Genomic DNA, 144179 nt, shown 5'->3' on the forward strand with positions numbered 1-144179 from the left:
ACTCGCATGTAGGTGGGATGGCTCTGTGTAGGCACCAGCTCAGCTTCTCCATGTTCAATCAGTGTGTAGGTATTGTCTCCACCAACGGGGCTTTGTCGTCAGTTTGTGGAGAGCAGCCCACAGTCTTGGCAACAGCTTGGGTTGTTCAGGGGTTCTCAGGGGACCCCTTTGGCCCCCAACTCAATTATATGTAACTGGCATTGGAAGCTTCATTTGGTGACAAGACGATGTCCAGTTGAGACTGTCTTCCCCCTTATTTGATTTCAGTTAGAGCACCTTCATATATGTATATATTGTAGGAAGCTTCTGCAGTATTGGATTTCCATACTACCTCTCAAATGGCCCTTAATTTTAGCTGCCTCTCCCTGTATTCTCTCCCTCAGCCCCCTCTCCACTCCCCCTCCTCTTTTCCCTTGCCACTTGATCCTCCCATTACACACACACACACACACACACACACACACACACACACACACACACACAAAAAAAAAAAAAAAAAAAAAACCATTCATAACTATCTAGTCTATTTCTCTTTCCTAGGGATATCTGTCTCCCTTAGTCCTTGCTCTGTACATAACCTCTGTGGCTTTAGGAATTGTAGCTTGGTTATCATTGACTTAACAGCTAATATCCACATGTAAGTGAATACATACCGTATTTGTCTTTCTATGTCTGGGTTATCTCACTCAGGATGATTTTTTTTTCTTTAGTTCCATCCATTTACCTGTGGATTTCACAATTTCATTTTTTTTTAATGACTGAGTAATACTCCAATGTGTAAATGTTCTACATCTTCTTTATCCATTCTTCTGTTGAGGGACATCTAGGTTGCTTCCGATTTCTGGCTATTATGAATAGAGCAGCAATGAACATGGTTGAGCAAGTGTCTGTGCTAGGATGAAGCACCCTTTGGGTGTATGCCCAAGAGTGGTATAGCTGGATCTTGAGGTAGATTGATTCCCATCTTCCTGAGGAACTGCCAAACTGGTTTCCATGGAGGCTGTACAAGTTTGCACTCCCACCATCAATGGATAAGGGTCCACTTTGTTCTATATTCTCACCAGCATGGGCTGTCACTTGTTTTGCTGATCTTAGCCACTCTGACAGGTGTCAGATGAAATGTCAAAGTAGTTTGGATTTGCATTTTCCTGATGGCTGAGATGGTTTAACATTTCTTTGAGTGTTTCTCAGTCATTTGAGTTTCCTCTTTTACGAATTCTCTGTTTATACTTGTACCTCATTTATAATTGGGTTGTATCCTTATATTTAGTCATTTTGTGTTCTTTATATATTTCAGATATTAGCTCTCTGTCAGTTGGTGAAAACCTTTTCCCAATTTATAGGCAGCTGTTTTGTCCTGTTGATGTCTTTTGCCTTACAGAAGCTTCTCAGTTTCGTGAGGTCCCATTTATTAATTGTTGATCTTAGTGCCTGTGTTATTGGTGTTCTGTTCAGAATATCTTTTCCTGTGCCAGTGAGTTCAAGGCTATTCCCCACTTTCTCTTCTGTCAGGTTCAGTGTATCTGGTTTTATGTTGAGATCTTTCATTCATTTGGAGTTGAGTTTTGTGCAGGGTGATAAGTATGGATCTATTTGCATTCTTCTACGTGCAGACATCCAGTTTGGCCAGCACTGTTTGTTGAAGATACTTTCCCCATCCCCCAGTGTGTATTTCTAGCTTTTTTTTTATTTTTATTTTTTGTCAAAAGTTGGGTGTCCATAGGTCTGTGGACTTATGTCTGAGCCTTTGATTTGATTCCATTGTTTGGTGTCTCTGTTTTTTGTGTTTCCATATGAAGCTGAAAGTTGTCTTTTGTTTGTCTGTGAAGAATTGTGTTGGGATTTTGATGGGGATTGCACTGAATCTGTAGATTGCTTTTGGTAGTATGGCCATTTTCACTCTATTAATCCTACCGATCCATGAGCACAGGAGATCTTTCTATCTTCTGATCACTTCCTGAATTTCTCTCTTCAATGTCTTCAAGTTTTTATCATACAAGTCTTTCACCTGCTTTGTTAGAGTTACACCAGGATGTTTTATATTATTAGAGGTTATTGTGAAAGGTGTTTCCCTGTTTTTGTTTGTTTGTTTGTTTTGGTTTTGTTTTTTGCAGTCCGTGTCATCTATATAGAGGAAGGCTACTGGTTTCTGTGAGTTACTTTCATATCCAGCCACTTTGCTCAAACTGTTTATCAGCTGTAGGAATTTCCTGGTGGAATTTTAGGGTCAGTTATGTATACCATCATATCATCTGCTAGTAAAGATACTTTGACTTCTTCCTTTCCAATTTGTATCCCCTTGATCTCCTTCAGTGTCTTATTGCTCTAAGACTTCAAGCACTATTTGAATAGGTATGGAGAGAGTGGACAACATTGTTTTGTTCCTGATTTTGGTGGAACTGTTTTGAGTTTATCTCTGTTTAAATTGATACTGAGTATGGGCTTGCTGTAAACTGCCTTATGTTGTGGTATGTCCCTTCTATCCTTAATCCATCCAAGACCTTAATTACAAAAGAGTGTTAGATTTTGTCAAAGGCTTTTTCTGCATCTAATGAGGTGATCATGTAGTTTTTGTCTTTCAGTTTGTTTATATGGTGGACTACATTTATCAATTTATGTATGTCGAATCATCCCTGTATCATTGGGATGAAGCCCACTTGATCATAGAGGATAATCTTTTTGAGGTGTTCTTGGATTCAGTTCAAAAGTATTTTGTTGAGTTTTTGCATCTATGTTCATAAGGGAAACTGATCTGTAATTCTTTCTTTATTGGGTCTTTATGTGATTTAGGGATCAGGGTAACTGGCCTCATAACATGAGTTGGGCAATGTTCCTTCTGTTTCTGTTTTGTGAAATAATTTGAGGAGTATTGTCATTATCTCTTTGAGACTCTGCTAGAATTCTGTGCTAAAATCATCTGACCCTGGACTTTGTTGTTGTGGGTAGACTTTTAATTATTACTTCTATTTCAGTAGGGATTATAGGTCTATTTAAATTGTATCTGAACTTGATTTAACTTTGGTAAGTTGTATTATCAAGAATATTACCCATTTCTTTTAGATTTACCAATTTTGTGGAGTACAGGTATTTAAAGCATGTCCTTATGATTTTCTGGATTTCCTTGGTGTCTGCTGTTATACCCCCCCTTTCATTCCTAATTTTGTTAATTTGTATATTTTCTCTCTGTCTTCTAAGAGTTTGGATAAGGGTTTGTCAATCTCACTTATTTTCTCAAAGAACCAACTCTGTTTCATTGATTCTTTGTGTTGTTTTTGTTTGTGTGTTTCTGTTTTGTTGATTTCAGTCCCGAGTTTGATTATTTCTTGCATTGTACTCCTGTGGGGTATTATTTTTTCTTTTTGTTCTAGAGCTTTCAGATGTGCTGTTAAGTTACTAGTATGCAGTCTCTCCAGTGTTATTATGTAGGCACTTCGTGCTGTGAATGTTCCTCTGAGCACCACCCTCCTTGTGTCTCATCAGTTTGGGTATGCTGTGGATTACTTTTCATGGAATTCTAGAAAGTCTTGAAGTTCCATGAGGTGCTGAGAAGAAAGTATATTCTTTTGTGTTTGGGTGAAATGTTCTGTAAATATCTATCAGGTCCATTTGGTTTATAACACTGGTTAGCTCCAGCATTTCTATGTTTAGTTTTTGCCTGGATGATTTGTCTGTTGACTAGAGTGGGGTGTTGAAGTCTCCCACTATCAGTGTGTGAGGGTCAGTATGTGATTTAAGCTGTAGTAGTGTTTCTTTTATGAACTTGGATGCCCTTGTTGGTGCATAGATGTTAAGAATTGGAATGTTATTTTGGTTTTTCCTTTGATGAGTATGTAGTGTCCTTCCCTATCTCTTCTGCTTAGTTTTGGTTTGAAGTCTATTTTGTCAGATATTAAAATGGCTACACCAGCTTGCTTCTTAGGTCCATTTGCTTGGAATATCATTTTCCATCCTTTTACCCTGAGGTAACGTCACCTTAGTATTAAGGTGTATTTCTTTGATGCAGCAGAAGAAAGGATCCTGTTTTCACATCCATTTTGTTAGTCTGACTTTTTACTGGGGAATTGAGACAATTTATGGTGAGAGATATCAATGAGCCTGAATTGATTCCTGTTGCTTTGTTGTGGTGTGTGTGTGTGTGTGTGTGTGTGTGTGTGTGTGTGTGTGTGTACACGCATGCGTGTGCGTGTTTCCTTCTTTTGATTTGCTGGTCTGAGATTACTTATCTACATGTTTTCTTAGGTGTGGTTGACTTCTTTGGGTTGGAGTTTTTCTTCTAGCACCTTCTGTGGAGTTGGATCTGTAGATAGATGTTGCTTAAATTTGACTTTATCACAGAACATTTTATTTTCTCTACTTAGTGTGATTTAAAATTTTACTGGGAATAGCAGTCTGGGCTGGCATCTGTGGTTTCTTAGAGTCTGTAGAATATCTGTCCAGGCCCTTCTGGCTTTTAGAGTTTTCACTGGGAAGTCAGGTGTTATTCTAATAAGTCTGCCTTTATATATTACTGGTCTTTTCCCCTTGCAGATTTTAATATTCTTCCTTTGTTCTGCATGATTAGTGTTTGCGTTATTCTGTGGCAAGAGGACTTCCTTTTCTAGTCTAGTCAGTCTATTTGGTGTTCTGTGTGTTTCTTGTACCTTAATAGGCATCTGTAGTTGGTTGGTGTTTTTTTTTTTAACTCTTTACTCTTTGTTCTTTGGGGGCCTGCCACCCAGCTCCCAAATAAATACATGGAGGCTTATTCTTACTTATGAATGCCCAGTCTTAGCTTGGTTTGTTTCTAGCCAGCTTTTCTTAACTTAAAGTATTCCCATCTACCTTTTGCCTCTGAGATTTTACCTTTTTCTGTTTCTGTATATCTTTTCTTTCCTTCTTACTCCATGGCTGGTTGTGTGGCTGGGTGGCTGGCCCCTGTCATTCTCCTCTCCTCCTTTTCTCGTTCCTCCTCTTCTTTCTTTCTTTCTCTTTCTACTTATTCTCTCTGCCTGGCAGCCCCGCCTATCCCTCTCCTGCCTAGCTATTGGCTGTTCAGATCTTTATTAGACCAATCAGGTGTTTTAGACAGGCAAAGTAACACAGCTTCACAGAGTTAAACAAATGCAACATAAAAGAATGCACATCTTTGCATCATTAAACAAATGTGCCACAGCATAAAAGAATGTGACACATCTTCAACTAATATTCCACAACAAGCATCTTACTTTAGGTTAGGGAAATTTTCTTATATGAGTTAGTTGAAAATATTTTCTGTGCTTTTGACCTATTATTCTTAGATTTCATGTTTTCATGGTATCCCATATTTCCTAAATGTTTTCTTCTATTGTTCTTCAATGCCTGATAACCTCCCTTCCATCTCTTGTATTCTGTTAGTAAGTCTTGCCCTTGAACGTTCTGTTCAAGTTCCTAAATTTTTCATTTTCAATTTTTCCTCAGTTTGGGTTTTCTTTATTGATTCTATTTCCACTTTCAAGTCTTGAACTGCTTTATTAATTTCTTTCCACTGTGTTTTCATAAATTTCTTTAATGAATTTATTCATTTCCTTTTTAAGGACCTCTATCATATTCATACATGCAATTGTTATTTTCATACAAGTTATTTTCCTTGGGATTCAGCTGTGTTGGGACACTCAGGGCCTACTGTAGTAGGGGTTCTATGCTCTGGTGGAGATATATTATCTTGGCTATTACTGATTGTGTTTTTATGGTGGCATCTAGGCTTCTGGGTTTGGGATGAGTGTAATTCCAGGTGATGATGTCTGGTCTTGTCTTTGTTGGGTGAGTGTTTTGTTCCATGTCTTCTGTTGCCCTCTGGTTCTTAGGAGAGTGTAGTGGCTGTGTATTGCCCAGCAGTAAATTCTGCTGGGCATTGATAGGGGTGGCCACGAGGGGTTCCAGGTAGAATGTGTTTCTAGGTATTTGGAGCTGACACTTGGGAATGGGGATGGGCTAGGAGAACCACAGGTGGAAGGGAAAGCTGGGTGTTCCATCAGGATCTGCTGAGTCCCCTGGGAATGGGGACAGAGAGTGAGGAGAGGCCCCCATTAGATAGTCGGCTATTGGGAGTGAGACTGGGGATTGGACACGGAGGAGAGGAAGGAGAGTGACCCTGCCTGCTTCGGTGGCCTTTTGCTTCTCTGGCAGGTTTGGTTGGCTGGCTGGTTCCCAGAGAATGCCGGCTGGGATAAGAGGGTTAGTAGGGAGGAAGGCTGGAGTAGAAGATGGGCTGATCACCTGGAGACAGGGGCAAACAGGACGGGGAGGCCGAAGCAGGTGGTGTGCTTCTGAGGTGGATGAGAATCAGGGGTTGGGTTTGGAGGAGAGGAAGGAGAGGTGAGGGTCTGCAGTTAGCCTACCTGTTTCCCTGGCAGTCTTTGTGGGCTGCGTGTTCCCAGGAAATGCCCGCTGGTGTTGGAAGCTGGGATAATGGGATGAGTGTGAGGAAGGAAGATTGGAGGAGAGGGTCAGAGAGGTGATGGGGGTCGGAGAGGAAGGGTGTTCTGTTACAGAGCTGGGGATTAGACTGGGGGGGGGTGGATGTGGAGGAGAGGAAAGTGACGATCTGACTCCCCAAGGATCCTAAAGGGCTTTATACCATCAATTAGTCAGTGAGCGGTTGGTAGCCGAGCTTATCCCAAGGAAGTGTAAGTCAGACTGGAGATAAGTCTGCAGTGACAACCCACTAACCAACCTACCCACCAAGCAACCACCTATCAACCAGATCGTTAGCTAACCAACCAACTTACTAACTAACCAACTCAAATAACTAACCACCCCACTGATACAATGGATGTCTGCAAGGGGGGAGGGTCTCCAGTCATCAACCTCAGTGAGGTATTGGCAGAGCAAGGCCAAGGAAAACAGGCCAAGGCAAATAAACTGCTCGCCAGAGGAGATCCTCTCAGCCGCCTGCAGGAATCAGCAAGCGCTCGGGATGTTGGAGGGCGGAAGTCAGGAACAGAACAAAGTGGTAGGCATTGGATTTTTTTTTCAATTTTTTCTCTAGAATAAGACACGAAAACCAAACAGTAGTTTCCTCCAAAACAAAAATTGGGGGAGGCTGAATTACAAAGCTAGAATCTTTTCTTACTCGACTCTTTCCAATATTGACCTTCTTGCATCCAAAATAAAATCTTGTTGACAGTCAGGGTCCCGGTAGCTTGGTGTGGTAGTGAAAACACCTGTTTTCAAGGTGTGGCACTCACGTATCCAGCCCCGAATTAGGATAAGAAATGTCAATGTTTTTCTCCCTCCTACCTACTATTGCCCCAGAAAGCTGAAGCCCTCCACCCACAACCCACTTTCTGGGGCTTCTCACTTGACCGCCCCTACAGCGCTCAGGTTTGTCCGAGATGCAGAAAGTTCACGAACATTTTAGCTGACACCAGAGCTCAAATCTGAAAGGCAAGTCTATGAATGGTAGGAAGTGGTGGAGAAAATTCCCTGTTCTCAGGCTATGCGGGCTTACCTTCCTTCCTTCGGGCTCAAGCCAAGCTGGAGGTGGGAGGTGGGAGGTGGGAGGTGGGAGGTGGGAGGTGGGAGGTGGGAGGTGGGAGGTGGGAGGTGGGAGGTGGGAGGTGGGAGGTGGGAGGTGGGAGGTGGGAGGTGGGAGGCTGAGCCTCCCAATGTGTCCAACCCTTGGGATATTCCAGCTCTTTAAGTTTAGGGGAAAAGCCTCGAGGGGGCGGGGGTGGTTGGTGGAATATCCTGGCCCGGGATGAAGCGTCCAGCTGGTCCCTCGAGTTCACCTCAGACAGTTATGCATGGATCGCGCTATTCTTTCTGGAAGATTCCACCACAACCAGGTTTCCTTCCCTTGCATGGGAAGCCACCAAACACTCTGCTGCTGGCACCAAACAGAACCTCCGGTCAGAGCGGAGGAGGGGAACCTCGGCAGGGACCCTCTGGGTCTCCCAGCTAGTCTCAGGGTCCTGCCTTTGGTCGCCTGCCTGGGTTCCACGGAGCTTGGCACACTCAGAAGCTAGGCTGCCAGCGAGCGGAGGAAGCCAGCGGATCCCGAGGCCAGGCCGGGGTGCAAGCCCTGTGGCCCACGGGTGGAACCCTATCTCAAGGCTTGGCTAGCTTCTTCCGTCGGGTGGGTACGAACTCGAACTGTCCTAAACGCACCCTCCCGCCCCCACTTATAGTCTGTTAAATTGACTAATAAACTCAACACAGCGTTCTCTGTGCGGCTTCAAAAACCTCCGTAATTTCGTTAGAAAACGTTGAAATCCAATCCCAAAGTATTCAGCCCAAATGTTTAGTTAAAGTAACCCCGTGGGTTAATAAACTAAACAAAGTCAACCCATGCAAAACTGTAGCAATGAAAACCAGGCTAGATAAACGAAGGGAAGTTTATAAGAACCCTTTTGGAGGAGAAGAAGGAAGAAAAAAAAAAAAAAAAAAGCACGAAGGCACCGGGCACGGAGCTTTAATGTGAAGCATGTGAGCCGGGCTCAGCTTACAGGTACCCGGCCCACGGCGAAGGGCGCTGTCAGGCGGCATCGCCCAGCGAGGCCCGGGAAACTTTACCCGGCGGCGGCCGGCGGCCGCGGTGCAGCACCGAGCTCCCCGCCCCGCCGTGGGCTCCGCCCGCACTGCCCGCGGGGACCCGTGGTGGCGCTCTCTGCTGCAGACCGGGCGGCACAGGCCGGCTCGCCAGGAGATGGATGCTCTGTGCAATCCCAGAGGCTGAGCCCAGCGGTCCAGCGCCAGGGGAGCAGGTCCGTGCCCGCCCTCCGCCCCTCTCGGGCGCTGGCAGTGGAGTAACAAAGGCGAGCCGCGCCCTTGACCTCCCTCCTTCCAAGGAAGCTCTTGGTGAAGAGAGGGGCTGGCTGCGGAGCGCCGAATTACTGTTAGTGGTTTTTGCTAGACCGGCCTGGAGCCGCAGCCCCGGAGGTGGAAGCGAGAGGGATCTGGGAAGGGCAGGTCAGAAACCTGGAGGCGTCGTGTCGCTTTGGGGACTTCAGTTGTAAAACAGCTCGTTCTCGGGTCCACCTCGACCTCCTTGCGGGGCGAGCCATCAAAAGGAGTGGGGGACGGGTGAAGGACCAAGGCGGAGGTTTATCTCCCCCCCCCCCCCCCACATCACTCTAACTTCCCTCGCCCCCTAGCCCCAGGAATTCCTAGGAGGGGCCGCCCCAGCCAGCCGGGCCCATTCTGGGAGCTCGGCGAGGAGATCAGAGGCAGCACAGGTTCTCGGTTAAATGAACCTTCAGGAGGGGACAATGGCGGGGACCTCACACGGGGGCACCTCGCCTTCCCCCACCCCGCTCAGCTGCCGCGTTCCTTTATTCCACGTGGTGAATCCTGCAGCCGCCTACCCAATGGGCCGACCCCGGAGAGCGCGGGACGCCCCGAAGATGGTTTGAAAGGAGGTGTGGGTTTTTAATTTTTAAAGCGTATAATTGGAGGAGGGTTTTTTTTTCCCCCCTCTTGGCCAAGGAGGGGTGGAAAAAAAAAAAAGAAGGAAGAAGAAAGGCAGGGGGGAAAGTCAGGAGAAACACAACGCATTTATCTATCAACCGCTAGACAAGACAAAGAGGTTTTAACAACAGTTTGAAAAGAGCGGCCTGTGAATGGTTACTATTCAATTTGTATTTTATTCCCCGCTGGTCATGGAATTGAGATCAGAAGAAAAAGTGAAAACACATGGCCGAGGTCAGGGGATCAGAGAACCACCACACACAGCAAAGGGAAAGGAAGGCACTGGGAACTCGTGTGAAGAAATGGATTATATAAACAGAGCTTACCATCGCCTGCGCCCCATTATCCTGTAATTTACCCTGCATGGGAGCATAGAAATATATTAAACTAGTGATGGGTTTTACCATTTCTTTACAAGCCAGCCTCGTGCCAATCAAGCCTACTATATACTTTGAGACATGTTTAGAATTCTTGAACTAATGTGTTTATTTTAAATATCACAGAGAAATTATTACATCACTAGAAAATAATGCCAGAGCGGGGGTCTGCCGCCCTTTTGAAGTCCTGTTTCAACGAAACATGATTTTAATTACATAATCACTTTGAAACTATAATTATACAATAAACGATGAGGATTAAGCGGGAAGTATAGAGTACATTAAAAATTGCTTAGGTCTTGAGAAAACAAACCGAACATGAGGGGGGGAAAGAAAGAGATGAAACCCGAGGTCCTGGGGAGGGGGGTTGATAAAACCCTACAATGGCTTTCTTCTGAGCTGCGGAGGGATGGGCGCCTGGGGCTTTCAGCCGGGGCCACAAACCGGCGTGTTGCAGAGTAAACGCTAGCAAATCCCAGACAGAATCAAAGAGAGGCCCGGAAAGATGGCTCCGTGTTTGCTTGCTAGTCTTTCTACACAAAAGCAAATAAAGTTGTTGTTTGACATTCACGAAATGCGTGTACGTGGGGCACCCGCAGTGCACTGGAATGCCTAGGGGGAGATTGTTTTGTTGGCGCTTGGCGTTCAGGAGGAAAAGCATCCAAGAGCAATGGTGTCCTGGGTGCCACGATGCCCGCAAGGAGTTTACAAACAACTGTCGGTGGCCCCAGCGCGACTGTGAACGCCCTGGGGTTCACACGCAAACTGTGCTCTCCGCCTGGCACCAACTTCCTGGCCCTGGGCCCTTCTCCCGGGCTATCCCGGCTGCTTGCACTTGCTTCAGGGTTTGCGTTGAGTTTTACTGGAGGCCAAAGGCAGGAATCAGATTTTTTTTCACCTAAAGGCAGAAATTTGGCCGCACCCTCCCTAAGAAGGTCAGCGGAGCCAGAGCGCTGGCCTTACTGGCCTTCAGATCCTGAGGTGACATGGGTCTAGGCTAAGACCCTGACTCAGCCAAGAGCTGGGAAGCACAGGAGGAGGAGAAATGAGGAGAGGAGAGTACATGCCACAGATTGAGGCCGAGAGTGTCCTTTTCAGAAGAATTCATTTTATCGGTATGCTTTGCCAGGCTAGTGCTATTGGGCGCGTGCAACTTGCCGAATCTAACCACAATGGCGGACTTTTATGACACATTTATTACTCACATTGCCTGGGGTCACCTTTAATACTTTACAGTATACGCCCTGCTGTGGGCAGTTTGGAAGGCAGATGCCTGCCCTGGCTGCGATTGAGATATAAGGGGTTAAACATTACCACTTCGATCTCAGGCAAGAGGGACGCTCCCCGCTTTTTGTTTAAGCAGAACATTAATGACTGAAGAGGCTGGGATGTTTAAATTCAAGTGCAATCCCGAAGATGTTCCCCTGCAGAATTCAGAGGTGGGGTTTGGGGAGCCAGCTGGAGAAAGTGACAATAAACATCTCGCTTGGGCCCCCGCGGTTCCTCAGCTCTGACCCATTAATATTAAGGCACATCAGTATCACATCGGTCTGCAATGGACCATCAACAACCAAGAAAAAAAAATACGAAAGAGAAATAAAACAGTCCATCCGAAGAGTCCTTCTGTGAACGTGTTTATTCTTCGCTTCCCTAAGCCCAGGATGTAAGTTTCTCACAGCCCTCTTGCAGACGAAAGTGCTGTACTAGGCTAACAGCGCTAAGACCCTTCCAAATCCCAGAGAAATTACCAGTGGGCACTAAGTCAGGGGTTGGTTTTTCACTTTTTGTTTTTTAATGGCGTCTGAAAGGAAAATAGGCAGTTCTTTCTGAGGATGAGCATGTTCAGAGTGGGAAGGTTTAAAGAACAAGAGAAGAAAGAGAGAAGAAGGAAAAGAAAGAACATGAGGAGGAGGAGGGAGAGGAGGAGGAGGTGGTAGGGGAGATGGATCCTTGGGAGTAATAGTGACTGTAATAGGTATTACTTACCCACCTCTTAGTAATACAAGAACTCTTCCTATATTATCTCAGCTGATGCTATTGCAACATCTATTTGACTAATAATACCAAACACGATCTGTTTACTATATGCTTTCTGCTGTAGTGTCTTACATCCCTTCCTTCCTCATATTACTTATAAGGAATGTCCTGATCCCATTTAACAGATCAGCAACCCGAGCACTCAGAGATTATTTAATCTGTCCTAAAATGGCCAGAGTGCACAGGAATCCAGAGTTGAGTTCTTGGTCAGGACAGTATACCAACTGAAACTGGGAGAAACTGAGGCTTATCTGAGGTTCCAGCTAGGGCAGTCTACAGCCAGGACTGGAACCCAAAGTGTAGTGATTGTGACATGTGTTTTTCACCCAGTGAAACCCTTGTCCATGCTCAAGGCCCATCCTCACTGGATCAAGAACCATCAGCATGGACTTCCTGTTCTTCTGGAGAGCCAGGGCAGACAATGGAGTGGACAGCCAGGCACTTGAGCTATTTCTTCTGGGGTTAGATCCTCTCCTAGGCAAGGAAGTTTGGGTCTCCCTGAGATCCTGGTGCAACCCTCCTCAAAGTGTGCACAGGGGCTCAGGAATCCCTCTTGCCAGATGCAGGGTGCAGGTAGCAGGGTGTTTAGTGCACCCAGGTGCCTTTGTGCTTGTCATGGGCTTGACTGCCCCTTCCTTCCAGACTCTGACTGATCTAGACCACAAAGTTGGTAATGACTTTGGCAGGGCACTGTGCATCTCTGAGGGGTGTCACATCTCACACTGGTCATCAGCATAGATACCACTCTACAGAGTTGCTCACCCAGTGCAGGTGAGCTCCAGGGCAGAACTGAGTGGCAGATGGAAAAAGCTCCTAGGAAAGCTCCCAGGAACTGATCAAGAGGGGGAGGTCTGGCAGTCTGAGACCACCGCTCCCAGTTATTGGCACCACCTGTGAATGGCGTCAGGCTGGCTTTGTCCCATTTCTTCCTGGAAGCTAGTAACTAACAAGCCGGAGGAAACAGTTTAGTGCTGCATCTTTCATGTCTAAGGGAGGAATAATGGCAGTCCCTTCCCATTTTACAGGCAGTGAGAAAAAGAGAAACCCTTCTGGAAGACCATATGTCTGAGCCAACTGCCTGGCTCTGCCGGCTGATGCTTGAGAGCGGATGCCCAGCACTTCCTCTCTAACTCCCCAGTTCACTGTTTCTGGAGAGCTCAGAGTGGAAGCTCTGGGCAGACTGGGATGGAGGAAGAGGGCAGAAGGTCCTTCTTCTGAATCCAGAAGGCCAGAGTCCTCCCTGGAGAGAGCTATGAAGCTCTGGGGGTCAGGGAGCTTTACCACCACAACCCCAGCAGAGAAGTAAGTGATGCTTTGAGATGCTCTGTACTGAGACCTTCCCAGGCATCTACTTCATCTTGGCTGCATGTGTGAAGCGTGTGGAGGAATTTTGAAATTTTGATGCTGAGATGACTGGAATGAATTCTAGAATGACACCAAAGCATCAGGTTTTTAAAGCTCTTAAGCAATTGCACCATGCAGCTATGTCTGAGGACCACTCTTTAAGGTGATGGTCTCCATCCTCACAAACACCTCACCGGCCTGATACTGGAAATGAAACCCATCTCCTAGATAAAAAAAAAAGTTGAGGCTTAGAGAGGATCTGTGTCTGGTCCAAGGTTAGCCCAGAGACACAGCACAGGTTAGTCTGGTACCAGAAAGCAGCATTCACCTAGGCTGAATCATTTTCAGTTGGTTGTGCTAAAAGTTTAGCCCCTGAGATAGCCTAGAGTAGTGGCTCTCAGCCTTCCTAACGCTGCCACCCTTTAATACTGTTCCTCCAGTTGTGGTGGCCCCCAACCATAACATTATTTCATTGCTACTCCAAAACCGTAGTTTTGCTACGGTTATGAATCATAATGTAAATATCCAATATGCACGATATCTGTCTGATATGCGGCCCCCCAAAGGGGTTGCAACCCACAGGTTGAGAACCGCTGCCCTAGAGCATAGCAGGAAGAGATCACCAGATCATCAAAGCTTGAGGGCAAAGAACCATCTGCAGCCAGGGTCTTGAACAGAGGAGGAGGCAGGATGAGGAGAACGGGAAAACGGCAGCTTTGGTTTCTTCCAGATGACCCTGCACCCCAGACAGTTGCCAGGGCTTATGGTTTGTAAAGATGGCAGGAGACAAGTTAAGCCCAGTCACACACATGGTGAGGCAAGTCAAGCCCAGTCACACACATAATGAGACAAGTCAAGCCCAGTCACACACAGGAGCGTCACCTCTTAGGGCAGCTTGGAGTTGTGCAGTGAGTGTTAGGCTAAGAGTCAGGAAACTGAAAGTCCACTTGAGCCATCTCCTCTCTTGTGAAGCAGTGAGTAGACAGGAGACTCTGTATGGCTACCTCTGACTCACAGGTAGCTGTAGCCATTTGGGGCCACGGTAGAAATAAGTTTGAGTCTGCTGGGACAACATGTGACAGTGTGTCACTGTGCTACCTTAATGGGTTTCCACAACTTTCCTAAAGACAGGAAACTATGACTCTAGGAGTTTCTAAGCGCTTTCTTCAGCCCCTTTGTTCATCCGGGACAGGTCCTTCTACTGTAGGATGTGAAGAAGCAGTGGGAGAATTTATGAAAGCGGTTGAGCTTTTCAGAACACCCGGAACTCATCACTCTGGCATGTACTGCGTTTGGAAGGGAGCAGAGGAGTAGAGAATTGGTCTTCTGAACCAGGCACTTCTTATGGCCTCAGTTATTTGTTCCATCAGTCCCGATCCTTGTGGGTCATAGAGTCACTGTGTACACCTAAGACCTTCGGGAGAGTAAGGGCCAGCATGGCGATTTACTGTCCTGGAGGAGAAATCTGCACTGGGAGTCAAGGGATTCCTAGACAAAGTCCTTTCCACATCTGTATATGTGTACTTCATGCCTCGGGGCTCTGATTTCTGCCTACTCACTAGACTACCTGGCCTTGCTCCTCAACTTAATGATGTCCAGATACCCCCATCATGCACTGAGGTAGTGTAAGTGAAGTAATGCACTTTATATGCTTAGCCTATCATATATCCTGGCTTAGTAATGTGGTAAACCAGGGTATCAATCGGCTGTTCTCCCCTCAAGTCTTCATGGCTGACTGGGACCGGCAGTATGCTGCCACTGCCCAGTAGCTCAAGAGTGCTCTACTTAGGAGAAAACATAACAATTTGAAATACATTTCTATTTTCAAACTATTGTAAAGGTGAAGAAAAATCCTAAGATGAGCCCATGGTTAAGTCGGGGACTGTAATCAAGGCTGAGGGCTATCCAGATGGATTACGTCACCAGCTCAGGTGGTAACATCCACACAGGGATTCCTTTTTTTTTTTTTTTTTTAATTTACTGTGACTCTAATGGGCAGCTGGGCTGGGAGTGGTGGCTCCAGATGCTTAAGGGGAGGTCATGGAGAGGCCAGTAGTCAGCGGGAGATTGACAGGGAGACCATTACCTGGAGACACCCACCTGAGACCGGAGCTGTGTAGATGTGGTGGCTGCCGATGGGACTAAGGGTGGAGAGAAAAAGGCAGCTGGGTATAGAAGCCCAGGAGAGCCCAAAGCCAGTACCTCAAGTGGAAGGAGAGACTGCCGAGGGGACAGAGCTGGAGGAACTGGAGACGCAGGACAAAGACCTGGAGGGATGCTCCTCTGGTGGCCAACGGAGAAGAAACGTGGTGGCCGGATGGGTCAACAGTGCCACCTCCACCAAGGGGCTGATTTAAGATTGCAGTTGAAGGAAATTTCTCACTGGACTTGACACTTAAGCAATCCTGAGCTGCTTTAGCAGGGAAGAGCAAAGGGTGGAATATTAAATGGGGGCGAGCTAAGGGAGACACAGAACCTCCTTTCAGCAAGACGAAGAAGGTGCAGTTACCATTGGGAAGCCCGACCTTCCTCGAGGCCACCAGCTCCTCCTTGTCACACCACAGGAGACACAGAAGGAATCCCACTGCCACCCCATTTTATTTTTAAAATACAGACCGCCTCACGAATCTGCGGGTCGTCCTTGCACGGGGGCCGTGTTTATCTTCCGTGTATTGCTTCGGTTTCGGGGCGTCTGCCAAAGTGAGCAACGGCTGTTAATTTGATGCTCAACTTGAAATGGGGTTCTCAGGCACGCACACGAGTGCGCAAGACCCTATGCGCCGGAGGAAAGCCGAACCCAAGCTCACAGCCAGAATATGAAACCTATTTAAAACACGCTTGATTCTTCTCCGGAACAGTGCTTGCTACTCTCGTGGTAAAATCATCCCCTCCAGCCAGCGGCAAGCTAAGCAAACCCAGCCGCAACTCCAGGCCACAAAAATCAGCACTGTGGCCGCCAAGCCTTGCAAGGCCCCAGTTTGTTGCCTAACAGGAAAACCCCCAGTGCAAAACAGCCTATACTCCTCCCTGATGCTTGACCACTCTAAGGAAATTCAGAGAGCCTCCAATGAGGGAAAAAGAAGAAACCACAAAAACACCCCAAAAAGGAACATAAGAAGTCCTCTGCGAACAGCCCAACACCGTACAACATGACCAGGACCCTAGAGGAGTTGCATCTTACTACACCCTCAGCCAGACTCTCCAGGGCAGAGGCTAGCTCTGCAAGATGGGAGTCCCGAGGGCCATCTCAAGGTGGTCTCCTCCTAGTCTGTCATCAAGGGGGTCTCCTAATCTGACCCTGTCAAGAGCCACAGGTGCCAGAGGGGCTGCTGGGCAGGGTCAGCAGGCTACCAGGTTCTGTCTCCGAAGCTGAGCTGTGGGGGGAAAAAAAATCAAGGACTCCAGTAACTGGTCTTCTCCTGGCTTGCCATTTGGCCTAAGCGTGAACACAAGGGCGTAGCAAGGCAGAATGGCAGTTCCCCCTGGATGGGGTGACTGGAAGTGAACACAAGAGGGCGCTCTCTGTCTTGACCTGGATGTAGGTTACAGGGTACAGGGCGTGCAGGAATTGAACCCTTAGGGTTCCTGAACTTTTCTGTTGGCGTATTGTGCTTCCTTTTAAAAAGCTGTTACATCCCCACACCCCCAACCAATGACAACTATGCTCGGTGACTCTCTGTTGCCAAATTCCAAAATACCACCCTGCCATTTCTCTCTCTCTTCAGGCGATGGTCTGCAATTTTCCTCTTGCCCTGCAGTCACCGCTATGCAATTTGCACCTCACTAATTTCCTGGCTGAGTCTTAATGCTGTCTGGCCACTGCTTGCTCCACCCACCCGGACAGCAGCAGCAGCGGCAGCAGCAACAGCAGCAGCAGCAGCAGCAGCAGCCTGTGGCTCTGCATCTGATTGGCGGCTTGTGACCCGGACACAACTCAACAGACATCCAGCTTTGAAGAATCACATAGAGGGGCAGATGCTGGAGGGACACGGAACCCCCTGGATGGAGGGTTCCTCCACACGATTGCTATGAATGGAGCTGTTTTGAGCAAGCAAAAACATCACACTTCGCTTGGTTGGAGGGGGTGTGGCTGGGCAGGATCGCGTGATTGACGCTCTTGTGGTCCAATTTGCTGCTCACTGAAGCATTAAAGCGGCAACGCTGAAGTCACTGGAAAGCCAGCAGCCCGAGAGAGCCAGCGAGCGAGCGAGCGGAGAGTGCTCAGTTCCAACCTACAAATAAAAAGCGTTCTCACTCCGCCTGGGCTCTCAAAGCGTCTTTCACATGGGCCTGACAAATATGTCAGGCAGCCGACCGCCAAGTACTTCTGCAGGTGGCAATCAAAACAGCTGCGGTCTTCTCCTCCATAATGATGGCTTAGGAAGACTATATATAAGGGCTGAGGCTCTTTATTTATGCTTCCGCATTCTTCAAGGCAGGGTGGTTTAGGGGGCGAAATTCACTGGAGTTCGATGCCAGGTTCTGGTACCGATTAGTTTGTGACCTCAGATGGCTTATTTAGACTCTAATCTGTGAAATGAGAGGGTTAGACTAGTTTCTAGTTCAAGGGTCATTTTTGGCTAATGTTCTAGGAACCCGTTATATATCGTTGCAGCTGCATGTACACGATCTGTCCTTATTCACTATGTTTTGATCTTTTTAAAAAAATACCCTGTCTGTTTGGAGGTAGGTATTCAGTGATTAAGCACATTCTTAACAGATTATACACAGACACCTCTGTGAAAGACACAATGATGAATGAAAATAAATTCTTATTTTTTAATTCTGTGTGTGTGTGTGTGTGTGTGTGTGTGTGTGTGTGTGTGTGTGTGTGTGTTCGTGTATGTAAGTATAGATGCTGGTGGAAGCCAACACATATTGGAACTGGAGTTACAGTTGTGACAGAGGGACCAGGAACCAAACCCAGTTCTTCCGAGAGAGAGGGCATGCACACCGCCATCTCTCCAGCCCTACAATGAAACTCTTACTCTCAGATAACTGTGAATCCCCCAAAACAAATTGGATGTGGTGTTTACCTCCTTTGAATGATTATATGAGTATAAACTCCCTCTCTGTCAAGTTTTCAAAATGCAAATATCTTGCCCGATTCTTCAAATGAATTGATTAACAAAATTGTTCAGTCTGAAACACACGCAAATTGATATTAGTAAGTTGCTCAAGGTATCTCTGGCCATTTTAAACTTTTCTCCGTGCATGGGTGTGAGCATGCACACACAGACACACACAGACACACACACACACAGACACACACACACACACACACACACACACAAAGCCATCAGGTGACTCACGTTAGACACTCAGATATATGAGCTGCTAAAACCAGTTGTCTTAGGATTTCTATTGCTGTGAAGAGACACCATGACCGCAGCAGCTCTTATAAGGAAACATTTAACTGGGGGTGGGTTACAGTTCAGAGGTTTTGTCTATTATCATCATGGTGGGAAGCATGGAGACATACAGGCAGACATGGTGCTGGACCTAGGGCGGAAATGGCAAAGTCCTCCAGGCCTGTCTTCATTGTGACCCAGTCCCTCTCCTTAGGCCCTGGTCACCATGGCGGCCTCCTTCCTCCTCAGCATTCAGCACTCCCAGCACCCCAGTCTGTACCCTTCTACCTGCCTCCATTTGGGGGGTTGATAAGGGGCTGTGAAGGGCTTCAGTCTCAGGTGACAGGGAGCCTTAAGGAGTTGTGGAAAGGTGAAGTAAAAATGGATGAAAGAATAAAAGGACTAGCAGGCAAACGTCTCTCCTTTCGATCTTGAAGGACCATGCCCAGAGACTCTCAGGGCACCAGGTAGGGAACAGACGCTGAAGGTCCAACCCCTTCTCTCTGGGTGATGCCAGAGACAAAGCCATCAGGTGACGTGGTTACCGACTCAAGTTCATGCTCTTGACATCCACACCAGCCTCTTTCCACTCTGCTCAATTCAGTCAACTATCTGCTCCCCCGCTCCCCCCACCCCACCCCGACTCCCTTTGCCCTCCTCTCTCCCTCTCTCTGTCAGGGGTTTGGGTTTTTTTTGTGTGTGAGACAGGGTTTCAATATACAACCCAGACTGGCCTAAAACTCCCTAGGTAGCTCAGGCTGGCCTCGGTCCGATTCCTTCAATCCTGAGTGCTTGGATCAACAGTTGGGTGCTTCTCATTTGGCGTCATACCTGTCTTCATACGTGCTCTTTAAAACAGTTATCTTAGGGCGTGTGCCACCAACACCCAGCCTAAAATAACTTTAATCTCAGCACTTGGGAGGCAGTGCCAGCTGGATCTCTGTGAGTTCAAGGCCAGCCTGGTCAACAGAGCGAGATCCAGGACAGGCACCATAACTACACGGAGAAACTCTGTCTTGGAAAAAAAAACAAAAACAAAAACCAAAAAAAACAAAACTTAAAATGAAAATAAATTAATAAGTGCCTTTATTTCAGGGCTTCACATTCCTGGAAGGGCTCTCTATTAAGCAAATGGATGTTCAGGCAGCCTCTGCTCCTAGCCATAAGCCGTTGGATGGATTTGGTTGTGGGGATCTTTCTCAGTTGACTACCAGGATCTCAGGGGCAAGTGTGTATGGGAAACTAAAATCTGGAACCTGGGCTGGTTCCTGGAGGCAGATTCCCACGTCCCAGCTTTAGCTGAACTTGGATACCTCTCCTTCCTTATTCCCCTATTCCTAACCCATCCTTGACTCCGCCCATGAGTCCACCACTTCCAGATCCGTCATTCCTTTATGTCCTGGTGAACATGGTGCCAGGCTCCTTAGTGCCAAATGATTTTCCACATCGTGACCTCCCATCTCCAGTGTGAGTACCCCCCACTGGCTGCAGAGTTTGGGGTGAAGGCTACCTGACACCCTGGCACTGGAATGTGTTCTCCAGGGCAGATGCGTCTACGTGCCGCAAAGCCACAGGGCAAGCGCGCTAGCGTGGTTGGGAGCCTGGGAGCCGCAATCCCCTCCCTGTCAGGACAATGAGACTTTTATTTCTACCCTGCCTCAGCTGGCAGTCTCTCTTCCACTCTCTTTCTTGGTTGGGCTTTGGTTTAAAGTTACCCTTTTGGGATTTGCTCGGTGTTTTCTTTCACATGCCACCGGGGAAGTTTCTCTTTCCACAGTGGACAGTACACAGACGGGTCAGTTAGTCCCAGGCCCTGCAGGACCACAAGCATTGGTGTTCAAAGGCTTCCCTAAAACCAGCCTGTCAAACAGAGCCCAGTGGAACTTGCTTCTGGCCATTTGGAGAAGCATGATACACAGCAAGCTAATCTTAAAATGACTGTTTTCTGTTGGGTTTATGTAATTTTAAGTGAGTACCCTTTCTCCCTACTGACGCCCAAGGTTTTCACAGAAACATCTGGAAGGAGAGCTGTTTGTGTGTGGGGTGTCTATTGGGATTATATCACTAGCAATCCACGGAGTCTGTTTAATGATCAAAGGAATTTATTTGGGGGTTAACTCATAAGACAGAATAAAGGAATTTGTTGCAGGATCCTGGAAGGGTGAGGCATGGTCCAATGCTGTTCTCTGGAGAGCTCTGCCCTGGTCCATCCCAGGATCCAAAACCATGAGGTAGCGAAGTGAGAGCCACATACATGCATCCCAGGTCTTAAGGTCCTCCAGCGGTCATGCCCCAGGGGCATGTAGCTCAAGGTCATAGGCAGGTGTAACAGTTACCTGCTACCTCACTAGGGGCGGTGCTTCAGGGCATGGCTCAAACAGCTCCCATCACATCTCCCCCTTTTGTCTAAATAAGAAAGTTCTAACACAAAACTAGATACAATAGGAATGACTATTAAGTATTGTCCAGGAGAAATAACGGGCAATGATCTAAGCAAAGTGGAACTACAACCAACAAGAACAGCATCAAACAAGAGACACATACTAAAATCCAGAGATGTCCAGAACATACGTAAATGGCATGTTACAGAGATTATTCTAAAAGCTGTCCTATCCTAAAGAATCTGAATCTAGTACTTAATATGTTCTAGCTAAGATACGAGAAGATTGTAACTGTAATTATTAGTCTTCAACTCCATCAAAGACCTGAGAAGGAATATAATAGTACCTGAGAAAACAGGAAAATGCACACAAGCAATTTTCGAAAATCTTTTGAGAATAGACAGAGACAGCTGGCAGCCTGGACAGTCACCTAAAGTTTCTCAGCACTGTTGGGGCATCCAATTTGGCTACTGGCCTAGAATATCTGACAGACCATTTTCAGAAGCAGGAATTTTGAATGACCATCTTACCTTGTCTTGGCAGAGTTCAGTAGCTACTTTTCCTTGTGTCCCGCTTGTCCAGAAAGGACAGCGTTCATACTGTCAGCAGTCAAGGTATGGGCAGTTCTTTGCCCAGCAGGCCATTATGCACCAGGAAGAAGACAAACTTCCAAATGGAAATGTCTCAGAAGCCCAACGTTCTCTCGGGATCAGATCAGTGCTGCCAGGAGCAATCGTGTCTCATGTCAACAGATTTCTAAGTTATTTAAATGCCATATTCTCTAGGTCTATGAAGTGTCTGAAGATTACCTGTCCATCTGACCTACGTATCTGTAAATCTGGACAACCTAGTTGACATAACTGCAGATATGAAAAGCATGGGTGACTATAAATCTGTAAGTCTTATCTACCTAAATAACCTAAGTGCTAAGGCTTCATATAAACGAGGTAAACAGTCTGTAAACAAATGTAGGGTAAAAGGACAATGACCTCAAATTGTGACAATACACAAAATACCTTAAACAGAGGCAGAAATGTACAGTGCAATATGCAATATGACAACAATCCTAAACATGTATCAATATACAAAATATCCTAAGCAGAGATAGAACATACATACAGTATGACAAATATAATTTTACATTTGTATCAATATACAAGATATTTCAAATAAGAGTAGAAATATATGTACAATACAACAAATATAGTTTTGTATTTTTCTCAATATGTAAATTATCTTAAATAGGAATATAAAAATAGTTTATTTTTGTATCAACATACAAGAGTCCATAACTGTGCAAATTATCTAAGACTGATATTTTACTAAATTAGTTTACTAGTATATACAATAATCTACCTTAATATTCTATACCTATTCATTCCCCTTTTTTCTTTTCTTAAGGAGAATAATGAGTCTAATTTTTGTTCCATCCCCAACCCTATAACCAGCATCCATAACCCTGAGAAACATGAAACCTTCGGAAGAGGGGGCGTTGTCTTCTTAGAATTGTTTCCTGCTGTTTAGGGGGTGACAGTTTCTCTTAGTGGGTGTGGCATGCTGTAACAAAGCTCAGTTAGGTCTCAATAGGGCTCTCCATAGATTCTGCAGCCAGTCTCAGAGTAATGGGTAAGGTTATCTGAGATTTTGGCTAGAAGTGTAGTATAATGGGCCATCTCATCTTGGAACTGTCCTGGAGAGTTTTCAGTCCAAAGTTGGTCATTGAGTAATATACATGGATATCATGGCATCATTTTGGACTGGGTAGAGTCATTGTTGTGGGGCCCCATTTTCTTTCTGGAGACTTCAGAGATTGTTGTTGGAAAGACTTACTTTAATTGTAGAAAATTTGAACATTTTAATATCAAAATGGAAAGTTTGGATTTATTCTGAATAGACAAAGGATTCTCCGAAAGCAAGGACAAGCATGGAAAGAAATAGAATCTCGATGACAACGGTCCCTAAATTATTGGTTTTCTTCTGTCTCATATCAGATGGCTCTTCTGATATGAGACATAATCTCTTAAGTTTTTCTTTTAGCAACATGTTTGGGTTTATAGAAGGAGAGAGCCATATTTCAATTCCGAAGCCAGTTTGATTTATAACTGAATTGGAACCATGAGTTTCTCTAGAGTTAAAAGAGACATAGATACTACGCAGTGAGATATTATCCTGTGTAGATTTGTACCAATAGGTTCTTCTTCTGCTGTAGACATCTAGATATTCAAGGCCTTATGATTTCTGAAAGATGGGCATTTCTATTATCCTGTAAAGACAGAAAACAGAACCCTGCCCTAACCCTTGTTTGTTAACTTTTTTTAAATAACTTGTAGGGATGTCATATTGGTGGGCAAGCTATTATTTTTCCTCATCAAGGGGTTTTTCCTGTTCGAATCAAATTTTTATTAATTTTGTTACTATCAATAGCCTTTCTTCCTCTGCAGAAATAAAAGCAAAACCTCTTTTCCAACATAGGACATATCCTGGTTTCCATTCTGAGGTTAACATATCTTTATTTGCTCCTCTTCTCTATGCCTCAGTCACCATGAAGTCTAGCCACCACAGACAGCCCTGTCTCTGATTTACTCTGAATTTTAGTGACAATACAAATCAAAGAATCTAAAAGATTTGCTGCCTTTTAACCCAGGGGAGGAGGACCAGATTGTTTTGTTGTCGGTTGGTTGGTAATTAAATACTAAAAACTATAGGAAGAGGAGGTCTGATATCAGTGAAAGTCTTTAGGAACCCCCAGAAGGTTCTAATTCTGCCTTTAACACTCTGGGAAGTTATTCAAGGTTGGTGTCTTAGGGTTTCTATTGCTATTAAGAGACACCATGACCATGGCAACTCTTATAATGGAAAACATTTAATGGGCTGGTTTACAGTTCAGAGGTTTAGTCCATTACCACCATGGTGGGACATGGTAGCATGCAGGCAGACATGGTGCTGGAGGAAGTAGCTGAGAGTCCTACATCTTGCAAGCAACAGGAAATGGTCTGTCTCACTGGGCATGACTTGAGCATATATAAGACCCCAAAGCCCACTTCCACAGTGACACACTTCCTCCAATGAGACCACACCTACTCCAAGAAGGCCACACCTCCTAATAGTGCCATTCCCTATGGGGGCCATTTTCTTCCAAACCACAACAGCTGGTATAACCTGTCTTCAGCTCGCCCCATGGCTAGGTGCTTGAAACCCTATTATTTTCTGCTCAGGGAAGCTGGGGTCCCATAAATGTACCCAACCCAGATTCTGAGCCAGTACCTCAGCCCTGGGGAGTTTTATAAACTCATCCTGGTGAAGGTATGCAGTATAACATGCCTTTATACACACTCACCTCATACTATATGAGTGAGCACATCCACTTGGGGCCAGGGTGACTTCTCTCAGGTACAAGTGTCCTTCCCTAGACTTTATTATTTATTAACTTAGTGCGAAATTAATACTACTTATGAGAAGTACATAAAGAAAAGAAAGCAAAATACATTCTTTTCCTTCTTTGGTACATCTTCCGCTGTAGCTGGAAAGGGGACAAAGGCCAGGCTACATCGGTTCAGATCCCTCACTTCCGGTCATCCAGGAAGGGACTTGAGGGCTGTGCACTTGTCCCTGACACTTTTTAGCTGTTGTATTAAAATGGACTATATTCTTTGTTTTAGTCAGCGTCCTATTGCTGTGAAGAGACACCATGACTACGTCAACTCTCATAAAGGAAAGCATTTAACTGGGGCTGGCTTACAGTTCAGAGATTTAGTCCATTATTGTCATGACAGGAAGCACGGCAGCATGCAGGCAGACATGGTGCTGGAGAGGTGGCTGAGAGTTCCATATCCAGATCTGCAGGCAGCAAGGAGAAAGAGTGAGCATCTGAAACTTTAAGCCCACCCTAAGTGACACACTTGATAAGACCACACTTCCTAAAGTGCCACTCCCTGTGGGCCTTTGGGAGCCGTTTTCATTCAAACCGACACACTCATATAAGAATATGTACAATACAACCTATCTCGGGACACAATTGAATTTCTACAAACATTTGCATCCTCATGCCATCCCTTGCAATCATAACCTAGAGCATTCTATCACGCCCCCCCCCCCCCACACTTCCTGGTACCCTTTAGCTGGTTGATCTCCATTCCAGCTCCTGAGCTTCTCTTACTGTTATGGAGTAGTTTTTGCTGTTTCTAGGATTTCATCTAAATGAAATCATGTACTATGTTCTCTTTTTGTGAATTAAAAAAAAATCAGCATGCTGTTTTTGAGATTCCCCCATGATGAGGTGTCAATTATTTTCTATTGCTGACTAGAATTATCGATCAATAATTGATATCACTGATGAATATTAACATCCTTGTTCTGTGAATGGACTATAATTTCCTAACCCACTCTTCAGTTCCTAGATATTCTTGTTCTTTCCAGTGTAGACCGTTAAGAATTTCCTAAGCTGATACATAGTTGTTCACACTCATGAGATCAAAGGAGTAAATCTGAATAACTCAAGGTCTAGAACACAGAGCTTAATAGCTATGAGACTTATTTCTAAGGCAAACATTGTCGTGTGAGCGTGAAGAGGTACAGCCAGGCCGCCTACGCCTTGATTATAATAATGATACTTATTAACATGATATGTGGATGCTGACACTTCCCATCTGCAGGCTGTTTTCAGACTTGAACTCTGGCAGCGTGGTGCATCTGTAAGGTCTGGGCTTTCCCACCCTCCTTCATTGCTCCTGTACGGCTGGCTCACCAGGAGGGACAAGGTCGGTCCTGCTGGAACTTACAAGGCACAAGGAATTCTGCTAATAATTTTACCGGTGAAACATTGACCCATGAGCCCACTTACACAAATCATTTAAGTCCAGGTTTAGCTCAAGTTCTAGGGGATTTAACAGCCATTCCAAGGGGGTTGCTATGTATACATCCATTCATTAAAAAGGACCCATGAAAAGGATCTTGAAAAAAAATTATGAAGTTGATAGAACCTAAACACAATTTGACTCATTTTGCTGATGTCATGAGGTAATTTTGATGATGGAAGACGTGCCACCCAGAAGCAATTCACTGGGTATGGTGGCAGGATAAACCTGCAGAGTTAAACCATGATGTCCATGCTTCCAGCCACCAATGCAGTTTTCCCCTCTCTCCAATTATTCATTTCCTTTTTAATAGGTCACGTCTCATTTCCCTTGATTTAGCACTGGGTCCGATACAGTTATGGGTTTGGTGTGGGGGAGGGGAAGGGAGCCAACAAGAAAGAAGTTTATGGGGAATCAGATGGCCCTGTTCTTAATTTCCAAGTGCACACTGGAATTGCACACTCCTTTGACGGTAAAGGGCTTTGCTATGTTTATACTCTTGGAAGAATAAGAAGTGTGCTGGAAAACACCCATTGATGAATAGCGCGTTTGCGCATGTCAGTAGGAGGAAGTATCATAATGCGCATTTCACCACAAGGTCAAGGAGAATATTTTTAAAACTAAACTCCACTGTAATGTGAAAAAATAGACCAGTTCCTACATCTATCTTCAGGAAAAATAAATCACGAGAAAATATTTTAATGGCTTCAAACTGCAATAAAAAAAAAAAGAGAAAGTCTCTGGGGTAGCTAGCGTCCTCATTGGGAGCTTTGTTTACACTGGGTCTCTGCATTATTATGCACCCACATTTATAGTTATGATGAATTTGCAGGAAAACATCACATGACCACATCTTGTTAAATGACATAGGTAGGAAAAAACTACCAAGATGAAGAATTTAGAGTCCAGCCAACTCTGGTTAGGACATTCCTCAGCCTGAGAGGCCACTGTATAAAGCCCACTGTGACTTCTTTCTACAATTTCTTAATTGTATTGCTTAAAAGCCTGTAAGACAGTCACAGCCCTCAATTAGTGTTTGTTTAGTAAATAAACATTGAGTCTAAATGTAGCGCATACCACTTTCTTAACATTTTTAGTAGCATTTTTTTTTAAAGCCCTCATTGCTGGCATTGGTCGATAGAGGTCATTTGTTTTAGACGTTAGGAAATCACTGGGCCTGGAGAGAAGACTCAGTGGGTAAGTGGGGGTACCATTCTTACAGAGGATGGTTCTGTTCCCAGGACCTACATTAGGTGGCTCACAACTGCCCATAATCCAGAGGATCCAATGCTCTGCCCTCTGAGGGTACTCACACTCATGTGCATACACACACACACACACACACACACACACACACACACACACACACACACACACACACTTAAATTCTTTTAAATCTTAAGTTAGGAAACTGTCATGACTTTGAGTGACGATGAACTAAACAATCCCTTTCTGTAGAATCACATATCAGAGAGCTGATGTATTCCAAGTGAGGTCTAAAACATCTCCTTATCTGTTAACTGAAAAGTAATAGAGGCCTGCTTCCCTCTGTTGAATGATTCAAGAGTACACATTATGCAAAATGAGGTATTCTGCTTACCCCAAAGTCACTGGCTTGGGCGGTGACTCCTGGCTGTGCAAGGTACAACTTTTTGACAGCTTTTGTCTGTGACCTTCTAAATGTATAGACATTAAAATTAGAATAAGCCAGGTGGTGGTGGTGAGGATTAATCCCAGCACTAGGGAAGCAGAGGCAGGAAGATCTTTGTGAGTTAGAGGCCACCCTGGTCTACAGAGTGAGTTCTAGTATAGCCAGGGCTGTTACTGTTACTGTTACACAGAGAAACCCTGTTTCAAAAAACACTTAGAACAAGGGCCTGGAGAAATGACTTAGCAGTTAAGAGCACTGACTGTTCTTCCAGGGGACCTGAGTTGAATTCCCAGCACTTACAGGACAGCTCAGAGCTGACTGTAACTCCAGCCCTGGGGGTTCCAGTTGCCCTCTTCCAGCCTCTCTGGACACCTAAACATACACTCCACTCATACACATAATTTAAAATAAAACTAAAAAAAATTAAAGCAGAAATATACCATGGGATACATATTATTTTTCATTTACATTCCATATTATTATGCAATTTGCTTTTTGCTTGGTGGGTTCTTTTTGAAGGTCACATGATAGGATGGGTTTCAGACCTTCTTTGGAAAAGATCTCTTTCATTCAGGAATCGACTCAGCTAACATTTGCAGAATCTCCACCTCATTGTGTTCCCAGCATTGATCTGGATGCCAGGATGCAGATGGGCAAGTCTCTGCCTTCACTGTCTTCCCTGCTCAGTTTACCATCTACCCTTGAGCCTTGGGGACCACACATTCTGGTCCCCACGTTACTGACTGAATATCTTGATCACAAACCTTTCTCACACTGTGAGACAAACCTGAGCTTCCCCACTGGTTCATGTTCTCTCAGGTAAGACAAACATGTTCTCCAAGCAGAGCATGGCATGGAGTGGGGGAGGAGTCCAGGAGAATGAGAAAAGAGCCATCATTGGAGCATTCTGGATATGATAAAGTGTGCCCAGGGTGGGGTGCTCTGAAGGAGGTCCTGTGAGCTCAGGATGTGGCGTGTTTTATTTAGGACTGGAGGTGGGCGGAGAGGCTGCCATTACAAAGCGCTGATCACTGATTCTGAAGAGGGTTCAAATTCCTGACAGCTTCAAGTACTCAACCCTACAAAGCCGTAATTATCCCAATACTGCAAAGGTTTGAGGTCGAAAAAAAAATAAAATAAAAGCAACCAACAAAACTCTCCAATGTGTGTCTTCTGCCTGGGGCGCTCTCGTCACATAACGAGAAAAGGACCCACTCAGGAATGAGTTGAGGATGGCTCTGCTCAGTGTTAACTTTGAAGTCACTTAAACTCCATTTATCTGGTCCACGAATTGAGGGCAAGATGGAAGGCTGGAAGGACACAACAGTGCGCAGACCCCTAAGAAGAGTTTGGGAGCATCCACTTCCGGCACAGGCGCTTTTGGAAAGAGTATGCAGAGGCAAGGTGTCGCTTTGGTTGCACGAAGGTGTGAGTATAGGCATGCCATCCCCATCCCACACCTGTCTGGCCCCTGTTCTGCACAGCCGCACCGAGGCTTCCTGTTGCTTGACTGTGTTAAGTCTGCAGCTCTGTATAATGTGAGCTGAGCTGGCTTCACTCAGCCCCGGATACCAGGCAGGGGTCAGACCACCCTAGCCCAGGGAAGGTCAAGTGGGGCTCAGCTTTTCAACCTGCCACTCTGCTATTTATAGCTGTTGTTCTCTTCATTTTCTCCCAGGTAGTTAATTATGTCCTTTATCTCTCTGGTTTTCTGAAAAGAATAATTGACTCAAAAGCCCGGATTGTCAAATATTTATGGAGGGTGGTGTGTGTGGCAGCCCTGGAAATTAGAAGGAGCCATTGAAAACCAGAGAACCAGGAAAGCTGGTGACCGGACGCCTCTAAGGTGCCCTAGTCTGATGGCTGCAGATGTTTGTAGGGATAGAGCAGTTTCCAAAGGCAGGATCGGGCTGGTATAACACAATCCCAGGTGGCGGGCGTCAGGGTGGAGCATGCATACCCTTTCCAAAGCAGGCAAACGATTCTCTTAAAAATTATGAGTAGGCCCAAGAAAAACATGATTACAGGTTGGATGTGGCCCAGGGGTCAGCAATTCAATGTTCTTGGGTGGTCCCACCCCTTCCACAGACAGAAAATACGCAGATCCGGGGAGAGGACTTACCCTGTTAGTGACCAGATGGGCCTAGAACCCAGGCTTTCCAGCTAGTCGACTAGACCTTCTGCTCTGGAGTTGTGCTGGGAAATTGCCCCACCACAGCCCCTCTGCCCTTGCCCCCCTAGGGAGAATATGATGTCAGTTTGACTGAAAACAAATGGTACCTCTTCAAGCTTTGCTTATTCCAAGAAAAAGCCAGCCAGACATCTCTCTAACCCATGTGGAGCAGGCCCCTTTTGAATGGTCTACAAGCTATACTCTTTGCAGCTGACAAAGGACCTCCAAATAGCCTGGATCCCAGAATGTCTCCCCACTGTTTAAAATCCCACCCCAAGCCGGGCGGTGGTGGCGCGCGCCTTTAATCCCAGCACTTGGGAGGCAGAGGCAGGTGGATCTCTGTGAGTTCGAGACCAGCCTGGTCTCCAAAGCGAGTTCCAGGAAAGGCTACACAGAGAAACCCTGTCTTGAAAAACCAAAAAAAAAAAAAAAAAAAAAAAAAAAAAAAAAAAAAAAAAAAATCCCACCCCAAAAGAATGATTCACGGAGCCTAATCCCTCTTTTTACTCTGTAAAGTGGCTGACCTTTCTAAGCCCTGTCAATCAAAGGGTCCCTCACAGTTGATCTAGAACCTTGGGTTCCTGGACCTGTAACACTGCCCTGTGAGAGAAGACAGAAACCAGAGAGAATTTTCCTTGTGAGTTTCTGTTCGGGACAGATGAACTCTGTCCTGGTCATCTGCAAATGTCATTCTCCAGAAGCCACATGACTAGGGTGACAGGCGCCCTGGAGCAGCAGGAGAGACGCAGGGTCCCTTAGAGACATAGGACCACACCTTCCACCCCTCACATCCCTGCTCTGGGATGAGCACTCATTGTCTTCCTAGGCTTCACCCCCAGGCCACCGCATCACCTTGTCTCAACTCACTTGGGAGCTATGATTGCTCCAGCTGTCCTTTTCCAACTATGGGAATGAGATCACCACCAGTGGACATTTGTTGTTGGTTGTTTTTACTCTTTGGGGGGCCCACCACCCAACTCCCAAATAAATCACACATGGAGTCTTATTATTACTTATAAAAGGCTGGCCTTAGCTTGGCTTGTTTCTACCCAGCTTTTCTTAACTTTAAATTATCCCATCTACCTCTTGCCTCTAGGCTTTTTTCTTTTCTTACTTCTGTATATCTCACTTTCATTCTTACTCTGTGGCTGGCTGGGTGGCTGGGTGGCTGGGTGGCTGGGTGGCTGGGTGGCTGGGTGGCTGGCCCCTAGCATCCTCCTCTCCTTGTTCTCTTGCTCTTTCTTCTTTCCTGCCCAGATTTCTCCTTCTATTTATTCTCTCTGCCTGCCAGCCCCACCTCTCCTTTCTCCTGCCTCACTATTGGCTGTTCAGCTCTTTATTAGGCCATCAGGTGTTTTAGACAGGCATAGTAGTAACACAGCTTCACAGAGTTAAACAAATTCAACATAAAAGAATGCAACACATCTTTGCATCATTAAACAAATGTTCCACAGCCTAAACAAATGTAACACATCTTAAAATAATATTCTACAACAGATATTACTCCAGTATTTTCTATGTGGCTCAAGTCCCAGGAAAAGTCTAATGGGCAAGACTTGCTGTTCCTTCCCAGTGATGGAAGTAGGGTGCTGTGATTTCAACAGCCATTGCTTACTCAGTGTTGACTACCCCTCAAGTGCAGAGCTAAGTCCTCAGAAAATCACTCAAGGCAGGCATTCTTATCGTGTGTGTATGTGTGTGTGTGTGTGTGTGTGTGTGTGTGTGTGTGTGTGTGTGTGTGTTTGCCCATGTGCGTACACGTGTGCTGAGAAGAGGTTAAAAAGTCTTGTTTTATGAGTGTTGTTGTTTGTTGGTTGGTTGCTTTTGGTGTGTGTGGTGTTTTGGCTTTTTTGAGACACTGGGTCTCCACGCTGACCTTGAACTTAGGACTCTGAATCTTATCTCCCAGGTGCTGGAATTGTAGGCATACACTACCCTGTGTGACTTATTTCCTTGGCTTGTCTGTTTGGTGGTGGATTGGTTTTGTGTGGAGGGTGGTTCAAAGGATTCCTGGGAGGTAACCCATTCTTGGGCTTTTGGTTTCAAAGATGAAAGCCTGAGTGTGGGAAGATGGCTGAGGTCTAACAAGGAAGTAATGGGTACCATGAGCTTGAGTTTGACCAGAGGGTTCCCCAAGACTTTGAGACACTGTTTCCTAACACATAGATGTCTATACACACTTGGGTCCACCTGCCCAGGGACTTTGAGGTAATAGAATCGTACACATTGTTCCTCTGACTCATGTGACGCTGAACCCCTGACAGTCCTTGAGACCAAACCCAGTGCAGAGAGAGAGACTCTAGGGAGGTCATCTCCTCTAGATGGACAGTGGCCTGGTGCCAGAAAGCCCAAAGGTTCTTCCCTAAGGGAGGATGTAGAACCCCCAACAATTGATCCTGGGGTTCTCAACACAGAGGAGAAGAGATACACACACCAGGTTTATTTTATCAAGGAAAAGGAATATGATATTTCTTGCACTCTGAATATCACAGAGAAGTTCATATTATGTTTATTCTGTCTCCTTTCCAATCCTCAGTGTTTTTCATTCAAACTGAGAGGTCCCACGCTGAGCATGATAGACTAGTCAAGAGTACACAGAAGGGAGGGAAGGGCAGATCTTACTCCAGCCAACTCAACTGATTTCAGGTCCCATCCCATGATGTAGCTTAGACACTAATGCCCTCTACGTGTTTTTTGCTACCTTATCTGTGTGTGGTCCATTTCCCCAAGCCATGAATCAAACTCCTCCTACATAGGAGCCAGACCTTCTTTATTTTTTAACCTGTATCTTATAATGGTCAACACAGAGCTCAGCACCCAGAGCATGCACAGAGTATGAAGAAATGTCTGCTTCATTTTGAATCATATTTGTGCATAGAGCTATGGCGGGGTTGTCCCACAATGATAGGTCTGTGCTCCTCTACCTCTCCTGTGCTCACATACACACACACACACACACACACACACACACACACACACACACACACACACAATTTTTAAAAATCTGGGAAAAAAAACCAACCACAGTGTAACATCCACTGCCTCCCGTCACTGAGATGTCCCAGCTCTGCCTGGCTCTCCATTACCAGTTGTAAAGTCAGCCCAGCAACAAGTCAAAAGCTCCTGGGCACTGAAAGCCAAATAGCTGGAGTTCTGTGGCCATCCAGAGGGGGAGATGGGAGTCAGGGTTAGCTGAGGGACGGGGTTGGGAGGCCTGAGATGCTTAGGGTCCTGAGCTGAGGCGGCCACTTCTGGTGTTGCTGCGTTGTGGTTGGATACACATTCTGTATGACTTAAATCCTTCACGGCCTGTTGGTCAATAGTGTTGTCATTATCTCTTCTTTCTAGTTCCCTCTGCAGTGTGCTTTCCTTCAGTCTTTTTTTCCCCTAAGGGTCTGAGGCTGTTTAATCATTGCAACTGAGGACCTGAGGTATTTTGTTCGTTTTGTTTTTCTGGTGAAATATGTCTATTTTAAAATCAACTTTTTTCATACAATATTCTGATCACGGTTTCCCCTCCCTCATCTCCCAGATTCCCCCAATATCTTAACTCACAAAACTCCATGTCCCCCACCATCACTTTTGAAACAAGGTCTCTCTATTATGTTGTTCTGGCCATCCATGAATTCACTGTGTAGACCAAGCTGGCTTCAAATCTGCCTGTCTCTGCCTCCTAAGTGAGAAGATTAAAGGCATGCACCACCACGCCCAGCCTCTCTCTCTGTCTTTAGAAAATAAGCAGGAACACTGAGCGGCAGTGGCGCACACCTCTAATCCCAGCACTTGGGAGGCAGAGGCAGGCAGATATCTGTGAGTTTGAGACCAGGGAATTCCAGGACAGCCAGAGCTGCTATAACAGAGAAACTCTGTCTCAAAAAAAAATTGAAACAAAAAGAAAAAGAAAAGAAGCAGGCAAAAAAAAAATCACAGAAGAAAACATAAGAAACAAATAGAAAAATAACAAAGAAAAAACAGGAGAAACACATGTACATACAAACACACACACACAAATACATACACAAACACCCCCCCCCACACACACAAATACATACACAAACACCCCCCACACACACACATACACACACAAAACCCATAAAAACACAAAATTGGAAACCGTAATATATAAGCAAAGACTAGTAAAGGTTAAAAAAAAAAAGACCCCAAACAACACATTACAAGACAAAAAAATTTCTCCAAAAATAACATTGAATTCACTTTGTGTTGACCATCCACTGCTGAGCATAAGGCCTGCCCTTAGGTATGGTTTGTATACCCAGTGAGCCTCCTAATGTTTCCCTGCAAGCAGTTGACAGGGCTGTAGACATTTCCAACTATAATATAGATTTCAGTTCCTGTCAGTGTTGTCTATTCTGAATGACAGTCTATAGTTCTGCTGGTTGATGCACAGATATTTCAGGTTGTTTTTCTTCTTGGATTGACATTTTGGTTGGTGTGCAATGGCCCTTTGGTCATTTTCTTTGCTCTACAGTCTATTTAAAATGAACACAAATACTCCTGTTTGTGTTTGGTTGGTGTTTGTACAATGTCTCGTCCAGTCTTTATTTTCAGACTTCCCCTATAATCATATTTTAAAAATATTTTATTTAATTTTCCTTTGTTTTTAATTCATGTCTATGGGTGTTTTGTTTGCATGTATATTTGCACGCCATATGATGAATGCAGTGTCATCAAAGGCCTGAAGAAGGTATGAGACCCCCTGAGACTAAAGTTATAAATGTTTTTTCCCCTTTTGTTGAAAATAGCTTCTTTTCTCATACACTATATCCTGGTTACAGTTTCCCCTCCCTCCACTCTTCCCAACCTCTTCCCACTCCCATATAGATGGTTGTGAGTCACCATGCTGTTGTGGGGAATTGAACCCAGGACCTTTGGAAGAGCAGCCAGTGCTCTCAACTGCTGAGCCATCTCGACAGCCTCTGTAGCCGCAGTTAAGCTAACTTCTTCATTTTTTCTTTAAGATTTATTTATTTATTATGTACACAGAAGAGAGCACCAGATCTCATTACAGATGGTTGTGAGCCACCATGTGGGTGCTGGGAATTGAACTCAGGACCTCTGGAAGAGCAGTCGATGCTCTTAACCTCTGAGCCATCTCTCCAGTCCTAAAGTTTTTTTTAAATTTATTTTTATTTTATGTGCATTGATGTTTTTGCCATGGGTATCAGGTCCCCTGGAACTGGAATCACAGACATGCTTAGAGCTGCCAAGTGGGTGCTGGGCGTTGAACCCGGGTCCTCTGGAAGAGCAGTCAGTGGCTCCCAACCACTGAGCCGTCCCTCCAGCCCAAAGCTAACTTCTTACAGACAGACTATAGTAGGTCAAGGTTAGTTTTAAATCCACTTGGCTACTCTCTGTCCTTTAATTAGTTTAATTGGAGCATTTATAATTAATATAATTTTATTGACTGGTTCTTACGCCTCTCTTTTCATTATTGTTCTTTGTTTTGTATTTGCTTTTCGCCCTGTCTTTTCTGTTCCTTTTCTAGAGTTCCATTTGCATCACCTGTAGTAGCTGCACCGTTAGTGTGATTTCCACCAGAGGTTTCTGTGGAGAGGATGCCATGTGCTCACAGTAGGCTTCTGTCTACTTGTGACATCTTTTCACTAGTTCAAGTGATGGAGAGGAATGTGATGGTGTGGTTGTCATGCTGGTCCTCTCCAAAAGCTGGTTAGGATTTAATTGCCATTATAACAGTATTGAGAAGTGGAACCTTGTGAACCCCCCATGTGTGAACAAATGCGCTATTCACAGCAGCGGATTTGTTAGCATGGAGTGACCTCATCACTTATTCTCTCTCTCCTCTCTCTCTCTCTCTCTCTCTCTCTCTCTCTCTCTCTCTCTCTCTCTCACCTTTCTGCAGTGTTATGAAGCAGGAAGAAGGCCCTAGGTGGAGGCCCGTTTTTTGATTTGTATTTCCCAGCTTCTGGAGCAGCAAGGTAACACATTTCTATCCATTATAAGTAACTCAGGCTGTGGTACCCTATTATCACTTCACCTTCTTTTATGTCCCTTTTTGTTCCTCATTTATGGTGCAAATAACTCCAACGTTTTCTCCATATAATCTAAACCCGTGCCAGACAACGTGGTAATGTTCTCAATTATCGTTTAATAATAATTAAAATAAGTATAATTCAAAAATCCAAACTATGCAAAGTACATCTTGTTCACCCTTGTGTTTGCCTAGTGTGTGTGTTTTCCATCCCGGTACACCAAGATCCCTTCATTTACTTCCTTTTTGTCTGGGTAACTCTTTAGAGCCGTCCTTCTACAGCAGAGCTGGTGGTGACAGATCCTCCCGGGGTCCCTTCAGCCGGAAATGTCTCTCTTTCCCTTTGTTTCAGAAGGTCAGTTTTCACCAGGCTAAGATCTGGATAGGTAGTTCCTTCAGGAAGCCATTTTGCTCTCATTAGCTACCCCTGGCCTTCGGTCTTCCTTCTAAAAGTAAGCTGTCTTTTCCCCACTCTGGCTGCTTTCAAGACTTTTGTCTTTAGTTCTTCAGAAGTCTGATTATGAAGAACTCATTTGTGTATTCCTCTTCAAATTTGTGTGTGTGTTTTGAATTGGTAGAGTTATTTCACCTGAAAATTTCAGAACATTTTAGCTGTTATTTCTTCCGCTCCTTTTCATTCTTTTTTTTTTCCTTTTCTTTGCTAAGGACTTGAAAGTTAAGAGTCTTAGTCTCACAGGCCCTGAGGCTGTGTTTTGTTTTTTTGTTTGTTTGCATTTGTTTTTACCTGTTTCTCAGAGTGAACAACATCTATTATTCCTTTTTCTGGTTCACTAAGCTTCCTCTGTCCTCATTCTATTGATGAGGTCATGAAATCTTTTCAACATGCTTTCTTCATTACATTTTCTATTTCTTTGCTAAGGCTTTCTGTGTCTATTTCAAATGTGTTCATAACTGCTCACTGAGGCTATTTAAAAACTCATATCCACTTTAAAATATCATCACAGTGTCAGCGTCTATGACTGTTTCCTCGTGGACTGTGTTTCTTCACTGACTATGAGATTCGGGAGGTTTGTTTAACCTTCTTTTTTGTTAGTTTAAAAAGCCCCGCAGTAACTAAGAAGTGGGCATCAGCTTGTAATGAACAGGTGGAGGCAGGAGGCCAGCACCTCACTTGGCTGCCACTGATATCTGAATGGAGTGGTCCTCATGATTTCTGGGTGGAAGCGGAAATTCTGGGTCTCCATATGATGCTGCTGAGATTGGATTGTAGTAGCTTTGTTATCACTGGGCAGTTGTAAACATCCTGACTATCACTTAGCTTCCTTTTTAACTTGAGTGGAGAAGAAAGGGGTGCCTGGTTATTGCTGGTGAGGGCGGAAGTCCAGTATCCCCACGTCGTCCTCAATGACATCGTGGTGGAGAGGGGGGATTGTTTATCAATGGACGGAATGAAAGTCCTGGCTGCATATTTTACTTCCTCTGGCTCCGTTATAGTGAGAGCCTGGAGTACTTCACTAGAGTCCTGTGTGGCTGGAAGTCTACGTCTTTGTTGCCATGATGGGATAAAGCTGAAGTTTCTTCTATAGTGTTTGGTTGAAAAACAGTATTTACTTTTTTTCTGTTTCCTAGTCCTTTGACTTAAGAAAGCAGGCTTTTGTTGGGGCATTCCCTCACTACACCCATGGATATTTTTAACTGACTGGCTTTTTCAGCGCTAAGACTAGTGAGTGTGTGAGACCAAACAAAGTCCAGAGCGAGCCCTCACTTCCTGAGCTGCCTAGTCTCTTTTCCCCTCCATCTTCTGGAGTCTACTTATGACCAGTTTTACGTACAACCCCAAAGTCACGTGTCCTGAACTTTTAAGAACTAACATAACCAAGAAACTCATTCAGAGACTTGAAAACCCAACTACCAGGAATTATGGAGCGTTGGTTTGAATGACAGTGGCCCCATAGGCTCAGCTACTTGAATTCTTGGTCCCCAGTTGCTGGAGCTGGTTGGAAAGATTAGGAGGTGTAGCCCTGTTGGAGGAGGTGTGTCACTGGCTTTGAAGTTTCAAAAGACCTCGACATTCCCAGTGTCTTCTCTGTCTTCAGCTCCTATCTGAGATGTGAGCTCCTAGACGTTCCTGTTACCACACCTTCACTCCACCGTCCTGGACTCTGACTCTTGGGAACTATTAGCCTAATTAAATGCTTTCTTTTATACATTGCCTTGGTCATGGCATTTTATCACAGTAATAGAAAAGTAACTACTAGCACACACGGTTTTATAGGGATCCATAAAAAATGATGTTTGGGGGGCCAAAATTAACTTTTCTAATGAAGACTTTATGTAATTTTCATTCTGTTACTGTTACTGTGTTACTGTTCTGTCTGAGGGTCCTCTTTTGACCTGTGACAGAAACGGCAGGTGGTAAAAAGTTGTCACAGAGCTTAAAATGATCTGATGATGATGAATGGAGACTTCGTTGTATTTAGCAACAGTTTGAGGTCTTAAAGTAACTCTGTTGCCTGGTTGCTCTGAATGAGAAAGTGGATTATTTTAGGCCAGGTGTTAAATCAGAGTGCTCAACTCAGTATCCTAACCAATGACATCATTTACATTTGCACACATGTCAGGAATGCGCATTGCAAGTCAACCAAGGTGGGCTACAATAAAAACTCCGTGGGTAATCTCACAGGGAACTGTGTTAGATTTGATCCAGACTGGAAACAGGCAGGCTGACTAGATAACTTAATGAGGCTCCCTAATATAGCCCGAGTTCTAGGAAGAGAAAATGTTGATTGGGAGCATCAGGTTACATTTTGAGATCCAAAATAATTATTTCAGAAAGGATCATATTACTTTCTGAAAGTTTCAAAATAAAACCACTGTTTGGAAAACCTCGATCCTCTGAAAAAGAAAAAGAAAGGGAAGAGGGGGGGTGAAAAGGAATGAAGAATGGGAGGCAGGAGGGAAGAGATGGAGGGGAAAGGGAAGGAGGGGGAGGGAGGGAGGGAGGGAGGAAGGAAGGAAGGAAGGAAGGAAGGAAGGAAGACTGCAGGCCGGTCAGAGTCTGCTTTAGTAAGACTCACACTTGAGTGAAGAAGACAAAGAAATTGTACTAGAACACTCTAGAAAATATTTTGCTGGCATTAGTCAGACCCAGGCATACCGAGTACTTGAACAAGTGTATCTTGGACGGGAGAGGGGGAAAGACAATGAAGAAGTGACTTCAAATATCTTCCAGAGCCAAAAGCAACTCTCCTTGACACAAATCAATTTTCCTGCCCAAACAGCACTGTCATGGTTTTTTGGCACCAACTAGATGTTCCCAGAGACTGCCTGTAAATCTTTAGTGAGCATTGCCTTCTTATATCAATACATGTGTTATCAGCAAAGATCTCACTATTTGGAAAGAGCAAAATCAAATGTTGTTCAGTTTCGGTCTAGTCAACTCTGATTTCATTTCATCTGCTTCTGTTTTAAAGATCTTGCATCATCTTCCATCTCAGAAATGCATGACACACAAGCTCCCAGGGTCTACATTCCTACACAAGCATCTATATGATGAACTATGAAATCATTGTAAAGACACATGTGCTAAGAAGGTAGCTTTCCTAGAAAGATTTTTTTCCTTCTGGATCTAACAATTAGCTCCTGAGGAACCAAGGCATCAAGTGAGATCACGGGTATTCCAAGTCTTCAGGAGGCAACTCCTTTAAAAACTGTCTACTCCTGCTGCTGGATCTCTGGTAAGGGGACCATAACATATCCACAAGGGACAGTGACAAAATTTGACCTTCGTTTTTGTATTAGCTTCTTCTGAAAACAACGGAATGATTGAATGCCCAGTTTACACAGGAGCAGATGTGTATGCTGAGAGACTGGGCAATTGCATTAGGTCAATAGCTAATCAGAAATGGAAGTGAGATTCAAGTACAGTCTGCCGTCACTGAATATGGTCCAGCAGTGCTTAAAATAGCATGCTCTATTATTTAGGAGTCGGAGCCCCATGCAAATGATGATGTAAGGTAGGAGTCACCACCAGTGCTGGAGGAAGCCCAGTCAGTCTGGAAGCACCAGCAACGGCTGTTTTCAAGGCAAAGTGCTAGGAACTGTTCAGAGACAAAAAATGAATGGAAGGCTAGTCAGTGCACTATGAATTGGAGTTTCAAAACTATCACACCCATGGAGGCTGAATAGTTCCCCGTGGCCTGGATGATATACATGGTTTGCCAAGGGTACAATGGTGGGAAATGGACAGTGCTAGAGGCAGTAGACTGGGCTTCTACTCCAAGTCCATTTCTTACTATATAACAGAGCACTGGTTGCCTAATCCCTCAGAGCATCCATTGCTCATCTCCAAAAGGGGCATTCATCCATGGCCTCTGTTGTAGCAAACAGTTCATAGGCTCAAAGTGGTGATTAGATCCTAAGCCAGTGGTTCTCAACCTTCCTGATGCTGTGACAGTTCCGCATGTCATGGTGACCGCCCCCCCCCCCAAACATAACTTAACAAAAGAATGTTTGCAAAGCATCAAAATGAAAAATGGACCATGGAAAAATTTTGTTATTTCTTTTTTCTTCTTAAAGAATGAAAAAATTGTTCTCAAACAAATAGTTGTCCATTAAAAGGCAAATGGCACTTGATCTATTACCAACGTTAAGAAAGTTTCAATAGATGGACCAACTCACTCCCCTTAGGAGCTGATTCAAGACTTAGAAACTTGCACTAGGGCTTGAGATAGAGGGAGGCAGGGGTTTGAAATCCCCACCGTCTGCCCAGCCTGATTTCCCTCCCAAGGCTGGGTCTACTCTTGGCTAACGGTCATCAGTCATGCCAAGTGGTATAAGGGCTAGTGTAGATGGAGTTTTCCTGCCTGGCCCACAGTCAGGACAAATCTCTCTCACCTGCCAGTCCCACAGTCATTCAAACCCAACCAAGTAAACACAGAGACTTATATTGCTTACAAACTGTATGGCTGTGGCAGGCTTCTTGCTAACTGTTCTTATAACTTAAATTAATCCATTTATATAAATCTATACCTTGCCACGTGGCTTGTGGCTTACCGGCATCTTCACATGCTGTTTCTCATTGTGGCAGCTGGCAGTGTCTCTCTGACTCAGCCTTCCATTTCCCAGCTTTATTCTCCTCCTTGTCCCGCCTACACTTCCTGCCTAGCCAATGGCCAATCAGTGTTTTATTTATTGACTAATTAGCAACACATTTGCCATACAGAACATCCCACAGCACTTCCCCCTTTTTTTTTTCAAAAAGGAAGGTTTTAACCTTAACAAAGTAAAATCACATATAATTTGGGAATTTGGGCGTAGCTTCTCTAACTACTTCCTGCTGGAGGGGGGCGCTGTATTTTATGGGGACACAAAGAAAATTTAAGGATCATGGAGTAGTCCATGAGGCTGTATTGTCTGAGCCAGTTGCCTTCAAACCATCTGGATGTTGGATCATCTGGGCCACGGTGTCATCGGAGACCTTTCAAGGGGTCTTAGCTGGTCAAACCTGATGTATCTTAATCTGGAACAAATTCATAGCCTCTGGCTTTCTGTGGGAACAAAAGCAGAGACTCTTTTCCAAAGCAACATATCCTTATATCCAAATTTTGAAGTCAAGATATCTTTAAAATATGCATATTGGTTTAACTCAGCTTCCTTTACAATCAAATATCTCTCTGCAGTTAAGAATCCCAAAGACAACACAACCCAGATTCTCTGTGTAATATTCATCTTCACGTAGCTTATTTTTTATATTAATTTTACTGTCTCTTTTTTTTTTTTTTTTTGGTTTTTCAAGACAGGGTTTCTCTGTGTAGCTTTGCGCCTTTCCTGGAACTTGCTTTGGAGACCAGGCTGGCCTCGAACTCACAGAGATCCGCCTGCCTCTGCCTCCCGAGTGCTGGGATTAAAGGCGTGCGCCACCACCGCCCGGCCTTTACTGTCTCTTTAAAGACTTTATTTTTTAAAACTATGTATTTGTTTATATAACTGTATATATCACCTTTTTTTGTCTCTTTCAAGCCTACGTATATTTTACACACATTTTAAACTATTACATCTGAATCTGTCTTATTGTGAATCTATTGCTTTAAGCTGCAGCAGCTGTGGCTGCTGGCTCCGCCCACCTCAGCTTCCCAACATGGCCGTGGTACTTTACCACTGGCTCTGGGAGCTATCGTAGGTCTATGCTTTTATCCAAGCAGCGTGTAGCCCAGAAACCTCTTTTTATGTTTTGTACCTGCAAATTCTAAATCCACCACGCAGTTTAATGTGCCACTTGCAGAGGCCTCATTCCTGCCATATCGCAGGTCGAGCACGCATGCCAGGAACCCACTAGTAGCTCAAACCAGCAGCTGCCGCTCATTTGAGAGAGACAATTAAGAACTGTTTTTAGCTCTGTTTTAGAATCTTTTTTCTCAGTTTTTAGGTGGAAACTCTTGCCACCACGTTGGACGCCATTTGTCGATGGAGTTTTCCTGTCTGGCCCACAGTCAGGACAAATCTCTCTCACCTGCCAGTCCCACAGTCGCTCAAATCCAACCAAGTAGACTTATATTGCTTACAAACTGTATGGCTGTGGCAGGCTTCTTGCTAACTGTTCTTATAACTTAAATTAATCCATTTATATAAATCTATACCTTGCCACGTGGCTCGTGGCTTACCAGCATCTTCACATGCTGTTTCTCATTGTGGTAGCTGGCAGTGTCTCTCTGACTCAGCCTTCCACTTCCCAGCTTTATTCTCCTCCTTGTCCTGCCCATACTTCCTGCCTAGCCAATGGCCAATCAATGTTTTATTTATTGACTAATTAGCAACACATTTGCCATACAGAACATCCCACAGCAGGCTAGAGTCCAGAAAGCAAGGGTGTGCAAGGTCACTTCCCTGAGCCACTGATTGCCCGTATGATAGAACTAAGTCACACAAGCCAAAAATAAGACTAACCATCATTTACTGAACTCCTTAAAGGTTCCCCTGGACTAAGAACTCCTGGAGACAAGAACCAGTTTCTTTGGGTCTATCCTTCAGTGACTACCAAAATGCCAGCACTCAAAAACACTTCCTGCATGTGAAATGGGGGTCATTCCTCCATGCCCATGCTGCAGGGGTTTGATGACAATCAGATAATGTCACTTCCATGAAACCTCTTTGGGAGTGTAAAATAGCAAGCAGGTCTGAAGAGTTAATACCTACTTATTTCCGGTCTGGGAAGGAAGAAGGAAAATAAACAGTCGAAGAGATGAAAGGGGGTGGGGGCAGGGCAGGCCGTGGGTTTGGAGGCAATCTGAAGCCACTTTGAGATGACGAAAGGAGATTCTAACTGCTTTGGGGCCACCTTCCACATACCTCCCACACAGCCTGGCAGTCCTCAAGATCAACTTGGATGCTGCCACCAGCCTGGGGGCTGGAGAATACCCTGCACGGTAAGTTATATCACGAGATGGTATCAAGTAGTCACCCAAATGCTGTGCTTGATAGCATGATGCGCAAGAGGCCCACAACCCAATCGAGCAACTTTAAAAATAAACAACTTAGGATATTTTCATTTTGTAAAATAACAAGAGCAAAAGCACGGAGCAAAAAGAAACTAAAATAAGACAGGCCAATTAATCAACAGTAGAACATTATCAGGAGCCGGCCTGATTGTCTTGTTTATACTCGTGTACATTCATCAATACAACCTTCAGTGAATTCGTGTTGATTGAATGTTAGAAGCAGCTATCTGTGTGAACATAGTCTTTTCTCCCCTGTTGAGTCTAACAACAAAGTCAGATCTAAATAAGTTGTTTTGGGCATCGAGTCTCCAGGAACCGAATAAGATTGAGTCATGAAGAAGTAGGGGAGATGTTCCATCCAAGTCCCAGTTGCCAAAATGAAACCTGCCATTCAGCTGTAGGGCTAGATTGGCCCCTTTCTCCTTCTACTGTGAACACAGATGCCTGGTTCTCATCGGGCTCCGTCTACAGCTGTGAGTCCTGAGACACACCACCATCCTCCTCTTCTACGTGGTGGTGGTAAGGCTCTGATGGCCAGGGCACCTGAAGAGCTGGGTGCATTCACCTCCTCCTGATTCTTTTCTTCTGGGTTCTGTTTCATTTCACTCCCTTTACAGTTCTTCCAAGGAAAAGAGTGCAATGCACACAGCCCTTTGGAGTTCTTGTTGACACTTCTGATTGCATGTTGGAAGTGTCCAGGGAGCTTTGGTCCTAGCTGCCTCAGTAAAGTGTCTGCTGATTGGAGGGTCCTGAGGCCTAAGCTGGCTGGGTTCCCTCTCCCTTCTAATCAAGAGGCCTGGCTGCAGAAGTCCCAGCTGGCATCAGAATAGCAGCCAACTTTTGGTTGACATAAGACATCATTTTTAATCAGGGAAAAGCAGAAATGAACACAAAGGTCTCTTTTTCTCCTCACAGGGCTGAGTATCTGCCTGTGGGTTGTGTCCATCTGTGTTTGACAGGGCCGATCTTGGAGAAGGCCTGCCATTTGGGACCAAATTCGCAGCCTCCTGGCTTCTCCAAGGGCCAGCGGTGTAAATGTTGTGATCCAGGGGGCAGTAGCATGCCTCCCTCCAGGGCTCCCCAACAGACTGGGGGGGAACCCAATCTCAGCAGACTGTGGCCCACCAGGCTCCTGGGAGCCACAGGTCCCACATTTCCCCAGCCCCAGCCTCCTTTTCAAAGGCCCTTTATTAAGCCACCAACTATTTGCCATCGAGACATTTAGGATGAAATCATTGTGTTAAACAAATAAACGCAGCTTCATCCAGGGTTCTGGTCTGGGAGCAGAGTAAAAAAATAATTTCTGTCTGCTCGCCACAAAAGCGGCTGGAAAGGCCCAAAGAAAAATATTATTTTTATTCCATTGTGTGAAATATTGTCCTGGAGGATCTGACGGCCTGAGCTTTTGAAGAGTATGTGCTGGCAGGTTCTGCGGGGGCCCCCGGGGTCGGTCTCCTGGGATTGTTTTCTACATTAATAAACTTAGCATGATGTGTGTTAAAAGGAACGTTCTGTTTGCTTTGTAAATAAGGGATGTCAAACAAGAAGCCGAAGCTTTACAGACACTGGGTGATGTGTTCTCAGAACGCGAGAGGGAGAGGCACCCTGGAAAAGCGGGCATCTCCCTGGCTCCCTGAATGGAGCCAGGGGCCTTGTTGAGAAAACAAATCAGTGTGTTTGAGTCCAAACCAGCCCGTTTCCTCACTGATCCTGGTGGGAAACCTGCACACTTTGCCCCGAACCAGCAGGATACAGGCTTGGGAAGGAAAGTTCTCAAGTGTCTGTCAGCTGCGTGGTGGGGGAGAGCCTCTCACCCGCCTCCCCAGCCCCTTGCTTCCCAGAGAACTTTCTGGCTCATCAGGATCCCTCAGCCTGGGCAAGCAGGAGGGTGGAGGGCAAAGCTATGTCTTAGAGAATCATAATCTCTCTCTCTCTCTCTCTCTCTCTCTCTCTCTCTCTCTCTCTCTCTCTCTCTCTCTCTCTCTCTCTCTTCCTCCCTCCCTTCCTCCCTCCCCTCCCCTCCCCCTCCTCCTCACTCTTTCCTTTTTTTTTTTTTCATTCTCCTGCATCTTTTCTGCAGCCTGGAGCTGGTTGAACATGTCAAATTCCTGTGGGGCCCAGGGGACGCTGACACCGTGGGAGACACATCACCCTGGCCTAGTGATCCTCGCCTCCGTGGGGAGCCTCTGGGAGCAGGGCAGGATATGCAGAGTCTCTGGCTCAAGTATTTGCTATTTTCACAGGTGCCTGGCGTTGGCCCGGAGGCCCCTCCACCGTGCTGTGGCTATCCTGTTCGGTCCAGTGTTTTTGAAGGCTCCTAGACCTCCCAGGTGGCTCGCCTCCCGCCACTGCCTGTGCGCCTCACCCTGTTCCCTACCTGTCCTGGGTGGCCTCGGGGACCCTCCATTTCTACTCTGGAAATTCCTGGTTTTCTCAAAACTGCTCAAAACATCATGTGGTTCTCTGAGGCTTGGGGTGAGGGGTGGGGGTAAGGGGTGTCACAGAGTCTGGAAACTATCAGATCTGGACACAGAACTGGGGGCTGGTACCAACAGACTTACCTGGAGGGTTCCTTCCCTCACCCTCCAGGCAGTTTCTGCTTTGGGAGAGTGGTCACACTTTAAAACCAGGTGTCATTTACCTTATTGTTAAGACGGGGTCTCCCAATGAACATGGAGCTCATGGATTGGCTAGACTATCTGCCCAAGGATCCACCTGTCTCTGCTCCCCTTCCCTCAGGGGTGGGGGTTCCAGACCCCTTTGCCCTACAGCCCTTTCTGGTGGCTGCCAAGTATCCAAACCCCAGCCTTCATGCTCGCCCAGCAGATACTCACCACAGCCTTAGCCATCTCTCTAGTCACTTGCTGGGGGATGTCTTCTGTACACTGTGAGTATATGTTGTTCCCACTGGCTCATAAATAAGCTGCTTTGGCCTATGGCAAGGCAGCTTAGAGGCAGGCGGGAAATCCAAGGAGAGAGACAGGCAAGGGAAAGGTGGAGTCTGGAGAGAGCCAACCTGCTACCCAAGGAACAACATGCCAGCAGACTGATTAAGCAACAGCAACGTGGCAAAACATAGATGAATAGAAATGGGTTAATTTAAGATGAAAGAGCTAGCTAGCAAGAAGCCTGCCATAGGCCATATAGTTTGCAAATAATATAAGCCTCTGTGTGTTTACTTGGGTTTGAGCACTTTGGGACCATGGGTGAGAGATATTTGTCTGGACCACAGTGACGGGGGCAGGCAGCAGGTGGGACCAGAGAAACCTTCTGACTACAGCCACTCAACACTCTCATACATGTTGGTGACTATGGGGTGGTGGTGAGGGAAGTGTAGCATCGTCACCAGTGGGCTACAGACACCACCTTGACTTCACATGCTCATTTCAGAGGAGTCACAGAGGCGTCTAAGGAGTCTCTGAAGGCTGCCATCACGAACTGGGTGACCTCAACCACAATTGACTTCCTCCTAGGTCCAGAAGCACAATGTCCAACCCCAGGCCGTTGGCATCCCTTGGCTTGTAGCTGCTCCTCTGTGTTCAGTCTTCACAGCGCCTTCTCCTCTGTGCGTCTGCCCCCTCCTCCATCTGTGCTATCAATCTCTGTCTCTTTCTTTGGGCACCTGGGAAAGTATTTAGGTTTCCCCTCTGTATAAACCAGGACAAGTTCCTCCTCCTAAAATCACGCTTTTTGCTGTGTAATGTGGTATTCACTATTGCACCATATATGGTATAGTCACAGATTCCTTCCATTAAGACATGGACTTAGCCTTATGGGAGCCCACGACAGGCCTTCTGTCCCTGTCAGAGTCAGGATTACTCTATTTCCCATGGACAACGCTGGCAGGCCATGGACTTCTGGCCTCCACACACATGCACACAAATGTGCCTGTGCACCTGCACACACACACACACACACACACACACACACACACACACACACACACACAAGTATAAAAGCCCAACATAGAGAGGCCCCATCTCTGGGAGCAGTCTGGACCGCAGGCTTCCTTCTGAGGTGGTCTTGTGTTGAACTTAGGTGCACTGTTAGCAGTTAGCAGACTGGAGTTCAAGGCTCAGTGCTATTTTGTTTCACCGGTGTTTCCTTATCTATGCACTGGGGATTATCACATGACCTTGCTTACAAGAGTGAATAAAATAATGAACATGAAGCACCTAACTGGATCCAGTTCACAGTAAGGTAACAGTCTCCTGCAGATACCACAACAAAATGCCCCGGGCAGGGTGGCTTAACTAGGAGAAAATTATTCTCATCATTCTAGATTCTGAACACAGGCGAGTTTAACTTCTCCCATGATCCTCCCTGGCTGGCAGATGGTCAGTTTGTTGCTGTGACCTCACTTGGTCCCTTCTCTGTGTGCATATCTTGGTCTCCGTTCCTCTCTTTATATGAATGGCAATGTAGCTGAGTGAGGATGACACCTTCTCAGCTTCATTTGCCCTTAATTTCTTCTTCAAAGGTCCTACCTCCAAATACAGACTCCATGAGGATTAGGAGTCAACATGTAAAGTTCTAGGAAATGTAAGTCATTCTCTAGCAAAGTTCAGTGTCAGTTATCAGTGTTTTGTTATCACAAACTATTAACGGGGCTGGGAGGTGGCTCAGTGGGTAAAGGGTTTGCCGTGTAAACATGAGGACCCAAATTCTGTCCCCGGCACCCACGTATAAACCAGGCATGGCAGCCTGCCTCTGGTCTCAGCACTGAGGAGATGAAGCCAGAAGGATCCTTGGGGTTGATGGCCAGTCTACCAGAACCAGTGAGCATCAAGATTCTAGTGAGAAGCCCTGTCTCAGAAGAGAAAGTGGAGAGCCATGTAGGAAACATTAGCCGTCGGCTTCTGGCCTCCATACATGTGTGCACACGCATTCATGCATACATGTGTACACACATACTCTACTATAAAACTCCACACACCCATGCTCCTTATTAGTTACAAATAAGGGTTGCACTAATTCTTCCTGAGGAGATGAACAAACATCCGGTCACCCCAGCCAGGGCACCACCAGCAGACCAGAGGAAGGATTCCACACAAATCCCTTGTTAGTCAAGGTTGCAAGGGTTCCTTATAGAAGCATGGCTGAGGAACTGCTTCCTGGAGGACAGCTGAGTCAAAGGCAGATGCATCACCAGAAGGCACCTGCCCCCCCCCCCCCCAGCACTGGCAAGAACTAATGAGAGCTGCATGCCTTGAGCTCCCTGCTCAACCTGCAGGCAGCTCCACCAGAGAGCGTATCCTCTGCTCCTGCGATCACTTACAACTTACACAATTTGGAAAAGACCTTGTAACCTTCATGAGCTTCCTGGACCTTGTAACCTTAGTTAGCTCCCCAAGTCTAAGGAACCCTTCTTCTCCCTCTAAGGAGAATGTTTCAGTTCAGAGGAAGTAGCTACAGGACTGTAGCATGAATCTTAGATTGTCTTATTAATAAAATCAAACCCAAGGCCAGTTATTGGGGTGAATGCTGGAAGATCAGAGAAGCAGAACAAGCCACAGCCACCTCACCTTGCCAGTTCCTCAGCTGATCCTGTTTCCTCAGACTGGAAGCCTCTGAGTCCTCATCCAAATGGATCTCAGCTGAACTGCTGCTCAAAAGCCTGAATGCTTAACCAGCCAACAGCTTCTAGTTCCTGGTCCTCATGCCTTATATACCTTTCTGCTTTCTGCCATCACTCCCTGGGATTAAAGGCATGAGTCACCATGCTTGGCTGTATCCTTGAACACACAGAGATAAAGGTAGAGCTCTGCCTCTGGAATGCTAGGATTAAAGGCATGTGCTACCACTGCCTAACCTCTATGTTTAATATTGTGGCTGTTCTCTTCTCTGACCCCAGATAAGTTTATTAGCATGCACAATATTTTGGGGAACACAATACCACCACACAGGACAGTAAAAATGTGCAACAGATTCATTGTTAAGTCAACCCTTCCAGCCTAAAGGCTAGACTGCAGTCCAACAGCTGGATAAATGAACTGGACACTCCCTCATGGGACGTAGGGAACAAGTGGGTCACACTGGGAAATGGACCAAGACTGTAAGAGTAACAGAATAAGTCCAGAGAGAGGCATGGAGCCAAGAGGCTCCCTGGGAGCTCAAGGTACCGTCTACAACTCAGCAGCCCCAGCTTGCCATCTGCTGCTCCTCAGGGCTGCTCTGTTTTAATATAACTTACCTGGTTGAGTGGGATGAACCAAAGGAAACCAGGAAAAGTTATAAAGACCCTGAGAATCACCAGAAATGAGAGTCTGTGTCATGTAAGGGGATTCAAAGATGCTATGTTGTTTTTGTAAATACTCTGATTCACTCCATCCACTATCAAGAGGAAAATGCTCCACTCTTGAGCACATCCCCCAGCATGCTGGATTGCTCACTTTCCCCCATCCTGTTGCCATTTTTGGCAGGCAACAGTCATCTTAGAAGATCTATTTTTTTTTATTTTTAATTTTGTGTGTGTGGATGAGAAAGAGAAAGAGAGACAGAGAGAGAGAGAGAGAGAGAGAGACAGAGAGACAGAGAGACAGAGAGACAGAGAGACAGAGAGACAGAGGAAGGGAGGGAGAGAGAATGCAGAAATTCTCATGGATGGAGGCTGGGGGGCATCAAGCCCATCTTGAACTGGAGTTACAGGTAGTGTGAACCTCCTGACATGGATTCTGGGAACTAAATGTGGTCCTCTGGATGAACAGTACATGCTCTTGACAGCCGAGCCATCTACACAGCCCTGAAACACCTACTTTAAGCAGTGACTTCAATCTCCCCTTGGAGGCTTCAACTGAGCGGTCCCAACTCCCAAGTGCACATGCTGCCTATGAGTCTCCCACCAAAGCGCCAAGTGTGCTCCCGCAAATACCTGTAGCTGTGACTCCTGTGGATGCTTGCTCTACAGACTGCGGTCTCTCAGCCACCCAGAGGGGCCTTCAAGGACTCCACTGTGCTCCCTACATCCAAAATGCAGCTTCTCTGAGGCAGGGGGCACCCCACACCAGGAGGACACCCCATCCCTCTTTAGTGGTCTTCCTCTCTAACAGAACAAGCCAAGAAAGGAGGGGAAGGAAACAGCCTCAGACAGCTCAGCGATGCTGTGGGATGTCATTCTGTATGCTGTGAATATGTGTTGTTCTGATTGGTTGATAAATAAAACGCTGATTGGCCAGTAGCCAGGCAGGAAATATAGGTGTGGTAAGCAGATGAGGAGAATTCTGGGAAGAGGAAAGGCTGAGTCAGGAGTCAGACACAGAGGAAGCAAGATGACAAGGCAGAACTGAGAAAAGGTACCAAGCCACATGGCTAAACATAGATAAGAATTATGGGTTAATTTAAGTGTTAAGAGCTAGTTAGTAATAAGCCTGAGCTGATGGCCGAGCAGTTATAATTAATATAAGCATCTGAGTGATTATTTTATAAGCAGGCCATAAGACTGTGGGGGCTTGGCAGGACCAGAGAAACCTCCCGACTACACAGGGATGTACCCACAACTTCCCTACCCCATCAGCTTCTCTCAGGGATTGCTTTGCATCATCTTGATCCATTAACATGGAATGAGAAAGCCTCATCCTGCCTGAGAAGAAAGTTCAAGACTATAAGCTGATGAAGCTTGACAGTTAAGGTCACTGTGTGTCTCCACAGGGATGGCAGTCACCCTGCCCCCAGCACCTTTCCAGAGCTTCACACTAGAAAGTAGTGCAAATCCAAACCCACATCCAGTGAAGCATGCCCTCTGTAGACAGTGTGTAACCAGAGCAGGAGGTGTTCAACCTTCTCCTTCTTGAGTGTCTAATACCTGAACATCTTTCCTTGGCTGGTTAGCCTTCCTTATTTCCCTCTTGTACACGACCTCTATTTAGCTGATTGTCTTTCTACATAGACTTCAAAAGTGTGACCAAACAAGCAGGTATACTTCAAAAGAAAGGAACTTCATGGTTTCTATGCTATGTGTCACACAGTCCACTTATGGTGCCGGTGCCTGGTTTTCTTTATGCCATGGTCTCTACCTACAGGATAACCAAAGCTTGGCCTTCAGGGAGTAGGCAGCTACCAAGAGCATCTTCAGCTGGAGCTCCAGCAATGGATTGAATCTGGTCAGCTTAGATTCAGCGTTCCTCTGAAGGGGATGCATGGATTTACCTGGGAAAGGGAAATAGAAGAGATATCCTCGGTAGACTGGGGGCCGGTGGGGATGGGAGCAGGAGGGATTGGGTTGGGGGGATGGGTGGAGGGGGAGAGTAATGAAAGAGACGTCTTGATGGCATTTTGGGTTCAGGTAGAAGCCTGGTGCAAGGGAAAGTCCCAGGAATCTACAAGGATGACCCTAACTTAGACACCTAGCAATAGTGGATAGGTAGCCTGAACTGGCCCTCCCCTGTGATCAGATTTGTGACTACCCCAATTGTCATCAGAGAGCATTCATCCAATGACTGATGGAAACAGATGCAGAGATCTACAGCCAAGCACTGGGCCAAGCTAGGGAAATCCTGTTGAATAGAGGGAGGAAGGATTGTACCAACCAGGAGTCAAGGTCATTGATAAGCATTTTAAAAATATCCTGGGTAACTCCACTGATGCAATAAGCCCAATCAAACCAAACTAATAGTCCAATGTTAATGATCCCTGGGTGATCTCAGGGGAAGGAAAGAAATCACATAGCAAGTCTATGGGCCGGACTTTAAATACCCTGTAGGGGCGGTCTTGAGGAGCTCCCAGGAGGAGCCGCTGCTTGGCAGGTTTGCTTTGGGCAGGGTTTGGAATGGGAGGAGTGGAACCAAGTTCCCAGCTGAACATCTGGGCGGGGTTTGGAATGGGGCCCGAGCTGGAGATTGCCAACAGTCATCACAAAGGAACCCACAAAAACAACTAACCTGGGCTCATAGGAGCTCACAGACTCTAGACCGAGAGCTAGGGAGCCTGCATGGGACCCACCTAGGCCCTCTACAGATGTGTGACAGTTGTGTAACTTAACTCCTAGTGGTGGAAACAGGGCCTGTCCCTAACTAATGCCTTGGCTGGCTTCCAGGAACCTCTTCCTCATACTGGGTTGCCTTGCCCAGCCTAAACTCAACTTGATGTGCTATGTTTTGTTGACACCCATGGGAGCCCTGCCCCTTTCTGAACAGAAACAGAGGACTAGTGGATTAGGGGGAAATGGGGGGAGGGAATGGGAGGAATGAAGGGAGGGGAAACTGCTGTCGGGATGTAAAATAAATGAATAAATTTAATAATAATTAATAATAATAATGATAATAAAGGTTTTCTTTACTGAAAACAATAGAACAAAAGTAACCTCTCCTCTTCCCCCTGCCTCCTTCTTTTCCTATTTCTAACTTATTTTTAAATTAATGTATAACAGATAATAAATTCACTATTGCACATTTATACATATTTTCAATGTAGAAAACACACAGTCACCAAACCACCCCTACCATCAAAACATTCGACGGCTACATCATCCCCTCTACCAAAATAGTTCATACCTTTTCACAGTCAATTTTTTTTCTCATCTCCAGGCTCTGATGACCTCTGCCTTTTGTAGACCATCCTATAAATAAAACCATTCCATCTACAGTTCTTTGAGTCTGGTCTCCTTTGGTGTGAACCACTGAGCTTCACCCATGTTATTGGAATATCAGAAATTTGTTCTTTTTCATTTCCAGATGTAATTCCGCTGTGTGGTTGTACCTAGCTTTGTTTATCTTTTTGCCAGTGGAAGAACATTTTCTCCCTTGGTTTTGTGATATGCATGAAGCAGCTCTGAACATTCACATGTAGATGTTAGCACGGACATGTTTTCTTTCCCCATGGGTAAGTATCATACGGAGAGACTGTGGCGTCCAACAGTAAGTGTATGTTTGACTTTATCCAAAATTGGTGAACTGTTTTCCAGAGTGGCCGGGCTATTTTGCATTCCCACCAGCAGTGGACGAGAGCTTGAATTACTCCCTATCCTTGCCAGCACTTGGCCTTGTCAGTTACAGTTTCTTTGGAAATACTGACAGCCTTGTTATTTAGCAAGGAAGCCCCGCCAGCGAGGATGTGCGACTTATTTACTTTGTCTTTTGACTAAATACTTGGATCAGGATTTGACCTCAGAACCCTGGACAGTCCAGATCAGGTTTAGCCTCATGTTTTCACTGAATCCAATTCCACTCCCTCCGCCCACGTCCATGGCCATCGGAAAGGCCAACAGTCTAGGAAATATGGGAACTGAAACCAGAAATCCAACAGTCACTGGAGAAAGCAGACAGACTTGGAGCTCCCTTAAAAATCTTTCTTCCCCCAAAGATTGTCACTATTGGATGAGTTGGCAGCTTGCTGCAAAGCTCCAGTCCAAGATCTGTCATTATTTGGTCCAAATCAGAGCTGTGTGCGAACGTCTTCCCCCAAGACATCCACGGAAAACAATTGGCTACAATTATTTAATGTCACAGATGCCCAAGGCAGCATGTCCAGTCTCAGCTAAGAGGTACTCTAAGAATCTTTAAAAGCCACTTAGGAGATAGAGATAAGATAATCAGGTGTTTAACATCAGTTTGGGCTCCGTGAGATCTTGTCTCTTCCCACCAAACCAACCAAACAAACAAACTTAAAAAGAGAAAGAGAGCCATTTATAGAGAAATTGCAAAAATATTCAATGTATCTCTGAGAATCTAGTGGGTCACATGCAGTCAAGGGACCTTGTGAATATCTAGAATTTTGTTCATGCCAAGAGGGAAGGAAGGAAGGAAGGAAAGAAGAAAGGAAGGAAGGAAGGAAGGAAGGAAGGAAGGAAGGAAGGAAGGAAGAAAGAAAGAAAGAAAGAAAGAAAGAAAGAAAGAAAGAAAGAAAGAAAGAAAGAAAGGAAGGAAGGAAGAAAGGAAGGAGCACAAGAAAGCCAGAAGTTCTTGCTTCTCCTTAGCCTTCAGGCTCTGAGACAGCAGGACATGGATGCTAAGGTAGAGTTATCATATACATAAAAAACATGCTGCGACATGCCATAGGCCCCATCAGAAAAGATGGGAAATTTAGTTGTTGAGGCATCCAATGAAGTTTCTTCGCCACCACTGAAGTGGACACTTCAATGACCCCATATGACAAAAAAAAAAAATGCATTTTATATGAGTCAAGAAGTTGTTAATAAAGAAGTAACAGAAGCAGCGACAATCATAGCGTCACAGTTGCTAGGAGAGGAAAGAGTCTGATTCTAGGATTTGACAGTTTACGTTCATCATTGCCAGGAGAACTTAGGAGTCACACAAAGGGACTTGGAAACTCTGGCCTCGACGTCGGTGGTGGAACAGTCAGTGACAACTTTCTGTAAGGAAGCCCAGACATTGGACTTGGAAGACGGAGACGTTGTCCGCTATGATAGACACGTCCAGATATTAATAACTAAAGGAAAACATGGCTAAGGAATTAAAGTTGGAGAAAGACACCTCACTAAATAGATGACATCAGTAAGAAAACAGGAAGTACCAACAGTGCCAGATAGAGTCTTGGGACCAGAAAGGAATAATAATTGAAATAAAAAATAACAAGGGACTTATTTTAGTCAATGTTATCCAAAGTTCAGAATCAATCTATCTATCTGCCTGCCCGTCTGTCTGTCTTCCAGTCTGTCTACTTAAGTTTGCTTTCTGTTGTGACAAATACTATGACCATAAACAGCTCAGGGAAGAAGCATAAAAAGCTTCTTTAAGCTTTTTGTACAGGTTACAGTGCATCATTGAGGAAAGTCGGGGCAGGAACTTGAAGGAGGAACCCTAGAGGAATGCCGCTTGCTGGCTCACAGAGACTGCAGCTTAGCTAGTGTGTTGGCTAGCTGTATGTCAATTTGACACAAGCTAGAGTCATTTGGGAAAAGAGAATCTCAAGTAAGAAAATTCTCCCACCAGACTGGCCAGTGGGCAAGCCTTTGGGACACTTTTCTAAACTTGATGATTGATGTGGGAGGGCCTAGCCCACTGTGGGCGGTGCCATCTCTTGAGCTGGTTGGTGGTCCTGGGTTTTATGAGAAAGCAGGCTGAGTAAGCCAGGAAGAGCAAGCCAGTGAGCAACATGTCTTCATGGCCTCTACACTGTTCCGCCCCGAGGCTCCTGTCTTGAGTTTCTGCCCTGATTTTCCTAGGTGTTGGACTATAAGCCGTAAAATGAAATTAATCCTTTTCTCACCAAGTTGCTTTTGATCATGATGTTTTATCACAGGAATGGAAACCCTAACTAAGACAGCTAGATTTCTTATACAGACTGGTTCTACCTGCTTAGGATGGTACCATCCACAGTGGGCTGGCCCCTCCTATATCAATTATCAAGACAATCCCCCACAAACATATCCATAGGCCAATCTGATTTAGGCAATTCCTCAAGCAAGGCTTTCTTCTCAGATGACTCCAGGCTGTATAAAGTTGATAATTAATGCTGACTAGGACTCTGCCTGTTTACCATCTACCTCAGGTCTAGATCTGCATCTTGGTATAGAAATGTATGTACGTAAATTTTAAAAAAAGTAAAAAAAAATATGTAAATTTAACCTTTCTTTCACTTTCTTGCTCTTTTTGGGTCCTTAACTAACTTTGCTGTGCCTCTACCCACATTGGGTAAAAGCAGGTTCTCCTTACCCAGTTCATGGATTCAAATTCCGGTTGTTTCTAGATGCACTCTCACAGACATGGAAATAGTGCTTTCTCGGCTGTCTGAGGAATTCCTTAACCTAGTCAAGCTGACACTTCGAATTAACCACTACAGGGCCCACCATTAGACTTTAGGTAGCAAGACAGGGTCAGGAAACTCAAAGACTCACCAAAGGAGGCTGCCCAGTCCGGGGATCAGTACAAACACATGAGCATCAGAAATCTGTAGGCTACCACAAAGCATGCCCATGGGCACATAATTGGATCCTTAGAGAAACAGGAGAGACAGTAGAAGAAAGAATAATTGGACCAGTGATAGTTGAAATGCTTCCGACTGGATTAAAACATTAACCTGCACATCCAAGAAATTCAACAAACTCCTAGCAGGATAAACTCAGAGTTCCACACCTGGAAAGGATATTTTCAAACTGTTAAAACACAAATCACAGATTCTTGACAACAATAAAAGAAAGCAGTCCATGCATATGACAGATACTCCTAAGACTAATGGTTGACGTTTTGATTAATTAAGCTGGCATGCAAAATGGTGGCTTTTACTGTGATGTTTTCGTCTTTCATAGCATACATTGTACCTTGCTCATATTTGTTCCCCCCCCTCCACTTTTGCTGGTCCCCTTCCCCTAAATAGTCTGCCTTCTGTTTTTCTGTTTTTCTACCATGTGTCTCTGTGTATATATTTAAGCCCGTGTTCTGCATTTATGGCGGTTTAAATGAGCAATGTCTGCCGTAGGCTCAGGTCCGAGAACACTTGGTCCCCCCCCCCCCCCCCCCCCCCCCCCCCCCCCCCGTCAGCGGTGCTGTTTGAGGAGGCTATGGCATCTGGAGGAGATACAGCCTTGCTGGAGGAAGTGTGTCACAGGGGTAAGTCTTTGAGAGCCATGACTGTTCCACTTCCAGTTCACACCCCCTGCTTCCTGATTGCAGGTGAAGAAAAGAATCTTACCTCTCAACTTCTTGTTCCAGCCACCTACTGTCATGCCTCCCTGCCATTGTGGACTCTCCCTCTGGAATGGTAAACCAAATTAACTCTTTATGCCTTAAGTTTCTTTTTGTTCTTGGAGCTTTATCATGGCAAAAAAAAAAAAATTAATACAGTATGTGAAAGAAAATGAGTGATATTCTATGTTTTTCTCCTTATTGCCCTCTCTAATTCTCTTCTGTTCCCTCCTTTTTGGCCTCTTCCTCTTCTATCCCATAATCCTCTTTCTATTTTCAACACACACACATACACACACACACACACACACACACACACACACACACACACACACACACACACGGGCATTTTGCCTACTCTGACATCTGTGCCACATTTGTGCATTGCCCATGGAAGCCAGAAGAGGGCATTAGATCCCCTGGTACTGAAGTTACAGGCCATTGGTAGTACCATTTAGGTGCTGGGGATGAAACCTGGGTCCTCCAGAAGAGCAGCCAGTACTCTTAACCATTAAGCCATCTCTTCAGCTCCTCATTCGGACGAGATGGAATTTGAATACATTGACAATTTTGTATTTCCCTGGTGACTAAGACTGTTGAACTTTTAAACAATATTTGTGGTTTATCTGTATTTCACTGTTTGAGGGCTATCTGTTCAATTCACTTGCCCACTTATTGATTGAATTATTTGGGGAGAGGTGGTTAATTTTTTTAAATTCTTCCTGTAGTCAAGGCATTACTTCCTTATCAGATATACGGTTGGAAAGGGTTTTCCTTCCATTCTGTAGCTGGTCCCATCACTCGGATGGTCGTTTCCTTTGCTGTGCAGAAGCGTTTTTCATTCCCCCATCAATTCTTGGGATAATTTCCTAACGTTTTTTTGTCAGAAACCATAAATGACAGACAGCGGCAGGATGATGTATTCCAAGTGTTAAAAGACGATCAGTCCAAAATACTATATCTGTGAAAACAACATTGAAAATTTAGAGAACTTAAGATCTCCTTAAATCACCAGAAGTGAAAATAACTCCTAGCTATCAGACCTGCCCTTTGGGTGGAAACTATAGACACTAGGTAATAACTCAAATCACACAAAGAAATAAAAACCACCAGTAAAAAATAACTACACAGGGCAAATGTGAAAGGCAGTGTATAATTGTTTCCTTTATAACCTTTTCTCCCATATGGTTTAAAAGATAACTGCACAACACAACAGGTAGAAAATTGTTTGTGGGCTTAAAATGTACAAAGATGTAATATGATGATGATAATAATAGATCAAGAGAGAAGGATAAAACATCTATATTGGAGCAAAATCGCTCTCTATTGTTGAAATGAAGTTGGCATTAACTCAAACCGGGTTGTTCTAAATTAAGGTGTTATTTGTAATCTCCAGAGAAACTACTAAAAAAAAAAAAAAAAAAAAACCAGACAAAGCTGAAAACCACAAGTCAAGGTGATGAAGAGATTCCTCAGTTGGTAAAACGCTTGCTGCCTACACATGAGGACCTAAGTGCTGTTCCCAGAAGCCATGCCAAAAGCTGGGCATGGTGGCATGTGTTTATCCTCCCAGCCCTGGGAGGGTGAAGACAGAAGAACCCACGAGACAGGAGACTCACTAGCCAGCCAGTCTAGCTTAATCTGCAAGACTCAGGTCCCAGTGAGAGAACGTGTCTCAAAACAAAACAAGGTGGACAGCTCCCGAGGAACAACAACAAGGCAGACCTCTGGCGTTCACAGGCATGTGAAAAAACACACACACACACACACACACACACACACACACACACACACACACACCTGCCAAAGAAACAATCAAGGAATCAACATGATATAATAGAAAATATCTGCCCGATGCAAAAGAAGGCGCTGACTGAGAAATAAAGGAATAAAATAGGAAAACACTCATCAACGAAAAATAGCAAATCACGAGCATAAATCCCATATTATCAACAATGACATTAGAAGCAAAATTTTGAAACTCCAGTCAAAAGACAGAGATTGGCACAACAAATAAACAGACAAAACCCAGAAGCCATCTCTAATCTCCTATTATTAACAGAAGAGCATATTAGACTTTAAAAGACAGAGTAGCCGGGCGGTGGTGGCGCACGCCTTTAATCCCAGCACTCGGGAGGCAGAGGCAGGCGGATCTTTGTGAGTTCGAGGCCAGCCTGGTCTACAGAGCGAGATCCAGGAAAGGCGCAAAGCTACACAGAGAGACTCTGTCTCGAAAAACCAAAAAAAAAAAAAAAAAAAGACAGAGTAAAAGCAAATTTGTGGGGAAAGATATCATGTGAAGATCATCAAAAGATGAGTAGACTGGCTATAATAATAAAGTAAACATATCTAAGATAAATGTTATTTCTAAAAACAAAGAAGGATATTTATAAATGCTAAAGGGTAAAAGAGTACATGAAGTTGGAAGGGAGATGGGTTGTGGGATCCCCAGAGAAACTGGACAGAGGTAGTGGGGATGGGTATGATTAAAATATACTGCACAGACATACAAAATTTTCTAAGAATAAATAAAAATATTTTAAAACCTCTTCTACAAAATAGAAACAGTAACTCTCACATTGTAAGAACAATACTATACTGACACAAAAATTAAAGACACAAGAAAATTAAAGACTAATATTTCCCTGTGTATACTGATACAAAAATGGTTTTTTAAAAATATCACTGAATTGAATCTAGCAACATATAAAAAAAGGACTGTTAACATAACCAAGACTAATACTAGGAACTCAAGATTGTGTCAACATAAAGAATAAATCAGTGTAAGGTAAAAGACAATAAAAGACAGATACTACACATCCATCTCAATATCTGCAATATGTAACAAAATTCAGCAGTCTTTCATAACAAAAGAACAATGCCAATCAGGAACAGAAAAGAACTCCTTCAATGGGATTAAGACATCCGAGAAAGACCTACATGATGCCATCTAATGGTCAAAATGATTGCCTCCTTGAAGATGGAGACAAAGACAAGCATACCTGTTTCTAAGGCTTCTTTCAACAGAGTGCTGGAGGCAATAGCCATAGCAATTAGTCAAGAAAGAGAAATAAACTGCACATAAATTAGAAATAAAAAGTAAAAATATTTATACTGACAGACAACCTGGTTTAGTACATAAACTGTCCTAAGAAGGGAACTGGAAAGATGGCCCGTCAGTAAAGGGTTTGCTGCACAGAGTTTGGATCCCAAGCACTCACATATGTATAAACCTGGATGTAGCAGCGGTGTGCATCTGTAATCTCAGCACTAGGGAAGTAGAGACAGGAAGAAATCCTTGGAGTTCATTGGCCAGCTAGCCTAACTGAAATGATGAGCTCTAGGTTCAGTGAGTGACTCTGCCTCAAAGAATTAAGCCAGAGAATGGTAGAAGAAGATGCCTGATATCAGCTTCTGATGTCTGTGTGTGTGTGTGTGTGTGTGTGTGTGTGTGTGTGTGTGTGTGTGTGAGAGAGAGAGAGAGAGAGAGAGAGAGAGAGAGAAAGAGAGAGAGAGATGCACATACATGTCTTGTGTGTGTGTGTGTGTGTGTGTATGTGTGTATGTGTGTGTGTGTGTGTTGTGCACATGAGTTCAGGTACCTGTGAAGGCCAGAAAAGGGCATCAGATTCTCTAGATTTGGAGTGACCAGCAGTTATGAGCTGCACAATGTGGGTTCTGTGAACCAAACTCAGCTTCTCTGCAAGAGCAGCCAGTGCTCTTAAGTGCTGAGCCATCCCTCCAGTCCCTCCGTATTGTTTTCTATGAGTGTTCTAATTTACAGTCCCATCAACAGTGCATAAAGGTTTCTTTTCTCCGTATCTCACTGGCATTTGTTATCTTTTGGGTGGTTTTGTTTATCTTTTATCTTTTTTTTTTTTTTTTTGGATAAGAGTCATTCTGGCTGGATTGAGATTGAATCTCAATATGATTTTGATTTACATTTCCCTAATAATTAGTTATGTTCATCTCTTCCTTTAGGAATGGCAGTTCAGGTCTTTGGCCTGCTCTAAAATGGGGTTTTGTTATTAAATTGAATTCCTTATATATTGGATGTTAACTTTTTATGAGATAATAGTTTCAAATACATTCTCTCATTCTGAAGGTATCTCTTTTCTCCGTTGATTATTTTCTCTGCAGTAGAAGCTTTCCAACTTGATGGAATCCCATTTGCCCAGGTTGCTTTTATTTCTCATGCTTTTGAGGTTTCTTCTTTTTCATAAATCCATGTTTAGACCAATGTCAATGAGATGTCCCCCTCAGTTTTTCTTCAGTAGTGACGTAGTTTCAGATCTTATGTCTGGAATCTGTATTGTGTTATTTTTGGTACAATGGCAGGTTGACTTCGGGCAAGTGTGTCAGCATAGCTGAATATTTGCATCCTTCTCCTTCACTCCTTATACAAAATAACTCAAAATAGTCTCACGTATAAGAATGAAAACAATAAAGCTTTTTCAAAAAAAAATTGGAGCAACTGTTACGATCTTGAATTAAGCAGTAGATTAAGTAATGGTTTCTTAACTTTAAAAGGCACCAAGTATTTTTTGAGTATGTGTTGCATATTATCAACACTGAAGTGTTCATATTTCAGAAGATACCACTGAGAAAAATGAAAAGAACTCAAAGAATGGGATGAAATATTTGGAGGTTATTTTGTAAGAAAATGAATCTAGAATATACAGAGACTATATAAATAAGGCAGCTCAATAAGAAAAGCCAATCTGATTAAAAATGGAAACGGGGTGCTAGAGAAATGCCTCAGTGGTTAGGAGCACTGGCTGCTCTTCCAGAGGATGCAGGTTCAGTTCCAGGCACCCACCTGGTGGCCCACAACTGCCTGTTCCTCCAGTTCCAGAGGATCTGAACCCCTCTTCTGGCCTCTGAGGGTACTGCTTACCTGTGGTGTGTGGATATACATGCAAGCTAAACCATACATATAAAATAATAAATCTTTTAAAAAGAACATAGGACTTAAACATCTTTATATGTAAATATTTAATATCAAGATATTAAAATGATCATCAAGCATATGGAAATTGTTAGCCTGCAGGGAAACGCCAATCAAATCACAGTGAGATTCATTCCATAGTCCCCAAGACAGCTATAATCAGAAATAGAAAATAATAAATGTTGATGAAGATGTGGAAGACTTGTAATTATTGTGCATCAATGATGGGAACAGAAAATAGGAGCATCACGCTGGAAAACATTTTTTTTTTAGTTTCTCAAAATGTTTAAATACACAATTACTATAGAACCTTATAATTCCTATCCCTAGATATATGCCTGAGACCTAAGAACATAGCTTCATAAAAACCACTTGTATACAAATGCTTATAGCAGCATTATGCAAGATAGCCAATGAATGGGAGCGACACACCCACCGTTCAGTGAATGGCTGAACAAAATATGATATTTCTATACCAAGAAATAAAGTCCAGCAATTAAAAGGAAGGCCCTGACAAGCAGTACAGATGAACCTGGGAAACATGCCCTGTGAAATAAACCAACACAAAAGGCCACAGGATGTGATTCCACTTAGATCAAACATCTGAACAGATAGAGACAGGAAGAGGAGTGGGACACAGGGGACAGGGGGAGAGAAGTGGGGTGTGACCGCTAATGCTCATGGGAATCCTCCGGGAGGTGCTGGAATGGTTTGGGAATTATGCAGGGAGGATGGCTGCATGAATTTGTGGGTATACTAAAAACCACTGAAATGTGCCTTTCAAAGGGTGGGCTTTACGGTAGATAAATTATATTTTAAGAAAGTTATCATCAAAGAAAAATGTAAGTAGACACGGCCAATATCTTGACTTCAAGAAAAGTTACAGTGGCCCAAACCGAACTAAATCTGAAGAGCAAAGACCCGGTTTCACTCTAAATCTGCTCTCCGACCTCGGGGACAAAAGCAGCTGAACCCCTTTAGTTCTCAGTTTCTGCACTTGAGAAACGGGGAAAATGTGGTGGTATTGTGTTCCCCAAAATATTGTGCACCCTAATAAACTTGTCTGGGGTCAGAGAACAGAAAAGCCACTAGATACTTAGGATAAAGGCAGCGGTAGCACATGCCTTTAATCCTAACATTCCAGAGGCAGAAATCCAGTGTTCTTCAGATTCCTTAGCCTTCATTCTCCTAAAAGACAAAAACAAAAACCTTTCCCCAAGACTAATTTTGGGGAGGTTCCTTTCTGGCAAGTTATTATCTGATTAAATGAAAAGGCATGTGTTACTGGTATAAGTTAGTTTAAATTGGATGTTCATGCTGGTTGATGAACTATCACCTCCTCTAATTAAGAGGTCTCTCTTGTTCAAATCGAACCTTTATCAATTTTGATGGTATCCACAGCTTATCTTCTCCTGTAGAAACAAAAGCAAAACCTCGTCCCCAACGTAACGCATATCCTGGTTTCCATTCTGAGGTCAGCACATCCTTAAAGTATATAGGTTGATTTAATTCTGTAGTTTTTTTTATTATCCAATGTCTTTCTGCAGCTGTTGTTCCTTTCTCATTGGCATTGAGAAAATTCAAAGTTAATAGAGTATTATGCAGTCTGTTTCTGGGGTTTTTTGTTATCCCTATCTGTTTATTTAGAATATCCTTTAGAGTTCTGTTTGATCTTTCTATAATTGCTTGACCTGTAGGATTATGTGGTACACCTGTAATATGCTTTATATTGTAATAAGCAAAAAAACTGTTTCATTTTAACAGAGACATATGCTGGAGCATTGTCAGTTTTAATTTGTGCAGGTATACCCATGATGGCCATAACTTCTAGCAAATGAGAGTCAGTTACTATGTTGAGAGGTTCTGAAAAATCCATTAATACCAACAGGAAATCTCTCCTCTGTAAAAGGTTTTATGGAGGTCCAAGAACATGGCGTTTGAGGCTTGCTATTCAAGGGTTTGTTAACTCCCAGGCTGAGATCCTGAGCTGTCGTCTGAAGTGGGAGTTCTTCTCCTTAAGCTAAGGCTGTTTAAGACGACCTCATCACTTTTTTAGACTCTGGTCCTCATTCCCGACTCTGGGCGCTTTGGGTAGTCGGTTTCCTTCCTTCGCCATAACAAGCAACTGAACTAACCAGCTCATGAAGAGAAAATTACTTTGGCTCACAGCTTTGGAGGTTACAGCCCATGCTTGATTAGCCTCATTGCTTTTGGGTCCATGAGGAGGCAGCACATCACGGTCACACATGAGAAAACTACTCACCTCGTGGCTAAGACACCAAAGAGAGAAAAGTCCGGCCTGGTGGCACGGACCTGTGATCCCTGCTACATGGGAGTCCGAGGCAGGAGGCAAATTTGAGTAATGTAGTGAGACCTTGTCTCAAGGCTCAGGGAACTTGGCGGAAGAGCAGGGGAAGAAGAAACATTAAGAGCAAGAAGAAGAGAGAAGAGTTGTGAAGTGTCACCTCCACGGCAAGACACAACCAACGCCAACACTAAGTCACAGGCGCTGGGGGCTGCCCAAGAATGGGCCCATTAATAGTCAGGTGTAAATAGAGGAGGGGTTCAGGGGACCTTAGCTCTCACTGCTGGACTGTTTGCTACCGATAGATTCAGGGAGAGGGGGGGAACCGTGACCTCTGGTTGTGTACACACTGGTGACCACACCAGGATCCAATGGATAGTTCCAATCCAAAGGTGTCACAGATGGCTCTGGTTAAATTAAGTGGGTCATAAAACAAGAGCAGAAGCCATGAACCTGGGAAGGGACTGCTAGGGATGAGGGAGTGCTGAGATGGATAGAAGGAGACAAGAGGGAAGAGAACAATGAGAACATAATGTATACTATACATGATGTCTATTATACAGAATATAATGTACATGTATGAAACTGTCAAGTAACAGAAATAATAAAAGGCTTTAACATGATAGCAGAAGCGGGTGAACAGAGTCAATAGTTCAGTGGTAGAGACATAAGGAACTAGGTTGCCCTACTCTCTTCAATCACACCCATAATGACTTAACCTCCCGTAGGCTCTACTTCCTACAGATTCTACCACCTCGTAAAGCACCAATGGGCCTTTATGGTACATTCCAGAGCAAACTGCCACAGTACTTACCGTGGTATCTCGAAAAGCAGATAGCTGCAAAATTAGGAAAAGAGCCCCAGTGCAGATCTAGGGCTACACATATAAACGAGATTCGATTGCACCCTCCAAGAGGTCAGCTGGGGAAGGTGTGGTAGGAAGTCAAACACCTATGCTTATAAGTAAGTTAGTGAGGGTATGTACCTATGGTGAGACCAGTGAGTGATCGCGAATACACATCTGCCCTCCCCAGCCTGTGTTCCCTGGAAGCACAAGGTGAGGGTCTGTTGGGTGCGGAACTTGTGCATGCTTCTAAAAGAGAGAAGATTGGAAAGGCAGGGGTGTAGCTCAATGGTAGAGTGCTTCCTTGGCATATAGTAGGCCCTACGTTCAATCGCTAGTATGGAAAAAAAAGTTGAACACGGTTCAAAAATAATTTTTTAAGGATTCATGATATTGGATGTTTTAGTAGATAAACACACCACTGACAGATGACTGCTAACAGAAAGGGAACTTTAAGACCAACATATTTCAACAGCAAGGGGCCATTCAGCTCACTCCCTTTCCTGGTAACCTCTTTATTTTGTCTTTAAAACCCTAGTAAAAACACCACGTAATTTGCTCCAACACTGTGTTCAAAGCAAGGCTCAAGAGGTTTATTTAGACCAGCTCATGTACTGCCTACATTATTTATGGGGCTAATGCCCCACAAGGGCAGCATTAGAGGGCTCACTTCTCTTAGGTCATATGTTGCTCAGAATGGTTCCTGGAAACTCAGTTGTCTTTTCCTAAGACCCCAGGATGTCATGAGCGAAAATATACATTGTGAAATACCTCCACCTCCCCAGCCCCGTTCAAAAGGAGTTTTCGTGTAGCTCTCCATTCTTAATGTTGAAATATTTCCATTGATGATTCTTTTGACCTGGCAAATTGTAAAACCTTGGTACTTGGAATTGTTTGCTCATGTTTACTTAAATTATATCCTCCTGTGGGTCCATAAAACTTGAAGTTATTACAAATAAATAAATGGTTTTCTCTTCGTGATGTAAACCATCTTTCACTGAGGTCACCGGGGGAAGTTTGGTTTGGATGGAAGCAGAGCCTGCCAGGGGTGGGCAGCTCTCTACCCAAGGGGCCAGTCAAGCAGGCAAAGCAAGCCCTGCTGTTCTGTTGTCTTGTTTTACCTTCTAGCGAGAAGCCCAAGAGATTCAAATATTCCCTCTTCCTAAAATCTTCTGCATGTGAGGACAAAGACTACTTTCTCAGAGCCAGGCGACAAGAAAGGGTATGTGGGGCATGCCCACGCCACCAACATGAATCAAACTGGATTCCTAAGGGGCTATTCAGTGTGTTCATATGCCCAAAGAAACCTTCCCAACACAGTGTGGCAAATAAAGATTTAAAATGGAAGAAAGCTGGGCTTAATGATTGATTAGGAGAGAGGTTGGCTGTTCGTGCCATGCCCTGCTGATGGTAATGCTTCTCGGGAAATGGTAAATCCATAGTTTTCTGGGTGCCTGTAGGCTGCCATACTTAGCCTGGAGATGTAAGCTGAGATTCTGAAACAGTACATAATCCAGTCTCTGTGGAGAAGTAAGTCCCATGACATATGCAGCTTGGGTCAGGACAGCTGATGACTCACAGTTTGTGTTCCTTGGCTAGACAATGTCCATGTCTGAGTCTTTGGATTCAAGGCAGGATATCCTCTATGAAGGATGTCTCTTTCTCAAGTCTCTGCCCACAGAATACCTCTAATTCTCCTGCAATCATGTTAGTGCAGAAATGTGGTTCTCAGAATGTGGAAATAGGGTATTTGCTAGGACTTGGGGCATCATATGGAGCCAGGATTACAAAATGTCTGCCAATGATTTTTTTTCTTAGTTGTAATAAGAACACAGATCAACACCAGTTGTGGGTAAGGATGTGAGACAATGGGTAATGTCTTGGGCTTTTGTATTTTATTTAAAAACCTCTTGTGACAGTTACTTATTGCTTGTATGTGTATGTATTCATGTGCTTGCATGTGGTGTGTGTCTATGTGTGTGTTCATGGCACATGTGTGAAGATCAGAGGGCAATTTGTGAGAATTGGTTCTCTCCTTCTACCAGGTGGGTCTTGGAGACCGAACTCAGGCTTGGCAGCAAGCACCTTTACCCGCTGAGCCATGTCACCAGCCCTGTGACTAATGTTACAGTTACTGTAACCTTTGAAGACAGCTTGTCTGTTCCTTCTGAACATAGTTTTTTTTTTGTTTTGTTTTGTTTTGTTTTGTTTTACCAAATGAGTGAGCAATTGTGTTCCTTTATAACTTACATACTCACATAAACCTTTTTGTTTATGTTGATCACAGTTCTATTCAAAATGTCCAGAACAAGCCGCCAAAATGCCCTTCAAACATGAACGGACAATGGTACATCAGACGATGAACTATCATTCAGTCTTGCAAATAAATGGGCCATTAAGCTGTGTAATGACAAGGAGGAAGCTTAGATATACACACTGAGTGAAATAAGACAATCTGAAAAGTCCACAAACCGTATAATTTCAACTCTTACATCTGACAAAGGTAAAATACAGAGTTAAAAAAAAAAAGACTGCCAGAGATTGAATCTAGGGGAAGAATAGATGAAACATGGGGTTTGAGTTAGGCAAACATTTCATATGAGGTTTCCAAAGAACGGCAGCACATTAGAAACTGCCTTCATAAGACACGGCCGATGAGAGGAATCTGGGTAACAAAGAAACAGACTTTGTCCCTGAGAGAGAAAGATTGAAGGACAGTGGAGGTCACCAGGGGGTGACAGTATGACTGAGAACCGGATGACATATTATATATGACGTGAGAGCAGAGGGGGCTAGGTCCAGGGAAGGGGGCTAGTGGGGAGGAGAGACAAGGAAGAGTTAATGTAAGTAAAATATACTACGGCATACACGTATGAAAATGTCATAATTAAACTCTTCCTTTTATATGCCAAAGAAGTGAATAACCAGGAAAGAAACTTTTATATATCCTGGGCTGTTCACTTCCTCATTTGCTTCCTTGTAGTCAGAAGTTTCTCTGGTCCTGCCTGGCCCCTCGGTCCAGATGAATCTCTCCCACCCATATCCCACAGCTGCTTGGTCCCAAGTAAACACACAGAGGCTTATATTATTTACAAACTGTATGGCCAATGACTCCTTGTTAGTTAGCTCTTGTAACTTAACTCAACCCATTTCTATTAAACTACATGCTACCATGTAGCCATGGTGTTACTGGTCTGCTGGTACCTTGTTGCTTCTTGGGCTGCGGGGCTGGCATCTCTCCAAACTCTGCCTTTCTCTTTCTTGTCTCTCTCCTTGGACTTCCTGCCTGGCTCTATGCTGCCTTGCCATAGGCCAAAGCAGCTTACTTATTAACCAATGGGAACAACATATATTCACAGCGTACAGAAAGACATCCTCCAGCACTTCCTAGTTTATTTTTGTTTTGTTTTTCATTTTTAATCATAACAAGAAGCCCAAGATTCTAGATGTCCCATCTCACTCAGCTACATTCCCACAGAGCCCAGGATATCCCCGGTGTGAGCAGCCCTCCACCGTTTTTCCATCCCCAGACTTCTCCTGGATGTTCTCTAAAACTGACAGCAATATCAACACAACCGACAATGTTCTCCACCACTCGACTGTATACCCCTTTGCTTTCGAGCTTGGATGGGACTGTGATGCTGCAGGAGCCGTCTCCCCGAAGTCCTTTCACATGGTCCTAAGCTGGGGCAGGCACCTCCTTGCTCTCCATTTATCTTCCAAACAATTCTCTCTCCTTGCTTCTCCTGATGCCTGACCACCAAGGAGCATCAGGTGAGTCCCTGAAGATTTTACACAAGCTTCAATCTCTCTGATTCTGCTCTTGTCATAGTCCAATGCCCTGGGTTTCTAGTTTCTTCATTTCTTCTCTTCTAAGGATAATGCTAACCCCATTTCCAATTCTCTCCACCTCATAATCTCAATTTCAGCCTTCTGTGTTCCACACCTTCTCCCACACTGCAACAACTCCAGCATTCACTGACATCTTCCGTCTATATCCATCTTCAATGCCTCTTGTCTACCATACAGCCTTACAACTATCCGCCAGTAGGGTTTCACCCACGAGTCTCGAGGAAACATAAATACTGAGTCCATAACAGCAAGCAAAGCCCTATTGGCTGATTGCTGCTTTGTGAAGGCAGAACTACTTTCTCACTTCCGGATTCCTCTATATCCCAGCAGACTGCGTTCCCCAAGGCAGTTAGGCAGAGACAGTTAATTGGTCATAGTTGTACCAACGAGAGTGATGGGGGAGAGTGAAAACCAGGCATCATGGAACACAACCACAAATAGCTTCTCCACTTCCTGGCTGGTCTCAGCCTCTAGTAGGTCTCTGGTCATCTCTGAAGATTCTGTTTCCTTTCCCTAGGCAACCCTGCCTCTCTCCCTCACCTTTTCCTCTCTGCTTAAGCCTTCAATGGGTTCTCTTCATTCTTTATCCTGGGTCCATGACCTCATTTGCGACTTATCAGAACAAATAGAAGCCATCCTGCCAATCTAGCCCCTGTCCTTTCCCCAACCTTTCTGCCATTTCTGGTTGACTCTGGATGAATGTGGCACATCTAATAGATTCCATCCCTTGTAACCAGAAGTTTTCTCTGGTTCTGAGTTCCTCTGGTCCGCCCGGCTCCATGGTCCCACAGTCACTTATAAAATAATCATTCAGAGGCTTAATATTATTTACAAACTGTATAGCCTATGGCAGGCTTCTTGCTAGCTAGCTCTTACAGTTTAACTCAACCCATAACTATTAATCTATGTCTTGCCACATTTTCCATGGCTTTACCTGAGTGTCATTACATGTTGTTCCTCTGCCTTTCTCTTTCCTGTCTCTCTCCTTGGATTTCCTGCCTGCCTCTAAGCTTCCTTGCCATAGGCCAAAGCAGCTCATTTATTAACCAGTGGGAACAACATATATTCACAGCATACAGAAAGACATCCCCCAGCAGTCCCTTCTTTCTACTCAAGGACAGCACACTGGCTATGCCTACCCTGCCTGCCTCGCCCATGCTCCCATATCAGCACTCAAACATTCTATAGCTTCTCCTGTTTCAAAAAAGCAAATGGGCTACCATCAACATCTTGAGAAGAAGCCAAGCATTGCCTATGCCTTTTCCTTCCTCTATAGTTGCTGTGACATGCAAAGCTTTGGGATTGACCTGGCTGGGATGGTAGGAGTGTAGAAACAACAGACAGAAAAGCAAAGCTGGTGTTGGGTGGCTGTGTGTTCTGAGGAGGATGCCCCAGCAGCAGCCTGGGAACTCAGCATGAATGAGGAGGAGCTGGTTATCTCATCTCAGAGGGGTCTCTGAGCAGAGCAGTCTCAGCCGCTGTCATCAGGGAAGAGGAAGCTGTGGTTGTTGCTCTCTGTATACACTGTTGACATCCATACCCAGATCAGGGGAAGGCCTTGCTATTCCCATGAGTCTGAGGCACCAGAGTTTTTGATATGGTGGTGATCGTGTCCACTATACACATTCATTCAGGATTTCATCTGTTCCCCACATAGAGCAAGGCTCCTCATAAGACTTGTGTATTCCAGGCCAGGCTTGGTGGCACACACCTTTAATGCCAGCACTCAGGAAGCAGAGGCAGGTGAGTCTCTGAATTCGACTCCAGCCTGGTCTATAGAGAGAGTTCCAGAACAGAGCAGCCAGGGCTGCACAGAGAAAGCTTGTCTCACAAAAGAAGAATTGTTGTATTCCTCCTGCCCTGAGTTCCACTTCTTCTACTTGCCTAATTTTAATAAGATTTTCCATATTGAATAATTTCAATCCTATGTAAAAATGGAACAGTGAACCTCATAATCGTATCACTCATAATTAAGAATTATGAACAGGCTAGGTGTGGTGGTACACACCTTTAATCCCAGCACTCAGGAGGCAGAAGCAGGCAGATCTCTGTGAGTTCAAGACCATCCTGGTCTACATAGTAAATTCCAGGCCAGTTAGAGCATGATTGTGAGACTCCATCTAAAAGAAAACAAAAAGAAAACCACAGAAAACCACCCAAACAAACAAAGAACTACGAGTGGGCACAAGCTGCTTCACTTCTCTCCCTCTTGGAGGAGTATTTTAAAGCAGGTTCCAGGCAAAAGGAACAGATACACCCCCAGGTATCTCAGGCTACAGCTACAAAAATTAAGGGGTTTCTTAGGTAACTTTAATATGACATAAGACTAATGTAACAGTATTTCCATATGTGTTATAGAACAATAATTCTTGTTCTCTCTTAAAGCCAACTCTATATCGTATTGGATCATTCCCATAGACTCTTTAAAAAAAGATTTATTTATTATGTATACAGTGTTCTATCTGCATGTATGCCTGCCGGCCGGCCAGAAAAAAACATCAGATCTCATTACAGATGGTTGTGAGCCACCATGTGGTTGCTGGGAATTGAACTCAGGACCTCTGGAAGAGCAGCCAGTGCTCTTAACCACTGAGTCATCTCTCCAGCCCCCCCATATACTATTGATCTATCTCCTTTTCCCACCCAATCAATGAGAGCCTGTCATCATGATGATGATGATTATTATTATTTTATTATTTTACATCTTGAAGTGAATGCATGAAAGAGAAATGGAAAGAATCATGCATTAACAGAAATATAAAATATTTTCTTGTGAACCTCCCAGAGAAGTTTATTAGGTCTCAGGTGCAATGACTGTTTTTAATGTTTAATTTTTACAAATAATCCATCCTAAGCTATGTCTAGAGACCCATAGTTAAATGAGAGAGTTGCCTAAGTCTGTGAAACACTGCTTTAACATTTCTCCATTTTTAAAAAGAAGCTGTATTATATACAGAACAAATAAAATACTTAGTCTATATACACATAGACTTTAAGTATTTTAGAGTATTAATAAAGTTTTATATATATGCATGGCTATTTTATGACAAATCTCAGTAATATGAAGAAAACATTGGTTGGTTGAACTCAATTCAATGTACCATTTCTTGAAGTCAAATTTTTTGCAAGTGAAATTTCATAAACAATGTAGCCAACTTTATATTTTAGCCCTTTATTGATGATAGTATTTCTCTCATACTGACTTCTAGATTTTCCAAGCATATTCCTTATTAATTTTTTTTTGGTTTTGTTTTGCCTGCATGTATCTGTGAAGGTGTTGGATTCCCTGGAACTGGAGTCCCAGACATTTGTGAGCTGCCATGTGGGTGCAGAAAATTGAACCCAGGTCCTCTGGAAGAGCAGCCAGTGCTCTTAACTGCTGAGCTATCTCTCCAGCCCAATATTCTTAATCTTTAGCATTGCATTATGCTCTTCATTTAGAAACCTTTCTTTAGAACAAAAAGCAATCCTTATTCTTTCAGAAATATCCCTTATACACTAACATGGCAGTTATTTCATGGCCATGACCAAAAAAAAAATCTGTTTTTACTTATCTTTCCCTACATACTTTCCAAAAACACAACCATTATTACTCATAATTCTTTATAATCAATAAAATATTGGCCCAGCACTTCATCGCTAAGATTACATGCAAAGAGGCATAAAGAGTGTTAGTTATTTGGTTTACCCGCCTCCCACCCCCAGACTCCTAATGGTGTGCCTACTGAAACTACAGAGCCGTGAGGAGCACTATGGAAATACACAGGTTTCCCTTCTCCTGTAGCCTCAAGGGATCGTTCTGCAAAGAAGATGAGGGTCAAGACTCTGGAGAACCAGCACGGAAAGGGCAGCTCTTGAGGCATGCTGAGTCTTCTATGCTGACATCTTCCATGTCAGGAGGAAGGGGCCTTCCAAGGAGAGGGAGCATCACTTGGTCCCTCCCTCAGGCGATGATGAGCAGACAGTCTCAGCAATTGCTCTTCTGTTCTTTCCGACTCCCATGATGCACCTCTGCAGACAGCTCCTCTGTTGCTCCCAAAAGTGATGCTCAGTCTTCCAAAGCTGTTGGGATACTTGTGGGCTCTTCCATCACATCAAAGAATTCCTTCCAATCCTCCTGCCTGCCAAACTGTACCCAGTGTTTGCTCAGCCATCTTCAGAGGGCATATAGATTGTTGTAAAACCTGTGGTCTTGGATGATTCTCAGTTTCTGTCTCCTTGAAACATGTCCACATCTATCACAATGAATCTTTTCAACTCTATTGTCCAACACGTTGCCAGAATGAAACTTAATTGCCGGAGAGGTCACAGCAAAGTAAACAGCCCACTTCAAAGCATTGCCTATCACACTCTACGGAGGGTCACATGGCTGGATCCTCATCTGCTAACCCTGCAGGATGGTGCACACTGCTCATTGGTTAGTATGCTGTTCTCATGGGCTAACAGCCTATGTGTGGAAATACATAAAATATGAATGCACATTAATTGCATACAGCAGTTCTCAATGCTAATAGTCTTGTTCATCCCTTTCTCTGATTGCTAATCACCTATTAAATATTTTCATAGAAAAAAAACGGCCGAAGACACCGGTCACCTAGGGTTGCCTGAATCTAATATCTGATATGATTCAGATTCGCTGTATAGGTGCTCCATGTTCTAGCTCACTTTATCTGCCCTGAAGTAGTCAAGTGTGCCCAGCCAAGCAAGTGAGTTAGCTAATGTCATTGTTGGATATTCCTTTAGCTCATGCCCAGATGCCACCTGTGCAAGAATTTCTCACATTTAACCCCACTATAAACATATCACCACTTTGCTACACTCACTCAGAGAGAAGCTGTGATTCATGTGTGTTTGGGGTGATTATTCTATACTCCAACTGTAAGACATGATGGCTAGCTTCTGCCCCTCTACTATCTCCCTTATCAGCACCTCATTGTTTCAAGTGGGGGGGGGAAACTTTTCCTCTTGTGGAAAGACATCTACCACAGAAGCCAAGAGACAAGATCCTTTTCCTTCTCATGGTGGCAGAGGTCATCAGCAGACTTGTCACAAGACTCAGACAGATGTACTCCTCAAGACTTGGGATGCAGCACAACCAAAGGTCTAGCTTTACTATAGGCAGATTGCTCTAGCCAAGGCCTCACTCTTAGAATCCAAGTCTCCATTCTCTATAGTTGTCTTGATTGCCTCCTCTCCCAAGCCTGGTTCCCCAGGATTCTTGTCAATACCTGAGCACCCTGCAGCTGCCAACAAACTCTCTTTTACTTGCTCTGTCCAGGATATCTGTCTGTTGTTCATTCTATGGCCCTCAAACTGACCCACTAAGACAAGTAAGAAAAGCATAGTTCTAACTCCAGAAACATCTCTGCATGCCTGCCCTGGTGGGTTGGGAGCTCCTGTCCTTCCCAGGATTAGCATGATGAGAAGCCTCCCACGCTGTCTTTCAGTCACCCATTGACATGAAAAGGCTCCTCTGCTGTGCTTATTGGAAGTGAGGCCAGGTGTGTGAGGATGGGAATGCTGGGCTTTGATACCTCTGTCAGGAGAAAGGAGCCTCATCCACCTGGGGTGCAGAGCAGGGTGTCGTGTGTGAAAGGTGGGCAGGGAGGGCACCTTCATGAGTGGGCACAGCCAGTGCCTAGGCTTCCACGTGGAGGAAGATGGTCCCGAGTGACCGTCACACTTGCCGCTACATAGACACACATGGCGTAAGGGCCGTGTTTGCGATCGCACCTGCTAAGGAAGGGGACGGGCAGACTGGAAGAGCGAACTGTGGCATCCTCAGGATCCGGGTGATCGTGATGTCTCTTTACCCCCAGGCTTTGCCGGGGACAGCACAGTTAAGTGCCCTAGATCAACCAAGCCTCAAAATCTATTCACACTATGGCACCAAAAGGAATATTCAGAACAGAACACCCACACAGGAGTGAGGGAACGGTGGCTGAAGTGTGGCTGGAGAAGAGCCCATCCATCCTGAAGGCAGCCCCTGGGTCTACAAGGTTCACCGTTGGTTCAAGAAGGAAAGAGGGCTGCTGCTCCTGTGAGTTGCCTTCAGCACTCTTTCTTTCTAATTGTATTTTTGAGATAATTTACACAACACAGAATCACTTTTCCCTCACTTTAGGCAGTGCTGGGGATCAACTGTGCTAGGCAAGTACTTTACAATTGATTATATACACCCAGCCCCAACCAAATCCACCACTCTAAAGTACATGACGTGGTGGTCTTAGTGTAGTCGACCATCACCAGCCTGCAATGCCAGAATATGTCATCAGAAGTCACTGCCACTTCTTCCCACACTTCTGTTTCTATGAATTTGTCCATTTTTGATATCTTACACAGTATTTTGAAGGATCATCTGTGGCTCCTTTAAGAGGTCCTGCTGTGCAGCTGAGCACTTGAATGGTGTGGTATTAGAATGGGGGACTAGATAGAAATGCCTGCCACAGCATGAACTCAGCAAATTCCCAGAGTTAGGGTGCATAAGTGTGGTTCTGGGCGGTACCCATAGGCATGAGGGCTAGGCTCTCATGGAACGGAGGGGGGCAGAACCAGCTACCAGCACCATGTGCTAAGCGGAGCCATGTAGCCACAATAGCCTAACAGTTCAAGGCTTGGCTCATGCTGTCGGAGAACACACTGAAGGTGTTTAATAAAGCCAGGTCCAGACCAAAAAAAACCCACCACCAACAACAACAAAAACAAACACAAAACAAAACCTCTGAGCAGGTACAGAACGTGCTTAAATGCTGAAGAAAATGGGTATTGGGTATAGTCATAGACATAAATAAATAAGTAGTTTAAAAATGATTAAGTCGCCAGGCAGTGGTGGCGGCGCACGCCTTTAATCCCAGCACTCGGGAGGCAGAGCCAGGCGGATCTCTGTGAGTTTGAGGCCAGCCTGGGCTACCAAGTGAGTTCCAGGAAAGGCGCAAAGCTACACAGAAAAACCCTGTCTCGAAAAACCAAAAAAAAAAAAAAAAGATTAAGTCTTTAAAGAAAGAATAAAGTACTATAAAAACAATAAATGACATAAGGATAGGAAATACACAGGGTGTCTAGATCCTGTATGGTGTTTTGCTGACTTTGAATTTTTTGAATGCTGATGAGTGAAGGGCAAATACTTCAGAGCGGCAATGGATCATAACAAAAACCCTGCTAAATTAAACCAGCCAATATACTTTAAGAATGTCTTAACTTTAGAATGGAAGTCAGAAAATGTACTGTATTAGGAGAGAGGTTATGCTTTTGTTTCCATAGGAAACACAAAATCTATGGATTCCTTCAAAATTAATAAAGATCAAGTTTGACTGAGGGAGACCTCCTAAAAATCTTGGCTGCAGACAAGAAGGAAGAAACCAAGAAAAACCACAAGATGGTGATGTATAAGCTGATACTTCTACATAGGAACAGCTCTGAGACTGGATGAGACATGATAAATCCTGTTGGCTACAAAGTCCTCATGACTTATTATTATATGCCATCCTTTCAAATGGCATGGATAGAGATTTATATTACCATTTGATTATGCAATCCAAATGGGCTTTTACCTGTTCAAACAGAACAGAGAATCATCTTTAGCTGATTTGTGCACACTGTACATTTCCTACTTGTGTGGTGATATTTTATTTGTGCTGAAATGTGGTGATACTTTATTTGTGCTTTAATAAAGTTTGCCTGGAGATCAGAGGAAATAGCAAGCCATTTTAAGTAAACATAGAAATCAGGCAGTGGTAGCACACGCCCTTAGTTACATTACTTAGCAGGCAAGGTCTCTATGTGTTCAAGGCCATACTAGGGAACAGAGCCAAGCATGGTGACACATACCTTTAATCCCAGTACCAACTATAGAGACCTGGAGGTCTGTACAGACAGGCAGTGACAAGGAAGTGAGGTAGCTGGGCTAAGATAGCCAATGAGAGGGCAAAACAACAAGGCAATAAAGGCATGGGTAAGACAAGAAGTAGCTCACATTTGGAAGCTGTAGAGCTGGTGAGGTAAGGTTGGCTGGTGGCTATTCCTATTTCCCTGATCTCTAAGGCTTTTAACCCTATATTTGGCTCTGTGTTTTTTATTTAATAAGACCATTTAGAAATTCATCTACCTACCTGTGTTAATGCAGATATGTATGTTATCTTTAAAAGTTTGTATGTTTTCAGAAAAAAAAAGACCAGACAACATTGAAGACAAGTAGCCCAGGTGATCCAGCCTCTCAGAGTGCCCTTGTTGCAATTTCCTCAAAAATCTGCATCCAGGACAACTTCAAAGCAGTTAGCTGAAAGGGTCCAGCCTCACAGACTACTCTGGCCAGGACTTTGGATAAGACCTGAACTTTCCCATCACACAGAGACTGTACAACAAATGATACAGCTAGCTCTTCCAGGACTTGACCATTATCCCAATTTTCTCAGGATCCCCTAAAGATACCCCCAGACAGCAGGAAGAACATTTTTTAAGAATAATTTTAAGAACGTGACACCCATATTTCCAAGAGGAAGGGTGGGTAGTTTTGGTCATTTGATGGGTTATGGGTGTTTATCATCCTTTAGGGATTGGTTGCAAGTTGTTATTGGTCACAGTCATAGAGGAAACTAAGCAAAGGAGATTAGATTCAGGGATCTCCTTATGCAAAGAAAAAGGGAGGATATGGAAATGATGGGATAAAAAGGTAGATTATTGAATCTACTTTTAAACTAAAAAAAGCAACTACTAGTCTCAAATATTTATCATTAGTATGGATTTTTGTATACTGCTACAAATTTAAGATTATTTTTGTTTTACTATATAAATATATATATATATATGTTTCTACTCTTGTTTAAGGTATTTTTGTATATTGAAACAAATTTAAGGTTATTTTTGTTATACTGTATATATATTTCTACTCTTATTTAAGGTATTGTACCTATGCAGCTCAGTTATCAATGTCATGTAAAGTTCTAGTCTTTGAAAGTTATTACTACAAACTATTTAGGATAATTAAGAAACATAGGTTAATAGCAAATCATCTATAACAATCAAATTTGTGGTCATGTTAGGTATGTTTTCAAGGCCCAACAAAGATATAGTTTAGATAGTCAGATGGTCCTCAAATGCTTCAGAGACCTACAGAATATGGCATTTAAAATATTTTACTAACACAAGGCTTTTCATGATAGTGAGACACATCTGCTCTTGGCAGCACCAATTTACTTCAAACAAGGATGATGAGCATCAGAGAACCCCCATATGGAGTTTGCTTTCACTGTGGCAAAACTAGCTATTGGGCAAGAAACTGCCCTTGTCTCAAGTGCTGACAGTATGCTATCCAAATTAGATGAGCAGGATACAAAAGAAAGCAACACCAAATTTTGCCAAGACAAGGTAGGACAATCCTTCAAAATTCCTGCTTCACAGGAAAGTCTATCAGATATTCTAGGCCTATAGGCCAAAGATGGATGCCCCAAGATTACAGAGGGACTGTGGATGACTGTCCAGACAGCCAGATGTCTCTGTCATTTCTATAGTTTTGGAAGTTGTTTGCTCTGCACTTCCTGTTTACTTCTCAGGTCTCTGATAGGGTTGAAGATGAGATAGTTATAGTTACAGTTTTCCTTGTTACCATATTCAGAAAAGAAACTCACAAAAGAGATGTTAAGTGTATAAGGTTGGGAAACATAAAAGCTTGCTTATCTATGAAAATGTTTTAAGGTCTAAAAAGATATTTCTAGGCTGGTAATACAATTTATGATAGAAAGTGAATTAGGTACAAAACTTTGGACTCACCAAGTTAGGATAGATAATAGAGTATTTTCTCCAAATTTGCCAAATACAAATGGACTGGACATTGCTAATGTAATTCTTACTTGATAATTGTTCTTATTGCATATAGTTTTACTTTGTTAAATAAAACATTTCCTTTTTATTTAGACAATACCTGATAACTGTTCTTATTGTATCTAGTTTTTCTATATTAGAGTTAAAACCTTTCCTTTTTATTTAGACACATAGGGGGAAATGTTGTAGATATTTGTTTGCACTGACACTCTGAGACTAACAATAAAGTTTACCTTGAATTAGAAAGCGGAGCCAGTGATTGGTTGACTGGGATTAACCACAGAGGTTTTGGGGGACCCAGGATACATATAGAGAGACACAGGAAGTAGTAGGGAGGGGCATAGAAAGATTCATGGGCTTTTTGGATGGGGGCAGGAGAGAGAGAGGCGTCACTGGTCACTTCTCCACTGCTTCTCTAATCAATCAGGTTTTTACCCTGATATCTGACTCCTGAGTTTTATTTAATAATAGAAAAATATAAGTAAGTGCTTCATTCAGCCATGTTTTATAATGTAGCAGTACTTGTTTTATGGTTGAATAGCACTCCATTTGTGAGAACAAAATACCTTTTGCCCACCTATCATTAACTGGTGGGCATTTCTTACTTTTCAGTTAGGAACAATGAAGCTCTGAGCATCTGTGTACCAAAATTTGTGTGAAGATTTATCCTCTGTTCTCTGAGTACCTGGAAATAAATTTTCAGGTCATAGACTTCACCACTTCTTGCTATTCTGGTCCCATGTACCAAAGCTTGGAGCAAAATGGCCCCAGAGTTGTCCTTACTGCCAGGCTCATGAGGTGAGGTTCTGGGCCAGAGACTGCCCTGGGGAAGTCGTGGGGTGTGCAGGAATGTAGCTGGGACCACAGACTCTCCAGAGGGAGAAGGTAGATGTTGTGATAAAGGATGCCAGGCCAGAGTTGTCGGGTCTCAGAGGCCTCCCCTCCAATGCCTGCTCTGTCAGCCTGTTTCCACAGTGCATGAGCTTGGGTCTTATTTGCATTCCATCCTATGTCGTCCTTCTTAGGAGCATCCATCCCGGTCAGGTAGTCAAAAGAACACGTCCAAACAGTTTATAGGGTTTATTTTCAAATTATTTTAAAAACCATTGCATATGTATGGGTGTCCTGCCAGTGTGAATGCCTGCACACCATGTACATGCAGTGCCCACAGAAGCCAGAAGAAGGCATCGAATCCCTTGGGACTGGAGATACAGATAATGGTGAGCTGTCATTTGGGTACTGGGAACTCTGGAAGAGCAGCCAGTGCTCTTAATTACTGAGCCATCTCTCCAGCCACTTGATAGGATTTTCCTTTTTAGCACCACCTGGGAAAATATTTTTTTTTAATGCCTGGCTCACATGTTCTGAGTGAGAGCCAGAGGACAGGCAGGCTGGGCTCCAACGAACAAGCTTCCTTGGCCCAGTCTCATACTATGTTAGTGGGTTTTGTATTGTTGCAATCAAAATATTTGACAGAAACAACTAAAGGCAAGGGAGCATTTACTCTGACTCACAGTTTCAGAGAATTTCAACCCATCATAGTAGAGGATGCATGGCTGAGGAGCCCTGTCCATGTCGGCAGTGAGTAGTGTGAGGTAGTAGCTCCCCATGAGCCTGAGAGCAGACGGAACCAGGGGTAGGGTCATCCCCTTCAAATGCCCACTCCTGTGACCTACCTCCACCATCTAGACCCCTCTTCCTACAGGCAGCCTCCTGGAAAAATGGCAGCAACTGGGAAACAGGTCTTAAATATGAGTGCCACATCCAGAAAGGCTTGATCTGGAAAACCTGACTAGGGTAATAAGGGGATGAAGAAAGAGCAGACATGTGTGAGAAAGCTGGGGTTGGGTGTGTAGTGTGCATTCTAGGAGAATGGCCCCATCCACAACCCAGAACCTCAGGCTATAACTATCTGGAAGGGGGAAACTGTGAGTGCTGGGTTTTGCACATACTGCCAACATCTGCACTTTAGACCAGAGGAAGGCTTTCTCACCCATCCGAGCCTGGGGGCCCAGGGGACACTTTGTAGTCTTCCCATGGATCTGAGGCATTGGTCCTTGCATGGGTGTGTCTGTGCCAAGAAATACACATTCCCTCAGGAATTCATCTGCTCTTTCTTTACACATTTACTCAGGGCCCCCTCAGCTTTCCATACACAAGCCTGTGGTGGTGGCAGGGGTGGGGGGGCAGAATTGCAGGTTCAAATCATGACTCAGGTTTTCTCTCAGAGATCAGGAGGGAAGTATGCATGCTGCCTTGGTTCCTTTTCCTGTTGCTATTTTAAAATACTGGGCAAAAAATAACTTAAGGGACAAAGGGTTTCACTCAGCTCACAGCTCCAAGTTATAATCATTGTGATGGAGAAGACACGGTCTCAGAAACTTGAAGGAGCTGGTCACAGAGCATCCATAATCAGTAACAGGGAGCAATGCATACACACACACACTAGTGCCCAGCTCACTTTCTTCACTCTTATACAGGATCATCTGCCTAGGGAATGGTGCCACCCACAGTGGGCAGGTCTTCCTACCTCAGTTCATGGAATCGAGATAATTCTGCAAAGGCATGCCCACAGGTCTATCTACCAGGTGATTCTAGATTCTGCCAAGTTGGCAGGTAACTAATCATTATACATGCTGTGACTTTTCTGTCTAGTCCCTCTGAAAACTGCCAGCCTGGGGAAACAACACAGCTTTCTTCCCAGTTTTTCTTTCTATTTACCTCTTGGACCATTTTGTGCTCCTCTCACGAAGGCTATCCCATAGGAACTGTGACAACATCTCAAATGGATTCTCACTCTCAGTGCAGATGCTGAGTCCCCACCAGATGAGAAGCCCAAGTTTCTTCTGTTAAGGTTACGATGTTGGCTCTAGAGTTAAAAGTATTTTTAAAGCAATTTCCTAACACTAGATATTGAGGTAGACACTTGGAGAAAGATGTCTTGACCTGCACCTAGGACATGTGTCCACCAGACCCAGATGGCCCATGCTGTAACCAGGTCCAAAGCCTCTGTACCTATTCACAGGAGGCCTCAGCCTAATTACTACATTCAAGGCCTTCTTTATACAGTAGGTACCCTGCTAAGAAATAAGATTGATAAGGCCCAGTTCTTACCATCAAGAAACCTACAGTGTTGAGAGAAATATGAGAAGAAAACCTGGGGCGGGGGTGGGGGTGGTGTGCAGAGGTTCGTGGGGAAGAGCAAGAGCAGAAGCTGGCATAGATTTTTTTCTTTACCAAGTGTATTGAGGCTTGAAAGCTGGCAAAGCACCGCATGGATGTCCCTTCCACCTGGATCACCATGCAGAAGGGGGAGACCGAAGAACAATTCTCTGGCTGAGTCCCTTGGATGGTTTCTGGAGTTTTTGGACTCAGAAGAGTCCCATCTGCAGCCACCAATGAGACCAGCAGCCCTAGATATTCCTCAGGCTGGAGTTACTCGCTTGAAAAACAAGAAGGAGGTCAGGGTTTTGCTCCAGAAAAGTTATTTTTGCACGGCTCTCCCCACCCTCTGAAATGTGTACATTTTATGATTATTTAAATCAACTGAATTATTATCGTCTACGGCTAAGTTCATCTCTTCTCCGTGTAAGGGCACTAACAGTAACACAATTAATACATTTCCCCAGGAGGGTGCTAGTGGACGGTGGCAGCAGCCAGAAGAGGTTGTTCCCTCCCAGGCCCTGGCAGGGGAGTACACAGGGGCCACCTCGGCACATGCGTTGCAGAGATTTCTTCCACCAACAACTGGGATACCAGCCAAGCTTTCAGATACTTGTCAAGTGTGCTGAAGAATTTCAGTCTTATGTCTGTGTCTGGAGTCAGCACTGGTCAAATCGGCTGGCTGCCTGGGAGGTCGCAATGGGACCCAGGGAAATGGCGCACTCTTGATGATTGTGTCTTTAGAAAAATGTTTTGTGTCCTTCAAAGTAACGTAAACTTCTGTCTTCTGGCTGCCCTGAGATGCATTCCCTTCTTTGCAGAGACTGATGGACTCCTTGCAGAGGCTGGGTGGCTATTGGATCATTCTGGGGCGCTCACCCTTCCAGTCCCCGAACTGCTGACTCACGGCACTCCTGCCCTCCCCTTGGCAGGCAGGGAGCCAAGGCAGTGCCCGAAGCAGCTCCCATTGCTTCAACTGTTAACTTGGATTTTTCCAAAATGTGTTTCTGGTTAGTTTAAAAAAGGATAAACAAGATTTAATAGCTGGCAATGAATCACATTTTTTTTCCCTCTCCAAACTCTATTTGGATCCACTCAGACGCCTGTCATTCCACTCCTGTACAAATAAATAAATCTCCTTTTCTTTTGTGCATTTTTCTCTGTCCTGCATTTCCTAAAATACAGTTTGTTTGACGGATGAGTTAAGCAGTTCTGAGGTTTGTTTTTGGCTCTGCAGGCCACTGAGTTGTTTTCTCATCATAATTCAATGGGACAAGGTTACCACCCTCTGGAACACTCACACCTCATTTAGAAGCAGAACCCCCTCCCCCGAAGAAGAAATGCTAGCTGACATTCTCAGTGTAAGTGTCAGGCATGGGTAGGAAGCTTCTTTGTGCTCACATCTCCCCTCTGCCTACCTGTCTGTCTTGTAGCTGCACAGGGCACCCTTGGAGCACAGATATTTGGATGTGAGGTCATAAGCAAATGGGAAGCAAAGCTAAAGCCACACCCAGAGCTGGGCCCACCATCCACGCAGGCAGAGGGCACTTCAGCAGAGGGCTTTCTAAGCAGAGATTTCCCTCGCTTTGCTGAAACACAAAACATACCATCAGTTTTTAAAAGACAAGTATCTGGGAAATTGTCGAACTGAAATTAAACCTGTGTGTTTTCTAAAGTGATGGTCATAGATTAAAAGTCATGTTTTCCGAGTAGACATGTCATCTGGTGTCAAGCCCTTGCTTAGACAGAGAAGTGACTTCTAGGAGAACCACCTAGTATAATCAAGGATGAGGCAGCAGAGGCCCGAGGACTGTGATTTCCAGGCCAACCTGGGCTGTAGCGTGAGATCCTGTTTTGTTTACTTGTTTGTTTTTAAAGGCAGGTCTACAAAAAAAAATGTAAGTTGAGGGTCTTCTTTGAAGATTTTCACTTGAATGTAGGTCCTCTGGGAGTCTGTTCAGTGGATGCTTCTTGTGATCGGGACACTTGGGTAGGAGAGAGGCCAGCCTTCTAAGACGGGTGGTGGGGGCAGATCCCAGAAGTGGGCTCGGCTGGCATGAGAACAAGAAGATGAAGGAGCAGGCATCCAGCTGGCTGTTGCCTACCATCCCTCCCCTCCTCACCCTCATCACCCAGTGACATCGCCTCATCTCTAGATTTCTATCCCCTGGGGACTTGAGGTATTATTATTATTATTATTACTATTATTATAGAATTATTTACATCTTTTTGTCACTTATGAAATAGTGTTAAAATAACCCATTTAAAGCCTGCAATCATCCTGAGAACAGGAATGTCCCCAGCTCTGGCCATCCCTATGTCTAAAACAGAGCACATTAGTAACCAATACATAACAAAAGAGTATCAACATTAATCGATCATCATTTCTTCTCCCAGTGTGCATCCATCAGTGGCACAAGATGAATGCACAGTTTTGTAAGCTAATATTAACGTGTTTTCTACTATTTTATGAAATTCTGGAAACGGCCGGTGGCATTTCATCATTGTGTCCACTGAGCCCTGGTATCCAGAAACTCAAACTGGGAAGAGTTGGCTTAAGCCAATGCTTCTCAATTTAGCTCAAGCACTGGACTAATCTAGAGGACATGGTAGAACAGAGGGCCCCATCTCCAGAGGCCCATCTAGCAGGTCTGGATGACACTGGTGCTGCTTGACCATACTTCGAGAAATATGTGGCCCAAAGGATGGGCAGGGATGATGAATGATGAGTCTGTGGTTATGGAGGCTCTGCCACTGACTAAACCATGTGGCTTTTACCCATCTCATCAGAGCTCATGAAGATACGGAAAGAGAATAGCTTCTTGCATCCATGGAATGAATGCTTCAAGGTATACACCCTGTATCTTTTATGGGATCAACCTTCTTCATGGAGATGTGAGATGAGACTGAGAAAGCAAAATGATTGTGGTTGTTTTGGAGCATCAAAAGCACTGTTGAAGTATGTTGATTTACCATTCTGCTCTTTTCCATGCTCTTTACAACCTAGTCATGTCCTGACATTGCATGAGAGTTTTTCTACTGGCGCCTTCCTGGCTTGCATTTCTTAGTTAAGAAATTATTGATTAAAAAAAACAAAAAAACAAAAAAAAAACAGCCCCTGAGTTAGGAAACATGAAAAATAGCAAACCAATTTTCTGCTTGGAAGATGGCATCCTGCAGGGTGTTCTGGGAATTCCACTGAACAGATATAGTCCTGGCACCTGCTTTAGTATCTATAGACATGTCACTGGTCACTGATGTCACACCCACAAGGATTGCTTCCTGGGGATTAGCACTCATGTGGCCTGGCTGCTGGTAGTGCTGACTCCAACATTAATCAGCTCAACATCTGGATCCAACCCAAGGCATCCATTGGATTGCCACAGAAGACTACTCTCAACTGTCAGCAAAGAGATCAGTCGGTGGACGGTGCCAGGGCTACACCACACTGCATGGAAGGGCAAGTGTGGTATTCATAAATAGGCTGAATAGCTTGAGAGTGTGGGTGAACTTTCCTCAGTGGTCTGTCAACTCAAGCCTAGACCATGGGGCATTTTGCCTGTAGCAGCAAAATTACTGTGGTAGAGAAGACCTGGGTAGATTGTGGCCATTTTTGAAAATTACAGTCTCCTTGAGTACAGGGACAGTAACAGCCATCTCAAAACCCTATAATCCCCTCAGTCTGCTGTAGCTCTGACTTCTTCTTCTTCTTCTTCTTCTTCTTCTTCTTCTTCTTCTTCTTCTTCTTCTTCTTCTCCTCCTCCTCCTCCTCCTCCTCCTCCTCCTCCTCCTCCTCCTCCTCTTTTTTCTCCTTTATTATGTGCATGAGTTTGAGAGAGTGCATTCATGCACCTGTGTGTAAAAGCCAGAGGACAGCCTCATTTGTCATCCTCAGGGCTGCTGTCTACCTCTTTTAAGACAGGGTCCCTTACTGACCTAGAATTCGTCAGTTTAGCCAACAAGCCCCAGATATCCTTCTCTCTCTCCCTTCCTTATGCTGTGACCATGAGTGTGCACTACACTTGTTTGTGGGTTCTAGGGACTGAACTTAGGTCTGTGCTCTTGCAAAGCACACACTTTACTGACTAAGGCACCCCGCCCCCACCCCAGCCCTAAGGCTGCCCTTAGAGACACTGTAAAGGACATCAGAACTTCTGTTCTGTCTCAGAGAAGGGTGGGTATGCCGATGGCTGGCAGGCTACTCATCATCTTCACGACCGCAGCATAGGACTGAGCACTGGGCATAGTGTCCATGACATCCATCTTTCCTTCAGCATTTCATGTGTCCTAATATGGAAAGCAAGGCCTGGGACGTTATCCAGGAGGGACGCTTGTTAGAAATTGCTCTGTGATGTGTTAACGGAAGCAGGCAGTAAAGAATCAAAAATTCATCTCATCAAGAGGGCGGGGGGGGGGGGGACAACAATCTGCAGATAACATTGTAAATCAACCAGGAGACACAGGTCTGCTTGGCTTGTCACCCGCCATTTCACGGCATTGATTTCTCAAAACCGAAAACCATAAGGAGCCCAAACCAGAGCGGAAGGGCGGCATGACCTCCCATGCTCACTGATTTAATTTTCCTCTCCGAACACACGCAGCCCCATAATTAGAACATTTACCAACCATAAATACAGTTTAAACTCTGTACATGTGTGTCTCTGTGTGTGGAGAGGTTTTGAGCTGAGATACGGTTTCAATCAAAACAGTCCTTCCGCACTGATTAGAATGTGTAAGGAGGAAATCTGTTTTTACCACAATCTACCCCAAACTGGTGTTGGCAGCCACACTCTCGGCTAATAAATGTCAATAGCAAAGCTACACAGAGGTATAAATTAAAGGCCTTGCAATCTGGGGATTCGGGGCTTAGCTTGGAACAGTTTGCCCGGCCCATTTCTGGTCTGCCCAGCTGTGGAAGAATGCCACAGCCTTTGTTTAAATCACGGACTGATGAAGTGGGGGTGTTTAAGGGTGTTCCGCTCTCTGCTGAGTTCAAGCCCACTCCCCAGGGAAAGGGTTTTCAGAGGAACCTATGGGGTGGAGGCACTGCAATGTTTTGGGAAAGTCCTTATTTCCTGTCCCTTAAAACAGTAATGACAGCACTCTGAATCTATAGACATGTTAAGAATAGATTATTCAGTTAATTAAAAACTTAATCTTTTTGCCGGCAGTGGTGGTGCACGCCTTTAATCCCAGCACTCGGGAGGCAGAGCCAGGTGGATCTCTATGAGTTCGAGGCCAGCCTGGTCTACACAGCGAGATCTAGGACAGGCACCAAAAGTACACAGAGAAATCCTTTCTCGAAAAAAAAAAAAAAAAAAAAAAAAAAAAAGAAAAGAAAGAAAGAAAAAACTTAATCTTTTCAACTCTGATTTTCTTCTTTCTTTCCACATTTTTATTTTATATGTGTGTATTAGTGTTTTGCCTGAATGTATGTAAGTGTACTGGGAACATGCCTGGTGTTCAAGAAGGCCAGAGCAAGTGCCAGATCTCCTGGAAATGGAGTTATAGACTGTTGTGAGCCGTCATGTGGGTGCTGGGAATAGAACTTGGGTCCTCTGCAAAGGAAGAAAGTGCCCTTAACCATGGAGCCATCTCTCCAGCCCCATGGTTCCACTTTTCATTTCCTTTCAATTTATGAAAATTAAGAGCCAAGAACTGTCTGTTGATCCCACCCTCTATCTCTCCGTCTACACCACAGCAAGACTTCCTGGAGTCAATGGTTCAGAAGGAAGAGGGAGCACAAAGGGGAACTGCAGGTGATGACCAGTTATGAGTGAACATGGAGGAGTGAGGTGTGGTATGGTCTGCCCATTATAAGGCCAGTGGGCCACGCCCCTTTCTCCTCCATAGATACATCCCAAAGAGATCTTCAAGACAATGTAGGCATGGACTAGTAAGAATCATAGGAAGACCTCAGAATGTCCATTATCTTCCTCAGGCTGGCTGTTGGGTGCATTGCAATGATACATATTAAAAGCAATAACACTAAACACAAGTCTGAAGCAAGGCATGGTAGTGCACACTATAATCCCAGCGCCCAGGAGGCTGAGTCAGGAAAATCTCAAGTTCAAGGCCAGTCAGTGCTCCATAGCAAGAACCTGTCCCAAAGAACAAACAAAAAGCAGATATGTACTAGATCGTCCATTAAACCATAACCACCACTACCACCATCAGGCAGGCATCATAGACCATCCATTTAACCACCACCACCACCACCACCACCACCAGGCATCATTATCATTCTTAGTCTACACGATGATGAAGGCAGACTCAGCTAGTCTGACCCTTAAGTCAAATCCCACCCTCTGACTCTCCAGTTACGCTATTGAGCAGCACCCCAATGCTCTGCAGGTACTCATCCATCTCACCCTACTGCAGTGTTGGGAAGCAGGTAATATCATGGGTTTCTGAACCCTGAGATCTAGTAAGGGTCACTGGTAAGAAAACCCAGACAGGCAAGAAGGCCTCAGAGCCCCCTATGAAAACCATTGCTTCATGTCACCCTTTCAACACGCCTGACGAAAGTCAGATGAACCTCACCTGTGTCCCTGTAGCCTTTTCTTCTGCCTCATTACACTTGATCTAACTCCAGGCCCTGTGTCAATCTCAAGAGACTAAGTATTTGTCTGTGGCCCCTGCACTGTCAGAAGAGGTGAAACGTGGAACTGAGCTGCCCATCACTGTTCAGGGTTGCTCGGTTGTGAGTCACAGCTGGTGAAGACCATGCATGGGGGCACACGCACACAAAGACAAGGGTAGAAGAACACTTTTGTGGGAAGAACACTTCAGACTCAAGAGAAGCAAACTGACTTGCCCAAGATTTCAGTCTACCTAAAGTCACAACTGAGACTCAAAATCCATGTCTAGATAGCAACGCTACAACACAAAACACCAACCTCTCTTACAGCCCTTCACAAGCAGCAACCTAAAAAGATCTCTCCCCTCTATTGTGGAACCAGAAGAGGGATGAGCTGAAATACACAGCTCTTCGCCGGATTATTCACACAACACAGAGCCTCCACGTTATCTAGGACACATACTCCACTTTCCTCTTCCTTCAGTGAGATCAGTCTCCCCAGTCCCCCCTAACCTGCCTTTCTGGGGAGTTGGAGGCAGGGGGTCCTCCATAAGGGAGGACATACATAGCACATCATTCCTGGGTTTGCCTCTCATTAGCCGACCTTCTCGCATGATGAAAGATGTCACTCTTCGGTTTATATTCCCCAGTAGTTAGGGAATGTTGTCCTAGGCTGGTTTTTAGAGGGTTTGTTTTTCTTGTTTCTGTAAGGCTTGGCTACAAGGGGTCATCACATTTCTGAAAGTTCTCTAAGCCATTTTCCATTCACCCACAGTCTTAAAATGATGGGAATGTTTTATAAATACCCTAAATAAACAAATACATAAAAACATAGTTTGTAAGTAAGGTAACGCTAACTTAGCTAAAATACAATTGAAAGTTAATTAGAATCTAAAGTGAATTGTATGTCACTAGAACTCAGTCTACAGAACATAGACATCCTGTAGATTTTAGAATTAAAACATTTCTCTATGCTTTATCTATATGATAAATGGTAACTTTTATAGTTCACCTTTATGTCCAGCAAGAAGAAACAGACAAAAAATTCAGCATATATATGCTGGAACTAGAATGTTCTATCTCCATTATGTATAATCATCATTTCATTGGAATCAGAATACACATAATCATTTTCTATTTCCAAAGGCTCAATCTGTGTTAGAGGAAAAGGCTAGAATATGCCAAGACATTTTAGAAGCTGGATCCATCTCTCTGTCTTTCTCCCCTCTGCCTCATCCACTGCCTGCCAAAGATATGGCCTCTCCAGTTACAGGTCTCATTCACTGCCCATATACCCAACCCTAGATCCCCTGGTCATTCCTGAAAACAGATAAAGGAAGTTTCCAGAAGGGAAAAACTAATGGCCAGATAGATGTTCTGTGTGCTGAGAAAATTTTGACCCACCAATGAATAGACACATGGAAGAAATGCAAATTGAGTGCTTAAGAATAAATTAGGGGAAGCCAGGGATGGTATTGCATGTCTGTAATCCCAATACTTGGGAGGCTGAGATACGAGGATCTGAAGTTCAAGGCCAGTCTGGGCTACCTAATATGAGTCTTAAAAACTTATAAATTGAGAAGTTGATTTTTTTTAAAAAAAAAATTGGGGGTTTTGTTTGTTTACCTTGTTTTTGAATGAAAATTTGTTGAGTACGCTGCCAGGGAGCAATGTGCTCAGCTGTAACTGGAGTACTGTTCAAACGCGTGTGTTTTAAATGTGAGTCTTTAGCTTCAAGCATCTTGGGGGAAGCAGGATTTTTGACTCTCAGATGCAGAGGAGGGGAGATGGGTGGTGAATACAGAAGTATCAAGCCTTCTTACCTAGGCTGCTTCAGGCTACCCCAACAGGGAGGCAGACTCTGGCCTTGGCCTGTTCTCATAGCCTACGATATTTGTGCTTGATTATCCTTAAAGACCTTGGGCAAGACAGGAAGGTCTCCAGTCAATTAGACTTAAACGAGCTGGATTTGAGATGACAGAAGAAACGGGCCGTTTGAGCTGCCTACACAGTCCACATTATTGACGCATAGAGACCCTTTCCCAGAGCAGCATGCTATGAAAAGGTACTCAAAGGTCAAGCATTTGCACCTTTAGGACAGACAAGACTGTGAGCGTTTACAGGACACAGCGTTCTCTCAGTAAGCGGTCTGATACCAAACCAAAAAGAAGAGAGGTGTGTGTGTGTTTGTGTGTGTGTGTGTGTGTGCGCGTGTGTTTTCATGAATCAAACCAGCAAATGTTTCCCAATTAGTTTGCAACTCTGTTAGGTGACTTGCAGTACAGAATTAAACTTTTTTTTTTTTTCAAACAGGAAGAATGATTTCCTTTCAAACACAGACCGGGTAGAAAAGCTCTCAAAGTCTATCAGAAATGCAATCGGTGCTCTGTGGCAGTTATCCCCCTAATCATGTACCAGATTTCAAGCACTCTGAAAATTACTCTCAGGCAATTAAGCCTGTTAGATTCACCCCGTGAAGGAAGCAGTCCTTTTCGGGTGCTGCCTGTCCAGAACAGCTGTTGAAGTCCTAGCAGGGGTAAAAAAAAAGCCACGTGACACCTTAGCTCACAATCCAGTTCACATAGATCATATATCACAGAGATTTCGTGTGTATTGTGCTGATGCAAATAGCAAGGCAGGGAACTGGGTCAATGGCCAGAAAATGGGGCTCCATAACCCCAGTGTACCTTGGAACAGTCGAGACGATACACAGTGAGCTCGGGTGTTTTGTGTAGCCCACTGCAGGAGCAGAGGTGGGAAAAGAAACAAGGGCTAATCTGGGTCCCGTGGCTTTCCCAACCTCCTCTATGGTTCCTCTCCTGCCTGGCCTGAAAACCGACTTTCAGACCTGTGCCTTTCTTCACGTGTCTATATGGGCAAGCAACCTGACTTGTTCCCATAGTAATGGTATGGAGGTCCTGCCTCCTGCAACAAATACCCCTCCTCTTTTAAAACGGTTTCACTCCAAGCAAGTGGGAGAGAGTCCTGTGGGCCAGGACACACATCTTCATTGTTGGATACACAGCTCTAAGCAAATGACAGTTTCTCCACAAGCGGTGTGAGACGTCTCGCTGGAGTGGATCTTACATTGTAGTTAAAATTTTAAACTAATATTTACAAGATTACTATTATGTGCGCCCCGATTCTGGGAAAGGGGTGCGCATGTGGAAGCCAGATGACCACGTTGTGGAGTTCTCTCCTTCCACCTTACCTGGCTCCGCTGGGCCTCGGGGCACCAGGCTCCGGCAGCAAGCGTCTTTACACCCTAAGCAGAAGATCAAGTTATCAGAAAGAGTGGTTCACGTCTCCCAGGATCCAGAGACAATGAGCTGGCATAGAGGTGTGGCTGTCAACAGCCTCGTTTCCATACTCTTTTGTGTTCCCGATCCTTGGGGCCCCACCCCACCTCAGTATCTGCCGGGAGAGCAGCCTGCCTGCCACAAGCCAGGCTTGTCACCCCTCCTCCCCCGGGGATGGATGAGGCAACACCCGCATAATCAGCATTTGCACACTTGCCAGGGCCTGATTGTAGGCCTCTCAGCCAGGGCATCCAAAGTGATTTGGGAGCAATTTCTCAGATTACACAGCCAGAGGACCTCACAGGGGTGCAAGGAGCCTCCTGGGCGGCCACTTCCCAGACCTGTCTGCCCACCCCTGAAACAAAGTACCCCTCACCAACATTTCTGTCAGGCTGGCTCTTCACACATCCGTGACCTGGCCATTTTCTGTGCCCTCAGTCCCGGAGCAAGAGACATGCCTCTTGGGAGAGTGACGAACTTCCGTGTAGGGTCCTAGAGATCACAGGATGGTACCCGAACTACCTATGGCCCAGTCCATTCTTAGTTTTGAAATACGCCAGGTTAGCAATATGTGGGACCTGAGTTTTCTTGATCTGTGGCTTGAGGAGCCAGGCCACAGCTCTAGGATCACTCGAGGTACCTGGGGCTAGAGGTTGGGGACACAGAGGCCAAGTCAGCAGGGCTGAAGGCCACAGTTAGAGATAGCTGATCCGTGGAGACTTTGCCCCTGTGACCCAACCGCTCTCTGGCCATCGTCGAAGACCAATTGGTTTACAAATAGTTATGATAAGCTTAAGGTCTTAATTTCCTTTATGGAACCGACGGTGGAGCTGTGTAAATGTCTCCTGACAGACATAATGAAGGGTCATTAGCAGTACAAAGCCTGTCGGACCCGCAGCATTAGTTCAAGGGAATACCTCAGTGTCCACCGAAATTGCCGCGCATGTAAACCGATTTCCCCAGCAGAAGGGTAAACACAGACTCGTTTGAACCCCGAGATGAAAACAGATGGGATATCGCAAACAGTTTCCCAAAATACAACAGACTTCTGGGCTAATTACACGTGGTTAGCTCTGAATGGCAGAGGAAATAGTTTTCTTTGCTGCTAAATGTCACGCGAGTCACCTAAAGGCTCAGAAGGAGGCCGCTTTGTTTTTTCGAAAATTGCTAAAAATTAATCTGTGCTGGAGCCACTTGTAAAACACGGAACAGGCCCCTCGCCCCCAGCCTGTTGCCGACATGCGACAGACTCCTAAACCCAGGGTAACCCAGATGCAGGGATGCTCTGCATCCTAAGAAGCCACCCCGGAGCCCCAGATGGCATCTAGGAGAGGCGCGCACCTGCGCATCACCGCATCCCTGCGTCTGCGCATCTTCACATCCATGCTCGGTGGCTGCACCCCAGAGGCTGCATCTTGAAGGCAGCAGGGGGCCTCGGTCGGGCCTCGGGCTCGGGTACTGGGTGAGGAGGAAGCACCCGGCTGGGTCGCGGGTTCCTGGCTCCGGAAGGCGCGCAGGGGCGATGCGGCAGGAGGCCGGGGCTCCAGTCTCTGGAGTCTCACCGTGCAGGGTTCAGCGCTGTTTCGGTTGCCCTCTGACCTGACCCCGGGTCCACAAAGGCCTCCCGGCTGTGCTGCTATGGCCCAGCTTTCCAGTCGCTGCCAAATTAATGAGCCCACGTCAGGTTGGGTTTACAGCCCGGCCAGCCAAGCAGCGGAGTGGAAAAGGAGCCTGGGGCAGCTCGCGAGGCTCTTGCACGCGTGTGGAACAGCTACTGTTCTTTGTCTCCCGCCCCCCCGCCCCACGCTGGCCAGGCCTAGGAACCCAGGAAAGCTGAGGATCTCGCGGGTCCACTCTCCACTGCCAGTCAACCTCTTGTCTCCGGAGCGAAACAGCCTGGATCAGGCAAGCCTGTCCTGTGTGAGAAATGCATCTGTCTTATTCACTGTGGTTAATAACTCAGACCCACTTCAACATCCCAGCGAGGCAGGGCGTGCTTGACAGCGTGTCTGGGCTGTGGGCTCCACAGACCTTCTGGGTCTTTTGCAGCGCGGTTCTTTGTCCTGGGCTCACCAGATTTGGGACTTAACTTAGTGTTCCTGGGGCCACATTTCTTCTAACTGCAGAAGCCCCGGGGTACTACCAATGACTGTGTGCCTGGCCGGAGCAGGGAATTCTAGAAAGAGGATACCCAGAGGAGACAGTTAAAATCTGCAGGGAAAGCCAAAGATAAGTTGAAGTAGGATTTGATATGTGTTTTGAATAAAAGCGGACCTGCTGGCTCCAGCTTAGCTCTGAATCTCCTGGTGCAGACAGGCTCTGCTTTCCCGTTGCTCTTTAAACTCGGGGAACTCCGTTCAAGAAAATAAGGACGAACCTTCAGGTTGATAGTGCTTCAGACGCTGGTTGGTTATACCTTCCAGATTTTCAGACATACTAAAAGCAAACAGTTTCATTTTAAAAGACTGGAAAGATCAGAACAATTCCCTGGAAACAGTCACAAAAGCCCCTCTTCCCGCAGCTTTGTTGACGGGTGAGAACCCCAAACATTAAGAACCGGGACGAACAGATGCGACTGTTGACTGACTCCTGTGGCACTCTGTGTCATCCTTGCCCTTGCTCCAAGGACCTTCTAAAAGTGGAGGCCAGCTACTGACCTCTTCTAGTGGCAGGCACCGTCACCTCTCATAGGGTCCCACCCCTACTCCTCAGTTTCCCGTGTCTAGATCCCGCTGGCACACACACACACACACACACACACACACACACACACACACACACACACAACGTCCACCACCTTTATAAACATGGCTGCCTTCCCTGAGCCTACACCGCCCTATGAAATCTTAATGTCCCTACAAGGCCAAGTTGTCTTTATGATTTCAAGCTGTCACACCTCAAAGGAGCTAATTATCTCCAAGCGTACACACAAGTCAACTACAGCACGTTATAATTATCTTTCTGAGTGTTATCTCCATCAAATACCAAAGATAAACAACTTACAAAGAGGATATAAGTTTATTTGGGCTGTGTTGTGCCCTGTAGCAGAGAGGTACATCAGTCATAGTGGGAGCTTACAGTGAAGAAAATGCTTACCTCATAGCAGTTGGGAGGTAAAGAAAACCTGGTCCCATAATCCCTTTCAACATCTAAATGTCTTGTTATATGAGGGCCAGGATTCAAAGCCTGCGCACTGTGTTCCTCTCTCAAGCTGATGTCGATGGTGAAAGCAGTCAGTTTGTAAAAAACAACACTTACCACTGTCTGGGTGCTTAGGTTCTAGTCTATGGATTTGGGGTTTGCAGCTACCAGAGGCCTGTGAAGGAACTATATTATTTCCCATGTGCAAGAAATATAGGCTCAAACGACTAGGTGGAATAGGCCAGTTTCCTCTCTCTCTCTCTCTCTCTCTCTCTCTCTCTCTCTCTCTCTCTCTCTCTCTCTCTCTCTCTCTCTCTTTCTCTCTCTCCACAACAGTAGGTATTTAATGCCCATTCTATACTCTGAGCCTGTCAGGTGGTCTTGGACAGATAATAGGCACCAACCTGTGCTGAGGGCACATAAGAAATATTCAGAACCATGCTTATCTCAGACACATACTTCATAATCACTGTAGTTCGCTTCATTCTTCGACCGTGTCTGTCGTTCAGACCTGGTAGCCAACCCTTGAGGTCGCTTCTAGGGGGTCACTCTTTCTGGTGGCCCCACTTTTACGGTGTCCACTATGATGTATAGCTGAATTCTATAAATAATAGGCTACTATGCAAATAGCAATGTGTGACTCCCGAGATTAGGTCATAGCAGACCCAGTGGCTTCTGCTTGCTCTCTTTTGACTCACTCACTTGAGTCTGTCTTTGTGTCATACATACTGAAGAAGTCCCAGGGACAGTGCCCCAGGTGCCAAGAAACTGCAACCTCTTGACAGCATGTATGGGAGTTGTCTTAGAAGAACGCGCTCTGACCAGCACTTGAAGCCTGAATGGCTAGACCCCTCCTGAATTTCTGTCCCATAGAAACTGTGTGATAATGACTGTTTAAGTTCAGCGTGAGGGTGGACTGTTACAGAGCAGTATATAACCTAACAGACTCGGTAACTGAAGACGCCTCTCTCTAACCTCATAGGCAAAAGTCACCTTGGTTTATTTATCACTTTGTGCATTTCAAAGAAGATCTATGGCCTCTCAAGCCCTAGGAACAGAACAGGGAACGTGCCATTTCAGAAGCTAATTGTCCCTCAGCCCTGTCCATGCAAGCTCCTCCAGGAACAAAATTAATGGAAGAGCATTTAGTGTCTCTCTCACCAAGGGTTGCCCATGTCCCTGTCTCATAGCTGTCTTCAATAGAAAGAACCTGGGAATCAATACAGGAAAAAAAAAACAAAATCAAAAAAGTCCCCCAGCTAAAAGGCTTCCTGAGGTGTTATACAATACTCCCCTGCTCACAGCCTCCCTGCCTCCTCCGCTTCTCACAACACACAGGAGTTTATGGCCTTGGATCTGGCCCAAAATTGTAGATAGCCATCAATCTTGAGAACGTTCATATATCCTGAACAGTGAAACTGTTCATGGTTATGGTGTTTATGGCTGGGGTTTAAATAGGAAGCTAATAAAGATAAAATCTGTTGATAAGGTACTCGGACCTGTCAATGGAAAGTTTCCTGTCACCTTAACCACACTCCGGCTCCCTCCCTGGGCCCTGGGTCCACTTTCAGAAGACACCATCGGGAGGGAGTTAAAACTAACAGAATTAAAATTTGGCTCTCCTAGAACTAATCCAGAGGCAACAAGTACTACTTTCAGACAGTAATGAGTGAGTAGATGGGGGCCGGAGCAGCTATTTGCCTAAGTTCTTTGGGTCGTTTGGGCTCTCTCTTCATTTTGAGTGAGCAAGCAGAACCTCTGGGGCCCAAACTGCCCCGGGGGGAGCATCAGTTGTTGACCTTGGCCTGAGGCAGGGGAACCCTCTAGGATGAAGCCTTCTCTTTGTTCCAGAGGCACAACCTCTGCCTGGTCAGGCATCTGCTGGGAGGACCTACGCAAACGCAGCCTGGCTTTGTTTCTTAGAAGCCGTACGCATTTGAGTCTAAAATGGGCTCTAGAGCGCACACACATCTGCAGTTGATGTTGCCACAGGTGTGGGATGTTGTGGTTTCTAACATCTTACACGTGTTCTCCAAACAGTACCTCAAGTGTCCTTTGGTTTCTGGCCTGAGCGGTTTCCTGCACTTCCGGGAGTGGGTCTCCTGCAGAAAAGCTGCAAAGTATTGCTAAAAAAAAAAAAATAAAAATAAAAATAAAATAAAAAAATGGCATATAAACTAACACATGCAGAAAATGGGATTGGTGCTGATGGAAGCTTGCCCCAAGTGTCCAGTGGGAAGGAGCGCAAGGCTCCTTCTGTGGAGCTTCCTGACGTCCAGGCTCCAGCAGTTTCCCAGCAAAGCCCTCTCTCACCAACAAGGAATCACTCCAGATCCCGGGCCCTTGGGCTCTGATGGACTGAGGAATAGAAATCTGTCTAATTAGAAATAACAGAGAAGGGAAACACCTTTAAAATAAAGGACTGTGCTAGCACCCCATGACCCAAGAAGGGGACGCTGGGAGCTTTTAAGGTGACCCCTCTAAATAATAAATCTGGGTCTTAATGCTAGGAGCTAAAGATATTACTGGGACATATCAAATTAATAAATGCCCAGGACATGAAGCTCAAGATACCAGATAGCCAGGCGGTGCAAACAGGGGCCAGTAAGACTGGTGACCTGAGCTCCATCCCTGGAATCCGTGGGAAGGTTGGAGGAGAGAACCAACTCCACAGAGTTGTTCTCTGACCTCCACACACTCACTTACACACACACACACACACACACACACACACACACACACACACACACACACACATGAGAGAGAGAGAGAGAGAGAGAGAGAGAGAGAGAGAGAGAGAGAGAGAGAGAGAGAGAGACTAACAATAAAAATAAGAAAATCAATCCGGATAAGCCACACAGTGCAGTTGTCAATAGCTTCTAAGTGGTCATTAAATGGGACCATACGCGTCCATACAACTGAAAGTATGTAAACTATTCGGGATTGCAGAGTGGGATGGTGCCGAGTCCTGGGAATGTCAAAGGGGTAGTCCTGAGAGGATCTTTATTTTCATAGTGAGATATGACAGATAATATTTAAAAGTATAAATTCAAGGATTAGCAGTCAAAGCGTGAGATTTAGAAACATGTTTCTACGTTAATACATTTTCTAGTGCTGTAACTAAATATCTAAAGCCACACAGTTTGTGGGGGGGGGTGGCGGCGGTGGCGGGAAGAGGTTTTTACAGCTCACAGTTTGAGTCTAGACAGGATGGTAGTTGCTGGAGCAAGGGGGCTTGCCTGTTTGTGCCACATTACAGGGGGTGGCATCAGGGCAGGAGAGAGAGATCACACAGTGACACCCACATTACAGGGGGTGGAATCAGAGCAGGAGAGAGAGATCACACGGTGACACCCACATTACAGGGGGTGGCATCAGGGCAGGAGAGAGATCACACGGTGACACCCACATTACAGGGGGTGGCATCAGGGCAGGAGGGAGAGATCACACGGTGACACCCACATTACAGGGGGTGGCATCAGGGCAGGAGAGAGATCACACGGTGACACCCACATTACAGGGGGTGGCATCAGGGCAGGAGAGAGATCACACGATGACACCCACATTACAGGGGGTGGCATCAGGGCAGGAGAGAGAGATCACACGGTGACACCCACATTACAGGGGGTGGCATCAGGGCAGGAGGGAGAGGTCACATGTTGACACGGGCAGATTCACTCTTTTACAACAACCTTCTACCAAGTCCTCCCAGAGGAATCTCTAGTCCTTCCTAGAGCGGTGACCTCAATAACTGCCTCACACTAGGACCTCCCTCATAACAGGCCCATGTCCCCTCGTGACACTGCTACACCGAAGACAGGGCTCTTAACATCTAAACTACGTCCCATCCACAGCAGGATGCAAATACCAAGATAACCATCTGGAGATTTGGGGTATATTCATCTTCAGGGGGTGGAAATGGGAGAGGCAAGGGTTCTGTCTTTTCCACAAGCTTTGTACATCCCTCACTACAGGGATGCACAGGTCATTTTGAGAAGAACAGAAACTACGAAGACCATGACCTCATCACAGGGCCTCCCTACACCCATTTGTTTTAGTTCTTGCTTGACATGTGATCATCATGATTTTCTCACTCATCACAAAACTTCTTTAGAAGGCCCCAAACTGAGGCCAACTCATTGGCAAGGCAGAAAATTACAGTCCTCAACCTCTTTTCACGGTGACAAGGAAGTACTCAAAACAAAAGCACTCTCGAGTACAATTAGATTCTAGTGACTTTTGTTGGCTCTGGAGATAACGAAGGTGGCTATCCCCAAGAAAACCGTAAGTTCCACATGTACTAAATTTCAGGAGTGATGTCATTGGGCTTCAACTCTGCAATGAAGCAGGCTATTCCTGCTTAAACAGAGGATTGTTCCTGCAAACCAGCCTCTTGCTTCTTCCATTGTCCTCAAGGTCACCACGTGATAACCTTTTCCATGATCCACTTCTGTCTCAAATCAGAAGCTTACTATGCACCTTCTCGTTAAAAGGAATTTTCATGTATTTATTTTTAATCAGGTGATGAGATAATCAATACGTAATGCAAGCCAGTGATGCAGAAATAAACTTCACTTGGCTATTTAGCAGTTCACAGTCCAGACTCACCCTTGACGGAGACACGACATGGTCCTGTGCTTGCTCAGCCTAATTTCCCAAGGCAAAACTGCGACCTCCCAGGCCCAGCTTCTTCCGAGTGTTTACCTTCCCAAGACTCCCCCAACTGTGGACCCTGATGGGCAACCAGAGCAGAGTGAAAGCACCTGGCTCCTTTGTCCACAAACACAGGGGAAATGAAAAGCAGAAACTTGGACTGGGATATTTCCAGGGAAACAGAACTAGCCCAGGAAAAACAAGGGCCTCTTCTGCATGTCTGGGGAGAGATGCCAGTCTCTACTGAATGTTCTCAGACAGGACCACTGCGGGCTCTGGGGGTACAGACCAGATCTAGCCCCTGTCCCTGTGTCCACATTGAAAATGAAATGTCACTCTACCAAGAGGAGTGAAGTTCAGACGCAGGCCTCAGCTTCCAGACCATGGTCTACATTGTTCCTTTTCTTCTGTTTCTTCCCTCCTTCTCCTCTCTCTTCTTGAACAGGGTCTCTTTGGGCAGCCCAGGCTAGCCTGGAACTCAGAATCCTCCTGCCTCCACCTCTTGAGTGCTGGGATGATAGGTATAAGCTGCCATACCAGAAAACCTGCGTTAAATGCCAAAAGACGGGGAGAAAATTTAGCTTAGTCCTCTCTGTGTGGGATTTGACATGGGTTTTTTCCCCTCCTGGATCTGTCAAACAAAATTCATCAAGTTGTATTATTAACCTACAAGATGAAGATTTGTACAACAAATAAACGGAGCCAGAAAAATCTAAGGTGATAGCCTAAATATAGATTAATTCAGCATTAATTTCTAGTTCGTTTAGAAAGTTTAATTGGTCTCTTCAAGTCTCCTGGCTTAGCTGGTCTTGTTCCCTTCCTTGTCTGAGAGACAGTGTGAGGTTGCTTAATACTATTTCTAAAGGACTAAAGTTTGACTTTAGAAATCCCTCCCAAGGTGCCTGTAAAAGTGAGCCAATTATTGTTTACCCCTGCCCCCCAGAACAGGCACGTTGGGGGAACTCACTGGTGCTGAGGAGAGAGGCCTGTATGGGATATTCTGCTGACATGTAGTGTAATTGAACGTTAACGTTTCACAGCTTCCAGGAAAAAGAAAAAAAGTTTTATTGAGAGTTAACAGCAATGCTGTGGGTCTGTATTCTCAGAAAGAAAAAAGAAATGCACACCAGCAGGAGGCTCCCCGGAAGTTCCTCGGCTGCGTCCTGCGGTAGTTGATGGTAACTTGCCCAGGAGACAGGGAACACGCTCAGTGGAGGACACAGAACAGCATCTACAGTACTGAGGACTACACAAGGCGCTCAGTTTTGCACAGGAAATGCTTCTGCTCCCTAGCAGTTAGTGCTTAAACAAAGCCGTGTCCCTTGAAGATGGCAGCCTTTACACAGGTGGCCCTCCACTGGGGACCTTGAGAGGTTGGAGAAGACAAGAGTTTAGAGAGGAGTCTCCTGACATGGTCCCCCACATCCTCATTTTCATTACTCACTTATCCACTTGTTAACTCATCCAACAAGCATCCATTGCATTCCAGACCCCATTCTAGGACTGTGTATCCAGCAAGGATCAACAGGCTCCAGTTCCGGCCCACGTCTACTCCACTGGCTTGGACGTGGATAATGTCAATATTGAAGTGTCGTGTTCAGGGGTTATAAGGTCAGGTGGCTCCAGGGGCCAGACTGGGACTCGAAAATCTCAAGATGTTAGGAAACCAGAAAGTGTCTCCAAATGCTTCCAAAAATATAGGAGCATTTTGGTTTGGTTTGGTTTGGTTTGTTTGGTTTGGTTTGTTTGTTCATTTGTTTGATTTGAGACAGGGTCCCAGGTAGCCATGCTAAGCTTACATTCGAGTTTTAGCGGATGGTGACTTTGAACTTCTGATCCCCCTGACCCTGAATCCAAGTGCTGCAATAACAGTCGAGCACTATGGCACTTGGTTTCTGTGGTGCTGAGGATCCAACACAGGGCTCCGTGCTTGCTAGGAAAGTGCTGTCGAGTGAACTATAGCCACACCCACAAATACTGTTTTGTTTTCAGAACACTATACAGTCTAAACAAAACACCTCTGGGCTCCAAGGGCCTCCCATGGCTGCTGTTCAACTCCCAAATATCCTCAGATCAGAAAAATCAAGGCCCTTAAAAAAAAATGCAGGCCTTATCCAAGGTCACACAAGCAGGCAGAGGCAGAGCTAAAGAAAGAACTCAGCTGTCCTGGCCCTGGCCCGGGTCTTTCTAAATAGATGCCGCTCTCTCTGGTCAGCAACCTGAGGCATCTCAGAGAGTTACTAGTGTTTGACATGATCTTGATAAACAGCCCCTTCATCCTCTGAGCAATTATTTATAAAGCACTTTCATGTGCCAAACACCAAGGAAAGCTTAGGAGAGTATGGAAAAACTCCAGTGTTGGAATGGCCTTTAGCCTCGCAGAGCTTAGGAACAGACAGTTTAACAGACAGCAATCTGAAGACATAATTACTAGTACACAAGACATTTCTCTACCCATTTTGAGCACTTCTGTGGCAGTAGCTATAACTGTCCGGGTTCGGATACACATAGATGTTCAACCTAGACAAGAAATAAACTTAATGTCACACCATTGACGTCATGATCTTTAAAATTAATGTAGTCCAACAATCAGTATTTTTAAAGTTACTGTAAGGGCCTAGTAGTTAAGAGCACTTGCTAGGAGCCCACAATTGCCTGTAACCCAAGTTTGAGGGGATCTAACCTTGTCTGCTGACACCCTTGGGCTTCTGCGTATATGCAGGCACACATATCCACATTTTCTAAAGTCAGCATAGTAATTGGGCATCTAGAAGATGTTCAGCACATGCTCAGCAGAATGAGTCTCAGTGTTCATGTGCTGTGCAGTCTCAAGCAGATGTAGAGACTTGGCCTACGTTCGAATGCCCTCGCAAAGTCTCGCCAGTGTCATGGTCAAGTGCCACATCCATCCACTTACTGCAAAATATTATCGAAATGCCTGTGTGCCAGATGGAAGGCTGCTGGGGCAGAAATGTACATGCGATAGCATTCCAGGGTCAATGTCTATGAGCTGAAGACAAGCTGCAAAGTTCCCCAGAAGTGTAGTGGAATCATTTGGGAAATAACCATGACTGCGTCTCCTAGGTTAGATATCAACTCCTATCACCTGTCTCAGCCAGAAGGAAGAATGGTGACAGGGATGATCTTTGCAGACTCAAACTATGAGTGGCAGCTTAGTTGGTGGCCATCCCTATGAGTAGTAGCTTGGCTAGTGGCCAGGGTCATGGGAAGAAGTTGATTGGACACTGAAGATTAGGGGATATAGGTAAAGGCACGTGAATATGCATTTCTGAATGGGCATGAAGGGTCGGTCCATGTGAATGCTCCTGGGAGGGTGGGTCAGGTGGGCAGGCTGGCCTACTCAGCCATCCCTCTTCTATATCCACTTTCATTACCCAGTGAGCTCATGAACAATGCGGCCATGGAGGCAAGGATGGAAGTTCTGCATGGGCTCCACATTTAGACTTCCACTCATCAGGGCTGATCCAGCTAAAACCACCACTGAGTGCCTAATCTGCCCACAGCCCTTGAGCTCCTACACTGGCACAGCTCCCGGAGAGGTCAGCCAGCTACTTGCTGACAGGTTGATTACACTGGACTGTTTCTGTAACAGCGCTTTGTTCTCATTAGAGTGGACGCTCACCCTTCCTGCCTTCCTTCTTATAATGTTTCTAAGTGACTATGTGTGCCTTAGAGAATGTCATATCCACTCTGTGCCATTCTACACAGCATTGCTTCTGATCAAAGAATTCATTTCATAGCAAATATGGCTGCAGAAATGGGGGCCTTGTGTATGCCAGGCAAAAACACTCAACCAACTGAGTGACCTATAAGCCCAGCCCTATGATTTGGCTTTCTGATTGAACCCTGTCTGATTATGTGGCTTAACAAACTAAGGAGTTTATTTTCTTCGCACAGTTTGAAGGTGAACAATCCAGGTAGCCAAAGCTTTTTTGCTCCATGTGGATATTCATGGACCCAAGTTCCCTTCCCTATTTTGTAGTAGTATCCTAGGACCCTGCCATTACCCACCTGGTCAAAGCTGAGTCTCCACACCTACATTTCAGCCAACTCAAAGAGGCAAGAGGAACCTAGAGAGGAGCCTCAAATCTGAGGCCAGCCCTGGGAGTGACATGTCATTTCACATTCTGGAGGTAAAACTCATCATGGTGATTTACCCGATTCAAGGAAAGACTTGGAAATAAGTTCTCATGAGGTGGACACCTCCTTGTTCCACCCAGGAATAAAGGCTCTTTGAACAACTAGCTACCTCTAGGATATGTGTGTATGTATGTATGTATGCATGCATGTATGTATGTATATAGGTATACATACTTAATATATAAAAATATTTACACTTATGTTGTCTTAGGGTTTTCTATTTCTGTGAAGAGACATCATGACCATGGCGACTCTTATAAAGGAAAACATTTAATTGGGAGGGCTCACTTACAGTTTCAGAGATTCAGTCTGTTATATCATGACGGGGAGCATGGCAGAGTATAAGCAGACATGGTGCTGGAGCTGAGAGTCCTCCGTCTTGCAAGCAACAGGAAGTCAACTGACACACTGGGTGATATCCTGAGCATAGGAAACCTCAAAGCCCGCCCCCACAGTGACACACTTCCTGCAACAAGGCCACACCTCCTAATAGTGCCTATGGGGCCAGTTACATTCAAACTACCACATGTATATAGGTAGACAGATTAGGTTTTTCTAATGTGTAAGTGTGTGTGTGCAGGAGTCTATGAACATGCACCGTGTGCACACAAATGCTTACAGAGACAGAGAGCAGTGGGTCCCCTGGAACTGGAATTACAGGTGGTTGTAAGCTAGCTTGGGACTGAACCCACGTCCTCTACAAGAACAAGAAGTGCTCTTAGCCCCTGTGCCTCTCTCAAGCCCTGAGACCAATTTTGCTAGTGTGCATATTATTTTATTGATAGTAGTAAATAATGTAGATTATATAGCTGCATACAACCATATATAACATTTTATTACAGAATAGTCACAGAATTAAAGTTAGTCTATATATCATATCTATAAGTATACATATTACACAGACAAAATGCATGTGCTAGTACATACTGTAATACTGACACCAAGTCTGAAAAATAGCTCAAAAGAACTACTAAAAGTGAGCTGGGTTACTCTACACACCAGCGTCAGGAGCAGAGTCAGGAGCAGACTCGTGCTATGAAAAATTTAACTGAATGCTTCCAGATTGAAGATGCTCTGTGCCCATAAATAAATAAATAAACTTCTACAGTAACCACAAACCCAGGAACTTTCCCAATGAAAAATCATAATTGATCCCAAGCTGTTGCCTCCTGTATCCGGTTACTTTCTGCCTTCCCAACTGAATGCCTCGGTAGGGAGAAAGATTGCGTTTGAGATTTGCATGGTTTAAATAGCCTAGCACACATCCACCCAAGACTGAATCGAAGAGAGGAGATTTGGTTCAAATACTCCTTCTCAGCATGTCAGGAAATGTTTGCTCCAATTAAGTAATCTCATTTTAGAGTTAAGTCTGTGCCAAGAAAATAAACAATGTATCTTTCATGCACACATCCACTCTGTTTTATAAAAAGAACTTCTATTTTCTGGGAGGCTGCTCTTGGAATTTGTACTCCGATCTAATGAGATCGGAGCTGGAAAAATCCTGGCCTTTTTTAAGCATCTAGCAGCTTTGGGAACTATAGGGAAGCCACGTGACACAGTGTAATTAAAAAAGGTTCTACAGGAAGACTACATGAAGGACAGTAGGATGTTTCTACTTAGCCTTAAGCTATGCAAAATTGACTTGCAAGAGAATCTGTTACCCATCACAAACCAAACACTGTTACACTTTCAACACATACTTCCAAGATCAAGTAGGAAGATCCAAATTGCTGGCTGGCTGATGGGTGGCAGCGAAGAAGGGAGAAGGCTGGAGGACCCCACCTTGGGGGTCTCCAACCCACTCCCAGATGCAGGGCTGGAGTTGGAGGTAGGTTGTCCTGTGCTACCTCTCACTGTGCCAACACCCTCACTACGCTCCAGTAGCACCAAAGAGTCCCCTTCTGCAGACCCAGCAATGCTGCTTCCCATAATGTGGCTTGCCCGTAACCTTGGGCATTTGAACACTTGGTTCCTTGCTGGTGGTGCTTTTGGGGGAGATTCAGGGAGTGTGTCCTGGACAAGGGAAGTATGTCACTGAGGGCAGGCTTTGAGAGTTTAAGGTCTTGCCCTACTTCCAGTGTGCTCTCTCTGATTTGGGCTTGGAGATCAAGATGTGAGCTCTCAGCTTCTCGCTCCAGTTTGCAGCCATGCCTTCCTATCACTATGGACTCTACCTCTCGGGAACTGTAAACCAAAATAAACTCTTTCTTCTCTAAGTTGCTTCTGGTGATGGTGTTTTATCACAGCAACAAAATAGCAACTTACACTCTCCTCTCTCCTGTTAGCTGTTACACAAACTGTCCACCCCCACGCCTGATCCACAAACCTGGCTCCAGCACCCGTCATCCCTTCCTTAAAGATCAGAGAGGTTTTGTTTGATTGATTGATTTTTCTTTTATTCCTTGCTGGTTTCTCCACTGGTGGGCTTCTCAGAGCAAAGTGTTTTACTGATATTTTTTTTCTTACCTTCCTGTTACCTAACACAAATCTAGACATGGGTGTGTATATGACATGTGTTTGTGAAATAAACAAGCTAGTGTAAGATCCAAAGAAGGTGGTATATGGGAACTCACAGTTAGCCAACCTGAGGCTTCCTTCCTGCCGTTGGTAAAATCTTACTGTTTGTTGGGGAAGAAGGAGTGAGAAACTGCTCACTCTCCTTTCACGCTGTCCCTGAAATCTGGATCTGAGTCAACTAAGTGTGCCATTAGCTCTTAGCTATCAAAAGAGTGCATTGATCTTCCTTGATTGCTAGTGGATATTGCTAGCAAATAGAAGCATTTGCTACTGGGAATGACGAACAGTCCCACACTCAGAGCCACAGTGGTATATCCCTTTCAGGACATAAGTGTAAGATTCGTGGTGAGTAGCTGCACAGAAGGAAATGTCCCCGGCCCTGAGCAGGGTTTCATGCCTCCAGACTAAGAGTTGGCTTCACTCTGCCCAGCTTTATGAGCACAGTTTAACTAAAAAGTTGGGGGAGAGTATAAGGTTTCGGCCATGACACAGACACTGTCCCATCATTCCTACAACTGCCCCGTGGCCTCTCCATCATGCAGTGACCAAGATGATGAGCAAAGAACACTGTGGAGGGCTGTAAGTCCTGGCCTTGCCACTGTCCGTGTGACCTTCTGTCTTCCCCTTCATAGGTTTGGGCCTGTTTCATCACCTTTTAACAAGGAGTACAATGCTCCCCATCATTCTACCTTATGCTTCCAGGCTTTGAACGAAACAACTCCCACAAAACCTTTTATGAAAATACAAGCACTGTACCAACACATGGCTTTCCTCTCACGGCTCCCTTTTCAGCACCCTGCCTGTAGTTTCGCTGGACTTTTAACTGACCTCCAAGCACTCTGTGTGCCCCTACACCTTATACACAGACTTTTCAACTCGGTATCACCAGTGATGTACCTGGGCCATGGCGCCCCTGACATGGCCTAAGAAGGGCAGTTCTCCTCTGCAACCGTCTTCTCCAAACCCGGAACTGCAGTTGAGCCATGAGAAAACACCAGACAACCCTAGATGGAGGAAACTTTTATAGCATGTCTGGTCCTCAAGACAGTCAGCGGCATGGAAATAAACAAAGACAAAAGCTGTCACAGACCAGAGACTGAAGAGCCACGACAATGAAGACATTGCAGTTGTCTGAACTGGACCCAGAAACAGTGAGGGGACACAACTGGGAAAACTGGCACTGAAAAAGCTAATAGAGGGCTGGAGAGATAGATCGGCAGTTTAGAGCAATGGCTGCTCTTCCAGAGGACCGGGGTTCAATTCCCAGCATCCACAGGGCAGCTCACAACTGTCTGTGACTCCAGTTCCCGGGGATCTTCTACCCTCTTCTGGCATTCGGAAACACCAGGTATGTACGTGATGCACAGACATACAGGCAGACAAAGCACCCATACATACAAAATATCAAAATAAAAATCATTTTATAAATGGAAAAGGGTTATAGAGCGTACTTTATAAACTGAGCCAACGCTGGCTTCTTTGTTTTGACAAATGCACCATGAAAGTGCCAGATGTTAAGAGTGGAGGGTGGTCAAGCCAAACACAGTGATGGGCCTATAATCCCAGTACGTGGGTGGCTGAGGCAGGAGGATCCAGAGTTCAAGGTGACCCTTCACCTCTGGTGAGTGAGACCTTATCTTTGTTAAAAAAAATAAAATAAAAAACCACATTAAGTTAGGGGATATGTGGTGTCCTCTATAACAGTTTTGTAAGTTGCTATTTATTTAAATTTGCTCCAATTTTTTTTCCTTTTGAAATTGTTTTGTTTTTATTTATTGGAGAATTTCATATATTTTGATAATGTTCTTTCCCCTCCCCTAACTCCTTCCCCAGAAGGACTATAAAATAATAAAATAATATTTATTTTATTTACCTCCCTACTCACCCAACTTCATGTTCTTTCTCTCACTCTCAAAAAAAAAATCCTATAAAATTCCTGCTTCTCCTCCAGGCTTCATCCAAAAGCATCCCTTGTGACGCCTGGGTGAGGCCTCAACCAGGCTCCAAGCTTGCTTCCTTCCAGCCTTTCCCAGCGCTTGGCTTCCTCCTCCCCTGGTGTCTGCAGGTCAGTTACTCCCTCCTCTCGCCACTCCACCCCCACCTGCAGATGTTCCTTCCCAACCCCGAGGTGAGAGGGTGTTCCTTAACCTATGGGGTCTAGCAGAGTTCCTGGCACCTGATAAATATCTAGTCATGTTTCTGAATCAATGGATGGATAAATTGTAGCAGCCCATGCTGTCAAGTGTGGAATTGCTACAGCACTTTCAGTCTATCCAGGCTTAGCCAGAGAAGACATTTCCCCCAAAGAAAATTTATTCTGTGGGCTGAGGCAATGTCTGTTACTCTAAGTGCTGCCATATATTTGAAAAACACTTTTCATTCAAGACATCTAAAGCTATTTAGAAAGCACAGTTTATTAATCCTCGCACACCATCCCCCTCACATAAAATCCTCTTGATATAACTTACCAAACCAAACTGCACATACCACAGGGGATTTGGGGAATACCTAATTAAAGATACAGTGCTCTGCTCACCTTATCCTGCGCTTACGGCCACTGAAATTAGTGAGCATGTGGACTCAGGGGGGAAAGAATCAAGGCATTTTTATAGCTAAGGATTGTAAGGGATTTGGGACATCAGTACTGTAAGCCTCAATGAGAAAAACAGCTTGAAACCAGGAAAAAATTGGATCCTGGGAAGCCAAGGAGGATGTCAAAGTTAGGAAAGGAAGTAGGAGAGACTGCCTAATCAAGGCCAGCACAGGTATTATTGTCATTAATTGTTATTGACTTGGCCTCATATTACAGAAAATAGAGTTCATTTGGCCTTACAGTTCCAGAGCCATGTGAGTCCTTCACGGCTGGGAGGTGTGGCAGTGGGAGCCAGAAGCTGAGAGCTCACATCTTTAAGTGAAGTCCTAAAGCCGGGAGAGCAAACTGAACAAGGTGAGGATTTTCACTTTCAGATCCCACCCCTATTGACGCTCCTCCTCCAGCAAGCCTAAACCTCCCTGTCCAGGTTGGTTTGCTGCTGGTGGTCCTTTTATGGTTATTGGTAAGTTTGTTTCGTTTTGTTTCGTTTGTCAGACTTGACAAAAGCTAGAGTTACCAGAGAAGAGGGAACTGCAATTCAGAAAATGTCTTAAATATCAGACTGTAGGCATGTCTGTGGGGGCATTTTCTTAATTAGAGATTGATGTGGGAGGGCCCAGGGCATCGTGGATGGTGCCACCCCTGGGCTAGTGATTCTGGGTTGTATAAGGAAGCAGAATGAGCAAGCTATGGACAGTAAGCCAGTAAGCAGCATCCCTCTGTGGTCTCTGTTTCAGTTCGTGCCTCCAGGTTCCTGGTTTGCTTGAGTTCCTGCGCTGACTTCCCTCAGTGATGAACCGCTTCCTGGAAGTGTAAGACAAAATAAGCCCATTTCTCCCTAACTTGCTTTTGGTCATGGCCCTTTTTATCACAACAATAGAATCCCTAACTGAGTATTACCCAAACAGTACCAACCAGCTGGGATCCAAGTGTTCAAATGCTAGAGACCGTGAGGGACTTCTCTCATTCAAACCATCGCAACAGGGGTTCCCACGTCTCAGCAGCATGGTGAACTGAGAAGCACGCCCTGCATGGTATTGATACTCTCACTGTAGGAAAACTAAAAATTGGACTATAACCACTAAGATTGCACATGATTTATAACAAATCGCTAAGCTAGTGGGTGCAAATGTTAAGAATTGATGAATGGTAGTTTTATATGCTGTTGTGGTTTGAATGAAAATGGCCCTCATACGCTCATAGGTAGTGGCATTATTAGGAGGTGTGGCCTTGTTGGAGGAAGTATGTCATGGGGGGCAGGCTTTGAAGTTTCAAATGCTCAAGCCAGGCCCAGTGTCACTCTCTCTTCCTGCTGCCTGAGGATCTGGATATAGAACTCTAAGCTACTTCTCATGCATAATGTCTGCCTACATACCACCATGCTTCCTGCCATGAGGTTAATGGACTAAACCTCTAAACTGTAAGCTAGTTCCAATTAAATGTTTTCCTTTATAAGAGTTGCCATGGTCATGGGGTCTCTTCACAGCAATGAAAACCCTAACTAAGACCTATGCTTTAAGGAAAATTTTTATTAACTTGTATTAATGATACATATTTTGCTTTGGGATATGATCTTGCTATGTTGCCTATAGGCTGGTCTGAAACTCCTGGGCTCAACTGATACTTCAGCTCAACCTCAGGAGTGGGTAAGCACCCGTACACATGGCTAAAAACTATTTTACAAGCAGCTTTCACCGGTCTGAACAGTATTTGACAATGAGTAGATGGAGCTCTCTTTGTCCAGTAAGCTCCTCCAAGTCACTGTGTGCTGCTTAATTTCATTTTTAAAATTTGGGGTTTTGAAGACAGGCTCTCACTGTGTAGCCCAGGCTGGCCTTCAACCCATGATTCTCCTACTTCAACCACCCATATGCTGGGATTACAGGCATATGCCACTATGCCTACCAATTAAGAACTATTTCAAAGGTATATATTTAAATATATTTATACACATATACTTTTGATATATATATATATATATATATATATATATATATATATATGCATATATAGGGATAGTAGGGATAGATCAACTAGCTATGTCCAGAGGCAATGGTGTTTTGGTTGTTTTATTTTTGAGACAGGGTCTCACTGTATAGCCTTGGCTGGCCTGGAACTTGCTATGTAGAGGTGTGCCTGCCTCTGCCTCTGCAGTTCTTGGATCAAAGGCATGTGCCACCATGCCTGGCACGACAATATTTTTGTAACTAGCCTCATGACTTCCATTCTTAAGTCAACTGGAAGAACATGCAGCCCTCAAAAAGAGCAATGTTGCCTAGCTTTGTGTTTGTGCACAGAACTCAGTCCTCCTGGATTCTTCTCAAGCTGCTACTACCTTGAGGAAGCTGAATCCGATGGAACTGTTTCCTGATGCTCCTTGCTCAGTCTCTTCCACTGTGCTCCATGCCAAGTAGAAGCACACTAAGGAACTTGAGGCTCCTTGGGCCAATGGGAAGTCCAGCTGCAGAAGCAGAACTCAGCAGAGAGAGCAAGTCTGGGCTTTGGTTGTGCTCTCTAAGACTGCTGTTGTGTGTGTGGTTATGAAGACCGACCTCTCTAAGTGGCCCAGGATCAATAGCTATGCCCCTCCTCGCTGTGGAACAATCCTTTTCTGCACTGTGAATATGCATTGCTCTCATTGGTTAATAAAAAGCTGACAGGCTGGTAGCCAGGCAGAAAGTTAGGTGGGAGCGTCAAACTGGGAATGATGGGCAGAAGAAGGGCAGGGTCAAGAGAGATGCCACCCAGCCACCCAGCAAGCATGACATGTAGAAAATGAGGTAACAAGCCATGAGCGACATGGCAAAGCATAAGTAGAGATATGGGTTAATTTAAGTGCAAGAGTTAACTAGTAACAAGTCTGAGCTATCGGTTCAGCATTTATCATTCATATTCAGCCTCTGAGTAGGTTATTTGGGACCAGGTGGTCAGGACAGGAAAACTCCACCTACACTTTCTTCATCTCTGCCCTTGTGACCAATGTGTAGAACATTTGAAATAGGTCCTTGGGATGAATCCTCTGTCATTTTCACAGCAACCAAAACCAGAGCCAACTTAAAGACATAGTCCCAATATAAGCGCCTTGAAAAATCAATGCCCCAAATCAAGGTCACTGTACCTCAATGTTTGACACAAACTGACTTCTTCTTTGCAGAAGTCCTCTGCAGTAAGCATTCTCCCAGACTCCACATTCCATGAAAGAAATATACTTGGAGGCTAGTGGCTCACTTTTGTTACCAACTGGCCAAATGACCACCACAGACTGCTTAGCCCTTGGTTTCTTCATCTATAAACTCTAAGTGAAGCTGGATGTGGTGGCACCTGTCTGCAAACCTAGCACTTGGAAGGCTGAGGCAGGGGGACCTTAAGTTCAAGAAGAAGCTAACTACACAGCGATTCCAAAACAAACACAACATGTGAAAGATTAGTGTTCTTCAGCTCCGGCATGCTGTAATTTCAAACGCTGCCAAGATAAATGTCTCAGGAGAGTCTCCTTGTATTATTTCCACTCTCTGCTTCTCTCTGCTTGACCCTCACATGGCAAAGATCTGGTGCCTCACCCTTCCACACCCACACCAGGTATGTAAGAAAACCCTGACTATCTCTTTCACAGAAGAGTGTGAGCCACATTCTCCACACAGTGTCTCTTTTTGCCATTGAGATCCCTACCACCTCCTCAAACAAGAATGCATGTGCAGGACATCAGAAAGATGGGCGGGGGGACTTCTCAGTCTCTTTGAGTGTGGTAGTGTTTGTTTGTTTATTTCAGATACCCTTTGTGAATCATCTAATAGCAACCTAGCCATCCCCCTCTGATTTACATAAAGGGAACAGCAAGTTAAAGATTTCTCATAGGGAGAAATGAGTCTGGGGAATTCCCTGGACTTTTCTGCTCCTTCAGAATTTCAGTCTGCTATGTATGCATGGAGTTGTAAACTTACTATAAATATATATTTTTTCTAAATGTTGTTTATCAGCAGACAGTTATGGAGAGTGCACTGAGACAGAGGTTAAAAGCGGACCTTCTATTCCCATCTTAAAGTTAAAAGCAGCTACTGGCTATGCCTTGCCTCGTCTATAATCCACCAAAAGTTTGAGTCCTGACAGTACTGTGCCTAAAGACACAGTGAACTGAGAATGCACCTCGGGATGAGTTGCTGAGTTTCGTTCCCTTTGGTTTCCATAGGCAGCCACATGGTTCCCTTCTGGCATGTAGTATCGCTTGTCATACAGCTGATACAGGGCTGGCCTTAGTTATCTTTCTGGCTTTGCAAGAACATACACCATTATCAAAATTAACCCATTTTCACTGGAACAGCAGTGTAAATGGATGTTTCCTGTCCCAACCACCCAGTCCCAAATAACCACTCAGAGGCTGAATATTACTTATAAATGCTCGGCTTTTTAATAGCTAACACTTACACTTAAATTAACCCATATTTCTATTTATGCTTTGCCATATGGCTCATGGTTTCTTACCTCATTTTCTACATGTCCTGCTTGCTCAGCAGCTGGCTGGCATCTTGTCTCCTGACTCTGCCCTCCTTCTTCCCATCATTCTCAGTTTGGCTTTCCTGCCTAACTTTCTGCCCAGCTACCAGCCTGTCAGCTTTTTATTAACCAATGAGAGTAATACATATTCATAGTCCAGAAAAGGGTTGTTCCACAGCACAGCAGTGATCAGGAATAGAATAGGACCGTCATGTGTCCGTGGAATTAGAAAAACCATCCAACTTGCTCCTGTACTTAGAGATCCTGACCACAGGGTTCTTTGGGTGAGAAGATGATGGGCAAATACCAGCATGCCCAGACCTCAGGAACCAAGGAAACTCAATATGACAGCCCATGGTTTTTAGACATATCCTAAAAAAGAAAAATCAGTATGAGGTCTGCTTCAAATCCAGTTATGTCCAGAACTTTGTTCCAAATGCTTTATTTGGCTCATTTATGATGCTGTAAAAGTTTTTTTGCAGTGTGTGTGGGAAGGCATTTCTCCTTGTTGAGACCCTTTGAACTTGATCTCAGTTGCAGTTTTGACCTAGAGAAGCCAGACTCATCTGTTCCTGGCTCTGCTTCTTCAGCCAAGTCATTTACTGTCCCAGGATTTTATTTTTCTCATCTAAAAGAACAAAGTTTAGAATAGACCATATTTGCAGAACTGTCACATATTTTGCAGACCTGGGACCAAATACAATGATAAGGCCCAATTAAAAGAAAATATTGCCGGGCGGTGGTGGCGCACGCCTTTAATCCCAGCACTTGGGAGGCAGAGCCAGGCGGATCTCTGTGAGTTCGAGGCCAGCCTGGTCTCCAAAGCGAGTTCCAGGAAAGGCGCAAAGCTACACAGAGAAACCCTGTCTCGAAAAACAAAAAAAAAAAAAAAAAAAAAAAAAAGAAAGAAAATATTAAGAATCTTAAGATAGCAACAATAGGTTCCAGGTGTGGGGTCTACTGAGTTCAGTGCCCTGCTCAGCAGCACGGGTCACAAGTACAGGCAGTGACGACTTGATCTCCACACCTTGTCTATCACCAACAGGTTTCCTTTGGCCCCCACATAACCAGTTCTCATGTAAAATCAAACACAAACAAAAGTAAAAGCAAAAGCCACACTTCCGTTTTCTGCGTGGAATTGCTCCCTTTCCCTGGCTCTTTGACCACAGCCTGTGCCTTCGCCCTTCCTGACGCGTATTCTCTAAGATGGATGTTCTTCTTTCCTGTCTACAACATCCAAATGACCTTTGCTTCGGGCCTTTGCTACATCGCCATATGTTAGATAATTGGGCCCTAAGGAATTACTTCCAGAGTGGTCCAAACACAAAAGAAAAACACACAACCAACTCTTTCTCTAGAGCAGCGCAAACATTTCCTTAAACCTAAGTGTCTCAAGAGGAAAACCGACAGAATAAACCTTTCACCCAGAGAGTCCATTCCGAGACTCACTTGTGCTGAATCCTGTTTGCCTTTTCACATCCCTGATTTATCTACTGTTTGCCAATAAAAGCAGTCATGGGCTTTGATTTAGGTTTTTCCACAGTGGAAAAGTGGCCAGGGAAAATGACTCAGTTGAGTGTTTTATTAGCATGAAAAAAATGATGTGTATGCAACGCTATGAGCTCACTGCCCTTTCTCTAGTGTGTTCCATAGTTCTATGGCGCCCATCTGAGAGGCAGGAGACTGAAGTTCAACACCAGCAAGTTGGTGGCTTTCTAGAAATCAGGTTCTCTGAAAAAAAAAAAAGAACAATCAAAACAGAACTTTATTAGTTACATCTTGGCAATTACAAAGTGGTACCCCTCAAAATAGGAGGTTCTCTTAATACGTGTTATAAGGAATTTCATCTATGAATTTTTTTATCCAGGTCTAATTTTAATAGATTAAACATTCTGTACAAAAACATCACCATCACTTCAAACCAGTGAAAAATCAGATTTATTCTTGAACTATTCGAACTTTAGCAGGAGGAAAAAGTAACTACAAATGTATTCACAATTAACAACACGATTGCAAAACAAATTTATGTTCAGTTATAAAAATCCGGAGTGTTCTGCTTATTATTAAAAATAAGTGTATTCACTTTTATAATCTCATAAGTATTAAAATCCCACCTGACTGAAATATTGAAGAACATACATGTTTGTTTCTATGTTTATATTCTGTGTATATATATGAGAGTGGATCCCAGCATCTCATGAATGCTAAACAGGGACTGCACCTTGAGCCCCTCTCCTCGCCCCATATGATCAATTTTTAGAAGCATTTTTTTTTAAGAATTTTTGACTTTATTTTATGTGCATTGGTGTGAAAGTGTCAGATCCCCTGGAACTGGAATTACAGACAGCTGTGAGCTGCCATGTGGGTGCTGGGAATTGAACCCGGGTCCTCTGGAAGAGCAACCGTGCTCTTAACCATTGAGCCATCTCTCCAGCCCTTTTAGAAGCATTTTTAAAAAAGGATGCCATAAACGTTAATAAACCACTTACCTAGTTTAGGACACAATTGCAAAGAGTTCAATGCCCACACTCTTTCAAAGGACTCAGACAGAGCTGTAAAACAATAAAGGCTGCCATTGAGAGCTTAGTCACTTCTCAGCCTGTTGGCAGAATCATGGTGAAAGTCCATGAATTAGTTTCCTGGGGCTGCCATAACAGACAGCCAGAAACTGGATGGTGCCAAGTGATTGAAAAAAAAAAAAAAAGCATTCTCGGGAGGAGGGAGGACAGGGGAATCTGTGGCTGATATGTAAAATTAAATTAATTATAAAATAAAAATATTTAAATTTAAAAAAAAGCATTCTCTCTCAGCTCTGGAAGCTGTCAGTGAGGCTATGCTTTCTGAATGCTTGAGGGGAGAACCTTTCCTTGTCACTTCATGACTTCCTGTGGCCACCAGCTCTCCTTGGTTCATAGATGCCTCACTCCCTCTCAGGCTCAGTTGTCACATGACCTTCTGCCTGTGCGGCTCCAGCCATCTTAATAGGCCCATCCTGCCTATTAAGTATGACTTCATCTTAACTAGGTGTTGTGGAATGGTGTCCTCCAGGCATGTCATGGCCTGCTGCCATCTTGAAACCAAAGCAGCTATGCATACCTGTGCAGAGCCCTCCCAAGCCTGGGCCCCCTGCCTTCCTTGACGGGAGGAATGGGAACAAGGTCATCAAACCCTTACCTGAGAATATGGTCACTTGTTCCCTCCTGCCTCCCTCCAGCAGTATACCATCCTGCCCCAGCCTCATGTGATCTGAGGAAGTGCTACCGTACATATTAGGTTAAAGGTCCACAGAATGAGGCGCTCCATCTACACAGCTTTGGAGACGTCACCTCCCAGGCTGGGCTGAGGTTTTCCACTAAGGAATCTCTTTCGGGGGGGGGGGGGGTCTCCCACACTCCCTGTGAGTAACCCTTCACCTATGTACCTATAAATGATATCTGCAAACTTGTTAGTTCACCCTCTGGACTTGGCATCTTTTCCTTGTCTGCCGTTGGTGCCATGTCTGAGGGGAACAGGCATTTGTTCATTGTCCATCATTTCCTCATCTCCCTGGGGGAAGTCCTGTAGCACAAAGTGTATCTCCAATGACCTATTTCCAAATTGTATCCTATGATAAAGTTTCTGGGGAGGATGTGAATTTGAAGGGGGTGTTATTTAACCCTGTACACACCCCCAACACATGGTGAGCTCTCCTCTGGTCAAACAGAATGAAAACAATGAGGTGATCCAGAGAAGAAAGACTCAGTAAGTCCTGTTAGGATCCAATCCATTCCCCCATCTACTTAATCGTCATTCAAAGGGGCTCTAGGAACCCATCACCTCCATTCACCTTGGAGGGCCAAGGCTTATTAAAAATGGGGAATTCTGGGCTAGACTCCAGATGCACTGGGTCAGAACTGCTAAGTGTAGAAGCTGGGAACGTGTATTTTCACCAATCGTGGAGGGAGTTTATCCACATGGAAATTTGAGAGGCACCGATCTACAGTGTCAGACAGGTCTGTCTTATAGCTCCCTGTGGAGCCTCTCAGATCCATCTCTCATCTTCCCTTCTTTACAGGTGAAATTGAGAACAGCTGGTCAACAAATTTTCTTGTATTTGAGCATGATTATAGAGGTATTCCACATTTCTTTTCTCCCTCTAGACCAAGTCATGTAAATTCAAATAATATTAATTCTTTAGTCCCAATAGGATATATTTTTTAATCATTAAATCATTTACAAACTCGCTTTTCATCTCCAGGACCATAGACAATCCTTTGGTCATGAAAAGGGGCATCCCTGTCTCATATGTCAGGCTAGAAAAAACCTGAGTCCCAAAGAAGTCATGCGAAAGACAGCTCGTTTGAATATTCCAGAGAGCAAGATCAGGAACATATATATGACTGGGAAGCGCCACTGTCTGAAGTTGGAAGCCCAGGAAAGCTGGTGAGATTGATTCCAGTCTCAGATTAAAGAACCAAGAACTGGGGCGTGGGTGGTATAAAGCCCAGTCCAAGGACAGAAAAATATCAACATCCCAGCTCGTGAATGCAGGCAAGAAAGGGGCTCACTCTTCTTCCCGCCTACTTTTCTATTCAGGCCCCTCACAGACTGGATGATGCCCATCACTCTTTTATGAGTCCACCAATCAAATACTAATCTCATTAACATCCCCAAAGACACGCCCCCCAAATCATCCTTAATCTGACTCCCCCCAACCCAGATCAAGTCAAGTTGACGTAGAATTAGCCGTAAGGCCATCCTTGTCAAGGTTCCTTACGGCCCTGACAAAAGCATGCATGCTCCTGTCTTGACAGCTTGACAGAGGATGGCTGCCTCTCCTGCTCCCTTCCTTCCTTCAGCCCTTGGCTAAGTGTTGTCGGTGAAGAAAGTCACCTCCACTTCCAGGCTGGGGTGCAACCCCTCCTGAACCGCAGGAGGACACGAAGGAGACGCCACAGGGGAAGGGGTACTTACAGGCAAGGCCAGAGGCATTTTTCATCTGAACTGAAGCTTTTGCAAGTCTGAGAACCAGCTGTCTCCTTCTGAGCAATGTTTAAATGACAGTGAGAGAGGCCTGTACCAGACATCACGCTGCTAGAGCCAGAGGATATGAGAAGCCAGCTGCCGGTGCCTGTCTCTCAGCCTTTATACTCTCTCCTCTCTCCTCTCCTCTCTCCTCTCTTCTTCTCTCTTTCTTTCTCTCTCTCTGTCTCTCTGTCTCTGTCTCTGTCTCTCTCTGTCTCTCTGTCTCTCTGTCTCTCTGTCTCTCTGTCTCTCTCTCTCTCTCTCTCTCTCTCTCTCTCTCTCTCTCTCTCTCTCTCTCTCTCTCTAATAGAATGCCATGCTGGTCACGCACATGTGAACATGCAGTCATCACCCAGGCCGGTCAGTATCTTCTGAGTATTCACAGTCGAACCACACTAAAGGAGCCACACTAAAGAACACGGGCTATAACGTGTACTGTGAATGAGAGAATTCCTGAACTGGGGAGGGCTCTGATGAGATGCGAAAGGACGGAAATAGAGAGTCACGTTTAGATCTAGGAACACTGATCAAGTGAAGAAAAACAACTCAAGGAAGCCACTTCATGTGCAGACGCCAAAGAAAGTGACAGAACACAAGAGTCACCAGGGCTGGTGCCACCATGCTCTTCTAATAAGGAAACAAGTGCTGCCAGTCAGTGAGGGGTGGCTCACACACTGTAGTTCCCGTTCCAGGGACAACTGGGTGGTTTTACTGACTGTGCCCTCTTAAAATCAGACAAATATTCTGATGGTTTATTCAAGTCAGAAGTCATTAATCTGATACCTATCATGAGCAGAACTTTAAACACTATTATTAAGAATTAAGGGTCTGGTTCACAGAGACTGAAGGACAATCGGCCTGCATGGGTCTGTGCCAGGTCCTCTGAAAACGTTACGGTTTTTAAGCTGGTGCTTTCGCGGGACTCCTAACGGTGAGAGTGGGGCGTCTCTGACCCTTTCATCTCCTCTTGGGACTCTTTTCCTCCTACTGGGTTGCCTCGTCCAGCCTTGATAGGAGGGTTTGTGCCTAGTCTTACTGTATCTTGTTACGCCATGTTCAGTGGATATCCCTGGGAGACCTGCTCTTTTCGGAAGGGAACCAGACGAGGAGTGAATCTGGAGAAGAGGGGAAGTGGGGGGACTGGGAGGAGTAAAAGGAGGGGAAAATTCAGTCAGGATGTATTGAAAACAAAAAATAAATAAAATAATTAGGAGTCTGGGGAGATAACTCTGTCAGTGAAGTACTTACTGTACGGACGTAAGGTCCTGAGTTCAATCCCTTAAACTCATATAAAAAGCTGGGCATGGGGGCTGGAGAGATGGCTCAGCAGTGAAGAGCAGTTTTTGCTCTTGTAGAGGACTTGGATTCAATTTCCAGCTCCCTCATGGTAGCTGATAACTTTCTGTAACTCTGGATCTCAAGACAGTATTTCCTCAACTGACGCTTCTTCCTCTCTGCCAACCCTAGCTTGACACACAAAACCAGCCAGTACCCTGAGGAACAGCACCCAAGACTGGCCTCTGGCTTCCGCATGCACGTGCACACACATGCATGTATACTCTCACCCACACATGTGTGAGAACACACACACACACATCTACATATATACACACAGTCATCCCTTGAAATTTTTACAGTTTATTTTGAAAAGACATTTGTACTGTCAGAGAATGAAGCATGATTGATCAGAGAGTAAAGGGGAGAGTCTGGAATTGAGTCTTGAATGTAGGGTACCACTGATAGAAAGAATAGAAATTATTAGAGAGAGAAATGTGTGTGTGTGTGTGTGTGTGTATGTGTGTGTGTGTGTGTATTATGTATATCTTAGGGTTTCAAATGCTGTTGAAGAGACACCATGACCACAGCAACTCTTATCAAGAAAATATTTCATTGAGGCTAGCCTACAGTTTCAGAGGTTCAGGCCATTATCATCATGGTGGGGAGCATGGCAGCGTGCAGGCAGACATGGTGCTGGAGCTGAGTGTGCTACATCTTGCAGGCAACAGGAAGTTGACTGACTGTCACAGTGAGGAAAGCTTAAGCAAAAGAGACCTCAAAGTCCGCCCCCACAGACACACTTCCTCCAACAAGGCCACACCTCCTAATAGTGCCATGCCCTTTCGGGGCCATTTTCTTTCAAACCACCACAATATATATGTATATAGTTCTGGGGATCAAGCTCAGGACCTCACTCACGCAAGGCAAGTGCTCTGCTGTTGAACATACTTCCAACCCGGACACCATTTTTGAAACTGATTTACAATTCAGACATAGACTTTGACTCTCAATTTGTAAACAAGATTAAACTAGATCTCTAACTCTGATTGTCTTTACCTAGGACTCTAACGGCCCCTGATTTTTTGTTTGTTTGTTTTTGTTTTTTGAGACAAGAGTCTCACTGTGTAATTCTGGCTGTCCTGGAACTCACTATATAGACCAGGCTGGCCTTGAACTCACAGAGATCTGCCTGTCTCTGCCTCTGAGTGCTGGGATTAAAGGCATGCACCACCACACCCAGCACAGCTCCTGATTTTTAACTTTTATTGCATTTGTTCTCTGACAATGTCACATGTGTGTAAAATGCAATGTGATCTCTCTTACCTCACACCCTTTCTTGTCCTCCCTCCCACTCCTGCCGACCCTCCTTCCTCCCTACACACCCCTTCCCCACATTCATGCCTTTTTGTTTGGGTGACCTTGGGCTTGCCACTATCCAATGGAGCCTGGTGGGTTCACCAGTGTGTACACAATTGATTGCCTCTCCCCCAGAATCCATCAGCTGCCAATAGTTCAGTGGGGAGGGATGGGAGCCTGTGAACCCCTCCCAGATACTTGATTGACTATTGACAGGCCCAGGGCAGACAGCCACAGCTGCTATGAGATGATTACAATCACTGCATTATGCTCAGAAGACAGTATTTCATAGCCTTTCTGCCTCCTCTTCCGTGACGTTTCGTGAGACTTAGAGGAGGTGGCATAAATGTCCCATTAGGGTGGAGCACTCAGCTGTCATTTATTCTCAGCACCCTGAGCAGATAGGAGTGTCTGCATTCACCTTTTAATTGCAGAGAGAAACTTCTCTGACGAAGGCTGAGAATAGCATTCATCTATGGCTGTAAAATATTTGGGAACCAGTTTAGCACCAATGTCAATTTAGTTGAATAACAGTAATGTAGTCCTTCCTCGCATTTCGACCTCCACAGTCACAAGTTTTGGCCCGGTTTACAGTGTCAGACATGAATTGTCTCGTGTGGATTGGGCTTCAAATGCAGTCATGGACTTGTTGGCTCCCCCTGTGACAGGTATGCTGCTACTGTACCGACAGGCCAGTCTTGCCTGGGAGGGTGATATTGTAGTTTATAAGGTTCATGACTGGGTAAGACCACGGGTGCCTGCTCTCCCCAGGAAGGCTAACCAGCACCCTTCAATGCTATGAAAGCTCAAGGTGGAAGGAAGCATCCAGCTCACTGCCAGCTTGGTTTCTCTAGACCTTAAAAGCATGGCGCATGAAGTCTCCAACAACAGAGTTGATCAGTTAATTCTGGTGGGTAAACAAGGGGAATGACAGTAGCCTTATTGCGTTAGGGACCTCCGGGGCCTTGCTGCCTGGGATTTTTTATTCAGTAACTCATGGCTTTTAGAGATAGCATTGTCCAGCCTGACAGATGTCTATCTTCTAACTCTTTTTTTTTTTTAGCTCTATTTTTAATTGGCTTATACAATATATTTCCATGCGGATTTTTCTTTTCTAAAACTTTTTATTTTTATTTTATGTGCATTGGTGTTTTGCCTGAATGTATGTCGGTTTGAGGATGTCAGATTCCCTAGAACTGGAGTTACATTGTGAGCTGCTATGTGGGTGCTGAGAACTGGACCATGGTCCTCTGGAAGAACAGCCAGTGCTCTTAACCACTGAGCCATCTCTCTAGCCCCTCATATGACTTTTCATATACCCTTTGTTTTGGTTACCCCTCCCTCCCTGGCCCTTCATCTTCCCATCTCCCCACCCCACCCCTGCTCAAGCCTTTTCACATCTCGTATCCCCCCTTCTCTACTGTCCTGTCACCTGTATCGTGCTCTCCCCTTTCCTTTAGGGCATCCCCCAGGAAAAATGTCTTTTCTTGTATTCAATAGACACTAGAATATGCATGCGCATTTATTAATATTTGTTTTCTGAATTATGACTCAAAATTATTCTTTATTGTACATTATGATCTGTAGAGCCCCACTGTTTCATATGAGAAAATAAACTCAGAACACTTGCTGCATTTGCTGAATTATTAGGTTGCTTGTAGGGAGTGAATAAAGTCTTGAGTGAATGTGCACTGTTTGGCGTGAGCATGGCCATGCCAGGTACCCCAAAGCCTCAAACCCACCAGGAAAATGGCAAAGTCAAACCTTCCCTCCTGGTCTGAGCATGAATGTTGTATGTGTGCAGAAGATGTCCACCGAAGCCTTCTCCATCCCCTTATGTTTACAGCCTGAAGTCTGCTCTCTTTTTTTTTTTTTTTTTTCTTTTTTTCTTTTTTTGAGACAGGGTTTCTCTGTGTAGCCCTGGCTGTCCTGGAACTCAGTTTGTAGACCAGGCTGAACTCGAACTCACAAAGATTCACCTGGTTCTGCCTCTCGAGTGCTGGGATTAAAGGCGTGTGCACCACCGCCCGGCTGAAGCCCGCTCTCTTACAGAGACTGCTCCTACCAAGGTCAGCTAAACCTTGGCTCACATGGATACCATAAACCCTGTCTCCTTGCATTCAGCTATCCGCAACACCCTGCCTCTCTGCTCACCTGTGTACAATAAATATGCTGAGCTTCTGGGGTGCGTGGCTTCTCTGGAAGAGAGCCCAGTTCATTCAGTCCCAGCTTTTCTGTCTGTCTGTCTATGTGTGTTTGCTTTTCTTCCGTTTCCTCACCACCCAAGTCAGGTCCAACCCTGGAGCCATGCTGGAAACAGCAGTTTCAGTTTTAACAAAGATCAAATGGTAGCATCTCAAATTAAATAGGCGAGTCTCTCGAGGAAGTAGCTTATGGAAAAGATATGTGAGAGTGGGTCAGAACTTCCTTCTACTGTGTTGCTCTGTCATCCTTCCAAAGCTCCCCCTCACCACTATGTACCCTTGTGCCAAGCTGCAAGAAACAGAGTGCCCAGAGTGGCAGCTTCTGTGTAAGCATTTGTTCAGAAGGTTTACACATTTCCACTTATCTCCAATTGGCCAAATCCTAGCCGCTTAGCCAAACCGACCTGCAAAGGACCCTGGGAAATGTAGTCTGGAGAGGTAGCCTTAAGCTTAGCAAATAGATTTTGCTATTAAAAGGAAGCAAAGAACAGTAGATGGGGGCAAATAACAGCCGCTGACCTAGTTGGAGCTCAGTGAGAAAGTCTTTTATGAAATTGTTTTGGAAAATAAAGAAAGAAAAAAACAGATGTTCAAACCCAGATTTGCAAATAACAGGTTTTTTCAGAACTTCTCATCTGTAAAAGGGAAACATACAAGAAAATACCAAAACTGTTCTCCATAACTGTGATACAGACTCTGGGTTTTGAACTGTTACACACGGCATACTTATAGTGATAGAACCAAATAAAGCATCACTTTTAAATATGGTAATTGAGGGTAGTATTCAAGTTATTGTGATAACAACTCTTACCAGTAAAGAAATTTTATGAATTAAAAAATTTTTCATAGAGTTGCCACACAGGAACTATACATACTTAGAGTATGGCATTTCAATGTATGTCCTCAATGGGAAAGATAACCTATATGAAATACTCTGTTGGTCAGAATTTGACTGTATGCTGCAGCCCTTACTGTAGTCCATGGTCTCTTGCAGAAGAACCAACACGCCTGCGGAATGTGGCTGGGGCCGAGGTATGTGGCTGGGGCCGAGGTAACGGCAGCGGTGTCTGTAGCAACAGGAGCAGTGACAATCTGAGCACAGGAGTCACATGGGAAGAGGAAGCGGCTGGCAGGAGTGTGGTAGGCTTTCCTCTGTGTCATTGAGTTTAATACGTTAACTCTGTAGTCAAAGTCGCTCCTTTGAGCCCAGGGTTCATAAAGAGTGTTCCTGGCCCTTGCTGATCCCAGTTGCCAATGGTAAGGAAAACAGAACCTTGAAAGCTCACATTGATGGGAGCAGAGCCGGAGCTGGGGTCAGCCCAGCGCCCCGGCTCCTCCCCGCCTGACAGAACTGAACAGCTATTCATGGCTGCTGGAGGCCTTCCAAGCTGGGAGTGTAAATTTACGTGGATCATCTTTGCAGAGAGGAACTGCACAGTCCCCAGCGCCCCGTGCTTGATTCGGACCGACTGTTTATTTGTTTAGTCCTGTAATGATATTATCCACAGGGCTAGAGCCACACAGGGTGGAGGAGGAGGAATTCCTGGAGGAGGGAGCCTGGGAGTGTTTATTACCCTGTCAGCCCTTCACGACAAAAGACAAAAGTTGCTGCAATGTGCATTCCCACACATGCATCCATATGGACAATATCGAGTGGAGGTGCTGAGGAAGAAAAGGGGCTCCCCAGAAGTCAGGGTGCCAGCTGCCTGGCTGGAAAAATGTGGAGACATGCTCTCCCGGGGAGCCTCTGATTAAACCCCACCATCCAGAGCTGGAATGAATTCTGAGGTGTTAGCCATACCAGAGGTAACAAGGAAGTCCAGCTCTGGGCTGGCTCCAGCCTTGTGCTTCTTTGGGCCTTGTGCCTCATTTTTTTTTTTTCTTTTTTTCTTTTTTCTTTTCAGGCCCAGTGGTTTCTGTTGCCTTAGCAGAAGAATCTAGATTTCTCGTGGCCGTGCATATTTGGGGAGAGCAGTGATTTTTCTTTCTCCTCAGCGCGTCTATTTATAACTTCATTTCGATGCCGTTCTTAACTATGCATGTATTACCAAGGCCAGCGCTAGCTCATCTCCTCTGCCACCAGCTAAACTGTGCTGCCGATCGGTTTCTGATTATTTTTCTGGAAGCTTGCACTCTGAAAGCCTTTTCTAGCTCAGGAACATGCCATCCATCCAAGAAACACACAACTAGAAAGAACCGGCCAAATGAACCAACAGAGCCAGCCCGACACCCTGCTGGCTGGGACACAGGGTTCTAGTCATGGGCGGTTGTGCCCCTGCCTGTTGGGTCTACTATGGATCTGCCACGTGGATGCTGCCGTCACACAGCTTGATGGGTGCCACCTGTGGGTCTTAGTTCCCTAACGCCAAGGCAGCAGAGGGCACTGGAAAGTAAATGCAAGCTGGATGGATAGCTGCCACAAGCCTTGAGAAACGGCCCTGGAGGCACACCCAAACCACCCCCAACATGATGCCACACTGCCAGAAGCCAGGGAGGAATGGCCAGCCGGCCAGGAACCTCAAATGGCCTGGGCTCACTTTGAGTAGTGAGGCAGGGTGACCATGGTTAAGTCAAGAATAGCAGTTATCTCAGAAAATAGCCATTCCTGGTTCCCAAACAGTGGAGACATTTTCAGGATGAAGGCCATGGTAAGGAATCTGAAGAGCCCTCTCCATCTCCCTGATAGTGGTCACTATAGCAGCCCCATCCAGCCCGCACAGATTCCTTCCAATCTCTATCTAGTGAAAAGCCGAACTGCCTAAATGTTATTATCGTTTGAATAATGGGATACAGACGGAAAATGCTTAGCAAGTGAACTGGAGGCCCATTAATAATCCCTCTGCTGCCCTGGATTTCTGGAAGAGGCAGTGGTGGTTAAGTCTTGGGCTCAGGCTGGTACCCACTAGCCTCTTAACCTTTTTCAGTTCATCTAAATGGGAAAGAAAATCTAGAAAAATTCCTTCACAGTGCTTACTGGGTACGAATAGGAGGCAGTGCCGGAGCAGTGGGAATTTGCCCTAGAACAAAGCAGAACATCCTGTTAAACAGAGGAGCTGTTGCAAAAGCAATCTATAGACAGCCTGAGTGTTTTTCATGCCGGGACTAGTGTGCTCTGGACAAACACAAATAGCTCCCTGCCTGCAAAGGGGTAGAAAGCTCCCAACCATGAATGAGTTCCCGGCCACCCCCCACATAAGGGTGCCTGGCCCTGCCAAAAAATCATTTACCAATAAAGAACTCTCAGAAATGTGCCCTACCTTCGGCCAAAGAGGAGAACCTCTTTTCCAATAAATATTTGGCCAGGAAAGGGGGAGAGAGGCCAAGAGTCACAGACGGAGGGGGCCAGCGGCCTGGGTTTGTTTGCATTGCCCGGCCAGAGCGGGAGCAGCCGGGCGCAGCTGACCACGGGTACAGATAGGTTAATTTCCACATGGAGCTGCAGAAACCCTATCCGCGGGTTGCGAAGCGTGGGTCAGCCAAGGCATGTTAATCTGTTTAGCATGTGCGCCGCACGGAGGAGCCAGACCACCGGGGCGCAGGAGGCGCGGCCGCAGCCGCAACCACAGCCGCAGCCGCGCTCCTCCGGGGGAGTTAATAAAGAGCTTAAGGCAAGTAAGTGTATCGAGCTTGCGCGCGGCTCCGGGCCGGCGGCCTCGGGGAGGGCGAGGCTGCCTGCGGCCGGCGGCGATCGCGTCCCGCAGCCCAGGGAACCGCGTGCAGCGAGCCCGGCGCCCGAACCTCCGGGGCGCCCGCGGGCCGGGCTCCCATCGAGCGGGGCCGGGTCGGGAAGCGCCGCGGCGGGGAGGAGGGGAGCGAGGGCCTAGCCATCTCGAACATTTTTAACTAATCAAAATATTTGCTGATGAGTATTTATTTTTACAAGAAGTCGGTTTGGCTGGAGACCTCCCGAGCAACAATATGGGCTGCCGTATTAGGTTTGTGCCCCAGCCAAGTGCGGTTGGGCTTATTGAATCTGTGCGCACGGAGATCACTCGCTCCGGACATGTTTCTGTGTTCTAGGGAAGGCTCTCTTTCCCAAGACTATCTTTCTGCAGATGTCCCTTAGAATACAACCACATGTCCCCCAAAGCACGGGAGCCTTCTTGTATTATGTTTGGGCTGAATGAAAAGATCGCACGCCCTTTCCTGTCCAAGTCAACAAAAGAGAAAAAGAAGAAAGGAAGAAAAATCTGTCTTAAGAAAGGGAGCCAGAGCCAAGAGGTCCCAGCATAAGCACAAACAGCATGGGATTCACACAAGCCAACACCTTCCACACACCCCTTGGTCCCGGTTAAGCTTTTCCTTCCTCTGGCCTTTCCTCTCTCAAAACTCACCCAAGGAAGCCTCATTTCAACTTCTCTCCAGTAAAGCTGTTAAGTTTGGTCCAAACGCAATTAAACAGCTGTTGCATTGAGTCATTGCAAAGCCACTGGCCACTGTCTAAGAAAAATCGAGAAGCTGAAGTCAATGGAGATCTGACAGTGGACAAATGAGGCCTCAGAGTAAACAGTCTTGATCCGTAAAGATGCTGGAAAGTACTAGGCCATAGCTCTGTACTGGTTGATATCTGAGAACTGGGTGAAAATATCCTAGCTGGTGATGGTATCATTAAAAATATGGCACTGGGCGGTGGTGCATGCCTTTAATACCAACACTCGGGAGGCGGAGCCAGGCGGATCTCTGTGAGTTCGAGGTCAGCCTGGTCTACAGAGCGAGAGAGAAACCCTGTCTCGAAAAACTAAAACAAAAACATAAAAAAAAAAAAAAAAAAAAGATGGCACTGGGTTGGTTGGTGTGATGGCTCAGAGGGGAAGGTCATTACATTAGCCACCTAACCTGACAATCTAAATTCAATCCTGGGACCATGTGGTAGGAGAGAATCAACTGCCTAACAAGTTGTCCTCTGGCCTCCACATGTGCACTGTAGCATGTGTTTTACACACACACACACACACACACACACACACACACACACAGAAATGTTTTTTTAAAATGGGATGGCTGGAGGTGGGATCAGGCATCCCCCACTGTCATCCTCTGACAGGCTCAGCTATGTCTACTGAAGTGAGCTTTTCAGTGGTGCAGTCTTGCGGGGGGGGGGGGGGGGGGGGGGGGGGGGGGTATGAGGTTCAGCCAGACTGGTTTGGTGAGGAGATCACCACCAAGAAGGGCAGGAAATGTGAATGAGCCAACATTGAAACTATCAAGTTGGATCTGATCAAGGAGCAAGTAAATCTGCCCATGGTGAGAGGTGCAGGGTGAAATCAATTGACCAGTCACTTCAAATGCACAGGGAAACACGCATCTGCAGTCACAGGGATCCGAAGCTGGCTGGCAATCACTGGGAAATGCAATGTGGCAGCTTCCAAAAGCAAGAAGGAGTCAAGGAAATGAAAGTTACATGAACAATTAGAAACCATGAATCCGTGTCCCCCTTCACTCTTGGTCGGAGGTTGTTTATGCAGTTTGGGAAGCCACAAGTGAAGACATCTGAACTGGATCACGCCCCCATTGGATAGACCCTTCAGTTGCCTGCTTTATGCTAATCCTGAGTCCATCGACCTCGTGACGGTTGCCACCTGTCTGATATAGGTCCGTATAGGCCCCCAACTCAAAGCTAAATTGTCTACGACTCTGAGAAACATGAAGGGAGTTTGTGGCTTCTTTTACTCAGAGAGATCCGTGGCCTTGAGTTGAACACAGGAAAGACATAGTGAAAATGGCCTGAGTTTCTGTTATTTGGGAAATGGTTGGCAGAGAAGAGGGAAGTCAGGAAAGCAAAACTTTCAGAGCAGCCCAAAAATCCTAACTGTGGAATGTGATGTCTTCAGAATCCACCAAGAGAATACTTCTGACAGTAACTCAGATTTCCTTGAGTCAGCAACCTCTGGGCCTGCCACTCAAAAGAATGACATCAACAGTGTCTGGTGTCCAGTGGACCTATGCAAATGCCTGCTTGGAGGGGGGCATCTTTGCAGGCTGGGCCCAGGGCTCCAGCCTATTTGACCCAGGTGTCTTTAGCACAATAGCATAGGCTGGGTGATGTAAACCTCGGGTGCTCACTTCTACAACTCTCCAGTCCAGAAATCCAAAGTCAGGGATGGAAAGATTGGGTGCCTAGTGGGGACTCTCTCCTGCCTTGCAAGAGTCACACCTCTTGCTGTGTCCCCATGCAGCAGACCAAGCAAGCTCTAACCGGTTCCTCTTCTTGGGAAGGTACTGCCCACATGAGTTCATCTAAACCATATTACCCCCCCCCCAAAGTCCTGGCCTCCTCATTTCATCATATTGAGGGTCAGGGTGACAGCATATGAATTTAAGAATGGGGAAGATGAGCCAGCCGGGTGGTGGTGATGGCAGCAGCGGTGGCGGCAAGGCACACCATTAATCCCAGCAGAGGGAGAGGCAGGTGGATCTCTGAGTTCGAGGCCAGCCTGGTCTACAGAGGGAGTTCCAGGATAACCAGGACTACACAGAGAAACCCTGTCTCGAAAAAACTGAACCAAAACAAAACAAAAACGAATGGGGACAATACAAACATTCCATCCATGAGAGAGGGACACTCGGGGCTGGAGAGATGGCTCAGAGGTTAAGAGCATCAATGGTTCCTCCAGAGGTCCTGAGTTCAATTCCCAGCACCCATATGGTGGTTCACAACCATCTGTAATGAGATCTGGTGCCCTCTTCTGTGTACGTAATAAATAAATAAATCTTTGAGAGAGAGAGAGAGAGAGAGAGAGAGAGAGAGAGAGAGAGAGACTCCTGTATCAGTGTGATGCCGCCATAAAACTAGAGACAGAAGGACGCTGGATAACAAGTCCCACCCCATCTTCAAGGCTCAAATTGAGGCCAAGAATAGGCTTGCCTCCCCCTTTGAAACTTTGTCTTCCTTTCTTATGGCCCCTTAATCCTTGTGAGTATTTTTACAGCACTTACTTTGCATCCTAACTTCTAAAATGGTATGTCAAACAAGGGTGTGTGTTAAGCTGCTGTGTGCTGCTGTAACAGAACAGCTATGATTAGGCGACTCATGAGAACAGAAAGTTGTCTCCCCACAGTTCTAGAGGCTGGGAAGTCCAAGAGCAAAGCGCTGGAAAGCATGGACCTCTGGAGATGGCATCACATACACGAGAAAGGGGCAAAAAACGAAGCTGAAATTTGCCCACCTATAAGGAACCCACTCCCTTAACAACAAGCCCTTTCCGGCTCTTTCTGCATGTGAAGGCAGGACCATCATGACCTAAACACCTCCCACTAAGGATCCACCTCTCAACACTGTTGCCCTGAGCACTAAGAATCCAGTGCTTGGTGCTGAAGAGATGGGTTGGTGATAAGAACCCTTGTTGCTCATGCAGAAGATCTGGGTTCCCAGCACCTGCATGGCAACTCACAAACACCTATCTATAACTCCATTTTCAGGGGAGAGGACACCCTCTTCTGTCCGTCATGAGCACTCTGCAAACATATGGTGCACTGGCCTGCCTGCAGACAAAACACTCATCTACATAAATAAAAATGAATAAACCTCAAACATATAAAAGAAATAAAAAGACTCTAGTGCTTATTTTGGGAGGGACACCTTCAAATCGCTGCCAGTGGTAATAATAAGATGATGCTGAGGGCTGGAGAGATGGCTCAGTCGTTAAGAGCACCGACTGCTCTTCCAGAGGTCCTGAGTTCAATTCCCAGCAACCACATGGTGGCTCACAACCACTTGTAATGAGATCTGGTGCCCTCTTCTGGCCTGCAGGGACACATGCAGGCAGAATACTGTATACATAACAAATAAATAAATCTTAAAAAAAAAAAAAACAAAAACAAAAAACAGCACTCAGGAGGCAGATCCAGGCGGATCTTTGTGAGTTCGAGGCCAGCCTGGTCTCCAAAGTGAGTTCCTGGAAAGGCACAAAGCTACACAGAGAAACCCTGTTTCGAAAAACCAAAAAAAAAAAAAAGATGATGCTGCCAACAGCTAACAGTGATTTAGTCTGTACCGTGTGCCACTACTTTGTATCCACATGTTAGACAGTTGTCAAAATGAACCTGCAAGGTAGATGTCCTTTTTTACCCTCTTTACAGTGAGAATACTAAGACTCAAGGAGGTTAGGTAACTTCGTTGCCAGGTTAGTTAGTGGCGGAACTGGTGTCAATCCATGGTCGTCTGTCTATACTCCCAAGCTGTGATCTTAAACAATGGAGTGTCATAAGAGCCCCCTTTAAGCACAAAGAGGCCCCTCCCCAGCATCTGAGGATGAAGATAGTGTAGACGTTTCATTTCACTGCCCTGGAGTCAACAGTTTAATGGAAACCCTAGTGTTTTGGGTAATAACATATTTCTTACTATGCAGAACCCCATTTCCCAGGTCTCTTCAATATGTCAGTTCTGTGTCCCTCTCTTTTCTTTTCCCTCCCTCCCCTCCTTCCTTCCTTCTTTCCTTCCATGCTCTACCCCTGGGCAACATTCCCAGTGCTCTCTTTACTTTGTTATCTTTTGAGACAGGGTCTTGCTAAGTTTTCTAGGCTAGCCTTAGACTCGATCTTGAGTCCTCTTACCTCTGCCTCTCAAATGCTGGGATTTCTATCTTCTTAATATTTATCATTCCTCTGTATTTGAACTTCCAAATTTCTCTTGTCTAGTTCTTTATAAATATATGATAAATTCGTAAGAACTGTCTCCACTCCTGTGCTGTGGGACAGTAAAGAAGCCTCTTCCTAAGTACCATTGCCTCACTACATAGAAAGTATTTTTTCCCAAATAACGCAACTGATGCACCGAAGAACTTTCCAAGTACAATGGGCCCGTGTCGTTTAGATAAGCCATCTGTCTGGTGTTCCGGATGGAAACAAAGATCAACTGCCCCACAATCCCTCAAACAGCAGGTGCCCTTACGTGGGCCAGACTTGCCTAGAAAGGAGACCAGAATGACGCGGCCCGATGAGTCCCCCAGGCTTCCCATTCTAAAAATGTCTCGTTAACTGAGTCCAAGTGGTTGCTTCTGAAATCATAAATTCCGAAAGACAGTGAAAGTTGTGATCACAAGGGGTAACAGAAGCCAAACACATTAGGAACATGTTCCTGGAGCAAACAGCCTAATCCGGGACACGTGGGAACACATGGTTTGCCTCAATCATGTTTCATTTAGTCATCGCACTGAGTGTGCAGTATTTCTCTCTGGGTGCAAGAGTGATTGATTTCCTTGGGAGAATTGTTTGGAAGAACCTGAAAGTTGCCAAGGCAAACACGTTGGAGGGAAGTGTGGAGAAGGGGAGTGAGACGATTTGGAGTAGATCTGGCCTGGGGAAGTTCATGCAGAGGTGAGACAGTGAGATGTAGAACAAATAAAAACATTCTGCACACTTCATCTACATAAATTACGTTCAGAAAGCCGCTCAGTGTAGACATTAGCTGCTCAGCTACAAGCCCCCTGAGCGCACCGCTAGAATGTGGGCACCGAGCCAGCTTCTAAGTGAATGATTTGTAACTTTTCCTCCATACAAATTAATCTGTTCATATTTAGGTCACCCTGATTTTAATCCACCAAAGTCATGTAGTCTTTGGGAAAAAATAAAGAAAAACCAATTATCTTTTATGCCTTTTATGACAGAATTCTATTACTGCCTGGTGAATAGATTCATTTCAAGATACGTTGACTGAACACAAAACCTTAGGTGTGCTTCCTGTGGTCTCTTTCTCTACTATAAAAAGAAACCTCTCTGGAAATGATACAGCATGATTTTCAGTCTTGCCCATTTGAAACAGCTCTTTTGGTCATTTACATGTTTACTGTGGCCTTGAAGACAGCTTTGTTTAGTTCTTATCTGCCTTTAGGTATCAGTTTCTAAGAGACGCAAAGGGTCCTAAAATATTCAAATACTTTGATACATTTGTGTGTAGCTTGGTTTTGCTGTTCGTTTCAGTTTTGTTCTGGGACAGGGTCACCCTATGGAGCCCAGGCTGGTCCCAATCTCTCCAGTTCCGGGATAACAGGCATTTGCCAGGAGAATAGTTCCATATTAACCTCATGACTCACAAATGGAACTTTGGTTTATTCTATTTGGATTTTATTTTCTAATTGACATACATTAATTGTACATAGTGATGGTTTGGTGGTTTCCATAGAAACAATTTCATACAAGCACGTCGTGTACTTTGACCATATTTATCCCCGTACTTTCCTTTTCCCCCTCCTCTGCCCCACTAACCTCTTTAATTCCTCTAGCCCCATCCTGCTTCTATATCTATCTATGTCGTACATACTGTGTGTGTGTTGGTGGGTACACACATATACACATGTGTGGTGCGTGATCTAGGAGCCACACACACCAAGAAAACAAGTGGAGCTGGAGAGATGGCTCAGGGGTTAAGAGCACTGGCTGCTCTTCCAGAGGATCCAAGTTCAATACCCAGCAAGCACCCACACGGCAGCTCACAATCCGATGTCCTTTTCTGGTCTGCAGGCATACATGCAGCCAAAGCACCCATAAACATTAAAAATAAATCTTAAAAAAAAAAAAGAAAAAAAGCAATCCAACCAATTAATGGCCCAATGAAATGAACAGATGAGGTATAAAGAGCCAATAAATGTATGAAAAATGTTCAACATCCTTAACCAGTAAGGAAATTCAAATTAAAACTACACCAGGATTCCATCTCACTCTAGTCAAAATGGTCATCAAGAAAATGAAAATACATGCTGGTGAGGATGGGGGAGATCATCCACTATGGCTGGTGGGAATGTAAATTGGACCAGCCACTTTGGAAATCAGTGTGGTGGGCCCTCAAACAGAAACCACTATATGCTCTCCCACTTCTGCTGCGTTGTCTTTGATGGAAGCCACTAAGTCCGGATCACACTCAGAAGGGAGAGAAATTGCAGAAAAGTTGTGAATACCAGGAAGTGTGGCTCAAAGGAGCTATTCCAGGAGCTGCCTCCCTTGCACAGGTGACAGGCTTACTTCTTGGCGTTTGATTGAGACATGTTTCCCAGACTCTCATGTTTTAACACATAGCCACCAGGTGGTGGCGCTGTTTTGGTGGTGTAGCCTTGCTGATGAAAGTGGGTCACTGGGGGCAGGTCAAAAACGACTGCATAGCCAGGCCCCACTTCCTCTTTTATTTTCCGCCCCCTGTGGGTGCAGCATGACCAGCCAGTCTCCGGTTCCTGCCACTGTGCTTTCTGCGCCGGGTTCGATTGTATCCTCTGTGGGTCAGAATAAATCCTTCCCCTTCAGCTGCTTCTTGCCAGGTCACAGCCATGAGAAACGTCATTAACACACTTCCTTGTATCCAAGCCTACCATCTACTCTAGGACAGCGGTTCTCACAGTGCGGGTCCCGGATCAACAGCATCTTTGGGAGGCTTGTTAGAGTTGCACATTATTGGGGCCCACTCTAGATCTTCTGAGTCCTATTTAGTTGAGTCCAGCATGCTGTGTTTTAACTGGTCCTCAAGTGGGTCTGAGCATGCTGAATTTTAAGATGTGCGGGAGGTGTTGCCTTGGAAACAAAGGGAGCAGACCTCATTCGGCCACCCAGCTCTCCCCTAGGAAGACCAGCACACTAGTCATGACAGCTCCACCCATATCTTCGGCATCCTCGTGGCTGCTAGTGGTTTTAGTGTTGATGACCACGGTGATTTTGAATAGGTGTGGCCCCCATAGGCACATATATTTAATGCCTGGTCCTTAAAGAGTTGGCGCTTCTTGATAGAAATTGAACAATTTGAGAAGGATTAGCCGATGTGGCCTTGTTGGAGGAAGTGTGTCACTGAGGGGTAGGCTCTAGGGTTTCAGCAGCCCAAGCCAGGCTCAGTGGCTCTCCACCCACCCCTGCCTCTCTCTCTCTCTCCCCCCTTGCCTGTGGATCCGGGTGTAGAACTCTCAGTTCCTCCAGCACTATGTCTGACTGCATGCCGTCATGCCTCTGCCAGACTGATCGTGAACTAGCCCTCTGAAGCTATAAGCCAGCCTCAGTTAAACGCTTTCTCTGTTAAGAGTTGTAGTGATCATGGCGTCCTTCACAGCATTAAAACATTGACTAAGAAAATAACATAATTAAAAACCAGGAAACATCATATAATAGTCCCTCATACGGCACATCTAGATGAGATTTTGTCATCCTCTCCAACACACTGGGAACTGGATCCAGAGCCTCCTGAATGCCACTGAGCTAGATCACCAGCTCTCAGATATTTGTTTGGCTAATCTTTACCTTGGATTTCAGTTTTGAAAATCTAGTAGATCTCAGGCATCTACTAGTTAACCCCACAGGCTGACACTTTTTAGGCTTTGAGGACAAGTGGACTTGGGTTACGCTAACCAGGCTTCAGAAGAGCCTGTCAACAGAGGAGGAAGCATTCAGCTGTCTCCGTGTTACACTTGTTTCTAAATCTCAGTTCTCTGGGAAAGTCCTTAAGCTCTATCTATGCTCAAAAAACAAATTGTAATTGGGGCTGTAGATGGCTCAGCAGCTAAGGACGCTTACTGCTCTTGCCATGGGACCCAGGGTCAGTTTCACGGCACCCACCAGGCAGCTCATAACAGCCTGGAATTCTAGTTCCAAGGGAGCCAACACTCTTTTCTGGACTCACCAGGCTCCTGGGGCCCACGTGGTGCTCATAAACTCAAGCAGAGTCACACACATGCACAGAAATAAAATAATAATAATAATTTTTAAAATGTTAATTGTCATAGGTGTATTCCCAAGAGTATAAGGTGGCTAAAAATAGCTGATTCTGTGTGCTAGGGCCTTCTAGCAGGAATACATACTCTGAGATAATTAACATCACACCCATGAGATACAATGGTCTATAATACAGATCTGTACTCTTCTGGGCTGTGTACCATTCCATCCCCTCTCCCTTCCTTTTTCTTATTTGTTTGTTTGTTTGTTGATTTTTTAGACAATCTCCCAACGCAACCCAGGTTTGCCCTGAACTTTCAGCCCCCCAACCTCAGCCTCCTGCATACAGGGGATTGCAGACATGCATTACCATGCATAGTCCCTTCTGCTGTTTTTATCATGCCTCTAAATTCATGGTCCTGTCCTCGAAAATCTTCTATGTCATTGTAGAAAAGAAAAGAATCTGGGATGGAAGCTTTGGGTTCAAATCTCAACTCTGGTAGAAGCCATATAGCCTGAATTTATTTACTTAACCTCTTCAAAGTTCTGTTTCTATTTTGGAGACAGTCCAAACACGAATCTCCTAGATTTGACATGTACATGAAAAGCAATATGGTATAAAAGTTCTTGCCACACAGTAGCTGCTAACTAAATGTTATTTCGCCCTTCCTTCTGTATACACTCCCCCTAGGACTTAGCATGTCATCCTGTACATCTTAGGTCATTCAAAAATGTTAGAGCTTGCAAAAGTCCAGGACTGTGCCCTTAGGCTAGCTGGACATTTCAGGAAGCAGACAGTGGAACCTACACTAATATGAACAAACTCTCTAGTTAATAGTTCATGCAAAGGACATAGGATCTCACCCTTCCCTTCTCAAAATCTCATTAGGGAGATTCACTCTTGTCATTCAGAGGATGTATTAACTATTGACCTGAGCAGGTAATATGTAGCTAGAGTTTTCCTGCCTGGCCCACAGTCAGGACAAATCTCTCTCACCTGCCAGTCCCACAGCCTCTCAGACCCGACCAAGTAAACACAGAGACGTATATTGCTTACAAACTGTATGGCCGTGACAGGCTTCTTGCTAACTGTTCTTACAGCTTAAATTAATCCATTTCTATAAGTCTGTACCTTGCCATGTGGCTCGTGGCTTACCGGCATCTTCACATGCTGTTTGTCATGGCGGTGGCTGGCAGTGTCTCTCTGACTCAGTCTTCCACTTCCCAGCTTTATTCTCCTCCTTGTCCCGCCTACACTTCCTGCCTGGCCACTGACCAATCAGTGATTTATTTATTGACCAATCAGCAACACACTTGACATACAGACCATCCCACAGCAGTAATACAACTCTGTGTTATTGACGTCACACCCTCAGTACTGCCAGAATTAATATAGCTGTTGAAACTTCACTGTTGAAGACCTCAACTGTCCCTTTGGGCACATATAATAAACATGAGAAATATATTGCATTGTTGAAATGAGACAATTCTTTCTTAACTTTCTGTTGGTATAACCAATAGAGTGTTTACTCACTTTGCCCTGGCAAGTCTGTAATAAATGAAAGAAAAGGTCTTTTGTAATAGTTGTCTGACTCTCCTACTAACTGACTGCATGCTAGTGGTTCTGGGAAGGGGGTATACCAGAGGCAACAGTTCAAAGGGAAATCGGCCCATGGTTCAGTTTAATAATGCACTGTAGCTTTTTAAAAGATCTTAATAGTACCAATTTCTTGCTTTTACAAGTATAATCATGGGGCTGGAGAGATAGCTCAGCGGTTAAGAGCACTGGCTGCTCTTCCGGAGGTCCTGAGTTCAATTCTCAGCAACCACGTAGTGGCTCACAACCATCTATAATAAGATATGGTTCCCTCATCTGGCATGTAGGCATACATGCTGGCAGAATGCTGCATGCATAGTAAATAAATCTTTTTTTAAAATCTTAAAAAATAAGTATAATCATATATAATTTATTAACAGGGATATATTTTGAGAACTGTGCTGTTGCTGGGTGATTTTAAAGTCTTTGTATCAGCCTAAGTGTGTTGTAGTTATGCAAACTAAGATAATCATGACTCATAACTAGGTGGCTTAGTCTAATGGGACCAGGTTATTTTGTGGTACATCGCTGTACTGTGACTCCCCCCAACCCAAGTCATATATAGAATGGTTGTGATTTTTGTTTTGTTTTGTTTCATTTTTTATTTTATGTATAGACGTTAGGCCTATTTGTATGTCTGTGTATCATGTGCATGCAGTCCATATGGAGGGACTACAGTTACCAATGACTGAGAGTCCTGTGTGGGTGCTGGAGATCAAACCTGGGTCCTCTGGAAGAGCAGTCAGTGCTCTTAACTGCTGAGCCAACTCTCCATCCGGGAAATGGTTGTCTTTTAATTATTAATTATTAGTATGTGTATTTCTGCTTATAAAATACAAATCAAATTTTAGGCCAAGCAAATAAGTGAAAGTATGAAGAAGGTGTGTTATTTTTAATGGAAAGACCTTTTAGGCGTGGTACCCATGAATTATAACCAGATGTTTTCTCTTATTTCAGATACTTGAAGATTATAGATATTACTCTATGAATTACGGTCAAGCCAAGCAATAATTAGCAGAGCATTGTAAATGTCATTCATACAAATGGGAATGTGGCTACCACACCCTCACTGTGCTAGCTGGACTCCAGATTCATTGGACTGAGATGGATGATTAGAACGGTTTCTTATCTTTACTGTTTTACATTTGGATAAGCAGACAAGGACAATTTCTCCAAATTATTTTACCCACATTGTTTATCTGCCAGATTGGTCAGTTTATTCAGTAGTCAGAAAATAGCTTTTATAGATTTACTTGCTTTATCTTATGTGCATGAGTGTTTTGCCTGCATGTACGCATATGTATCATGTGCATGTCTAGTGCCCACAGGGGTCAGAAGAGGGCATCAGATCCCCCGGAACTGAAGTAATGGATGGCTGTGAACTGCTCTTGAGTACTAAGAACCAAACCCACATCCTCTGGAAGAGCAACAAATGCTTTTAGCCAATGAGCCGCCTCTCCAGTCCCCAGAAAATATTGTAATATCAATAGGATATGAAAAACCAAAGAATTACGAGATTAGAATATGGTGGGAGATTCATAGTAAATACAGTAAAGATGGAGTTCACAAGAGTCTGTAATAGAATAATGTCAAATAAGCAGGTCAGATAATAAATCATCAAGAATGGGGACAGATGAGAATGATGAAGCCTGGGCTCTCGAGTTTAGACCACGTCGGGCTGGATTCTACACATTAGCTCCTCCACTTACTTGATAATGAAAAGCGGGTGTGTCTGGTGGACCGCCTGTAAGAGCCAGATGACATGATTCCTCTAACCTAATTCCCATGCCGCCTCCCCAGAAGTATTCCATACACGTTAACTCACGCAGTGACAGATCATGAAGCGACAGTATTTCCAAGAAAAGGTAGAAATCTCAGCCAGTTCTTACGTAATGGCGACTACAGAGATAAGAGGGAAAGCCACTCCGGGTATGGACTGTGACGTCAATAGCTCAAAACGCCGAACATTTGCAGAGCCCACCTAGACTGTAAATTTGACCCAATTATAAAGGACCAGATCAGAACTGGACCGCTTATCGCAACTAGGAAATAAATCACTTCCGGTTCTTGAACAGAAGCATGGCGATACAGGGGCCTCTGTGGAGGACAGACATGGGGACATACACCTCAAACCTGGTAGTCGAGGGTGGAGGCAGAAGGACCAGGAGCTTGAGGTCAGCTCGGGCTACATACTGAGACCTCGTCTCCCAAAACAAAAGAGGGCTTTGGAAAGAGAATTTGTAGCATGTGTTGGTCCATGAACAGACTAGAAGAGACAAAGGCAGTTCAGTGGTACAGGCTCTCAGCGTCAGGAATGGAGAAGAAATGAGGCGAGTTTCTGCAGAACGGACAAGCTTTGGTGAAGAGCCAATTCGAAGCGTCACCGTGGTAGTGGGAGGAGACAAGAGTCTGAAAATGTTAATGCCGGGTTACTAGGGAAATGGAGTATTAGCCAAGAAGGGAAGCGATAATGGATATGGGACTGTTAAAGCTGAGGCTTACGGAATGTCTAGCAGGCAGCCGAACCTGGGACCAGAGATAGCAGAGTTTAGAGATGTTAGGTCTGAAACCTGGGTCACCTACCCAAGTAAAGAAGGCTGGATGCTAGGCTGTGGGGGCATCACAGCGAGTCACTGAAATCTGTTCTCCTTCTGCCGAGCCCAGTCTGTCCCTTTCCATTCCACTGGGCCCCGGTATTTTCAACCCTCTGCGTCCTACGTCTTCTCATTATTCTACCCTATCAGGAAAGATAGTCCAGTCATGGAGAGGCAGAGGCAGATCTCTAAGATGGGGTGGGTGGGGCCTGAAAGCCAGCCCTAAAGTGACCCTTCCCTCACTATAACAACTACACCTCTCATAGGACCTTCCCACTTAGGAGTCAATACGACAAGAATGTGTTTGGAGAACTAAATATACTTCAGCCGCTAACCACATGCTTGATTGACAGGCCCCAGCCCACCCTGTCCCCATTCCTCACATGCAAGTTACTTCTCTGCACCACTAAGGAGACTCTGGACTGTATCAGACGAGAAGGAGAGGCCCGCTGCTCGTTTGTATCATGAGACTCCGGCCTCGCCTGCCCCCTTCACGCTGAAAGCACCCTGCTCGCTCAGTGTCTTGTTTCCATATGTAAGTTCCATTGCCCTCCAAAATTCATCGCAGACATTGCGTCCTCCGAGAGGCCTTCCTCGGGCCTCCCAGATAGCAACGTCGCTTGCTGTGATCTTTAACTAATCAGCTCATATTTATATTGACGTACTCTGTGTAATATTTTAATTAGCGTGTGTGTCTCCTCTCTCCCTCCCCCAGCCAGATGTTCTGTCTTTTTTTGTATCCACGGCAACGCCCCTCTCGTGCCTGGCATACAATAGGTGCTCACTAAGTGCAAGCAAGACAAGTCCGTGACAATGACTAGAAAACTAAATGTAGGTCTTTGATTTCCCTGCCTTTGTTTTACTTACAATGTGCCTATTTTAATGTGATCTTTATTTGTAATTTTTTTTTTCAATTCTTACGCTATTTTGTGTGTATAATGTCATGTAGACTAAAGACTAGGGTCACAGATTCCTAAGTTGGCCACTCCTTATAGCATTTCAGAAAGAATGGTCTTAGTTTACTATTAATTTATTATGTAGTTTTATTGACTTTTTAAAGTAAAAGTACTCTTTTTTTTTTTCCTCCAAGAATTTCTTTAAAGGTTTTACGGAGCAAAGTCATACATTATAAATTGCCTTAATTTTTACATGAGCTGTTTCAAGCCAATCAAGAACTAAAAAAACAAAACAATCTAGTTACTAGAGGTTTTTGCATCCCCCCGCACCCCCAGATACCCATGATCCAGTTCTTCTGCTCAAGTTTCTTAGAGTCTGTGTGGTCCCTTCTGAACTCTAAGCAGACAGGGGCCTGTCTGTGTGAGCAGGTAGATGAATGGGTGGGAGGAAAGAGGTCTGTCACTTTCCTCCCGGCTCTCCAAAATTAATAGGACACATGTGTGCAAAAGTGGTAAACCACTAATAATATTTAGAACTCCACAATTCCTAGTGGAAATAAAATAATACAACAGTCCAAGAAAAGAGCAAGTCCCACAGTTAAAACACAGGCACCCAAGTTTAAAGTCTGTCTGAAGCTGAGTCACTTGCAATTTGGGCTGCTTGCAGTAAGAGTTCAGATTGCTTCTATGCCATGATCCACTTACAGGGAGACAGGTCGGATCATAAAGGAGAGAGCTACATGAAAATCGTGCCATAATTGTGCACCTCCTGAGTTCATAATCGAGGCAAAGTTTTAACTGATTAACTAGTTCTTGTTGAGTCATCCTTTCATAGCAGGGTTACAGAAGTTGAAACTGTGACTAGAGCTCATAAAACTGCCACACATGAGACTTTATAAACCAGGTAAGGAAGTGTACTGCCTTGTCTTAGGAAGGAGGAGGAGGAGGAAGAGGGGGAGGAGGGAGGGAGGAGGAGGGGGAGGGGGAGGAGGGAAGAGGAGGGGGGAGGAAGAGGAGAGGGGAGGAGGAAGAGGAAGAAGGAGGAGGAGGAGGAGGAGAAGGAGAAGAAGACTAATAATAATCAGTGGTTCTTAACCTTCTGATACTGCGACCCTTTCATACAGTTCCTCATGTTGTGGTGACCCCCCACACACACCACAAAACTATTTCTTTGCGACTTCATCACTGAATTTTGCTACTATTATGAATCATAATGTAGATATCTCTTTTTTCTGACGTTCCAGGGGGTCAGGACCCACAGGTTGAGAACCACTGCCTTAAACACCTGAAATTTTGTTGAAGAGACTGTTTCCAGGAGGCCGCCATGGTGGTGTGCATGGCAATCCTGGCACTCGAGAGACTGAGGCAGGAGGTTAACAAGCTCAGGACTAGACTGGGTGGCATAGTAAGTTCCAGGACAATTTGTGCCGTGTAACAAGACACTATCTCATGTGATAATTATGACAACATCTTTAAAACAAGCCTGCAAATTTCCAAGAACCAGTTTTCAAGTGTGAATCTAGAAATGAGACAAATATGGTTAAACCTCTACCAGAATTCATGCATGTAAATGGATTTCCCCTTGAAGTGTCACCCTGGACACAGACCAACATCGAAATCTTTCTGGGGGCATTTTAAGAACTCTCCCTTTGTAACCAGTTCCTAAATTGCATGTGTGAGAGATCTTCCAGGACTGCTCAGTTTTGCCACAAAAAAAAAAAAAAAAAAAAAAAAAAAAAAAAAAAAAAAAAAAAAAAAAAAGTCTTATCCAACTTGGCCATCTACCTAATTTATCATTGTTGACTCTTGGTGACATTGGCAATTCACAAAGTTAAATCTACCCCCAAAGAATGAAGACATTCAAATAAATAAATGATATTTTTCATGCCCCAAAACCTTTTCATTTTCAACATAGGAAACACGGTGGGCAATTATCAAACGTAATACTAGTAAAACCATTTAAACACTGCTTATGAGAATGTATGTTGCCCTTATTAATTATGAAAATCTGCTAAGGAAAGCTCTCGTCATCAGCAGAAAGTCTTATAATGGGACACTGATTGAAGGATCTTTTTCTTTTGAAATAACGATAGAGTCATAAGAAGTTGAAAAAAGAGTCCACTGCATCCCCTGTGCCCTTCAGCCAACTTTCCCCAATGGTGACGTAGCATGTAGCTGTAGTGCAAGAGCAAATCCAGGACATTGGTGTTTGTACAGCACTATTAAGGACTTATATATTTTACTCATTTTCTGTGCGCTCATATGGGGAGTTAGTTCTGCACAGCTATAGCTGGTTGGTTGAGACTGGACAACTTATAAAGAGCAGTTTCTCAGAGTTCTAGAGACTGGGAAGTCCAAGTACTAGGTGCCAGGATATGCAGGATATGGTAATGATCCTCCTCCTCCTCCTCCTCCTCCTCCTCCTCCTCCTCCTCCTCCTCCTCTTTTGGGTGTTTTGAGACAGAGTCCATAATTCTGTAGCCCAAGCTGGCTTTGAACTTACAACAGTTTTTGTGTCTCAACCTCCTGAGTATTAAGACTAGAGCACAGGAAGGTGTGAGCCTAGCTGGCAAGGCTTTCTTGCTGCATTTTCACATGGTGGAGGAAAAGCAAGAAGGGACAAGTCTCTGTTCTCACGTGACCCGTCACACTCACCAGCCCTTTTTTTTTTTTTTTTTTTTTTTTTTTTTTTTTTTTTTTTTTTTGGTTTTTCGAGACAGGGTTTCTCTGTGTAGCTTTGCGCCTTTCCTGGAACTCACTTGGTAGTCCAGGCTGGCCTCGAACTCACAGAGATCCGCCTGGCTCTGCCTCCCGAGTGCTGGGATTAAAGGCGTGCGCCACCACCGCCCGGCACCAGCCCTTTTTTTACAGTGAACCTAGTCGGCAGACAGGGCTCTCCATTAAGCTCTACCTCCCAACATTCCTGCACTGGGGGTGAAGTTTCCAATGCATGTGTTTGGGGGACATATCAGACCACAGCAGCATGTGTGTGTGTGTGTGTGTGTGTGTGTGTGTGTGTGTGTGTGTGTCACTATATGCAACGTGACTATATATATATATATTCATGCGGCAGCCCCCAAATTAAGGTGCAGAACTTTCCCTTCACCAGGAAACCACCCTTTTCTACCCTTTTCCAATCATACCCTCTCCTCTTCCCTGTTTCTTGGCATAACTAATCTGTTCTTGTCTCTGTAGTCTCGTCATTTCAAATCAGGCTGGAGAGATGGTTCATCGGTTAAGAGCACATGCTACTCTTCTAGAAGACCCAGGTTCAATTCCCAGCACCTACATGACAGCTCAAAGTTGTAACTCCAGTCCCAGGGAATCTGATGCCCTCTTCTGGTCTCTGTGGGCATTAGAAACACATAATGGTACACAGACATACATGCAGGCAAAACACCAACACACATTAAACACAATTAATAAACATTTTTAAAAGAATGTTAAATGAATGGAATCATGCAGTACCTTACTTTTCCAGGTTCAAAGGCACAATGACTTTGAAACCCAGTTTGTCAAGTTCATAGTGCATTCCTTGTTAGGTATATTGCTTTGTATGAATAGTCTAGTTTTTACCCATTACATGATTATGATATTTGTTTTCTTTCTCTTTCCTTTTTCCTTTCTTTA

The 144179-nt window shown here is 44.9% G+C and overlaps 1 non-coding gene across 1 annotated transcript; it reads right to left on the reverse strand.

The window, feature by feature from the left end:
• Positions 1-15788: 15788 nt before the first annotated feature.
• Positions 15789-15892, reverse strand: LOC128113884 (U6 spliceosomal RNA). The gene has a single exon (XR_008219691.1). It is a non-coding gene; the product is annotated as a U6 spliceosomal RNA (small nuclear RNA).
• Between the last annotated feature and the right edge of the window lie 128287 nt (positions 15893-144179).

The sequence above is a fragment of the Peromyscus californicus genome, unplaced genomic scaffold (genome assembly GCF_007827085.1).
Source record: "Peromyscus californicus insignis strain IS unplaced genomic scaffold, ASM782708v3 Scaffold_18__1_contigs__length_77618521, whole genome shotgun sequence".
NCBI classification, from domain to species: Eukaryota; Metazoa; Chordata; class Mammalia; order Rodentia; family Cricetidae; genus Peromyscus; species Peromyscus californicus.